The sequence below is a fragment of the Tachypleus tridentatus genome, chromosome 8 (genome assembly GCF_004210375.1).
Source record: "Tachypleus tridentatus isolate NWPU-2018 chromosome 8, ASM421037v1, whole genome shotgun sequence".
In the NCBI taxonomy this organism is placed as follows: Eukaryota; Metazoa; Arthropoda; class Merostomata; order Xiphosura; family Limulidae; genus Tachypleus; species Tachypleus tridentatus.
Genome location: NC_134832.1, coordinates 111,820,175 through 111,942,070, shown reverse-complemented (window position 1 = coordinate 111,942,070; position 121,896 = coordinate 111,820,175). Strand labels below are relative to the sequence as shown.

The 121,896-nt window shown below is 31.8% G+C and overlaps 2 protein-coding genes and 2 non-coding genes across 28 annotated transcripts in view; 3 read left to right on the top strand and 1 right to left on the bottom strand.

Annotated features, from left to right (window-relative positions):
* Positions 1-4,761: 4,761 nt before the first annotated feature.
* Positions 4,762-4,834, bottom strand: TRNAM-CAU (transfer RNA methionine (anticodon CAU)). The gene has a single exon. It is a non-coding gene; the product is annotated as a tRNA-Met (tRNA).
* A 2,716-nt stretch (positions 4,835-7,550) lies between these two features.
* Positions 7,551-7,623, top strand: TRNAM-CAU (transfer RNA methionine (anticodon CAU)). Its single transcript has one exon. It is a non-coding gene; the product is annotated as a tRNA-Met (tRNA).
* A 1,191-nt stretch (positions 7,624-8,814) lies between these two features.
* On the top strand, positions 8,815-93,913 carry LOC143223216 (cAMP-dependent protein kinase catalytic subunit alpha-like). Of its 16 annotated transcripts, none has more exons than XM_076450848.1 (14): positions 8,818-9,136; positions 21,325-21,447; positions 37,012-37,117; positions 41,373-41,768; positions 71,511-71,582; positions 77,665-77,726; positions 78,402-78,530; positions 79,133-79,231; positions 81,562-81,644; positions 82,328-82,454; positions 82,966-83,061; positions 86,389-86,511; positions 87,912-88,076; positions 89,310-90,816. In XM_076450848.1, exons 2-14 carry the CDS (start codon positions 21,412-21,414, stop codon positions 89,439-89,441), a joined length of 1,626 nt encoding a protein of 541 aa, XP_076306963.1. In that variant the 5' UTR covers positions 8,818-9,136; positions 21,325-21,411; the 3' UTR covers positions 89,442-90,816. The 16 variants fall into 16 exon arrangements, with proteins under 16 accessions (XP_076306975.1, XP_076306963.1, XP_076306965.1 ...); XM_076450849.1 differs by lacking the exon at positions 89,310-90,816 and adding an exon at positions 91,228-93,913 and having other exon boundaries at positions 8,820-9,136; XM_076450850.1 differs by lacking the exon at positions 71,511-71,582 and having other exon boundaries at positions 8,819-9,136.
* Positions 93,914-108,031: 14,118 nt separating this feature from the next.
* The window catches only part of LOC143223214 (phospholipid phosphatase-related protein type 1-like), an 18,593-nt gene continuing 4,728 nt past the window's right edge, over positions 108,032-121,896 (top strand). The window contains exons 1-7 of one of the 10 annotated variants that reach the window (XM_076450838.1): positions 109,584-109,866; positions 113,545-113,746; positions 116,135-116,263; positions 116,446-116,705; positions 118,360-118,516; positions 120,304-120,421; positions 120,782-120,962. In XM_076450838.1, coding sequence (XP_076306953.1) covers positions 116,452-116,705; positions 118,360-118,516; positions 120,304-120,421; positions 120,782-120,962 — 710 coding nt within the window. In that variant the 5' untranslated portion in view covers positions 109,584-109,866; positions 113,545-113,746; positions 116,135-116,263; positions 116,446-116,451. Of the gene's footprint in view, positions 108,378-109,541; positions 109,867-113,544; positions 113,747-116,134; positions 116,264-116,445; positions 116,706-118,359; positions 118,517-120,303; positions 120,422-120,781; positions 120,963-121,896 lie in introns of those variants that run through there. The other 9 variants (XM_076450843.1, XM_076450844.1, XM_076450841.1 and 6 more) reach the window with 9 other exon arrangements.

The following is a 121,896-nucleotide window of genomic DNA, read 5'->3' as shown; positions in this document are numbered from 1 at the left end:
TAGCATTTTCTATTTATCTCTCTTCCTTTTTCCCTTTTTCTATGTGGAATACTTTAAATATTTATAATTTGTAACTCTTCTCAGGAGAGAACCTCTATACTGTAATGGCATGTTATATAAGTAGCGATCCTAACACACACATGTAAGAAAAAGAAAAAAAAGACGAATCGTATCGAAGAAAAGAAATACAGTCTGAGAAAATACAGTCATACCTGATACACTTGTCAGAAGTGTCTACGTTCGAACTGTTAGAAAAACGTTAAGAGGTAGTTGAACACGAGAAGGACACGCTCTGAAACTTGACGACAGATATTTGTGTTGAAATGCTTCTAACTATCTCAAGACATTCTGATCTGTGGAACAAGAAATTATGGTAAGTCCGACGCCAGATTAGAGTTAAACGAAAAGATAAGTGTAAAGTTCCAAGGTCAGCCAAAACATCAACGACCCCAAAAAACATTTTTGGTTCTTCTTGAAATGTGGTTTTAAAACTGAGTAAACAGTTGTACAAATACATTCTTACCAACATGTACATATACGCAGACATATATATATATATATATATATATACACGTATATAATATTTAGATATTTGCAAAGTGAATCAACGATGAAAATTCAGATCTTATTGTAAATAATTTCGTATTTATTCTAATTTTTGATATCTATCTTTTTATCGTTTTATTTTTGCTTCCATAGTTTTCGACATTTCAGTTACAGTAACATTAGTTTAACTGAATTTGCAAGTTTAGTAATTGTTTATATGTTGCTCTTCGTTTCGTAAATTTAGACTTTCTATTAAAGGAAGAAAAAAAAAGTCAGGTGCTCTGCTATCATTCTGTTTGGAAAACTGCAATTTGTTGACTTTACTGCCATCTAGTGGGAGTATACATTAATGAATCCTGCATTACAGACTTAATTATCGTTTAGCTTATGCATTTCAATTTGAATAACGAATATCAGGAGTTTATTTTGAATCACAAGTATACATAGATGGAAAAATTATTTTATCGTGTTTTTAATCAGAATTCGCACTCAAGCTTTCTGTTTTGTTTTATGAGAATATGTTAATGTGCGATAACTCTGAAATATCCTTTCATAAACAAAAATTATAGTTATGATAAATTCCTTTCAAATTAAAGTTCAAATATTTGGTTAGCTGCATTGGTAATGAAAAACAATCACACCTCACTTTATAGCGTCTAATTATTTATAAATGATATAATCGTAAGACTATAATAAATATTTTCCTATTTATAAAATCCTTCACAAGATGGCACAATGTCAGTAAAAAGCTACGTTGTGGTTTGTCTTCCTGTACGAGTATCGAAACCCAATCTTTAGCGTTATTTGCTTTCAGAGTAATCGATGAACCACAGAGGAACTTAAGAGGAGAGAAAAACAAGAACATTTAATTTATTTACCAGCAAAAAAATATTTGAAAGAATTCATAATGGTATAAATAAATAATAATAAATGAAATATAAGCAGTACATTTAATTCAAAATTATCAGAAGAATTTCTAAGTACGTTAAGGAATCCTGAGTATTGAAAGTATAGATAATAATGCATCCACGATAAACAAGAAAATGGTTTAGTTATAACTCCTTCTTGTGTTTTATAACCAACTTATGGTGACTTACAACTGACTTCTGTTATATCTACAAGTGAATTAAGTTTGTTTTTTTATATTCGAGGAAGTTTTATGTAAAATTATTTCATGAACTGTTTGGTTATGCTTAATCTTAAGCTAAATTCAATGGTTGATTGGAATTAAGCACAAGGCTACACAATGGGCTTTCTGCGTTCTACCCACCACGGGTATCGAAATTCGGTTTTTAGTAGTTTGAGTCTGCAAACATACCGTTGTGTCATTGAGGGACAAATTCAAAGCGTTCTGGATTTCGGAGCTGGCGAAACGGATTTGAATCCGTGCGATACTACAAATTATTCCCTGCACTTTACGCTGTATATGCTAAAAGAATGATAGTATATCCAATAATGTGATTGGTTGATGGTAAAGTGTTGTTGACTGGCTGACTTACTTCTCTCTGGTCAGTAGTTGAAAATGAGGACAGACACAGATAGACTTTAGCATAAAAATAAAATACAAATTCAAAGTTCAATAGTTCTGAGTCTTTAAGTTGTATAAACTGTTTTGACCAATTTTATATCTGTTCATTCGACAGAGATCGTTGATGGAATATATCAATCAGTGTATTTATGTGTGAAAGTCAGACTGGTATAATTTTAGTGTAAGACTAGAGGAAAGGCAGCTAGTCATCAGTACCCATCGCCAACTCTTGGGCTACTCTTTTACCAACGAATAGTGGGATTGACCGTCACATTATAACGCCCCCACGGCTGAAAGGGCGAGCATGTTTGGTTCGACCGGGACTCGAACCTCCGACCCGCAGATTACGAGTCGAACGCCTTAACTCACCTGGCCATGCCGGGCCCCAGTGAAAATTGCGTTACAATGTTTGTTCGATACTACCATACAAACACTAACATATGGAGAAGATCAAAATCAAAATTCAGTCCAAATACAAGGCTTATTTAAGGTGGTAATACAGAACTGTACATTTGTAAATTGTATGACAGCATGAAAACAAATAAGATGTCATATATAGAGAAAGTGCTTATATACAAAATATTGATGTATTGTACAACTTATTCATTGTCATTCCGTATTATGTATGTGATATGATCTCGCATCATCAGTACATTCACGATCTAATTACCATCGTGCGTTTCTTGTGACACTTGTATGTGTAATGCTTGTGCTTTCCATAATTATTAACATTGATTTACGTATGTACTTCATAATTTTAAAGTTAATGAAACAATAACTTCATGTAACTATTCCTTTATTGAACCTTAATTTGTTAAATTATAATAAAATTCTTACAAATTTAGTGTATATGAATAGCAATAATATTCGGTATGTAATTACGTAATAAAAAATAACTTAAATGTAAATATACATATTTTTATATATACCCTTGTCAACTAAACCTGTTAAGTTTAAGATTTTTTAAGCTCGTTTGATCCACTTGGGTTTCATTTCAAATTTATTAAAATCTGTGATGCACCAGAGTGCAAATTTAAAACATCTTTTAAAAGTTTGAATTACCCAGGCATGCAATAGTTTTTTTTTGTCTTGAAATGTTTAAATTTTCTACAAAACTTCCTGCACACTGATTCCGAAAATAATATCCATTTATTCTCTATCACGTACAGACTTTTCACAAAATGTCATATATACTTTTAAATAAGTGAATCCTTTTCACTGAAATAGGGTCGTGGTTATGCTTAAAATGTTGATAACTACTACAGATTTATCTAGACCAATCGCAGCAATAGCTCGTTCTATAACTCAAACACTATTCATAACACCAAAAAAGAAAAATCTTAACTCTGGTAAACCAATTAATAATTTGATCTAAGTAAGTTTTTTTCTTTCCGAATATGTAAAAATACTTTCAAGTGATATAAAAAAATAATATTATATTCGAAATCTACATTGTATAGTAGTTCAATGAAAATATAAAGAAGTTTCTTTTTTTCATTAAACGTTCGTATCAACTTCTGATTTATTGTAGTAATTAATTTCTTAACCTTGCATTCTTTACTCATTTTGTTTAATGCTACTATGACCAATGTTGTGTAAAGTGCTTGTCAGTAAACGCATTTATTTCGGATCAAAATATATTACGTCTTGGTCTGTTATCTTCTGAGTTAAATAAATATATAGAAAACTGATATTGGCAGAAAAGATAATAAATCTAGTGAGTTTTTGTGCAACCTTCACTTCGTAAATAGTTATTGTGTGTTTGTTTTGATTGATCCTAACATTTATTTCCATTGTTTTGCAAAGACAGACAAATAAGCGTGAAACACATTGGAAAAGTTCTAGAAACGTTCAACTTAGTGCAGTTTTATGGTACATTAGCTTTGAATGAATGAGAAATTTAATAACTGGGGTGGTTACTTAAAAACTCAGTACGTCAACTTTTGGTATTCGGAACAGGCAAAGTACAGCGAGTCATAAGCGGATAGACTTATATTACAGGACATACCTGTGTATACCTGAGTTAGAGAATGTTTTGGTGTGATTATCGTAAACGTTTCACTTTCTTGACAGCCATATTATTATAATAGGCAGGAAAATAATCAATAAGCATAAGGAAGAATTTTGTTGATGATGGAACATACCGCATGTTTCGATAGAACATTGGTCTGTCTTCTTCATACCTATAGTATATACCACCAAAAATAAACGAATCACTTCTCACACCAAACATGCTCGCCCTTTCAGCCGTGGGGGCGTTATATTGTTATGGTCAATCCTACTATTTGTGGGTGAAAGAGTAGCCCAAGGGATGGCGGTGGGTGGTGATGATTAGCTGCCTTACCACTATTCTTACACTGTTAAATTAGAGTAGCCCTAATTTGTTTTCAAAACAAACCAAATCAAAAATAAAATTCTTCCTTATAATTCTTTGTTGCTTACCTATTATTATGTTAGCATAATGTGCTTTCTGTGTTGAGCAGTTTAAAAGTTGTAGATAGAGAATATATGGATTAAAATATCTTGATTAATCCTTTGAATATAGAAAATGCCAAGAAATATTTCACTACTTTGTTTTTTGAATTTCGCGCTAAGCTACTCGAGGTTATCCGCGTTAGCCGTCCCTAATTCAGCAGTGTAAGATTCGAACGCCTTAACCCACCTGGGCATGAGGGACCAAAAATCTTTGCCCCGGGTGAGGCTCGAACTCACGGCCTTCAGATTATGAGACTGACGCGCTGCCTACTGCGCTACCGAGGCTAGTTATTCCCTTCTCTAATAGAATTGCTGTTATTTAAAATTATGGGAAAAAGTATAACAATATGTAAATTATTGATTTTCTCATTTTACCTATACGTTTTTCATTTATTTAGTGTGAAATTTTAAGAGAAGAAACACGTAACTTTAAATAATTAATATAAATACAAAGCGTTGCAATATACGTTATTAACTTTAGTTTTTATGTCTGTCATCACTCTGTCCTCCACTGGATGGCGTTAAGTGTTTGTTTTCATACTGCTAAAATCATGGGTTCGATTTATCTATGTGGACACAGCAGACGATCTCATGTAATTTGCTATAAGAAAACACACACACAATCACCAATGACAGATATTAGAGATTTTTACGCAGACAAATGTAAGTCTATAAAATATTATTTTGTTTTTAAAGAACACCGTTCAATACAGTTAATGTGGTTTGGTGTCGTCGTTAAAATTACACAACAGGTCAAATTAAAGTATTTTGTTTATTTTTCACACTTATAAATATTGCATAATTTCCATTTGTCAACCGCAGGTATCAAACTCGGATTTTTCTTGTTGTAAGCCTTCAGATTAACCGCTGAGTTACCGGGGTCCAACACCTCTTGGAAAAGTCAGAATCAAGTCTGTAAATGATGGTGGTTATTAGTGTTTATCAAAAACTGCAAATATTAGACTTTTCCCCAAGCACAGTTAGAAGGAAATCCAATGTCAAAACATCAGACAAGGCAAAGGGCGGACTAAGAAGATCTCACTGAAAGAGATGTTAGATACCTGAAAACCCGCAGTGGAATAGAAAAAAAGTTGCTTATGACATTAAAACGTCACCCAGATATAGTAACAAGAAATAGTCTCAACAATAGCTCAGAAATGTGCATTTGAGATGAGTTGTAGCAGGGAAGCTCTTATTTCTAAGAGCAAAAAACAACAACAAAGAGACTAAGTTTTTAGAAATGACAAATGTCAGCTGGATGATGACTTGTGACACAATATATTCGAATGCTACTGACCATCTTCAGTAAATTTGGAGTAGCGTGAATAATCGTAAGTACCACAGCATATTAGTTCATCGTGCTGTTCCCTCTGAAAAGAAACTTACTGGACAAGATTTCCTATTTCAACGTAATGATCCCAAACAAACGTTCAAAGAATGTCAAGCTTATCTGTCGTGAAAAGGAGTGAAGGTTTTGTTTTGTTTCCTGTGTTTCGTAACAGTTCTCTGTGTGTTTTCTTACAGCAAAACCACATCGGGCTATCTGCTGTCCAAGGAGGGCAATTTAACCTCTAATTTTAGCAATGTAAATCCTAAGACAGCAGTTCTGCTTCTTTCTGAAATAGTGGTTTGAATTTCTTTACCAGTACGCTTGTTAAGTATGAGAGACTGAAGCTTTTGGGTTCTTGTACTTTTACGTGTGTATGAACAAGAATGTGTGAGTTCTTTAAACATTATTCACGTGAAGTGTATTTTAAAATATGATTCATATTTGTTATGTTTCAACTTAAGTATTATTTAGGGGTGTTGTTAATATGTAACTGTACATATATGTATACGTGTCACATGATTGTATAGTACTTTATGATCAAGTTACATGTAAAACTCCAAGAAACTTGTAACTTTTATCATAGCCAAAAAACTTGTAACTTTTATCATAAACGTTGAAATAAACAAAATTACTGCGTATCGTCCGTTTCGATCAATTTATATTCAAATACCTAAAAATATTCATTTCCTGGAGTGATTTTTTAAGTAATGCTGAATGGTGAATTTGACTGAGTTAACAAAAGCCCAGTATTTGACACAAGGCTATAAATGTAATTTTTTTCATTCTTTTCCTGTACTTTTAGAAATTACTCACGAAGGATAGGACTATGCGATTGTAAGTATTTACTTATTATACCCTTCTTATCCTGTTCTTAAAACAGCCTACATCTGGAGGTCAGTGTTTTCATTAACCATCAACATTTCTCAACCAAATAAAGACTTCCATTAAGCCCATAGATTTAACAACCAGCTACTTCTTCACGTCTTGTTATCACGTTTTAGTAATTATGGATCTATAAAGGTTTAGAAAATAATGAACATGTTTAGAAATGACTTATTTTCCTTCTCATAAGTAATTAGAATTGGAAAGAAAAGAGGCTTGTTTTTTTCTGAATTAATTAGTTATGTTGTAATAGACTCGTACCGATGAAGGGAACTTAATTTTCATTTTCATAATACATACTTGTGAAATTATATGCAATGCACTTTACAACAGAGGTATTATATATATACATATATACATATATATAGAGAGAGAAAGAGAGAATTAATATGATAGAATTAAGTAAATTAAATTAAAACATTGTAACTCCTAGCCTGAGACTATTTAAATTAAAACATTATAGCTTACACCCTGAGACTATTTAAATTAAAACATTATAGCTTGTACCCTGAGATTATTTAAATTAAAACATTATAACTTGTATCCTGCCATTATTTAAATTAAAACATTATAGCTGATACCCTGAGACTATTTAAATTAAAATATTATAGCTTGTACTCTGCCATTATTTAAATTAATACATTACAGCTCATACCCTGAGACTATTTAAATTAGTACACCGTTTTTATTTTAATTTTTCTTTAGGCTTATTTTCGGTTGTAAACACACACACACACACACACAGCTAAAATCTTTAGAGTTTTTCTTATTACTCCTATAATACAGCAAGCCTCGGTAGCGCAGTAGGCAGCGCGTCAGTCTCATAATCTGAAGGCCATGAGTTCGATCCTCGCCCGGGGCAAAAAAATTTTATGGCCCGGCATGGCCAACCGTGTTAAGGCATGTGACTGGTAATCTGAGGGTCGCGGGCTCGCATCCCCGTCGCGCCGAACATACTCGACCTTTCAGCCGTGGAAACTTTATAAAGTTACGGTCAATCCCACTATTCGTTGGTAAACGAGTAGTCTAGGAGTTGGCGGTGGGTGGTGTCAAGTAACTTTGTGCGAAATTCAAAAACAAACAAACAAACCTATGAGACAGTATCCGAAGTTTAATTATCTTATGGCTATAGTCATATGTCAGTGTGTTTTGTAAATGCTAATATACATCCAAATTATTCACTATTTGTGTAACTTATGAATATGATTTAGCTTAAATTTCTTATGAAGATCACCGCAACTCAGATAATATTGAAACAGCTAAATACAGAATAACGTACACAAGTAACGTAAGCTTTTTTAATTGTTCAAAACTGATACAATGAAAACGTAGATGATACGAGGGTCGAGGGTGTTACAGTATATAAACTAAAACTGCTTGTAACTAAGACATTACATTGACTAGATAAACTGTGTAGATAAAGACAATATGGCTAAGTGAAAATACAAGACGTGTCATATTTTACTTTTTGAATTTTTTTTTTTTATTTAGTTGACCAAACATGTGAAGGATACACACTGTAGTGTTTTACGATGATCAGTTTCGTGTTTTATACATGCATTAAGTCATATTTTAAAATAATTCCACTTGACATCCTGGGGTATTTGACACAATTTGTCAGAGAATTAAACTGAGTTTCTATGTAAATTATTTGGTATAAAATATTTTGTAACTTACTCTTTTACAGAGATGGATTAATCATAAATAATGAAAGTGGGAAGTTGTAAAGAAGCAAAGAAACTACAATAAGGCACGAATCTGAGATTGGATTTCGAATCTACTGTCTACGTAATAGACTTCGAGATCATAGCTCCAATCCATCAATATTGTTAAAATATAGTTTCTTTATAAGTGTTAGGAAACCGTTGGTTTTCATTGATAATACGTTCTTTTAATATCTTCTTCGCCATTCCCTTGATTGGAAGGAAAGACGTACAACATACAATCGTGATATGAGAGGTACTGAGTATTGTCAGACTTCAGGTAGCTAACAGACGCATGCGCATAATAGAACGTTGTACATCATTACATGTACTGAAGGGGAAAATAGAGCCAATGCACAACCACCTTCTTCTGGAACCGAGACCGACGAAGCTCTATAGCACTTGATGGCTTATTACTATAGAACAAAGTCTGGTTTCTAAAATTCATGTTTAAACTGACACTCTCTCCATCGAAAAGAAGATAAGTTTCTATTGTCTTAAGGATAGCTAAGCTATAAATGTTAATCTTATGTTTAGTCGAATGCTATAAACATTTTTCTTTTAGGCAATCTGCGCTAAAACTAAAATAATTAGCCAGTCCTCGCGATACGTACATGCAATGAAACAGAGGTGACATAAAAACCATTCAGAGTTCAGTTTTTACGCTATTTGGTGAGTAAAATTTAGTTGGTATCTGTTTATTAGTTTGTACGCATTGTTTATCATTCTGAAGTAAGAAATTCGTGTGGTGGTCTTCATTACGAAAAAAGTGTGTATTGGTTTTATTCGGTAAAAACAATTTGTGTATTGGTTTTCACTCTGAAGCAGCACTTTATCTATTGGTTTCTTTCTGAAGTCAAAAAGCATTTATGAAGTAATAGTATTTAAATAGGGAATGAAGAAAAAAGTCGGTACTACTAACTTTCTTCACAGTCACTATATAGAGTATTTTGTATATCAATATGCATAACCTACAGCTTACAAAGGCACAAAAAGTCTGTTTTAAGAATTTTATAAATTCGTGTTACCGTACATTCATTCATCTAAACATCTGAATGATGTCATCATTCAAATCTATCTGTACTTATGCATGTTTCCATAGGAAATCAGTTCATGATACGAAGTGTATTCGAATACATAATATTTGTTATATGCCCATAAATAAGGCAGTATAAGTATTTCTGCTAGAAAGTGTATCAAGCTCAGTATTTAGTACATAGAGCTCGGCATATTAAGAGTAGATGAACCGTTTAAGAAGGTAATTACAAGAACTAGACCAATCGATATTTATCGCAGGACACAGTGGTGAGATAAAGAACACAAAAGATAGTAATCTTGCATTAAGTTTGTGTGAATTTGCTTTTAATAAGATGTTTAAAATGTTCCTTGATACATTTGACATTTATACACGTGTATGTTGCAGTCCTACCTAATGATTTCACTATTTTGTAAGTAATGCAAAGTTTATGAAACTGTTACAATTCATAAGATTCTATGTAAGCCAGGTAAACGTATCTGTATTCCACTCAAACTAGCAGGGCTTTGTTGAAAGGGCGGTAGAATAAAGTGATACCTCAAAATCATCTGAACAATTTTTATGGGTGATGTTTATCTTTGATATTCAATCTTTGTACAGTTATTATAAGCAAACAAAGAGATGCCACGATCGGGTGTGTTTTTCCTTTTGATTATTACTGGCTCTGGAATAGAGTTTTTAAGTTCGCTGTTTGGTTCTTTATTTATCTTCATTAAGCCTCTTTCAACTAAAAAGTTGTGCTTATGAGACTCAACTTCTCACGCTACAATCCCAGTTAATAAATGCATCTAAGTTCAATGAGTAACTGTTTCACTGTAATATGTACATATTATGGTAATAAGCTATTCATATCTTAGAAAGTAAATACATCTATATTGAGAATTATTCTAGCAAATTTACCAAACTTGTTTACAAATGATTTGCACTCAATTAAAAGTTCACGTTAAACCGGATCTTTATCTATAGTCTATGTTAAGCATGACCATAAGAATTCCTTAAACCTGGTTGAAGAACAGTACTGAAGCGTTCATGTTTTCTACTTTGCTCTTCTGGCTTACTAGCCCTCGAAATTAGTCTTGAAGGTGGTTGGCATTAGACAATTAATGTGAGTAGACAGGAATGCTATGAATGTCACTTTATCTGTTTCATTCCAAACAACCAATAAAGGCAATGTCACGTTGTATGATGGAGAAACTAAAGCCAGGATGAAGAAACAAGACATAAGGTAAAGTAAGGAAATAGAAGAGAACCTTACTCATGAATCTCTAGCAACTGTTGAGCTTCTCTTCTCTGCAGGCCACGAGACCGTAACTCTTTTTTATCCTGTAATTAACAGCTGAAGAAGACAGAGCAATGTTCTATCAAAATAAAAACATATTCCTATGCTTATAAGTCGTTGTATTCTCACCTATCAATGCATCAACATAATGTGTTTTCTTCTTGAAGTGGCCCAGCATGGCTAGGTGGTAAGGCACTCGATTCAGAATCTGGTAATCGCGGGTTCGAATCCCAATCACACCAAATATGATTGCCCTTTCAGCCGTTAGGGCGTTATAATGTGACAGTCAATCTCACTATTCCGTGATAAAAGAGTAGCCCGAGAGTTGGCGGTGGGTGGTGATGACTGTCTGCCTTCCCTTTAGTCTTACACTGTTAAATTATGGACGCCTAGTGCAGATAGCCCTTGTGTAGCTTTGCGCGAAATTCAAAAAACAAACAAATAAACGAATTCTTGATGTATTGTTGTTGAAATTTAGGTTTCTATAAGTGTCAAGAAACCATTGATTTTCACTGATAATAAATTATTTTAACAAAGTTCTTCATTCGTCCCTTGATTGGTAAGAATGATGATCTAACTGATCTCTGAAGTTGCTAGTTTTGTCAACTAGTCTTATCTCTCCCTACCGTGAAGGAAAGACAGAGACCAGACCACATGCAGAAACTATTTTACCATGATGCATTGAGGTCCCATGGTGAGGCTCCTTTTTAATGCATTTCTAGTTATCAGTCTTTAGCCTCTCATTTCTCTATTACCGGGTTGAATTATCTGTAGTACTAGTAGAAGATACAGAGTTTGAAATGCACTCTACTGGCTGATATAATTCTAACTCTAGGTGAAGCAAAAAGATTACTTAATAAATCTTTAGAGACATGTTGATGGGCCCTTAAAATGTTGAATACCCTCTTAAAACGCCATACCGACAGCTGAAACGAAATTTGCACCTACTCAATTAGTTAATAATGCATAATCAACCTCAATTCATATGAAACGTTTTTAAATCATAGCACTAGCACCCTTGCTGGAAATAACTTAACCAGTGTTGCTTGGACAAGTAGTTAATGCAGGATGTCTGCTTTCACTGAATTTAACAGGAAGTATTATGTGGAAAATATTCATCACATGCCATCCAAGGAAAAATCAAGAGATGATTTAGCTTAATATATGGAGTGATTCAATCACGTAGATGTTTGGAAGAAAAGGATAATATAATAAACTATACAGCATATTCTGCTAGCTCTAGATGTTCTAGTGTTAAATGCAGTGAAATAACTAAATGATGAACAGCTGTATAACTGAACATCAATTGTAGAAAAACTTCAATGTCGATTTATTCAGATAGATCCACTGAGACAAAAATAAATCTAGACGCAGTGCACTCTTTGAAGAAGTAGCAGTTTCTTTTGATGAATTGAGTTTAAACAACAAGATATATTTAACTAGGGTTGAGACAGTGTACTAATTTCATTGATAAATTCCTTGAATCTACTAAGGGAGTCAATGTAACATTATTTGGGCATCAGAGACATTCTGTACCCAGAAACTATGTTATTGATGATGAGATCTGAACTGGCAACTTCGTGCAAATAATCAAAATCGAAAATTCAGTTGGCAATTACTACAATACTTTTGTCAATTGTATGACCCCTCTGGAAGATCAGACTGAGCCAATAACAACTTAGCTGTAGACTCCAACAGTAAACATACAGTACATCTATGAGACAAAACCATCAGTATGTTGTTGCTCTCGCTGGATCATTGAAAGATTCACTCTTTTGGAGCTACTCCTTATAGTAAATCATGAGAATCAAATTTGAGTCCCTTTAAATTGAGGCCCGGCATAGCCAGGTGATTAGGGAGTTAGATGCGTAATTTGAAGGTCGAGGGTTCGAATCCCGTGCACCAAACATACTCGCCCTTTCGGCCGTGAGAGCTTTATGATGTGACAGTAAATTCCACTCCTCGTTAGTAAAAGAGCAGTCCATAATTTGGCGGTGTGTGGTGATGACTAGCTGCTTTCACTCTAGTCTTACACTGCTAAATTAGGATTACGAGTCGATCGCCTTAACCGCCTGGTCATTCCTAGCTGTAGAAAGAGGTTGCACACAAAATAGTGGCGGTAGGGTTCTTTTCTTTTAACCCAACACTTAATGTATTTCTAAATTTTTTCCATAAGATTAACTAATTGACGTTCATTGGTCCCAAATGTGTCTTACGGGCCAAAGTCGAAACGTCACGAATCAAAGGAGAAAGTGGATATAATTCAAGAAAAAGTTGTTCATATCAGACTTATGGTAGCTGTAGGTGTAGAAACTTCACCTGAGTTTATGTTTTATTGAAATAGTGGCGGCAGTTTTTTCATTGTGTTGCTCTATAGAGAGTCCTAGTACTAGTGCACTCTCTGAGATCTATAAGACCTTTGTGTGCTACCCCCACACTTTGTGTATGTTGTGTTATAGAAAATGCAAAAACTTTTTGTATGAGTGTAGCTCCATCTGTGAATGTAATTAATGTTACCTACGTCAAAGGTAATCAGTGCTCCATAATAGTAACAATAGAAGGTGTAAGGTATTGCTAATTCCAATCTATCATCTCACAAAGTTTGGTTTAGTTTGGCCCAGCGACTCAAGATTAGTTAGATAACGGACAAACAGACAGATATGGAGGTTTTTATTTCATGGTTTGTATACAAAGAAAATTTATGAAAAAATGAATTTAAAATTTGATATGTTGTTTTATTAAAATCATATTTACTCTTTTACATTCAAGTAACTACAATTTAATGCCTTTAATAGGTCTGTTTCAAATCCGTATAATCAAATGACAGCATTGTGCTTTAGCAGAATTTAACATTCAATAATAGGGAAATTGTAAATCATACAAGGAAAAGTTTTAATAAATGGAACAAGGATGGTAGTATTCTCATCTTCTTAACTTTTGATTTGGAAAAGACTAGGCAACTAGGGGGTTGGGTTGTGGTTTTATATGGTTTACTTTTGTAAATACATTATCACTCGTTACAATTGTTAGGCTTATGCAAAGCTGTTAAACTGCTGGCTAAACTATGCACCATAGTTCATACTCTGATGTTCTCTCCAGGATTACAGTATAATGTGATCTTTTGTCAGCCTGTATTCCACGTATAGGAAGCGCAACTACAGAGACAATCAAACTTAAATTATATATCTAGTCATTTTCCGTTCAAATAAACCCTCTTCACCTAGTGCTTCGGTTTAGATGTGCTGGAATGCTCCAGTGAATAAAACGAAAAAATCTTTTGAATTAGCTCACAAACGAAAGTGAATCCACAGAATCGAATTGTCCATCATTAGTTGTTTTGCATTGTTTCATGCTTGTCACATAAGTATAGAGAGCGCATGCGCACGCCATGGTCTCTAGCGTTGCAACGGTAATATTTTACGCTACTCACAGCAAAACTTTTAGCTTCAAAATGCTCACATTTTGATTAGAATAAATTATATATGATTTAATAATTTGAGCAGGCGAAAACAAACAGAACCAAGCACCGATTTGCCTATATTTTAAGCATTTTCTATAGTTATTTGCACACTCAAAATATTTTAAAAGTTTTAAAGCCTAGAAATTTTTATCGTTAAATTGATGCACTTTCCAGAACCTGTACTAACACTATAACAAGCAGGTGCTTGCAAAGTTCATCCGTCCAGAAGAACATCTATCAAGCATTACTACAGTATACAAGGAAGTAGAACAACCATCTACTGGTTTGTTTTTTAGGTTGCTAATATTTGTAAGAAACGTTACAGTTCCTGTGAGCCTAATGTATAGTTACAGAAGATATTCGTGATTGTTTACAACAATATATTGAAATATTATGTACTACTATTTATAAAGAGTATGAATATGCTTGATAATAAATGGGAAAAACATAGTAATAAACAAAATAAACACAGCCACAAAACTATGTTTACCTGATAAACTTAATGACGAAATCAACAAAATAAAACAACACTTCATCAACATCAACAAATTGCCTCCAAAAACCGTTGAAACACACAAAGCTAGATCAACAACACGGTCAACAACAAATAAACAATAGTAAATCCCAAGAAACAACAAACTTTACACTGCTGTATACCATATATTCCCGAAAAATTACCAACACTTGGAAAAAATGTATAACAAAACACAAAATTCCAGTAAACACTAAATTTATTCAAAAACCAGGTACAAAACTAAAGTCCATATTATGTAGAAACTACACTTACAAACACAACACCAACATAATATATAAAATACAATGCAACAACTACCACGATTTCTGTATTGGAGAAACAAACAGAAAAATCGAAACCAGATTCAAAGAACACAAAAAACACTTTCACACGTTGTTGAACACTGTAAATCAAGTAAACATAACATAACCATAGAAAACATGCAGATACAAAGTAGAAAAACAAAAAACAAACACAAAATCAAAGAAGCCCGACTTATACAACAACTCAAACCAAAATTTAACCAATATAAAGAACACTTTTACACCTATACTAATTAATTAACATATTAATTAACTAATTAACATATACTGCAACGTTCCCTACAATTCCGTACCGGTTTATACTCACATCCATAAGACATGTATCTGGCAACGGGTCAGTTGCAAACTCTCTTTTTTAACCTGAATATGACCTAAAAAGGTCAAAAAGTCGTTATCTACTTTATTTTAATAAAAGTTTTAATACCCATACAAGCCGTTTTGAGATTCATTTTTACTTCAAGTGGATTTCTCGTCATCACGAAAGGATTATCAAGCCATTTTTATCTCCATCAAAGTCGCAGACATTTCAATCGACAAAGAAACGTACTTGTGTTATTGGTATGCAACTGAGAGGTATGTCTGTACACACCACAAGAACAAGATGCAAAAGGTGGGCATATTTTTTGAAAGAAACCTTAGTAGATTTCTGACCAAGTGACCCAAAAAAATGAATCAAAGCTACAAGCAGGAATTTACCTAATCAACCAGCAAGAAAGACCATGTTCACCTTCCAGTTAAACAAATACCAGATGCATCATGTTTATATGAACACTGGTTGTAAAAGGAAGCCATTCTAGTCCAAGATATTGATACCATCATGAGCTCCGCAAACTTAAATTCCTGGTGAACTAGGCCTTTCTCAAATGAATTGCTGGCACATTCGTTGCTAATAATCAGTGAGTGGTTGGTCATAAGCACATAACCTCTTTTCAAGTAGTAGAGCAGTGACTTGAACAGTCAATTTCTCAACAAATATAGACGGAGATTTATCACGTTAAAAATAAAATGATCAGAACCAGGAAGGATTTACAGAAGTCATAATCCAGATAAAGAAAGACCATTAGCAACACGAAAAAGAAGACAATTATTTCATGGTTTCAGTTTATTTTCACTACTAGCTGAGGAAACACAAAGGTAAATACACGAATTAAAATGTGTCAATATTGTTGTATTTTTTCTATATTCAAATGTGTATATACATCTATATACACACACAAACACACACATATATGTCCTTGAGTTGTGGGATATATGTAACAAAAGTGGGAAGTAAAACGAGGCCCATATGGAAATATGGTTTACAGCTTTGTTAATATTTGACATGTAATTGTGGTGTCTAATATATTATTTTCACTTGATTTTAACTTCCGTTGTTAGTTCATTTATTTCTTTGTTTTACTATTTTTGATAATTAAATGTTTAATTAACTCAGTTGTGTGTTGTATGGTATCTAATTCTTCTTGTTTCTATCTGTAAAATTCAGGGAGCTTTGAGTTCAATTTTTTTAAACTATTTTAGTCTTGAAATATTATTTAATTCAGTCAGTCCTTATTACCAACCTACTTTACCATTTTTTATGTATTGGTATAGTGATGATATTTTGTTACATTACCTATGGTTTTCAATTAGGTTATTTTATGAGATTTCATAATGTTCCCGGTGTGACATAAATGCTCCTCATTTGTTTCTATTTTATTTTTTTCATTGTGATTGTCAACTAGCACATATGTTGGGACAGTTTATGTTAGATGTTAATATTATTTGGTTCGATGTTCCAGTATTGTTTCTATACTTAGTATCACGTTAGGTGAAGTTATATTTTAATGTCAGAACATGTGGGTGTTATGAGTTAATTTGTTTGATAATTAGCGTATTTGGTCTGTTACATTAAGACTAACTTCAGATCAGAGTAAGTATCTTCTTATATCAAAATTATACCAGCTAATTAAGTGCATTTTCTTACTTTTCTGCTGATAAAGACTGCAATGCATTGTTTCACAATCTAGACATACTCACCGTTAGCGATATTTTCGGCCGTAATCCTAATAATATTTCATGATATGCGACCAGCTTCAGAGAGTTAGGTTGGTCCTAAATACATATACTAAGCTAACCATGCCAAACAATCTCTATAATGAAGTAAAATAATAAAAATTAGATTTAAATGTAATCACATTCGATATATTAAGTAGTATAAACCAGTGTTTCCCAAACGTTTGTTTTTCATGCCCCGTTTAATAAACATGGATTCTTGCGCGCGCCCACATTTTATTTTTTAATTAACTGAATGAAACAGCGAGTTAAGTGACGAGATGTAATACATGGATATGCGTTAAAAGGCTAATAGGTATTATTTACATTAATAAATCTGTATTGCAACACTTAATTTTGCATTGTTTCACTGTTGACTCTACCCTTATCCCTAGCGCCTTCTAATAGATAGCTTGCGCCTTATTTACAGTATACCTTATTTAAGTAACAGAGGAACACTAGCTGTTGGCTTAATAACTGTCGTAGAAGTAGAGGTCTTTGTAAAATGCAGCCCAGTACAACACGCTTGGATATTCTTCAGTTTTCTATTACACACCTTTCGACCAATGAAACTCATTAACTCAATTAATGTCAAAAATTATGATGATAGATGTTATTGTTTAAACTATTCGAGTTAGCACCATTAATTTTCCTGTAGTGAAACTTAAAAGCAGTATTTTTGAACATACAAAATGATAAAGAAAATAAAATCACATCTGAGTCGTCCATAAGAATATAACAACGTTAAATGTTGAAAAAGAAAACAACATATTAAACATACAGGTGATAAATATTTAATACTAGACTAGCATTATTATTTCAACTAACCCTGTACAATTAATAAACACAGAGAGCTGATAACAGGTAATAATAAATAAATGTAAATCTTCCGTGAAGGCCGAAAAAGAAATACGATAAGCCTTTAGAAATTTCACTAAAAGTAATAATAGAAAAGAAAGTAAGAACACTCATTAATACGAAAAAAAAAAAAGCAGTTATCAAAAAATAATTAAACTAATGGTATAATGTCATACTATATAACGCAATGTTATATATCGCGTATTAAGTATATATACAGTAAACTAAGTGGAGGTAAACTAAATGGCAATTAAAATATAAAGCGGTTCATTATTCAAAGGAATTAAAATACAAAAAAATACAGTTTTTAAAAGGTCGTAATATTCTGGGTAACTTCTAAATTAACAATCTAGATCAAAAAATACTTTTTAATTCCTAACAGAACTGGGCCTGGCATGGGCAGGTGGTTAAGGCACTCGACTCCTAATTCGAGGGTCGCGGATTCTAATCCTTGTCGTACGAAACATGCTTGCCCTTTCAGCCGTGGGGGCGTTATAACGTAATGGTCAATCTCACTAATCATGGGTAAAAGAGTAGCCTAAGGGTTGACGGTGGGTGGTAATGACTAGTTGTTTTCCCTCTAGTCTTACACTGCTAAATTAGGAACGGCAAGCACAGATAGCCCTCATGTAGCTTTGCGCGAAATTGAAAAAAACAAACCAATAGAACGGAATTAATTTTGTGTTTAAAATGTGCACTGAGAAACACGTTGTTTGTGAAAAATAATAGCGGTGGACAAATTCTGTCGTATCTAGTGAGCTGTGGGTAGTAAACATTGTGACGTGACTTATTTGGTTTACTCGTATTTGAGAAAGAACGTTCAAGACTTCAAAGTTGAAGGTGCTCGTTATAACGAACCTTTTAAAATCGAATACTTGATTAATGATACTGATAGCTAAATCCATATATTGTACTTTGTTCTTGGTGACAGAGATTTTTTTGAAGTGGATAAGTTTGTTTAAACGTATCTATGAAGCGTTGATAATTTGGAATAAGAATAACAGATATATATCTACTGATACGAAAAGATTTACTACATCCTTTCTCAGTAAAGTTTGTAATATATAAAAATTCTAGACCGAATATTTTCAAATATGCAGCTTATGGGCTGATTTACCTCAAAATGAAATTATCTGTATTTGTAAGAATTCATTTAATTGCTAACAGTTGTAATTTTTGTGGGTTACGTAGTCATAGAAAATTATGTTAATTGATGCAGAATAGTAATTTACTTGAATTATTAAAGAATCTTGAAATTATTTATGAAAGTCATAATTCTATTAACCTGTTGACTGCCTAAAAAAGAAACGTTATTCAGAGCTGAAGGATATTATTGTAAGGATACTACAATGAAGGTCCCCCAGTGGCTCAATGGTATGTCTGGGAACTTACAACACTAAAATCCAGGTTTCGATACCCGTGGTGGGCAGAGCACAGATAGCCCATTGTATAGCTTTGTGCTTAATTCTAAACAACAAATAAAATGCATTATTTTCACAAAGTTACCTATAAGATTTATCTGTATGGTATTCATATTTGATATTCATTTTGCATATGGTTGCAACAAGAAGACATAGATATTTCACGTATAAACTTCACCTTTTGATTGTGAGTCACCTAAGGATAAACAAACACTTTTGCTAGTTGACTCTGTATTTGTCTCCAAACGGAGTAATTCAGCTTTTATATTGAAATAACAGTTTGTTCGTTGTTGTTGTTTTTTACTCAAGTTGCCGTATTGTGTTCCAACGCCACTCAATCAGTTCGCCTGTGTACATAGCCATCGGAGCCGAGAAAAGGCGACCTCACATATTTCGAAATAGAGGGACGGAAGTGTCTTTCGGCCCTCACAAATAAAGGGTTAAATCACAGAAACAATACATACTATTGGGGCTTACTGGTAGCTAGACGGGTGTTTAATTAGGCAATGACTTCTAAGCTTGTTCTTCGTAGCTAGCCGAAGCTATAGTAATAACTTGATTTTGATTTCTGACCCTCAATCAGTCATGTCAAACGTTATCAATGTAACACTACTTAATGCTAATAAGATATAATTACATTCATGAAAAAAAACATGTCAAAAGTGTTTTATGGAACGACCTCAACAGTATTCCTAAGAGAGAGATTTCAGACTCCACTCCCAGCATTAAGTTCTCCAGCGCCTATGATACATATCGATAGTTATTGTCTTATCAAACAGTTCCGTCACTTTTATTTAAATTTTCATAGTCAAAGATCCTTGATTTATATTTTAATTTTTTCAGTATCAATACAGATATTATTGGTTTCTAATTGTAAACAGTTAAGTCTGTTATTTTCATGTCACCAAACTACATATCTTGGTGACACCAGTGGCATAGCTGTATGTTTGTGAACTTACAACGCTAGAAACAGGATTTTGACACCCGTGGTGGGCAGAGGACAGACAGCATAGTGTGTATCTACGCGCTTAACTACAAAAATATTTTAGACCCTCTACACTTATCCATAACTGATTTTTTTGTTTCGCTTGTGATCTGAGTTGTTCTGACTGTAAGTTGGTCTAATAATCTTATAAATCGACATAAATAGCGTATCGCCAAATACTGTAAACAGCAAAAACACATACAATGAATTCAAACATGTTTGTTGAACACAATTTCGAAAATATTGTACACTGAGCAATAAAAACAACTATTAACTCTATCCGATTTCAACCTTTTTTTTTTCTTTTACACTCAGAATGTAACAGAGAAACATAAAATATTGATCCCGTGTATATAGCATCAATACTACTTGTTAGAACATAACTTGAATAACGTACCGAACGTCTGAAGTAGTTCCCTGAGTACTAGTGAGTGAAAACATATGAAACCTGTGTACATTTTGTATCATGTAGCATTTGTCTGGCAGAAGAACTTTGTTGAAAGTTGAAAGCAAATATTCAGCAAATATCATAATTACGTATTCAGCATGGCCTTATATTCAGCGACAATGGTATTAAAATACAATAAATTGTACATCGTTTTGAAAACAAATCTACTCAGCTGAAGTCTTCCTTACCCGCAATTAATTCGAGTATCAGAAAAATAAAGGTTTTATCTTGCTTATCCTTTTTAATAGTAAGCAATATATTTTCAGAGACAGCAATAAAAGAATAACTTCCGTGTTGCTTGTTAAAAGCGAATGTTACACAATAGATCTGTATGATATAACTTTTCTTTCAAATAAATAGAATGTTCAGACTTACGGAATACTAAAATATTTTTACATTATTTGAGTTGTTTTTGTTTCGTTTTCTACGTTTTTCTGATTAACTCTTCACTGCCTTTTGCTATATTATTTGCTTTGTTTTATTTCATGTCCTCCTGAAACGCTAGTCGAATGACGTAACAAGTCTGCAGGAAGATCAATATTTTGTTCATTTCTCTTCTACTATCCGCTTCCAGGAGCACAAAGAGGCTTTGATGTGGTTTCCAGAAACAAAAAATCATATAGTGACGGTAAAGTAGAAATAATCACTTCTGTTTGTGTGTACTGGTATGTATACATTGTAGTGTTAAGGATGTTGACAAACTATTTAGTTCATATCTACGGACATGTATACAATTGTTGATAAAGACTTTGACGTACGTATGCGGACTGACAAGTGTTCACAAATCTCATAATCTATTCCGTTGTATCTGTACTGAACTGTACACAACACAATTCTGAAAGACACTGATAACTTTCTTTCTATGTGTGTGTTTATCAACTGGTACGAATAGTACAAAAATGCCGACAAATGTGATAATCTGCCCAATATATATTTATTGACTTAATTGCTTGTTTCACTTGGACATACAATTGTCTATATGCAAGATTTTGTTGCTTACGTGCTGTACGCTCAACTTCTCTGTCCATCGGATCTCGAATCTCTTATTTTTGTTCTCGATTTCTTAAAAATTTTGATGTTTATAAAACAAAACTCGGCTTGTAGAAAAGGGTATTCTTCGTTACCTTATAAATTGGCTTAGTGAAAAACAATTTGTAGTTCTCTGTTCCTCAAACTAGTCTGTAAACATACATATATATATATATTTTTATTTTTTTTGAATTAGCTCACGTTACAGGCTACTCAACAGTAAATATCTACAGAATTTGTTGATTCTACTTTCTCAAATTATACATCTATATATAGCAAACGTTGCGAACATTTTTACCCCTGTGGTTGCTTTTGACTTCTTTTTTTGGCATAAATATAATTTGGTTTAAATGTTTAGGTGAGCTGCTGTTTAATTTACCACTTTATGGAAAAGTCGCAACTGAAACTTAAATTCTTTGTTCGTATTTGAAAAGTTTGTTTGTTTGTTAAATTTCGCTAAAATCTACTCAAGGGCTGTCTGGCCATTCCTAATTTTGTAGTGATAAATTAAAAGTAAGGCAGCTAGTCAACAACGCCTACCGCCAACTCTCGAGCTACTTTTTTACCAATGACAAATGGAATTGATCGTCACTTATAACATCCCAACGACTGAGAGAATGAAGGTGTTGGATGAAGTAAGATTTGAAAGGAAATTATTTTTTTTATTATCTTTACACTTAAATTGAGAAAAAGTTATAATGTTTATTTTTCTTCTGTGTACTACGTTGTTACATTCACTTGACAATATGTATGATTTGATGCCACGTAGCTATTTCCTCTTCACCTAGTCTTCACCCACACACCCAGTATGACTTCTTACATCCTCCACAGAGTTAACGATCTGATACTCACAACAGCTAGATTATTACATGAAATATAGCTTAGTTATCAAATCAGGCAGGGCCGTACGGGGAGGAAGTTGAAGGATAAAAAATAATAACAAAGAGTTCTGGTGTTTATATACTGAGAAATCAGTCTAACATACGATGAATATAAACATAAACCTTTATTTTTCCGAAACTGATTTCAAATCCTGGAAACAAATTTACGTTTGTAAAGAAGTATATGTGACTAAGAGCTTATGTTGTGAATAAAAATATCGAATTTTGTTTCACAAGATAACAAACTAAAGTAAGAGCAAATAAAATAAGGAAATTTAACATTCATGACGGTGCAACATTATGATCCCTAGTGGGTAAGATGTAAGTTTACGTACTAAGAACGCTAAAATCCAGTGCTCGATCCCCTACAGCAAATGGAGTGCAGTTTGCACTAGAGAAACAACAACGTCCTCTACAGTTTTACTGGAAAATTGTTTGAGAAAAGCTCATATTATGGGGACTAGAGCTATAACGGTTATTTTGCAATTTATTCTAAGTCTCATGCAATGTTTGTTATTTTTAGCTGAGAATAAGTTAAGCCTTTTTTTTTTCAATTAGTTCATTTGATTAACTTTAAGATACACACATGAACATGTATATGTATACAACGTTAATTAAAGTTAGTAAATAGGAAAGAAAACTGATAGGTTTAAATATTACCAATGCTAAAATGTGGATTCGCATCACCCGCGGTGGACAGTGAACGGGTAGCTCATTGTGTGGCTTTGCGCTAAACAAACAAAAGAACAAAACTCAATGTGAAGTCTTCAGAATGGTATCTGTGCGTTAGTAGATTTATTTTGATAGAGCATTTCAAAATGTTATATAGACGTGAATTTGTTATCTCACAAATAACTGTTTCAAAACTTCATATTTTCGTAAGTTACGTGGATACCTCTTAAAAAGCAACTAAGAAAAAATGCGTCTCCGAAACGACAGTTTCCTATGAAAAAGTTTAGAAAATTGTCCTTTTCTTATCGTTTCATAATCATACTTCAAGGGAATGTGACAGAACTTTATTTTCACCAGTTAAAACTAGACTCGATTTTCAGTATCAAAAAACCTTTAAATTAAAAAAAAAAAATCATTTCAAAACCATAGGCCGTCAAATAATAATTGAATAGAGTTTATTTAGTATCTGAAATATACCAAAAATGATGATATTATTTAGTTCTTAAAATATTCTGTATATATAAATTCTCAGTTCAACTTTAAAAACAAAAACATATTAGACCCTATTCCTTAAATTTCTATTACAACTTAAGTAGAAGAATTAATAAGTTATATTTATATGCATAACGGGAATATTTATCTGTTACAAGAAAAACAGTTCCATTTATCATTATTCATTTTGAGCTTAAGTATTATTGTAAGTATCACCTCACACACTCTTATAGTTAAAAACGGCATGACTTTTGAGCTTAACAGTATTATTTCTGACACATAGTAGTTTTTTATTTTGACCTTAACCATCAGGTGCTATGCCTACGTTTTTATAACAAGAAATCAGCAATTCAAAGATTCATTATATTTTAAAATAATGGCGAACACAAGTCGTTGGTAATTTTTATACTCTTTGAGTAATTTGGAAACCGACCGATAACTGTCTATTTGGTTGTTCGTATGAAAAATGGCATCTTTGGGGTTCATACATTTAACCTTGCGTGGGTTCACAGCCACCAGAGGGGCTGCATTATAAACTTCTATTGTGAAACCTTCACAAGCTGTTCTAGTGCGAGTTTCTAAAAGGTAATATGGAATTGGATAAAGAAACATGAGTCTTTATTTTGGTAAGTTATTTTGAATGAGTTTTACATGAAACACTAGTTATTGAAGAAAAATATACGATTTTTAGATGTTACAGTTTAGGCCTGGCATGGCCAAGCGCGTAAGGCGTGCGACTCGTAATTCGCGGGTTCGCGCCCGCGTCGCACTAAACATGCTCGCCCTCCCAGCCGTGGGGCGTATAATGTGACGGTCAATCCCACTATTCGTTGGTAAAAGAGTAGCCCAAGAGTTGGCGGTGGGTGGTGATGACTAGCTGCCTTCCCTCTAGTCTTACACTGCTAAATTAGGGACGGCTAGCACAGATAGCCCTCGAGTTGCTTTGTGCGAAATTCAAAACAAACAAACAAACAAACAAGCGTTCGACTCGTAATCTGAGGGTCGCTGATTCGAATTCCCGTCGCACCAAACATGCTTGTCATCTGAGCCGTGAGGGCGTTATAAAGTGACTGTCAATCTCACTATTCGTTTGTGAAAGAGTAGCCCAAGATTTAGCGGTGGGTGGTGATGATTAGCTGCTTTCCCTCTAGTCTTACACTGCTAAATTAGGGACGGCTAGCGCAAATAGCCCTCGAGTAGCTTTGAGCGATATTCAAAAACAAACAAGTTCGTTTTAAAACAAAAATAAAGAAACACAAGTTGTTTCAATTAAGTTAATTATTGTAAATTGAAATAAATTTTAAACAAAAATGTTTTGGAGTTACAAATGTCTTTTACTGAATAGCTCTATAGAAGATTGGTATTCACGTACACTGTAGTTGATAGATAAGCTGATGTTTGAACAAAACAGAGCTAAGGGTTAAGACCTGATTTAATACAGACAGGAAACACAATAAATTCAATCATTACCCGCAATAGTTATTGCATATTTCACCAAACAGTCAGCGTTTTATTGTTTCACGTGTAATACAGCAATACAGACTTATAAGCATATTATAGTTTCTCATTAGCACACAAAATAATTTAGAATAACTATATTTAAGAAAACACTTGAAAATATAACCTTAGCGTCTGACCGTTGCTATATGAGTAATGCCGTTGAAGTTTAAATAACACTGTCCGAATTAGAATGTTGGTACTGGTGGTGCTGTTTTTTGTTTTATCTTAAGGACCCATAAGCTGGTATGGACAGTAAACCTAAGTATCTTTTCCGTGTTTTCTAATACATAACCAAATGTGACCCGTAGGTTAGTCTATCTAACTGTGTGTGTACGAGACCTGCGTTCGCATCCTAAAAGAAAAAACAACAACATATATATACACACAGTTAAGGAGCATGGTGCGTTATACGGGTAAAATTCTAGTACTCGGTCAAACAAAAGTAGGGAAAGAGGTGGGATTTGGGGCTGTTACCTATTTGTCCTCCCTCTGGTGTATGAGTTTGAAATGAAGGACGACTAGCACAAATTGCTCTTAAGTATCTTTGCGCGAATATTCGAAAATGAACAAACTTTCCTCACATAAAACATAACGTCTAAAAGGAATCATACACACAAAAATATACATACGAATCGGCGTAGTGAAGTATACTTATATAAGTTACACATGTATATATAAATGCGTTTCTAAGACAGTAAAACTATAGTAATACAATATAATTTTAACAGAAAAAATTATTTGAAAAAAGAAATTTGATCTTAAGTCGACAGGTAGTTTATGTTTAATAAAATAATAATTGATATTTGTTCTTATTGAATTAATGTGTGTGTGTGTGTATTTATTAAATAGTAAGTTATGTATATGTACTAACTGAATGATTACATTTATGTTTATTAAGTCAATAATAATTTTACATGAATATAAAATCAGTAGCTTAATTTAGGTACAATAATTTTGTGACAATTATATATCAGTTTAAAATGTGTATATGCCAGGTAGGTTTTCCAAATAAAATTTGTGCTTTAATAGCTACACTAGATTTTTTATCACACGTTTTTTATCACACGTTTTTTATCGAAATATCATCACCACCCACCGCCAACTCTTGGACTACTCTTTTACCAACGAATATTGTGGAATTGACTGTCACAGTTCAATATGCGTAGTTACAAAAAAAGTTTCCCCCACAGCTGAAAGGGCAAGCATGTTTGATGTGACAGGGATGAAGACTAGCTAACTTCTCTCTTGTCTTACACTACTAAAAGACTGGTTTTAATTGGCGATGGTTCAGCTTATTTATTCAACTTGTGACACATTGCCATTAAGTCTGTGTTTATCATTTTCTGAGCAAAAAGTGAGGAATGGTGCATTTAGTTTTTATTCTACATTAATCACTGGTTGCAAATTATTGTTTTTCTCTGACATTTTATTCCAAGTAGACAAAAATGTGCTATCGAAATCTAAATCTGAAAGCGATAGGCCTAAAACGCTATTCGTCCTCTTTTGTCAACCACGCCCTCTTGCTGAAAATTACCAACACTGAACGCATTTGCTTTAAACATTTCGTCTTGAACGTGAAGTATCAGAAACGAGAAGAATGAGTATGTCGTTTAATATGAATTAGAATTTGAAATGAAAAGGTTTTTTGCTGACGTATGAAACGCGTTATTACAGGTGGCATTGTGATACACCATTTCCAGTGCAGAGCGTTTGTTTTGTATAAACGAATTTCCAGTAAATCGTAGCACAGTCGAGTTATTCGTATTCTATGAGGATAGAATTACCAACAACGATGGGAAATATTATTTTTTCATATAACATATGATTTGTAAAGTTCCCATTGGATTCATAGTATAACCATCTTTCTAGTCTTACCATCTTCACTGATTTTATTGTTTCTATGTAAATTTCAAAATAATACTTTTAGAAGTCTGCGTCTTACAAAATATGTTTATTATAATTTTATAAGTATTATGGATAATTACTATGACATTTACCTTTCATTCGACACCCAAATAAACTTATTATATTTTTGTCAACATCTCCTGACTTTTATAGAATACACTTGATTTTGATTATGATATTTAATAGCCGTGCTCAAGGTTTGATACTATTATACATAAATGCCTGCTAACATTACGTGACAATTAAGATGCATTATATTCCACACAGTGAAACAAAGCAATTTTTTTTCAATTTTTTGCATTTGAAACCAGTTTTGGAATCTGAAATGAAAAGCAAAGGATATGGAACCTTTTAAAATTACGAGTGACATTTTGAGTATTTGTAATAAAAAAAAAATAGGCGCTTCATGATAGTTATAGGCATACTGCTGTATTAAACACTTTGTCATAAGTGTTTTCGTATAAAATTGTTTACTGAAAGCAAGAAGTTAGAGAAAATATAAAAACAAGTTAGCATGAAACGTACACACGTATTAGATATTTATTACTTTGTTGTCAAACATAAGTGTCCCCCCCCCAGTGGCACAGCGTACGTCTGCTGATTCACACCGCTAGAAACTGGAATACGATACCCGTAATGAAGTACAGATAGTCCATTATGTAGCTCTGTGCTTAATTACAAACGAACAAGTCAAACATAAGCAACAGTGTAAAAGTAAAGTGTTCTCTAAACTACTTCAGTTTTCATTTTCACGGGCTTTGTTTAAATGAATATTTAAAGCCAAGGAATTGTTCATTTTAAATTTATAGTGAATAGTCGATTTTCAGTAATATTTTTTACTTTTAAATATTCGGAGAAAATAACTAACGGCAGCTGACGTTTGTTCATAAATTGGAACAGTAATTATTTATTCATTAAAGCATGCCCACAACTTACTTAATTGTTTCCAGCTTAACTTTTGTTAGTAGAGTAACGAGTGTGTGTGTTTACTGTAGCAAATCCAAATCAGACTATCTGCTGAGTCCACCGAGGGGAATCGAACCCCTGATTTTAACGTTATAAGTAGAGTAAGAACAATCAAATTAATTAATACTTAAAAGTTAAGCCTAAAAAATAAAATAAACTGGGCATGGCTTGTCTGTGAATTCAAGAATTCCATGCTTCGAGGCACATTTTTACTTTCTGAAGCTATATGCGCATTATAAGAGTAACCATCAAATCCCACATTTTCGTCAGACAAGTGTAATTAAAAAATTTGCGTCATGTACTACTGACTAGTTTTATTCTTTCCAACCTATTTTATCAGTTTACAATATAGGAAACTATGGGAAGATAGTGTAGATCCTGATTTTACGGGATTTTGATGTGGGGGTAAACACTTAGTGTAGTATTAGTGTGGTAGCAGGATCTTAACTATAACGAGCGTATTGATATAGAGTCCAGAATTTGAGCTGTTTTAAACCTCAAGCTTAGTGCTGAGCCACGGGGGAGGGCACAGAAGAGATAGCCTATTGCATACAGTGCGTTTAAGCAAAAAAACTAAAACCAATGTGTACGTGCAGAGTTTTACGTCATAATAATGAGTAGCACCTACGATAACCTGGAACAGTGGTAACTTTACATTAAAATGAGGGGTTCGATTCCCCACGGTGGACATAGAAGATAGTTCAATGTAGCTTCGCTCTAAAACAAACAAACCATCAAACACTTAACATAACAGTTTAGCAGCAAGCATTAGGACTGTGTAATATTTTAATATAAGCAAATGATCTAAGGCTAAAAAAATCATATTGTACTTTTATAATTTGTTCTTTATTTTTGTAATAAATGACACAGATAACACGCATCTTTAGAGAATATAACTAAATGTATGTAATACACACATTCTTTTAACCATCCACGGTGTGCTACAACTATTGTTGTTTCACTTGCACTTGATTCTATACACGTAGTGAGTTGAAGTCGTTTACACGAAACAAAAATCGATGACAACATTTTGTTTTATTTGCAGCTCTCACCTTAGCCACTTTTTGTCCGACCTCGTTCTATATATAGCAACACCAGTAAGCAACGAATCAGTAAACACTACAGGTTGTGGACTAGCTTCACACATTCTAATGCACTCTTTATTTTCATTCTTTACAAACACATTTTGACAGAAAAGCTCTAGTCAAAGTAACAATAGTAAATATTTAGGCAAGAATATGTAGTTTATTAATTTGTGAGAATCGAAAACTTCTATGTTCTTATGCGCACTAATATTTGATATTAAAACGACTACACAATTCTATCTACTTTTTTTTTTCCGTACATCTACAGTGTTAAACAATTCACAACAGCTATTTGTAACATGAATAACGACAATAAGAAAGCTTGGCAAAAGTACTTCACTCTTCATTCTCTCTCAGTCAACAAGATATACAATGCTAGTGAGAAATTCTGATAGTGATATGCTACGAATGAAAACCTTACAACTCTATAGGTATCTATACACACATACATAGAAACAGATAAACAAACTGAAACACCTGATAGTTTCAATAATAACCTGAAACATTTCTGTAATTGCTGAAGTTTGCACATTGAGCATGCGTGCTAATCCAACGTATCTTTATTTCTCGATTTTTTAGACGTGTATATGTATAAAAGCTAGTTTTCCTTCCCTCTCTTTTGTTTTCAGAATTATGTAGCTTGTATTTTAGGTATATCTGAAATAAATACCTCAAAGACTGATTACTGGCAAGCAAATAGAAGTAATCTAACCTAATATCATTATGGTTTGCAGCAGACAATCCTCCAAATTAAGTGTCAAGAACAATGGTAGGAATATGGTGTGTGATCGAGTCTCGCGTATACTGAGTCGTATTGTGAAACAAAACAAACCATATCAAACATATTAATCTTCGAGCACAATGTTAGACGCTGTGCTCTAGAAATAATTCACCTGGACTTAAATAACGGTTTTACACATGCCAATTGTTACTCAATAAATCACAGGGTTGAGCGTAAAAACTGTCACAAAAAACAGGCTAACGAGTGAGGAGCAGTAATGAAATATTATCTGATCAGGCGCATTAACAGATGTTTTTTGCCAGCAACTGACCTTTCATTACCAACAAAAGTACACCAGGGAAACGCACGTGCTTGTTTTCAACCGTGATGCAGCTTAATTTAAATGAGCGACCGTATTCTGTGTACACTAATTTAGAATCAATTACTGTAAAAGAAAGAGAAATTAGTTGATATAAGAACGTTCTAGAAGACCAGATTTGCGTTGTGATAAATAGCTTTTATTGATAACTGATTTTGATATTACAGTTTAAAAGTTTTGTAGACTGTTAGTGGTGTGCCATGCATGAGAAATTCCTTATTGAGCTATCAAAACGATGTCAGGTCGCCACATCTTAGTCTAACAAACCATTATAATGTATTCTCGAACCGACTAACTTCTCTGTGTATTTGCTAACTTCTCTGTGCTAATTGGAGACAATTTTTAACTAAGGGACATTGTACTATTCCTAACGAAGCCTCGTAAAGCCTTGCTGTTGGGTTTGAAAGACATACTTGAAGACTTACCCAAGCCCATATTGTTTTTCAACAGATATTTGTATTACCCTGTCTTGATTTTATAATTTGTATGTATGTATGTTTGTTTTTAAAGTTACATCCTAATTCTATTTTATTTAGTGGTAGTATGAAATGTAAGCGGAGAATGTGTGTATGCTCGATGTGAATTGTGTAACTCATAACTTGTTACACAAGCATACCTAAGAAAGAAAACGAAACATGTTGTAGGAAGGCACAAAATCAGTTGTCAGGGTAAATAATACTTTTAAACTATTCACATTGAAAAAATGTTCATTAAAAAACGTGGTAGTATTTAACACTCCTACGAAAAAAATATTTACATCCACTAAAATGATTTTGGGGCCTATCAGGCCCCATATATTTTTCCAATAGAAACGCAGTGACTTAGCAACATTCATTACAAACAACTTTAGAATGGCTCTGACAAACATTTTTTTTACAATTTGAGCAAACAATTTTCGACTGTCTATCTTTTGATCTGCCGCACAAATGGCATCGTCCTCTTTTTGCCCTCTTTGCAGGCGGTTCACATGAGGTTGTTTTGTCATTATCTTTGCAGTAAATATCTTTGATTTCAAGCACCAATTGCCGTATAAATTCTCTTCTGGCTCTTGATTTATGTTGACGAAGAAATTCTGGATGTTTTGTCGAGTATAGAACGAAAGCATTGTACGCAGCAAGATCTAGAATGTTATAGAATATGCAGACTGACCAGCGCTTTGATTGCCTCTTTGTTGTATAATATCTCACCAGTTGATCGAGAGTGTCGACACCTGCCTTCGTTGCATTGTAAAGATTGACGATTTCGGGCTTTCCATTCTCTTCTACTTCACCAGACTGATGCTGAGAACTCAGTAGTAGCACATATTTTCCTGGTTTGTCTGAGTGTCTGGGAAGAGTGATGTCGTCATGGTAGAAAAACTTTTGTGATAACTCTCTAGATTTTGCATTTATTTCAGGAGGCAGGAAGGTTCTTCATTTCCGTATGGTTCCAACAAGTCCTGTTCTTTTTGTTCGTAGGTACTTGGCAAGTGTCATTGTTGTGAAGAAATTATCTGTCGTTATTGTCCTTCCTTTTCCAAGAAATGGCTGACTCAGTTCTCTGACTATTCTTTCTCCTTGATTTGTTTCTGTCGTATTTTCAACCTTTCCAGTATAAATTTGAGCGTTGAGGAGGTAACTTGTCTTTGCATCTATTAGGCACCAAATCTTTATTCCGTATTTGCCTGGCTTTGTCGGAATGTATGTTCTGATGCCAACTCTTCCTTTGAAGTTACATAGTTGTTCATTCACTGTCAGGTATTCGCTTGGATTGTAAGTGTTTTTGCAATTTTCAATAAAAAAATTCCAGACTCCAGAGATGGCGGCATCTTTGATTTCTCTATTTCTTTGAGAGTGGATGTCAAATCTGATTTTTGAGCACTTTTTTTTTATTTGTCTTGTGTAATCAGTTTTCGCAAAAATGGCAAACCGAATTCGGTTGAAAACATTTCGTCTATCGATGCATTTTTGGATTTGCTTATTCCAAGGAAAAGATTAGCTGCGATCCATTTCCAGAGGTCTTCTTCAAAAATTGGTTCTTTCATGACGGTGTTTGTTGAGTGAATGATCTGTTCCATCATATTATCAGAAATGAAAATTTTGAATGTTTCGAATGGTGTAGAGACTCTTGGAGCAGCTTGCCTTGTAATGCCTGGGTTCCCATTGAATATATTGAGAGCTGCGGTTCTCCTGTTGATCCTTGAAGGTGTTGAATAACTAAAATTCTTTTCTTTGGACAAAAGTTCGTTCACTGGCATCGTAGTAAGATCTTCTTGATTACTTTCTTCACTTTCAGAAGGGTACGGCGCGATTTGTTCATCATTTTCGGCTTCAGAAGGATCATCATCACAACTTTCAGAGTAGTCTTCGACATTATCATGTTCACTTTCATCGTCGGATGGTTTTGTCAGTAAATGTACAGCTTCATCAAGAGATATCATTTTTGACACGGTTTGAAGATTTCAGCTCCTATATATATAGGATTTGTGGATTCTTCTAGAATATTCTAGAAGCTTCAAGAATATTCTAGATTATTCTAAATACTTCTGTAAAGTTTCTAGAATGTTCTAGAACAGGCGTGGACAAACTAGGCAATAATCAGGACCGTCTAAAATTATTGTTGGAGTAGAGTTATTATCCTACATATCCATCTTTTGAAAAGTAGTTGTAAAATTAATATATTTTTACTATAATTTGCTTTTTCCGGTTGCCCAGGCCTGTTCTAGAATTATTCAGGAAATAAATAAAGTCATTTTTATGTTTTTTTGATCTGGGGCCTAATAGGCCCCAAAAAATATATAGTGGATGTTTAAAAAAAAATTTTAAATATTATTTCGCAAATGTCTGAAAAGTCAAAATATTATTGCTCCTTAAAATATAAAGGGATAGGGTCAGTTAATGGCAATTTCACTTAAATACAAAATTATTAGCCTAATATTAATAACCTTTCAAGTTGCTCTGGGGCCTATTAGGCCCCAATTTTCGTAGGAGTGTTAAAACATTGAAAGTTTCAAACGTATTACTTGGTTTTTAAGCTTTAAAGAAGAAGATATAAAACACGTAAATAAATATTTACTATTTATTGTTATAGTGCTACGTAATCGGCGATTTTACGATAAATAATCGGTTATGCGTATCCCTACGAGTGTTATTACACAATAATGAAATTTGAAACATACATTCAGTAGCCGGTTGATGATTGACAAGTTGTTACGGCATGCTATACCTTTTTCATTTAACCAAATAAATGAAGGAAAGTTACGTTTATGGAATAAATAACGGCAGTTTTTTAATGCTCTTCATATTTTTGATTCACTTACAGCATCGTGTATCCCTGTGGGGTTAATGTGGATATTACAACGAGTTATCCATTAACACGAGTTACTTAATTTAAGTGTTATTTATAATGTAATTAATTTAACCTTTTCATCGCGATGTTGTTATTAAACACTACGAGGCACAGAAAGGATGGCTGAGAATTTCAAGTAAGTGTAATGCTCTGAAGATTAAAATATACTACTATTGCCCTCTAGTGGCTGTTCGTTTAAATTATATATTTAACTTGTAATGGCGGTTTTTTTTCAATCCATTCCCATTTAAGAGAACTTAGTTCAGCTATTTCGGAGTACAAGTAGTAATATACACATATACACGGAGACATATACGAGATACACAAACATAACTGATTAAAAATAAGAATAAATATTCTAAGTATATAAGACAACTGACATTGGCGTTTCTCAATGTATTTTAATAAATCTCCATGCCCTTTTTATACTTGAATAGATATGTTTTGTAATGCGAAACATTATGAGCTCACATGAAAGAAAATGAAAAACGAAATAATATAAGTTGAGCATTGCCAATTTGGGCATTTTCAGTTTTATCAGTTCAGGTACGTTGAAGATAAAACTTACTTTCCAGTAAGAGTGTTAAGACATTCGACTCGTAATCCGAGGGTCGCGGGTTCGAATCCCGGTCACACCAAACATGCTCGCCCTGTCAGCCATGGGGGCGTTATAATGTGACGGTCAATTCAATTATTCGTTGATAAAAGAGTACCCCAAGAGTTGGTGGTGGATGGTGATGACTAGCTGCCTTCCCTCTAGTCTTACACTACTAAATTAGGGACGGCTAGCGCAGATAGCCCTCGTGTATCTTTGCGCGAAATTAAAAACAAACAAGCAATGAGCTTGATATATAGCTATAAACGCAAGAATTTCGTAAAGCGTTAAATATAATTATCTTTACTTACTGTATCCCGTTGTAACAGCAATAAGACTACGAGGTTTCATTCCCCGTAGTGGACACAGCAGACAGCCTACTGTGGCTTTGCTCCGAAAGTTCCCCAGGTAAATGGTGCGGTTAACATAATGGAGGTGGTGGCAAACTAAAATTTGAAATGTGAACAGTTGACGCCTGATCATGAAGAAAGTGAAAATCAAACACGTCACAAAACAAATTAACAGAAAAAGTAAATGGTCAGACTGTTATAATAAATACATCGAGAAAATACCAAATATACTTTCAGATATATAATAATAAAATACTGAAATGCATTAAAACTCGTATTAACGTCCTTTAATCGCGTAGTGAATGGTCTTATTATCCTGCTTAAGTAAAAAAACATTTTATTTGGACACATACACACACACACATATATATATAGCGTTTCAGAGTATCTGTTGTATCTCACTATCCAGCCCAGGAGACGAGTTCTGGGATTGTACGAAAGCCATCTTGAGCAATGACTTATGTGAGACAAAAGACAGATCTTAAATACTATTTTTATATGTCTCAAATTTTAAATCAGCAATGGTAATATTAAGAAGAATGTTGGAAAATAAAACTCATATGCCGTTAAAGTGATTTTTGTCAGAAATATTAGGCGTAATGGTTTCTAATGCTTCGCCAACTTTCGGCGTTTGAAACGTAACTATTAAAGTTGTTCATACCTTTCTATTTAGTATTAACACTGATATTTTTAATGTCATTTTACTCAATAATTATTATTAAAATAAAAGTTTAAGTACTGTTGTTGATGTTTTAAAATTTTGATATTATGATAAATTATATAAATAGACCTATCTAAAAATCCTAAGGTAAAATTAAGTTCTCGTAAGCTTAATTTTGGACATTTTTCTTTGTTAGTTTTAATAAACTTGCATAAATCTGAGCATTGATTGTTTTAATTTTGTTATTAACCAGGCTACCTCTTAAAACCTATCACCACCCACCGCCAACTCTTGGGCTACTCTTTTACCAACGAACAATAGGATTGACCGTCACATTATAGCACCCCTACAGCTGAAAGGGCGAGCATGTTTGGTGTGACGGGATTCAAACCCGCGACCCTCGGACTACGAGTTGAGTCCCTTGACCACCGGGCCATGCCGGATCCCTTTAAGACGGAAATACTTCGCTAATGATATTAATACTCGCACAGTTTTTGCTGTTATTCAATCGAGTAACAGAATACACGCGATAACTAATATTTACCTGTTCTCTACCGATTGAAAACAAATGAAAGCAAAACATTGACCCTACACTGATACACTAATAATAATCCAATTATACCTCGATATTTTCTAAATTTTTATGTATTCTTTACGTCAATATCTAGTTCTATAAAACTAGTTTAACATCATTCACTACCAGTTAATATTTGAATTAAAAATTAGAAAATATTGCCCATAACAGACTTTGCATTGACTAAGTCTATATTTATTGTACTTAAAAAAAAAAGCTTCCATAGATAAAACAAATTAAACGTAAGCTCTGCTTTAAGGCTAGCCTAACTAGTTTTCACATCACTATGGAGCTCTGAGCCGTTCAATATGTATGTTGAGAAATCCTACCCCTCTTATACCACGTTGTTGTAGTTACGTCTTGTTTAAATAACGTAATTTAATACTACAACAGTTCATGTCAACTCGAAGGAGATGCACGGCCTATGGACATGCATGATAAAATTTCCTTTGCGTAGAAAGTCGATCAGAGGCTCATCGGATTTCTGTACACATTTAGCTAACCCAAACAATTCAGTCGTTACATTCTGCATATTTCCAATTTTTACATTAACGACTAAACACATCGAGTGTAAAAATGCTTAAAGCCGGAACAAATAGCCTCAATGCATTACCGGCGAAACAGAAAAAGAATTTTTGTTTTCTAATATAAATTTGATAGACATTTTTTGCTTGTCTTTGAAAATAAATTCTTAATTTCTTTCTACAAACCGAATAGATTTATAAAGATCCATTTTGGAATTACCTGGTGAGCCAGGGTTAGGTTTACGTATTTAAATGCTAAAATCCAGAGTTTGATTTCCGGCAGTGAACAGATGGCTCATTTTGTAGCTTGGAACTAAGAAAAAAAGTAATCCGTAGGTAAACAATAATACCAGAAATCTACAAAGAATGCTGTGTTTGCACAATATCTAGTAATCTATGATTTTCATTGATCACCTGTAAAAAGAGAGAAATTGACGCACTTTTCATTAGGTCATTTAAGCTTTCGTAAATCGGTTGTAGTAAGATAAAGAACATTGAATTATATGAGTTAACGCTTATCTTGTCTGACAGGTAATTTCCTGGCTTCCACTTAATATTATCCCAGATTGCTTGAATCTTTGTTATTATTGTCACTGTGTATATACACAGAATTTAGCGGTCCCACGAAAACATAAAGGTTAGTTACATTTTTTATTATTATACTGAATAGAGTTTATAATATATACTGAAATATGAGTGTTTTACGATAGTTTTAATCGCAAATAAGATTTTCGATCTGCAAATAGATTTGAAATAAGCAAATGCATACCTTCACCGAAGTACTATGTACAACTATAACAAGTACTACCTTATTTATGTATGGCATAAATTGTGCTGAATTTTTAGTTTAGGCTTTGCTTTGGCAGAAAAGGAAAATTGAAAACACTTTAAAAAATAACAAGTTAAGGTTACTTTAACCAAGTTAAATAAAGCTAGTTTTAATATTTGATCACTGAATTTCATCCGTTGAAGAATGGAAGGAACACGAGTATGACACACAAATAGAACCCAAATTTGTTATTAAATAATCGTAGTGTAAATACGTCTCTTCTGTCTTGTAAACCTTAGATCAAGAGTTTCCAAACATTGCCAAACAGACGACAGGGGTTTGGCTCTTAATCTGAGGATCACGGGTTCGAATCCCCGTAACACCAAATATGCTCACCTTTTCAGGCGTGGGGGTGTTATAATATACGGTCAGTCCAACTATTCGTTAGTAAAAGAAGAGTCAAAGAAAAAATTTAAATAAGAAAATTGATACTGTTTTGCTTCAATAGTCTTAAGAATTTTTGAGTTAATGTCTGACAGTTTCAAACGATGATCCGCCTTCACTTTTATCTTAATTATATACTTTGAATTTATATTTGTCAATCAACTGGAAATCAACTTTCTTTTTTTTTTGCGATCGGCAGACAAAGGTGCCAGGCACACAACGAATTTACATGATTCCATTTATGTTAATTACAATTATTGACTTGGGCATTATATATATATTGCTATGTTAATTTTATAATGCCTTGGCATTTTATTTTATTCGTTACTCTTTCATTAAACGGTACTTCCTGAAATTTGATATATTACTGCGGACCTCTAGGGAACCTAGAACTACAGTTTGGGAACATCTGCCCTAGATTATAACGTCATACGTTTGAATAACGTTGACCTACACTGAATTAATATTGTTATACTAGTTTTGTAGGTTAGGCGCAAGTCAGACCAATTATACTAATTAACTTATCTTAATGTAACGTAGTGAATAGTAGCATAAGTACTCAAAATCATAAATAAAAAGTAAATTTTACAATTTAAAATATGTTCATTCTGTAAATAAACATAATATTTATGCGTGTAGCCAATATTTTTTTTTTTTTACCATTTTAGAATAATTTAAGCCTACTTTCAGGTACAGTTGGTAAGACTTATCAACCATGCTTCTCATAATAAATCCATAACATATCAAAAATAATGAAGTAAAACACTTAGACTCCACTTGTTTATTCTAAAATAAAATAATAATTACAACAGATATGTTTCATGTACAATACTATATAAGCATATAAAAGGCCTGTATATATCTAGGACTAATACATTACCAGTTTGATTTAGTTCCATTATAGTATACCGTATAAAACTGTTGAACCTAGCGGGTATCTCATTTATGTAGTTATGAATGTCGCCATTAAAGAGGAAACGCTTTAGTTTTCACGATATCACGAAAGCTTAGAAAACTAACCACGTGAATTCAAACCTGTCGTTTACTGCTTTATACGAACTGGATGGATATAGACCTAATGTACTATTGGATTAATTTTTCCATTATAAATATTGTTTCTATTATATGTATTTTTAAGTTTAAAAGTTTAAACAGACCTTCAAAATTACTAGGTGTCTTAAATGTCCAGTTACCTCATATAACATCAAAAAAAGATTATTCTTTAAGCAAACAATCTTTAAATCGTTCTAAAAAATTGGCATACTTTTTCTCTGAAATTTTAACGAAAATCAAGAGCAGAAAACTTTAAAAAACAAATAAAACAAAGGAGTAACAAACTTATAGTTAAGAGAGAAGGAGGGAAACACTTGAAATCAAAATTACTATATTTTGGAGGTTATGGTTGTTTTGGATTGGTTTTTGTTCAACGAAGGACTATTTTTTAAACGAGTAATCACCGATCCTGTAATTAATTTCTAACAGAAAAGAACGTACTGAATGGACGTGTTTGAAGCAGTAGTTCTCAACCGCTGGTTGTAGAACACGTTTGTTTATGTGTGTGGGGTGGGGGTGGGGAATAAGGAAGAAGAAAAGTATTGTACATGTGTCAACAATAGATGAAAAGTGTTGGCTCCCAGTTCATCGTAAAATAAGCAAACCTCATTTACTTCAAAGTTTTGAAGACGTTAATTTTGGAAACAACATTTTTGGTGACCTCTAGCCACTGTCATACCTATTTGGATCACGGTCCGTAAAGCTTCTACAAATACTTTGTCGCTTTGTTAGGTAAAAAATAGTTAGGCCTAAATAATGTACAGGCTCGTAATGTCTTTCTTGGTGTTTCAAACATTTTGAGTTGTTATTTTTGACGTATAAATACCAATTATGGCTCTATTTATTTGATTTTCTCAAAACTAGACTTCGACTATTTGCTGTAAACTCTAGTTATTAATAATTTTGACGTGACGTAAATGATAGAAAACAAAATGTCAACACAACCTACCGCAAAGTATACGAAATACGGGGTCATTATTGTCAGTGAGATTCAACCTTTATTTACATAATGCACTCTTGGACCCAGAACGCTGAGCGCGATATTTTGGTGATATCGCAGCGTGAACCATGGAACTGTCAGTTCCACAGTTTGGCATATTTATCACTCGGCTAGAGAGAAGGCAGCTAGAGAATCTACAATACCCATTCCGAACTCTTGTGCCGTTGTAAGCAAACAGTAAAATTTGACCGGCACTAATATAATGCACTCACAACCCCAAAATGCGTAGCGTTTTTATGAAGAAACAGGCCGCGCGCGAACCACCGTCTGCCACGTTAACCATCAGACCATTAATGGGTCCTAGGGCGGAGTTACAACTGTATATGATATTGTCATAGAAATGTAACAAAAAAAATGGTAATGAAACGAAAATTTCTTTCTATGTAACGAACTTTCTAAACGAGCTATCTTGTATGAGCTCCAAAACCGCAAAAATTTAGTAAATGTAAATTGAAGTTTACAACCGCTAAAAGTAAATATAAAAATGTAAAGATTATTCATAACATATGAGCGAACAAGTGGCATCCAATTATTTCGGATAATTAATCAGCATACAGAGATAATGTTAAAGGCATTCAGTAGGTTATCTTATCATTAATAAATGACAAAGGTTATAAGTGAAGTTAAACTTGTACCAAGTATTCCTCCAGACACTTGAGAGCCTGCCATGAGTGTATTTATTTCAAGGTCTTCATCGACCGAGATTTGTGACTAAAACAGTGGTAAAAACTGAAAAACAAATTGCAATTTGAATGTAATTATTGACCTGTGTTACATTGTTTATCACAATAATCGTGGAGATCTAAAAGAATTTCATCTGTTTCACCATAAAGAGAAATTCTGAGAAATTCCTAGAGAGTTACCATATGTTTCGAATTATGCGCCAATATATGTTTGGAAGCTGTTCGCCTCGTGGTGATTATATCGATTTTCTTATTATTTTTTTGAGTTTCTAAATTATGTCATTTGCTTCTATTTACCTGATAAAATTAATTCTATGTCATTGGAAGTGTTTCAATAATTATATAATATTATTTTTTTACTGGTTGATAGATACAAACTTAATTCGATCTAACATTTTAATTATTTATTTTAAAATAGTTTATCACAGTTTTCATTCGTTTTCACTGCAAGATTTAAAGAAAATTTGTACAATAATTTATTACATATTTATATGCGTGTGTGTTTTTGCGCATATATATGAATATCGTAAATTAGCATTTCATTTTTCTCTGAAGAATTCGATGTAATATCCGAATCCCATATTTTAAAGCAAGTTTTCACAATTGTATATTTATAGCTAAATATTAAGAGAAAAATTTTAAAGTAAATTTTCTACATAAGATTCTGTAAAGTTTGAATGGGTTATATTAATATTTTTCTTGATTTTGAAATACTTTTAGTATTTTACAATATACATAAACATAATTATTTCAAGCTACAGCGTTTTAACGTTTAAACTAATTATACATATTCTGAATATTCATGATTATCGTACTGAAGTAAAATGTTTATGTTTGACAAAACATTTTGATAGTTTTTTTCTGTTACTGTAACAGCATTAAAAACAACATCTTACATGATGTCAAGTCAGTTATATTAATTATTTATTTACCTATTTTACAGAGGAAGTCAAAACTCTGACATACGAATCTAGAGCAGAAATTGCTTTAACATCTCCCATTATAAGTGCAAATACTTGTTCAGTACAACAGACTGAAGATTCAAGCTCCTCAGATCTCGATTCTGCGAGTTGTACGAAACACATCCAGCCAGGTAATCGAATTTCTGACGGAGAATCTAATTATGTTACTGGTGTGGTGAGCAACAATTCTGATGAGCAAATAAATAAAGCAAAATATCTGGCAAACAAACAAAACCAACCAACTACTCTTCAATTATCCCTTTTAAAGTCAGCTAACAGAAAAGATCTGAATCTCTTCAAGGACCAAACAACAATTAAAATGCCGTTAAAAAAATCCAAGAACAAAGGTTCAGATGATAAAGGGCAAGCTTTAAACTGTAAGTATACCAACCTTAAGTACGTTAATAATTTTAAATGACAACATAGATTATTTTATTTAAACTTTAGTTCCGTGCAGGAGTAGTTCCCCAAAACTATTGCTCTGGTGAAAAGTGGGGATTCTTAAAAATGTCCACCTAAAACTTTAAGGATTATAACAAGTATTTTATTGCAAGTGTGTGAAAAGTTCTTTAACTTCACATCCTTGTATTTGTTTGTAAAACAAGTTGTTAATATAAATAGCTTTTCAACTACTACTATATCTGTCATATTCCAGCTGACCTGAAAAACTTAGTATTAGGAGAAAGGCTTCGTCACCAATGGTTATAGAAGCTATAGTGTGTCTTACATATTATTACATACTCTTTTTTTTTGGTCTGCAGTTCCTATTAATAATTGTAATTTTTCTCTTTATTTTGAATTCCTCAATGGCATTTTCATCAACACCTGTTTCAACTGATTTATAACACTAAAAATTGAGTTTCGATACTCATGATGGGCACAGCACAGATAGCCCATTATGTAGCGTTGTGCTGAATCACAAACAAAGAAAAATCATTCCAGTTTGGCTTTTTAAGATTTGGGCCCGGCATGGCCAGGTGATTAAGGCGCTCGTCTAGTAATCTGAGGGTCGTAGGTTCGACTTCCGTCACACCAAACATGCTCACTCTTTCATCCGTGGGGGCGTTACACTGTACGGTTAATCCCACTATTCGTTGGTAAAAGAGTAGCCCAAGTGGAAGATAATGACTATCTGCCTTCCCTCTAGTCTTATATTGCTAAATTAGGGATTGCTATATTTCAATAATACTTGTTACTAAAACATATTAAACTATTAAATGAAGTGCTTTTAGTGCCTTTATCGTACATCCAAAAATATATTTTGAAAATCAAGATTCATGTACATATATGTATATATATATTCCTTACTAAATCAGTGATTTAAGTCTAGGAATATGCGGTTACACTAACATACTTCACAGACGAAAACAAAGTTTAGAATCGCAGGCGCTGCTTTTTTTCATTTTTTTAATTTCACATAGTCATCAGATAAAAGGTCAAAGAAGCTTGTTGATATTGGATCATTTAATATTTTTCCTGGAGCCTTCAAAAAGGTTAAAACAAGAAAAAAGAAAATGTAGTCAATTATGTCTACTAAGATCACATAAATTCACACTATAAAGTCGCTTCCTAACTAATGTGCAGGACATGAAACAAATTCGTCAAAGAATATATTCGCAGTATTCGATTTTTTTTATATTCCCACAAATTTAGCGTATGATTCATTATTGTTTGACGCTTTTTTGTCAGAACAAACATACAAACTTCAGCCAAATTTAATTATACATCTTATCTTTGCTCTGTTCAACAGTTACATTAAACAAATAAAAGAAAATAGATAACAAATTATTTATAGCTACTTATTTTTATATCTTTCTGTATCTAAAGGTGTGAGTGTCTCCAATGACCTATACTGTTTAATATTTATACATATCCTTTTGTATTAAGCTTTGCTTCATTGCATTGCTTTTAGTTTTGCGAAACGTTTGCGGTGTTTAATATTTATACATATCCTTTTGTATTAAGCTTTGCTTCATTGCATTGCTTTTAGTTTTGTGAAACGTTTGCGGTGTTTCAATGCACGTATTGTAAAAAAAATAATAAACTCTGACGGATTATTAACAGATGTGTCTTAAGTACAAAATTACTTTTAGAAGCTCCTAGAATAAATTCAGTCGTGATGCTACTAAAGGTACATTAGTGAAATCTCCAGAGACTGATATCATCTTAATAAATTTGAATTCAGGTCATGGCAGTAAGAACTCGGAATTTCTTTGTATGTTTTATATATCGTTACACTCCCCGTCGCGCCAAACATGCTCGCCCCTTTCAGCCGTGGGGGCGTTATAATGCGACGGTCAATCCCACTATTCGTTGGTAAAAGAGTAGCCCAAGAGTTGGCGGTGGGTGGTGATGACTAGCTGCCTTCCCTCTAGTCTTACACTGCTAAATTAGGGACGGCTAGCACAGATAGCCCTCGAGTAGCTTTGTGCGAAATTCAAAAACAAACAAACAAATATCGTTAAATATACTATTAAATTAAACAGACATTTTGTCTTGCGCCAACGTTCGTTTTTTGCTACTGTTGTGATGTAAAATAAAAACCTTATCTTTTACTATATGAATATATTTTTTAATTTAAATATCCATTTACATATATAAGTTTTCACTGTCATTTTCTGCTCAGTTAGTTTATAGCTTTGGTTACCACGAACAGAACCCATAATGTGATAAAATGAAAAGAGAAATTAAGTGATACTAGCCGATTAAACGTGGCACCATTACTCACTTAGGGTGCTAGTAATTTGTAGGAATGACAGTGGCTATGAGTGACTAACGGCCTTGTATAGTGCATGGTGTCTATGAGTGACTAACGGCCTTGTATAGTGCATGGTGGCTATGAGTGACTAACGGCCTTGTATAGTGCATGGTGGCTATGAGTTACTAACAGCCTTGTATAGTGCCTGGTGGCAATGAGTGACTAACGGCCTTGTATAGTGCATGGTGGCTATGAGTGACTAACGGCCTTGTATAATAATCTCTATTGAATTATTTTACTCTCTTTTTTTTCTCAAAAGAAGAAAAGCATGTCAAAGACAAAAGACATTTACTTACCTATTGGTGAACAACGTGCTAATTAACGGTAATGACTCTATTCATTTGCTTCCTAACTATAATTGGTGAAAAATAATTAGACCTGTGTATGACGTATACATGATTTCATATCTGCACCTTACATCTTTGTAAACAAATAGTATTGCTTCTAGTACAGTTTTCCAAGTTTTCTCAATTTCTGACCACAAAAGACAGTTTTTTGCTTGAATACTCGGTAGATACTTGAGAAACTGATAATACAGAACTGTTTCTGACGCTATTCATCGTGTGTCACCTCTTCACCTTCGTTATGCTCCACTACGCGAAGCAAATTTATCTGCCCAATGTTTTTCTGTACACTCGAATGGAGAAAAATAAAGTTCTCCGTGACGAGAAAATCGTGACCACTATTACAAACCTACATGCACACAGGATAAAAATTTCACGAATTTGGGCGTTGCACATCGCCTAATAAAATAGTTTTTTCAGTATCATTCATGTAAGTAAGAGTTTCATTATTGTATATGTTGTAAAAATGTGGTTAAAAACAAGTTACTTTGTTAAACTATATACTCTGAAGACACGTTTGATTTGTTTGGAATTAAGCACAAAGCTACACAACGCGCTATCTGTGCTCTGCCTACCACTTGTATCGAAACCAGGTTTTTAATGGTGCGAGTCCGCAAACATACCGCTATGCCACTGGGAGGCCTGAAGACAGAAGAAATTAATTTGAATACAATTAAATAATAATTAGTTGTCATGTATATCATACAGTAAGGTTTAATGAATATTCTACAAAAATTCACGAACCATACTTCCTTATTCATAATACTGTTCATTAGTAGTATTATGTATTTTAAACTGAAATAAAAGTGAAAGTTGAATTAATTATGGTGACTCTGTGCTACACAAAACTACCTATTCATCATTACTAATCATTGTAAATTGTACTTTTGTTCTTGTTACACGCTCGTTACAATAATTATTATCGAAATTTTAAATGAAGAATGAGTAAAATACACTACACACTCTTTTAACTTCATGTTAAAAAGAGGTTTAATAAAACAAGGATTGTTTATTTTTTAGGTGGTTAAGGTACTCGACTCGCAATCTGAGGATCGCGGGTTCGAATCCTCGTTACACCAAACATGCTTGCCCTTTCAGTTGTGGGGGTGTTATGTTAGGTTGGTAAAAGAGTAGCCCAAGAATTGATGGGTGATGATGACTAGCTGCCTTCCCTCTAGTCTTACACTGCTAAATTAGGGACGGCTAGCGCAGATAGCCCTAATCTAGCTTTGCGCGAAATTAAAAAAAACCAAGCCATTTTTATGCTCGTTTGCATTAATATTAGTGTCTGTAGTATGTCGCAAACATGTTCTAGGGGTCAGTACATTCTCTGGATTGCTTTCTATTTAAAATAAACAGTGATAATTTTTGATCAATTCAGGCGCGAATTATTATCAACCCAAACCAAGTTCTTTATTGAATGGCAGATAACCGTCCATATATATTGTATTCTACAACATCTTGTGGCAAGAAATGTTCTCCGCGTGGTTTTCAGACCCTTCCCCGCTTGTTGGTACACTCAATACGGAATCTGGATCCATCAGTGAAAAGGACTAATGTTCAGTTATTAATATTCCGGATAAGTTACTGTCAGACGTCAGTGAATATTCCAAAATGTTAGAAATGTGCAAGTTAAAGCTCTTATGGGTTTCGTATAAACTGTCTGTGTAGAAATTCTAACAGCTGTTACGTTTGAAAGATAATTGCTCAATTGGGTAGCATGCTTCTAGAGGTCATTGACTCAGGTTGAATATGGCGATCTTTACGAGGTTTTACGACTTCTGTTGTTTCCTGACCATGCCACTGGCTTTGTGCTGACTCTACATGCGTGAGACTAGGCTTTAAGACACGTTCAATAACTGAGCGATATGACATCCAAAACTGAGCTCAGCTTCCACAACTGCGTTTACGACATCTGTTTTAGTATGACATACAGACGTTATCAAACTTTCAGTCTGTGTCTTATGGCAGTCATACTCGATCAACTTAAGTGACTCTTTAAGCTTTTTCATGAATTTAGGTTATCACAAAAATGTATGGAGGAGTGTGTATGGAGATTTACGTTGTTAGAAAAATCTCGTAATGACCTTATGAACTCTTGCTTTGTTACGCCTAATTTTTCGCAGGTTGAGCTATACATAGAAGCAATCGTACATTCAGTAAATGGAACAGTCTTAAACTTGTACTCGTTAGAAATCTCTATTCTTTTCAAACACTGAGTCGTATTTCTAAAATTTTCACACAGTGTAAGAAAAAAAGATATCTTTTGAGATTAAAACACACAAATATTGTAATACTGGTGTCCACCATGAAAGTTTTAATATTTCTTTGAGTTCTCAATTTTTGAAATGCGACTCAAGAAAAAAGTGATGAAATGTGGAGTGTTTAAAATATGAAATGTGTTTATGATGTCATTTAACACCTCCTTAATAAAATGATTTTTTTTTTTTTTACGGATTTCATGATACCTATTATATGGTGTAAATTGAGGATTTCTAGGTACATACATGTAATAGTTGAACTCATAATTTTTGTTTGGTGCTAAGTACAAAGCTACATGATGAACTATATATGTGTCCACCACGAGTGACGAAATTTAATTTTATCGTTATAAGCCTTCAGGCTTACCGATGACACATTGGTGTGTGTATCGAGAAGGCTGAGTTAAGAAGGAACTAAATAAAAACTGATATTTAGACGTTGCTACAGTTTCTCTTAAAACAACTTATTAGTAAATTATGTGTTTTTATCTACAAATGCTAATAAAACTGGTAAGATTTTTTTTTTCTCAGTTAGTGGTCATTCTTAATATTCGTGCACGTTCTGCGACGAAACTTTTCTATCAAACACAATATGTCTGTTTTTTCAGAAGTTTCATAACCATAGTTTTCATGTACTTACGACTTTTTCGTAAGGCTGTCAACAAAACTTATTTTATCTAAATTTACAAAATTACTGTTTATTTACAGTACGCTAGTGTGTAGCTGATACTAGGAGTTCTTTTTTTGTGTGAATATTTGCTTGTTGAATGCGGCCAGGTGGGTTAAAGTGTGAGACTCGTAATCTGAGGGTCGCGGGTTCGCATCCCCGTCGCATCAAACATGCTCGCATTTTCAGCCGTGAGGGCATTATAATGTTACGGTCAATCACACTATTCGTTGGTAAAAGAGTAACCAAAGAGTTGGCGGTGGGTGGTGATGACTAGGTGCTTTCCCTCTAGTCTTATACCGCAAAATTAGGGACGGCTAGCGCAGATAGCCCTCGAGTAGCTCTACGTGAAATTCATAAAAAACAAACTTGTTGAATGTCTCACAAAAGTGCACGAGGACTCTCTTCATTAAGTGCGGAGCAAGTTTTTTCTTAATATATTTTTTTTTACAGTAACTGGTATGACCAAGAATTTCGAATGGCTGAATTTAATAATTCTTAGAAGGCTGAAAGTAAGATTGGTTTGGTTTGAATTTCGCGCAAAACTACACTAGGGCTATCTGAGCTACTCGATGGCTACTCTTTTACCAACGAATAGTGGGATTGACCGTATTTTATAACGCCTCCACGGCTGAACGGGCGATCATGTTTGGTGTGACGGGTATTCAAACCTGCGTACCTCGGATTACGAGTCGAGTGCCTTAACCACCTGGCCATGCCGGGCCTGAAAGTATGAAAGTAGATAGAGATATGCGGCTTCCTTCATCTCAGAAAACGACCGATTACGTCGAAAACCTACATTACTAAAATTATAAAGAAATATTACTAAAAATTCATGTGTGCATTGCTTTGCAGAACGATTAATTTAATTATATTATTTATAAGCTGGAAACAGGGACACATTATTAAACAGTTTGGTGCAATATAATTTCTTTTAAATTGTAACGTAATGATCTTATCCGTACAAATAATTTCTGGGCTTTTCCAAAAATTAAAAACTCTTTAATAATTTTTTTCCAATGACTCAGCGATATTTCTGTTGGCTTACAATATGAAAAATCATGTTTTGATACACGTGTGGGCAGAGCACAGATAGCTCATTATGGCTCTGTGCTTGCTATGAATCAAAAGAAAATTAATAATTTACAGCTACCATGTAAACATCATAAACTTAACAGGTTAATTTTATTTTCTAATAAGTAATTATAATGAAAGTGGTGTATAAATACTATGTAATCGTGATATCATATCGAATTCTTTAAAGGAAATAGCAAATTCGTTTACTGATCTAAAAATATATTGATTTATAGTTTCTAAGTATAACTTGGGTTATAAATGTTTGTCAGTAAATGATAAACGGTTATATAAATATTCCAAATTCGGGATATGGTATTATATCGAATAAAACATAAAATGCAGCATTACAGTAAGTCACGAAGATAATGTACATTTCCAATATGTTTTAGGGTTCATAAAATTCGTAATAAGCTGTTAGGAGTGAACATATATTTAATGCATATTTTAATATTATGTTTACAACCCAATATGCGTGCATTGACATTGCAATATTTTAGGGCCATTTATTGGTGTTAGTATACAGTATTAGTATTAACTTTTTTATGCTTACGATAACAATACAAATAAAATTACTATTTTTAATCCCAGAACATTTACATTTAGAAGTGAAACAATGGTTAGTTCCATTGAACCACTTTACTATCATTATATCTTGTTTTTAATACGATGCAAAAAAGAAATCTCCATTGCTATTCAAAAGATAATAAGTACGTGAAGATATTTAACACAGTAACTTAAGGTAAAGATGTTTTCAAATATACGCACCTGATTTAAAGCATCATAACTCACTAATATTAGATATGTTATATTTTCATCCCAGTTTATTTATTCAGTTTCTTAAGCGTTTTTCAACAGTATTATGTAATAGTGTCTCAACGAATTATTTCTGCAATATGTTGTTATACATCCTTCCTATTCTTGAAAGCTTAAGGGACTGCTTAAAAATGGGAGTGTAATATTAAAAACATAATAATCTTGGTATTAATTTACAAGTATACTTACTATAATCATGCTTCGCTAACTTAGAAAAGGTGTTCACAGCATATTAGTTGTGGTTATTTGTAACATTATTTTGTAAGGTGTATTGTGATCCTTATTAGGTAAGTACACATGCTTATAATCTAGGGAAAATAAGTAATTTCATTATGAATTTGTGTTTTTGTATCTTAAAACTGTTTCTCAAATATTATCAATTTATGTTTATAGTAATTTGGTAAAACATTTAAATATGCTTGTTGTGAATTTGACAGACGTACTCGAGCTGTTTTTTTAGTGGGTTGGATGTTTTAAGCAAAGCCACATATGGCTGTCTGTTGTGTTCACTTCGGGGTATTAAATCTCATATTTTAGCGTCGTAAAATCACCAACTTACCGCAGTTCCGTCTGGGACGGATTGTTTTAAATGATATGGTGAAAATAATTCAACATCCAGTCCACTTAATAAGAAGTTACTTTATTTCTTTCTTTAATGTTCAGGGGTTCGTTTCCCCTCGGTTGGCTCAGAAGATAGCATGATGTGGCTTTGCTATAAGAAAAACATTCAAACACACCCTTTAATGTTCCTACAACAGCTTACAACACTGTCTCTTTAGAAATTGTAGAGTCCCTTGAACAATCCTAATACGTGAAGATAATAATAAAATACAACAATAAACTCCCAATTTTTTTTTGTTATTCAGAACTGATGGTTAACTTGAAGATAACCTAAGAAGGTGGAAATGTTATTCTCTCCTTATCAATAAAAATGTTAATACCAGCCGTTCTGAGATAAATTTTTATTTCAAATGGGTTTCTCGACACCAAGAATTTTTGTGTGTTTTTTTGTCTGTGTGTGTGTGATGATGATTTTCTCTTCCGAGATAAAATGGATGAAATGACATTTTGTCTCTTGTTACAAAAGGTCGTCCTGTCGCTAGAAGAGTTATTCCTAGGTAGATGGTCAGGTGGGCTCACTGGTGGCTCCAACCTGAATGATCCTTTGGAGGTAGTCTCAAGTTAAATATAAACTTCTCAACAGGTTTAGTTTTCACCTATACGTTCTTTCCTGTAGGGACCTAGCTGTCTGATCTATCTTTATTGACCAATTTTAAACTGACTTCCTAAATTCTGGGAATGTATTTGATAGTTTTATTATTGGAGTGGTTCAATCGGGAAGGTTCATTAGTAACATGTAGCACAGCAGTTGTTGTAATAGATGTAGACCAAATAAGTTCTCCTATTCCATTTTTTGTAATAAATTATTTTTACAGTTGGAACTCTTGAGAAAATACGGTTAGAAGAATGGCTGCCTTAATCTTTTCATTTAATAATTTGTTTTTTCAGCTTTTTTATTATGTCACTGATGTTCTTCTCTATCTAAGATATCTTTTCTCACTTCACTTTTTGCTTTGTTGATGTATTTTTGAACTTTGATGATGTCGTTGTACGTTTCTTTTCATTTAACACTTCCTTTTCACTCTTTGCTCTTGTGGTCGTCACTCTCGAGATTTGAAGTTTAGTCAAAATTCTATTTTAATTTTTACTAAAATGATATCTCAATCCTGACATTAATGCATTAGCAGAGTTTTTTGTTTGTTTTTTTGGCGGATTTTTTCATATTATATGGTGAAAATTATCCTACATCTAGTTCAGGGAATGATAATAAATTACTTCATTTTCTCCTTTAAAGTTTCTTCAACTTTGATCGATAACATACTATTGTAAATTGCTGTAGGCCAACTTTACAAATGGTGTTAACTGTCGTAAAACATGAATTTACTTGTACAAAGTAACTGCAATAATACACTGACTACTTTACCCTCTTAATCTTGAAATAATTCAACGCGCATCACAGCTGTATCATAATAGTGGAAAGTGTTTACTTTGATTGTCTAACATTTAACTTTGATAGAAATTCATGTTGCTAAGGGTACTTGATTGTTGCTTCTTCTCTAGATTATAATTGAATGCGGACTTAATGTCACAGTTGCCTAATTAATAAAAGGTTTGTTGAGTGTTTAAACCTAATGCTTGAGCATTTAGATTTTTATATTTTGTAGTTTCAATTCCGATTCTGGTGACAAATTGTGTTACAAAGCGATCGTATAAAGCAGTATTGCTCAAACTGAGGTCCATGAGTCATGTCCAAAATTTCATAGATATGTTTGTAATTAATTAATTAACCCTTTCGTAACTAGGTCGGTATAATATACAAGAGTTCATATACATATTTTTACGAGTTAAGTACTCATGTACCATGTGACTTTTGATACAGTATGTATTCCTTCACAAAAGTTGACGGGCTTTTAGTAAAGATTACAAGTTTTTGTACACAAAATATCATACTTATAAATTAAAATATGTCTACTATTCAGATTGTTTTGTTACTATTATGAGTGCGAAGTGATTTCATGTTATGATTAAAAACTGTTCTTCGTTATGAAAATTTAAAATATTATTTGTGCTATCTACAAAACCTCCGATCGCGCGACTCTCGGGATTACAAGTCGAGTGCCTTAACTACCTGGCCATGCCGGGCAATATTGTATGTTAGAGGGTCGAAGCTATTTATCGAATAACATTTAAATTTTGGTAGTTATAATGGTTTGTTATTCGATAAAGCCCACGAGAGTTAGCTACTATAACCGTCCATAAATTTCAAGTGACAGTCTAGACAGAAGGCAACTGGTTAACAGCATCCATCGCCAACACTAGAGCTACTCTTTTCAAACCGAATGATGGGATTTGCTGTCACACTTATAACGCTAGTAAAGCTATAAAGTGCGAAACGCGATTTTTTTTCTTTTCTTTTCAGGCAATAACGGGAGCGAACAATAGTCTTTCACGCTGAATCCACATTACTCTCATTCCCGGTCGAAGTTGTATTTAAGTTTAGAAATATTAGGGTAAATAATACAAAAAAATTTAAGGCAAATGTGACTTCTAACCAATGTGTCGAGATTTGATGAGTCTGAAATACTTCAGAATATTCTTCTAAATATTTTAGCTATTGTTGACTAATTTGAATCAGGTAAACAGTGATAACTTTGGTTAATTCGTGTTTCTTTACCATCCGTTTAACATTGTTGTTCACGCAGTAAGTTTTTCCAATTCTGTTTGCAAGCTGCAGCTCTGCTGGAAGAAAGTTAGTTCTTCTCCGCGCTTTCCCCCACTTTTGCCGGCATTCACAAGACGGTTCATCTCTTGTGAAGTACGGCACGATAAAAGTGGGTCGCCATATTGTTATTCGTGTTTTCGTAATCATATAATTCTGTATTATGTAAAATCGTGGATTGAAACCTAGCTACACACGATTTATGTTATTTTTCAAGTGTGGAAACTAGAAGCAAGTTTTCGTACGAGCTCTATTTCTTTTAGGATATTGTTCCTTTAAGGTTATACGCGGAAGGATATGTAAACGGTGGTCAAATAGTCTTGAAGTAGAGATTTTCGGTGATTTGCATTAAAGGTCGTTCATATAATCGGCGTTCGTGTAATGATTCCGCTTGATGTTTAGGTTGTAACATGTCAGATGCCGGGGTATTTTATATTTTATGATTCTGTTCTTTTTATAAAAATATTATTAGCAAAAAGATCTTTGCTTTCAAAATCGCTCTTTTATATTTCTACGGAAGGTTGAGCGAGAATCATGGGAAATGCTGCCACCGCTAAAAAGGGAGATTATGTTTATGAAAATGGTAAGATTAGAGTAATAGTATCGGAGATATTGGTGGTTGTGATGTCAATTTTCATAGTGATATTTTTATTCTTTATAATAGAACTAGTAGTAGTACTGTAATATTACAATAATAGTGACAAGACGATCAAATTTAAAAGTTCATCATAAGTAATAATAGTTAGCACTAGGGGTGAAACGATAGGCATCTTCAGTGTGACACTATTAATAAATGATAGGGAAAAGAAATACAATTTGTTCTCCTGATTATTTTTGTTGTTACCGATGATTTACGCTTGTTGTCACATAAGGTGACGCTTACTGCTCCGATTTCGTATTTTTCGTATGACGACAAAAGCGTGTCCGTTGCACAAGTCACACCATTATCATATACCATTCTACGATGATCCTTACTTTTAATTAAAATTTTGCCAAATGTTCCGAATATCGATCTTTGTTATACTGTTAGCTAGCTTAAAATATTACAGTAATTTGTGTTAGTGTCTTAAGACCATATGTATTACTAGGATATTAAAGCAGCTCTTCAATAATAACAAATCTACAAATATACCAAATTTGATTTGTCATAAAGTTTTCACACTATAATTCATAATGCAAAGAACCTGAGTAACACTGATAACGTAGAATTTCCTTCTTGTCTGTTAATTGATAACTATTGTATCTGTCAACCAAACAAACTGCCGGCATGGTTGTGGCTGACAAAGCGCTTGAACTTTGAAGTCTTGAGGTTGCGTCATTTTGTTGGATGTACCCTTTCATATTCATTTGATCTCTTAAGTGTCAAAGTTGTTAGGCTGACTTACGTGTATAAAGTGTCTGCTATAAACTAATGAATATTATAGTTAAAAGTTGATATATATCATCCTTGTGTGTGTTTTTATTACTGATGGTCAGTACGTTTTATTTTACCGACTCAATTAATTTGATCATTTCAGTTTATAAATCGATTCAAAATATTTCGTTTCATTTTCCTAAACAAAAATGAAACCAACACATCTAAACTTTAGCACTTTGTTATGAAGGTGTGATTGAAGTTGAACAGAAAGTAATTAGACGTACAATTGAAGTTGGTTGTCTTGATAGATGTGATTCTTGAATATACGAACTGAAATTTACTTGTTTAGGCTGACAAAACGTTTAATTTTGGTAGAAATCCTGAAGAAAACACCAGAATATGAATTTTAATACATGGTTCATCACACATGTTTACAACCTTGCATAAATCTGTCAGCTGTACCTAGTGGAAATTAATAAACATCTAAACACCACACCCCACTCCCTTGTAAATAAAGGTCATTTGAATTACTTTTGTCTTATGGAGTTAAAAGACTAGAACGTGTTAAATTTTTCAATGTATTTCATCAATTCGCAACATGTATAGATTATTTAGGCCCTTGTTTCTTTCGTGTCTATTTTTTTTTTTTTTTTTACACAGCACTGTCTAATGACAACTCTAGGGGGATGAGTTTTGTAAATAGATTTATCAACATCTGTGTTTGTTTACATGTTTTTAGTGTTTTTTCCTTTTTTCCCTTTTTGGTAAGTCCATCTCAATTTATAAGCTTAATTGATGAGAGTTCTATACTTGTTCCCTTCATTAAATGTTTTCCCTGTTGGATTTGTACTTCCTTACCAATTTTGTCAAAGCACAATGCTGCAGTTGATTTAAAACAAACCAATTAAAGATATTAAGTTTCAGTTAGTAGAATTAAAAATGGAAACTATGAACATTAGTAAAACACCATACAAGATTTTGAATTTATTTTTCATAAATATAACACAACATACACCTAATTCAGTATTACTTAAGTATTAAAATATTGAAATGTAAATCTATAAAATAATAATAATTGATGATAATTATTATTACCACTATTTGTTATTATTATGGATATGATGTGGATGTTATGTGTAGATTCAAGATAATTCTAAAATGATTATAATTTCAGATTCAAGAGTTTTTGAATCATTTCATGAGTTAACTGTTCAGTAACCTACTGAGCTGAATAATGGAATCAAAAATACAGAATCAGCAACTTTTACATCAGGTCAATTTTGATGTTACATGCAACTTTTCAGCTTTTAGGAAACTCGTTATTGGATAAAAGTTACATAAAAAAATATATGTTGTTTGTGAACAGTTGTTTTTTGAATGACTCATTACAGTCAAAGGCATGCATGTATTGGTTTTGTTTCTAATACCCAATCAATAAACGACAAGTTTGGTCAAAAAAATCTTGTTTAGTGTACACTTAATTAGTATTGTAGTCTATAGGGATTTGATAGGATAAAATTGGTTAGTTTACCTTCAAGATTAATAAATCCAGTATTAAAGTTTTAATAAATAGAATAAAAGATTAGTAATTTGTTTGTGTTTTTGAATTTTGAAAGTATAGGCTTAAAATTTCAAAAACCAAAGGAATTTTTCAAAAAGTTATTTTAAGATCAAGCGAAGTTGTTAAGTGTTAAGCATTAATTAAAAGGATCTTGGTGTTCAAACTGATCAGTCTCTTTAGCCATCCAAGCGATATGTTGTTGCTAGTTGCAGGGCAAATAGGATTTTTAGGCTGTATCAACAGAATTATTGAATCCAAGTCTGAAAAACATATAACTTCATTGTACTTACTGGTAAGGGAATATTTGGAGAATTCTGTTCTATCTTAAGCTCCTTACAATAAGAAGGACAATAAATTGATGGAAAGGGTTCATAGGTGGGTTAATATGATGGTACTTTGGATTGAAAGGATGTAATGCAAGGAAGGCTTGATAAATATTTGAATGAAAAGGGTTAGCTTTGAGTGTTTATGTTTTAAAGTTTAGTGGATGGAACAGTTTCAAAAGACCAACAGGTTCCTTATTATTCTTAAACTGTGTGTATGTATATATTTATAAATGTTTGTTAATCCACATGTTTGCAATGCCAATACATTTTTGTGAAAAGAAAAAAAGTGGATGTTTAATAAGGCAAAAATTGCACCTGGTGCCTCTTGCATTAGGCATTTTCATAGACACTCAGTGAGAGAAGTTGAAATAATGTAGGCATTCATTTCCTGGCAGAAAAATAACTTATATTTTGTATCCTGACAGTTTACTGAAGAAATTGCAAAACTTAACAGTAAATATGTGTGTATGAAAGATTTCAAACAAGTGTTAGGCTTTCATTAAAAAGATTTTGTATGAAATTGTAATTCAAAATACTAACACTTTGCTTTTTGTCAGCATGTTTTACATAAATCTAATGTCAAACCATGAGTGGATATTCTTACCCTTTATGACTTAATACAGTCTTTAGATTTACTGATCCAGTTTGAACATATATTAATATCTACTGTAAATGTGTAAGATACAATGTGAGTGATTTTTACATTACAATATGCTGTTGATAAATATACATTTTTAACATACTTGCACAAAAATTGAGAAAAAAATCATATAGATTTATATAGATTGGTATGATTCATTCACTTGGTCCATCTAAATATTTTCAGATCATTTCCCAAAATCAGTTAAACTATAGAAGAGTTACTACGTACATTTAATGCAATAATAGGATTATTACAGTGCATTATTATGTTTTTCATTTTAATTTGATCTTGGAATATGGAAGGAGGTCATGGCCTGCCAAAATTGGAACATTCAACCAGTGTAACAGATTCAGAGTTGGTAAAACTGTGTTCCTTAAAATTCATACATGTATATCTTTAAAAATTCCTACAAATATTATACTGACAGTATTCACAAAGTGATCAAACTGTATATCAAAAGCAAAAACTGATAAATTTATTTTTCAAAGAAAACCAAGAATAAGAAGGTGATATTCATGTTCTTTTTTTTAATAATTACACCACTTAAGCAAATATTCCCTTTGAACATTAAACAAGCTCTTGTCTAAACATTTTAAATGTCTCAACCAAGTCATCTCAAGTTGCCATTTCTAAGATAATAGTCCAGGTCTCTAAACCTCTTCTTTTTTTATGTATTACTAATCTCAGTTGTTTTAAACAAAGTGACCAAAGTTTGTAGTTTTTTCAAAATGAGATGCCTAATGCAGATTTGCACACAGCTATTATTTTTGTATTTTTAAATTCAAATTTTGATAAGAGGTCTTAGTATGCTTAGTTGTTTTCAGATAAACACTCAGTAGAAGGTTTAATGCTTCATCAGTAACAAGACTTAAATGTTTTTCTTTCAACCACATCAATGCTAGTATTATGAGTAGTAAGTCATTTTCAGTTTTTCCTAGAAGCTTAATGTCAAGAGTTAATATTGAAGCCTTAGAAATATGTGAATATTTATTGGAATTACCCTAATAATCATGAGGAAATGATTTTTTAAAAAAATTAAATGATTTCTGTTTCTGACATAAAGATGGTTTTATATCTGCTTCACATTGGATTAATTAATTAAGACTAACTTTTTAATTAAATTATTGTTTAACATTGATGGCTTTCTGACAGGTATATATTAAGTATAGATAATTTAATATATTACTAATATAAGTAGGCTTATTATATCACAGGAGACTAAATACTGGGAAAATGACTATTTTACTCCTTCTCTTATATATGTGTGTGATACATGTCATGTTGGTTTCTGAAAAAAACTACAAGTATTTGCAATGCAGAACATGGCAGATCCAGGAAATATTGTATGAGGAGAGAATAAAATGAACACAGACATCAAAGGAAACATTTACAGAAGTTTACTAGTGCATTAGTAATACAAATCACATAAATTGTGCTGGAGCTTCAGTGTTCCTTCCATAAAACTTCTGAAGTATGTGTGCAGGAAAATGTTAGTACCGTACACACATCAGATAAAATCTCTTGTTTCATGTTCCACAATCCCAGATTACTTACATCACTGGTACCATTATACATATGTAAGGGTAATAAATCCCTTTTTCATACTAAATTGTACAAGTCTTTAAGTTACTCCATGAAATGAATACAGTTTCTCTTTAGAAGGACATGATCTAGAAACAAGGTCAAAGAATTATAAACCTTCACAGAATAGTCAAAGTGGTGTGTAACTTATATGAGTTAGAGGTGTATTTCATATTTACAGTCTGTATACATAGTGTTTATGAGGATGCCAGCTAAATATACTTAGTTTTTCTTTAAAATTTGAAAAATATTGTACCCATTTATGTAAATAAACATTTTCATGTACGAAAGTTTTAAGATTAAAACTAACTTAACCCTAAATGGTTGTACTTCAAAATTACATTCAGATTAAAAGTAATGTTGCTCTTAGATAATTTTAAGAGACCTATACAGTTGAAAATAAAAATAAGTCTTGTGTGAAACTAATCTGTTTAATATAATCAATTAATAAGGCCAACTATTATTAAATTAGTAAATTCTACTGATTGCCCTGTTCTAGTCTCCAGTAATCTTGTATGGTTTTTAGATATTTGTAACTGAAATAACAAGTCTGACTAAACAGTCATGCTTACAATCTACTGAGATAAACTTAAGATTACTTACGATGTCAACATTTATGAAGTTTAACCAGTTTGGTAATTTGCTTGTAACATTGTAATGCTCTTTGATATATGGTTTCTTGATATTAACTCTTGAAGTGAGTTGAAGCCTTTTAAGTGGTTTAGACGTTTACATGTGCAGATTCCACACTGCTTTGTCACACAGTTAGCCGTGTAGATATTTGTATCTGTCCACTAACAAATGAAGAATGAATTTGTACATTGGTTACCATACACTTACAACCAGTACAGAGGAGAACTGTAAGAAATAAAAAATGTAAATGCAACTAATCTGTATATATCTTATAACAGCTGTGCAAACGTTACAATGTTACTTCTTACATTATACTATTTTCTTATTAAATTGTACAACATTAGCATTAATGAATATAATTCTCTGATAAATGACTCTATGAACTACTATTACATATACAGTATGTTCCAGTTTTAAGAAACAAGTCTGTAACCTGCAAGGATTTTGTTGGAAATAAGCATAAGAAAGACAAGGTAACAATCTCATTTGGTCCATTTAATCTACAAAATAAAGAAACCAACCACACCTAAGTATATAATTATTCACTTATAAAAAAGTCTATTAATAATGACATAAAGAATACCAAATTAAATGTTTCAAGACATACCATACCATGTGGAAAATCCTTCTACAGGTTGATAACTATTAACATGGAAAATATTTTTCCTAATAACCAGTCTGAACCTTGCCTTTAACTACCCTATTCTTATTTCTTCTGATACTTGGGATTCAGTCTTCATATTTATCTTTTGACCACTCCAACAACCCTTCATGGTCAGTTTATCTAACTTTTAAACAATTTTAAGTACCTGAAGTAGGTCCTCTTAATTCTATGCTCCAGAATAAACACTTCTACAGTTTTGACACCATTTTTGTGTAGCTTAAATGTGTAGTGATCTGGGTGTCATTTTGATAACTCATATCTCAACTTTTTCAAAACTCTACAGAGTACTTCAAATTAGACATTTTATCAAATATTTATAAAATCTGAAGGCACCCTTCCTACTTTTACCTCAGTAATTCTGGAAGTAGACCCCAGAATGCTGTTTGTTCTTTTCACTATTTCCAAACATTTAAATACAGGTTTTAGGCTTTATTAGCCATCATATCTAAAACTATCTCATTCCTCAAAGTTTTAATATTTCTTTCATATAAGAAGAATAGAACTTTTTCAATTCTAATATCATATGATATATGCATCACTATACATTTTTTAACAATGAAAACGCTTTCTTGTTTTACAAGCCTTTTGTGCCAGGAACATTTTACTAAGAACTAGACTTACCTAACAATTTTGTTTCATGAACAAGTTTAGAAACATTGTCTGTAAAAGTGAATTTTAGTGCATATCAATAGCACAGATGATCAACAATGTCTAAAATGAGACTTTTGAGGAACCACATTAATCAAGCTTTCTAGTCACACTAATACTCATTTTATTTGACACTCTATTTTCTTCCAAGCATAATTTTTTTGATCAACCTTTTGATATTTTCCTCAGTTTTTAACAACTTGATTTCCTAGTTGGATTATACTGAAGAACTGTGTAAGTCTTATGAAGACTTATGTTATATGTCAATTACTAGGCATGTCTTCACTAAAACAAGCAAAGGCCTTTTGAAAAAAACACCAGTAATCAGTTTCTGTGTTGCATTGTTTCAGTGTAATTGCTACACAGAGGTGCACGTAACATGCATTTGCTGTATATAATGAACAAAAAATATACACTAAATTCTTCAGTGATTTTTGTTATTCTTGTGATTATGTGGTCGGTATTTTGTAATTTAAAAAACAAATTGTCATATCCTTTTCTTATGTATATTACAATGCTCATTCATCACTTTGTAAAACATTGGTTTGAAAAGCATATAACAGATGGTTAAGACTGCTCAGTGCATTACTCATTAAGGTTCATGTTCCAAAAGGATTTTACTATATAAATTCCAGTAAGAGCTTTAATACTCTTCATTACTCAGTGCTATTTGTAATTTAAAGCACTGAAGTACATGACATAATTGAATAAAGTTGTTAACCTGAAGAGAATAAATCTTTAAATCATCTGAAAATAGTAACTTGACCATGCTGAAAAACATTTAGGCATAGCAAGTTTACCTTGGTAGGACTATGCAATTTAAAAAAAACGTACAAACTTGTTTAAGAAACAGAATGACAGATAAATATACTTTGCCCCCCACTGTTATACAAAAATAAGTATAAATTTTAGGATTTTGCTGTTATTAAATAAAGAAGATTAGTTAAAACTATTGTGTTTAGAAAAGTGCAAGCTTAAGAAAAATGTTTCACAATGAAAACAATTAGCAATTCATAATAATTTTGTTTCCTGAAACCAAATGACTATTTGAGTCCAAAAATAGTTGCCTAAACTGAGCATGTCTAATTCTTGTGGTGATCAGAACAAAAACAACAGTTTTTGTTTTGTTTTTCTTTCATTTTGTGTATACTGACATGGAGTGCCATTGTATATTTCTGTTTTTTTTGCAAGTTTGTTTTTTTACTGTAATTGTATTGTAAGGTGCATATCAGACTATTTGTTTAGATCATTTACTTCATAGAGATGAACTTGCCAGAATATTGTATATTCCATCTTGGTTTCATCAGCCTTTGTCTTTATTTTTTGTTCTTGCTTTGATTTTACCTGTACAGTTTTGCATGCTGGAATATTTATTTAAGTGCTGTATTATCAAAACTTTTTAATTTCCTTACATATCTATTTACTATTTAGACAGTACGTATTATTTATATATTGACTCTCAAGCTATTTAGGTGGGAGATTTATTTTAAAATTTCATGTTTTAATTCTTCATATTTACACTTTATTCAGAGGTATAAAACAAAAAAGATAGTAATAGCATTGCATTACTAAAATGCAGTTGCAACAAACCTGTTGATTCAAATTAACAGGCATTTTTATGTAAAGTGATTTGAAAATGTGTTGCACTGCTTCAAGCACTCCTCTTTTCAAGGAGGCAGATGAGTATATCATAAAGTCATTGGAGTTTTGCAACAAGGAGCAAGGAGTTACTTAGCCTTTTGTTAGACCATGCCTTTGCCCCACCCAATTGAGAATTTCAACCAATGTTGTTACAACATTAAAACTAAGATACGACTTTGGGTTGTTTTGTTACTTACTTATGGCTTGGTTTTTTTAAGCTTTTTTAACTAAAGCCATAATTATTGAAATGTATCATAGGGATATACTAGTGTTGTTTAACTTTGGTTATGTAGGAAAATTTAGGAATATAGATTTAAGACTGGTCAATCCATAATAGTGTATTATAGTTTTCTCTTCTTTCATGTAAAAACATTAAATTTTACACTTAAAATGTAAAACCTGATACCCAACATAGCATTATAAAAATAAAACACAAGAGTGGCCAGTATGGAGAAGCTGAACAGTACTATTAACACAGTAGTATTGTATTATCTGAATGAGTTTCTAATGTTATTCATTCCCTTATGCTTTTTAAACTTTGTAAGAAAGTTAAAATTATCAAATGTCTTTGTTTTGTGAAAGTAATTATTGTTATTCTTAAATTTATGATATTTGACTTTAAATACAGGCTACTTGAAGGTTATTCAAAATTATAGTTTTTACTTTTAATTAGTATGTATTTACCTAATAAATAAAATGACTTATGATTATTTATTGCCATTAGTTGGTTACAAAGTATTTAGCTAACTGTGTAGTTATAGATACAACACTCAAGGCTTCAACATTGCTATTACATATGCTTAAGAACGTGATAAAACAATACTAAAATTGTCTGAAAACTTCTGAAAAAATATACTTAGTATTGTTCCAACAGGTAACTTTCTCAAATTGTTCAGCAATGCAACAGCTTAACTTGTAGCTGAGATATCCAATATCATACATACCACTTCATACATGTATGGTTGTTGGGCATAACGCTCTGTTGGTGATGTGCAATTCAGGGTTCTCACTAGGGTCCCACATTCTCAAACCTTTTTTCAATAGTCCCAGTGAGATTTTCAAGGGTTCCAGTTTAAAAAAAAAAGGTTTTTTTAATTGCTAAAAAGAATCAACAAAACTTTGCTGGCCCTTGCCCCAAGAGATAGAGCTACAGTTTAACCTCTGAAACAATATGTAAAATATAAGGTTTAAAAGGTTCAGGTTTAGATGGCATACCTTTAAAAACTCAAAACAGCTAATGTTACCTCTCAAATTACATTTATATTCATAATTTACCATACAGAAGATGTGTTTTAACTCATTTTGCATATTTATGCTTGTACAGTATATATTTCAAGCAAATCACTGCTATTTTAGTTTTATAAGGGCAAACAGTAATTTCAAAATGATATTGAAACAATAACTGAGTGAAATAAAATGTACTAGTCTAATCAATAATCTATGTTAGTAGAAATTGTTGCCCAGGCATCAGGCACTGTGTGGTTGCCATCCCTGATAAAATTTCCAGAGCTGAGTGATTAAATGTCACATTAAAAAAAAACAAAATCAGGAAAATAACCATCTAATTGAAATTAGTTTTAACTCCACCCACTCTTTACAATCTTTACTTTCTAGCATGTCATTCAGACATATAGATGTTTATAAATTTGAGTCAGTAGTTAATTAAAATTTGATTGGTATTATTACAGGACAACATGTCCTAAAATTATCAGGTGTTTCCAAAATCACTAAATTTCCAATGTGCTATATGATATTGTATTTTAATCAGCCTCACACTTAAGATAAATAATTAAGTCTTTGATAAACTATCCCACAAAAGATTAATTTGAAACTAGGATTAAAAAAAAAGTAAGTAATGGTTATTTAGTAGTAGAAAGTAAAGTAGTTGATAAATTTTAAAAATGTGACTGGAATGAATTGATAGATGTCAGTATTGTTCTGTTTTTACTTATGTCTTTAACAATTGTTTAATACTTTGGATAATGACATGATGATAGAAAGAGTTTGTTCTTTTGAGAATTTTTCCTCATTAAAGTAGATCTATACAGTTTTAGTGTTAGCAGGCCAGAACATACTTGTAGTCATAGGAGTTTTGAATTTAAAAACCATAAGATTGTTTATTGTAGTCTTGTATGAAACTTTTGAGACCTTATTTGGAGTATAGTTTATTTTAAACTGTATGATAGGAAGAACATTACAAATTAGGAGGGACAGAGAGGTCTGTACTGTTATTTATGAATAAAGTTATGCATGTACTATGTTTACACAAGTAACTTAAGCTTTTAGGATAGATGTGTTTTCTGTTAAACCAGAAGGGTTGTAAATGATATGGTGTTCAGAATTGTGGGCGTTTGGACATTCTTTGTATATGTGGTACAACAAAATGAAAAAGGTTGAAAAAAAGTTTTAATTTCAGTGGATAATAATAACTTTTGGAAGTTTACAAGTATTCAAGATTATTATATTTATTAAAAACCATGTTTTGATTAAAAGTTACAGGGTTGAGAAACTTAAAATGCTTCTTTTGAAGGTTTTTTTTTGTGCTGTTATTTTGGGTTATTTTAAAGTGATACAGATACCTACATTTATAATGTAGGTAGATGTGAAAGACAACATTTAGGGATTTCATGTTTTATTTTTGTGGATGAGATGTGACCATAGTATGTTTAATTACACTGTATGATACATTATTATACTGAACTTGTTATTCTATTACTTGTGGATTATTATTTATTAAGATAATCATAGAAATATTAACTTTAAAAAAAAGAAAAACTTTTTAAAAGGGAGGGAAAATATGTAGCTTTACACACTGTTTATTACAGGTATTTAAGTTTATAACAGTGTAAATTAATGCTACTGAATAATATTTTGTACTGTTTATATTATCATTTAATGTTCAATTTTGTCACTTGTCAAAAGTCATAGAAAATGTTTCTAATAGATTGAAAACTAAAAGAGTATTACATTAATATATTTATCACATCTTACATTACTATCAGTATATTTGGCAGTACAATATACAGCTCATGAATGTTACCCACGTATCCTAAGAACTCTTACTTTCTGCAACTGTCAAAGTGTTTTGCACATACATGAAGGCTTTGAATGAAACTGTCATCCATACAGGTATTTACCATACTTATCTATGATGCAATTAGCTATAGACTATAGTCCTTCATCAATAGGAGAGTGACCAATGCTCCATTTGAAGTAGTTCTTTTGATCACATTTGTGTTTTACCAAAAGTTCAATTCTTTCTTAGCACAGCTTGACTTCAGATATATTCCTTTTGTTTGTTTATTTTTCAGAATGAAAGAAATTATTGCATTATACTCATTACTTTAACTTTTAATTGAAAACAATTTTAACTTCTAGTGTACATACCTCTTGGTTTGTACATCCTTACATTTACATTTAAAAAAGTGGTTTTGTGAATCTTTTTTAGTATGAATTCATAAATCAACATTTCTGACACCACTTAAGGCCTTGGCACTTCATAACAAGTCATCTGTTTTGGTTGTGACTGGAACTATTTTCAGGGTGAGTGACGTTACTGCCATTGTGCACCTTTTGGTTCATTCTATGATTCCTTATCTTCAGCTTCTGTCTTTTAGCTGAGTCTGTCTAATCTTTTGATGGCTTATGTCAAGTCTTTGGCTGCCTAGTAGGATGGTCAGATGTTTTCTTCAGTTACCCTCCCATCCTTTTCTTCTCTCTACAATTTCTGTGACCACATTCATTTTATTTGTTCTTTTTGGGTAGTTTGTTGTTAACTCATTTGCACTGCTTCCTTTTGAAAGAGTTGACATTATCTTTTCCTGCCATAGGAGTTTTCTTTCTTATAACTTATTTCCTTTCACTTTGGTTGAGAACCTGTTTGTGAGATGATACCTTAGTTCATTTTTTTACGTCTCCAGCCAAGTTCATCTTCTAACTTCTTTTGCTCTATCCATTCGTTTTCCTGGATGAGATCTTGCATGTGAGGATGTGGACAGTTCCCAACACATTTTTGTCCCATTATTTTCATTATGTTGCAATTTTATCTACCTTTTGATACTATCTCCCTCTAGTTACCATTTTAAATTCTTCTCAGAATCTCTAATAAGGTGAGTTGTTGATTATTGTTGTTATTTATTTACAGTTCCCTCACTGCCATTATTATATCAATGACTATACTGGAGATGGTAGCACCCATGAGGCCTGGAAATGACCAAGCCTTTAGGGTATTTGATTCCTAATCTGAGAGTCATGTGTTTGAAACCCTGTTTCACCAAACATGCTTGCCCTTTCACCTTAGGAGAACTATAATGTGACTGCCAATCCCCCTGTTTCATGGTTTAAAAAAAAAAAAAAGTAGCCCAAGAGTTAGTGGTGGGTGGTGATAACTAATTGCTTTCTTTCTAGTATTACACTGCTGAAGGATGAGTAGTATAGATAGCCCTTTGTAGCTTTAAGCAAAATTCAAACCAAATCAAGCATCCTTGATGTGGCCAGTTTTGTTTTGAATAGAATAATTTTTTCCCTGAAATTTACATCAATCTCATTGTTTGATTTACAGTGGACCAAAGTTGGTGGTAAGTGGTAAACTGCCTTCCCTATAGTCTGTCACGTCTAAATGAGGAAAAGCTAATATATATTACCCTTGAGAACATTGTGCAACATTCAACATCCAAACAAGTAACCTTACACACTGTACTTTAGAGAAGACAAAAAATGACAGCACAAGGTGTGATCCTGTCATCACATCTGTCTGTATCTAATGCTTGTTGCCTTTATTCACATCAACATATTGCACAGTCTTCCAGTATAGAACCTTATGCAAGTAGATAATTTCTGTTTGGTCCAAACACCTCTCTAGCATTCTAACCTATGCAATACTTCCCATTGATTTTTTTTTTACAATAAAGGAGTAAAGGAAGACTCCTAGCCATTCTAGTCCCAAACCATTGGGATGGCTAATATGGAGATTTTCCCTGTGGGGTGATGTAATTATTTTGATATGAGACTAAACAGATGTTATTCTTGATAGGGGCATGGGTGTTTACCTGAAATTGAAGTGTTTACAAACTTTTACACTAAGAACCAGACTGTTCTAGTGGTTAGTTTAGCCATTTTGGTGTTAAAGATTTGTATGTTGTATTTCTCACATATTGTACAGCTTGATGTACTACCCTAACCAGACAACTGATAGATGCTGTGCCTACTGCCTGAAACATACTAGTTGGTTAAACAGTCATTATATTTCATCTACTTGTGCAACACTTAAGTGTTATGCAAGAGTTTCCTTTGACAATAATTTTTACTCCACCACTGTTATTGGGTGAAGAATATTTCCTACATGAGACCAGTCCTGTCTGGGCTCTGTGTAACATTACACGAGTCTCACTGCTTTCTTCTGTGGCTTCCATTTCCATTTGTTCAATGATACCATTCTCCTTCCCATGATGCCTCTTCTGTTAACTTTACAGGTTTGATATTCCTGGCTTATTCTTACCTGTTTTTTGACAAGTGTTGTGTGTTTCAAGTCTTTTCCTATCCAATCTGTCACCTTACCATGCCCCTGGCTGCCCAGTTCTTTTGCCCATTAGAAGATAGATTTTGTGTCGGAATGTGGACCGTTCCTCGTGTGTTTCACATAGAGAGTCAACTCTACTAAGAATAATGTTGTGCTTCTATTATTAGAAGGTTATTGCATGCTTATTTGCATGCTGTCATGTAGCTGCCTAAAATGATAATGTAAGAGTAGGTGGGAATATCAAGGCTAATGAAGCAAAAATTTGTAAATATAGAGAAAAGTACAATTCTGGAAAAGCTATTTTGTGAGGAAAGGTAAGAATAGTGGAAATAGTTCTTAAATAAAGGAAAATGTTAACTTCTGATTTCATTAATTTTTTGTGAAGCTAAGATTTTCTTCCAGATAATAAGAAATAACAATTAACCCCATACTTAATAAGTCACTGGTAAATATTAATCATTTGAGAGCTAAATCTCATAGAAAGAGAACTTACTTTAGTAGTTAGATCCAAACCTGTTATTTTCTTCCCCATTTACATGTAATATGTTATGTAACTTGCATATTGCATGTCTGCTTCACACTTTCAAATACTGTGATGTTCTTATTATTAATGTTTTAAAAACTACTTATAATATTTATACTATACAACTTACACTAGTCACTACAAATAAATGAAATTGGTGAAGTCAACAAGAAAATATTTTACCACACTATGTATGATAAATAGGTTTGTGCAGTCAGATTGTACTTGGTGTACTATGTAGATTACAGAAACAAATTCACAAATTTTGAAGCAATCCTTTCAGATACAGACCCTTAGGATATTACAGATTTTTTTTTTTTCTGCACTGTTAGGCATAGTACAAGTATTACATTTAGTCAAAATGAAATATTTAAATGTCTAATTATGAAAAAATTCTTATACACCAACTTAAAAGTAACTATTTTATTGTTTATTTAAAACTTAAAATTGGTTTAGAAGACTTGTCATTATTCATTCTGTAAATACATTTGTATAAAAATATTTATTAAAGTGATAAGTGTATTAGAAATGAAGCCTACTTTGTTTTACTATATTTTGAAATACATTGTTCATTTTGATAGTTCTGAAAATTGTATCTTGCACTTGAAGCAGTTTTTCAAGAACGTCTCAGTCCTGGAAATGAGTGATTAAGTTAAAATGAAACAAAATGTTTGCTGAAGTTTATTTATATACACGTGTGTGTGTGTGTAATGTGAACAGTGAAGAAACAACCTTTTCTAAAACTGGAATCTGAATAATATTAAGTTATTTACTGCAATGTGAACATTTTTATTTTATATCATGATCAGTCTAGTCTGTGTTCATTCATTGTGGATTTAATGATTATATTGCGACTGGTGAAAAAATATTTAACATTTTCTTTAATCAGTTCAAACTTGATGTTGAATTTTTTCATACATTTGAGCTCACTAATGCTGTTAGAGAAAAGATTTGTCATTGACATTTACTTATAATGGAACAGAATTCAAGGCATAAGCATCTAGGACCAGAAGTGTTAAACAAACCTGAAGTGATTTTGTTTTACTTAACCCAAAATATTTAGTTAAAAAAATTTAAAATTAAACTTGAAGTTTAAATTCATGTAAATAGTCATGGTCTTGACCATATTTTTGGTTTGCCCATCATAATGTGGTTCATCAATTTTGCACTCTACCCTTTGAGCTTACTCTCATACCTAATGTTTTCTTTTGGATGGTCAGAGTTTTTCCTAACTATCTTCATCCTCTGGGGGTTGCAAATCCACCATTATATGGACAACTGGCTTCTTCCGGCTTAATCCAACCTGGAGTCAGCCAGCCATTCTAGTCAGCTTCTTTTAGTGGCTGCTCAAGTGTACTGATTAATTGAATTAGAGAAGTCCTTCCTCTGACCTAGCCAATATCTTATCCACTAATGTGCCCTTTTTGATACTTATTGCAATCAGGCCTAACTTTCTGCTTCATGACTACTCTACATGTTAATGTTCTTTGTATATGTATAATAAAGAAAATGAAACTGAACTTAGTAAACCAAAATAAGTACTATTAGAGTTTATAAAAATAAATACATGAATATCTTTCTAGCTGATATTGTAAAGAGTTCCATAAGTAGAACTTTTTTAAGAGCATTAAAACATTTAGCCCAAGTTTTCAAGCTTTTGTCAGTAATCATAGTAAAATTGGGTAATTACTTGAGAATTAATTACACCAATTAGTACCATGTCATGTTAATTAATTAAGCAAAATAACAATGTCGGTAATGTCACAAAACTACTCAACTGATCCAAGTTATTAATTAATGTCACAAAAATCAAGTCACTTCAATCTGTGTTTTTCATTATTCTGTCTTTTAATGTGATCAAAATATTGTCAGTATGATTTATTATTATTTTTAATTAATTTATATTTTCTCAGTTCAGTCAGTTTCTGATTATTACTATTTTCAGTCATTCAAACTATCTAACTCTTATGAGAATAATTGATTTGTTGAATGTAATTGATCAGTGAGTCTGACAATTAATTAATTAACAAGTTTCACTAAATCCTTACCTCTGAATTGCAGTGATATTTAAATATCTTGTTCTCTTTTTTCTTTGAACTCTTTACACTTTATGGAGTTAAAAAACTTTTTTCTGAATTTAACCATTTGGTAAGGTTGTCCATAATCTCTTACCTAAAAGGGATTAATTATTAAATTTACATGTATATTGCACCACACTGCTTACTACTTGAGTATATGTACATGTGTTAGGTTACTGTAGATACTTAGTTATATGGCAAAACTCTCAAAACAAAACAGATCCTTAGTGAATCCTGATGAAGACATTCATCCATTTAGAATAATGTCATTAAACTGTGTAACAACTTGCTGTTTTGTGTATTTAAGCCATTTGTCTATCCAGTTTTTTTTATCTATTGATATAATCTGTTTATAACTAACATTTTTTCTGCCCAACTTTGTAAAAACCTTTCAGAAGATCATGCTACACAACTTAAAAAGTGTGTCCTCAAAATCCTTAATGTGGTGTAGAGAACCGTTTTAAAGGCTTCGTTAAAGTTATTGTTGAAAATATCAACCAGGATGCTTTAATTCTAAAGAGCTAATTTTTTCAAAAGCAAGATATTTTAAACAAATAGCTACTCTCTTTTTGAGAATTTTTATCGAATATAAACATTCAAGATGTTCTAAAATCTAATTGATCTTTGGTAAAACATGAATTTTGTGGTGTCATGCATTTAGTAGATATAAAACCATAAATTCACATTTAATGTTGATTTTACTACATTACAAAGTGTTTTATGTTTTACCTGTAGTTTTGTTATTGTGAGCATACAAGTGTATCAGCAAAAGTTATGTGATACAATTTTCATACATTTCTAGAATTATTCTCATTGAATGCATTACACAGGTTCGTCCCTTTTTGTCATAAGTAATAAAATATGTCATTTCATGTACATATTGTTCTTTCATTGAAGTTACATTATTAAATGAAAAAGTAATACATAACATAAAGTTGAAATTAACAAATAATCAACCAGTAGCAGCTAGTTTTAAAATGTAATAGTACATAATTTTATTGAAATAAGTAGTACATTAATATATTAACACTTGAAGATGGCACAGGTGTATTATACTGTGTTGACTGTTTTATATTCATAACAGTATTGTGTATAGATGTAAATTTAATAGATGGATATGAAATGTTTAAAGTACACGTACAACACTAAAACTTGACCTCAAATATTTAAGGTCCAATTCTTGACACACAATTATCATAATAATTTTCTTGTATGGTTTTGAGTTGTTTTTTTATATTTAAACAGTAGCTAACCTCAACATTATATAAAAAATGTTATCCAAATTTGATATTTTTCATAATAATTTAATGTCATTTTTTGGGAATGATTTACAAGCTTGTTCTTAGCTCTTTATTTCACTTCCATATAGTTTTGTTTTGTGTTATCTGTAGATTCAATATAAAACAGTTCTTAGTACAAAGTGTGAATAAGGATAACCACAAGCAATATATGTATAAAAAAACAGTATATTAGTTACTATAAGTGCCTTAGTGAATTTCCTTACAATGTGTATTATTATATTGGAAATTCTGAATCTTTTTTAAACATGCACATGTAATACAGCATTTTGTCTGACATATGTAACATCAATGTTTTAAATAGTGAATATCCTTTGCTGCAATAAACTTTACATGAAAAGTGTGAGAACAGCCAACAAATTTTACTGTTTAAACATTGTTTTGTATTATGATCTTGGTGTTGGATTAATTCAGGAAGCATTAATTTTTGTATTTACATGTATATCAGTTGCCTTGTGGAAAAAAGGAGTTTTTAAGAAAGTGCCCAGGATGAGAATGATGCACACACATTTATATACACGTAAGTTGAACATACACAAACTACTGTTTTGATGGTATAATTCTCACTGCACATGTGACACAGAGGATTTTTTTTTCAAATCTGAGATTTTCGACTTGGATGTACATATATAATGTGTAGGTAAAGTTTGCTTAGAAAAGAAATACAGCACAATAAATAACTTTCCTATGATTGTTGTTATTAGCTAGACTTTATGAAATAATGTTTGTAGTTATGGGTATGCTATAATTTTAAGTATTTTTGTATAGTGAAGGAGGTTAGTTTATTTGCTGAAAGTGGTGTTTATGCAATGAGATTACTGGCAAAATTGTTGCAGATTACTAAATGATAGTATCGTAGATTGAAAATTTTGGGTAAATTATTTGAAGATGAAATTTTGTTATTGTGCTGCTTATGTAATCCATAAATAATACACACTAATATTTTCTTGAAAATTATTGCATATGATTTGCCATAGTGAAATATGACACAAGTGACATTATTCACAACATCAATGTATGAGTTGATGTGTTTCACATTGAAAGTATTGAAAAATAAGATTAGTATATTATTTGCAATAGAATAGTGGCTTTATCTATCACAAATTTGATTGATATTTGTTTATTGCCATAAATAGTTTCACAACACTTGTACATTGCTGTATCATTTTTCTTTTCTGTCTTTAGAGTTGTGAAAATCTACAAATTTAGGATTGTCATTAAATTATTAGCTTTGTGTATTTGATTAAAAAAAAATTCAGATAGTACAAAGAGCTCTGTCACTAATAATAAATAGTGATTTTAATTAAACTGTTTCTGACTTTAAAATATAAAAAACTGGCAAAACATTCAAAATTAGTAAGCCTAATATTTTGATAACATTAAATCAGTGAACTGTAGGATGTTTTTTGTTTTTTTATGTGCCTCTTAATTTGTCCATTTTGAATTTTCAGTAAAAATTATTAGATATTGGAATATTCTCATCCTAGGATTAAAATTGTTTTCATAAAATTTCTGACTTTACTTGAATTTAGAGTGTACCTGACATACTTGTAAAAGATAAAGTAGTAGTGAGAGACAGAATCAACTTTATAGCCTCTTTGCATAGTAACCAATGTTTGTAGAAATGTACATATTATTATTATTATTATTTTTTTTTTAATGAGCTATCTCCTAAAGTGTGATAATTAACATTTAAGAATTTTAGTACTGATGCCAAAGGTAACAATTAAACTTGAGGAAAGTATAGGAAGTTTAAAGATAACTGAATTTTGCTGAAGCTTATTTGTAAAGAATTGTACAGAATACAATATATATCTAGCAAATATTACTTACAATGTAAATCTAACTTGTACTTATGTCTGGCTTAGGACTTATACCAGAGGTTAAAATTATTTGGGTATGAGTCCAGCTTTACTCCTCACATTCTCAGTAAAATATATAGATGTAACGAATGATTGAAGATAGAGAAATATTCCAGAGCTCTTAAACTTTCTTCTAGACAAGGACTAATGGAGAGTATTCTATCAGAAAAAAAAAAATGGTACTTTGACTCCTTACTAAATTAGCAATTCCACTTAATCTAGTTATTCTTTTCCCTATTATGTGTGTTATTACTCTTAAACCTGCATTATTGAGCTTTTCCTAAATTTTAAACATCTAAAATAAATTGGCTTTGTTAACTATTTTTGACCTTTTTTATGATTTTTTAAATTCTTTATTATAAGTAATACAAATCACTTTTGTTTTTTGTGCTTGATTATGTATGTTAATACTTTTAGGGAAAAATTATGTAATTCATATAATTTTTGCATATGATATAAAATTTTGTGGGTATAAAACGTATTACACCAGAAAAATATGGCAGAAATGCAATACACATTTGGCTTTCCAAAGGAATAAGGTAAATCAAAATTATAATAATATTATTGGTTCAGAATGTGAAACAGTAACAAAGATGTTGGGAAATTGCATGAAGATGGTAAAATATGGTTAACAAGTAACCTCACAAAAAATATAAAACTAGTTACATGTGTGAATTTTTACTCTTGTCTTGTAAGCACTGTTGTAAAATGACTTGTAAATGAAAATCATATAATTATTAAATCTATATTTCATTTTTGTTTTTAGTTTTTTTATTATACAAATATCTCAAATTTCATTTTGGTTTTACATACCAAACAAAATGTTTATAGAATAACTACTGCTTTCTTAAAACCTTTTTATAGACATACATTACAGTGTCTGCTTTGAGCAGTATATGTATTATGAACTTTATCCATACCTATTATTTTAATAGTGTATTTGGATTAACTTGTAAACACTTGTATGTATTTTGTATGTGTATAATCTTTTATACATTTATGCCCTTGAGTAGTAGGCACAGTACAACATGTAAAATGAACCTGTTGTTTGTAACCCTGTTTGTACATACAGTGTACATTTACAGTACATGTAAAGTGATACAGGTACATTCAAGTATCCTATGTGTGATTGTTGCATGTATTGTATTTGTTTTGACTTCGGTTACACTCTTAGTAATTGCTGTAGATGTCAGTGTCTATGAATAGAAAATTTATGGAAATGTAATTTTTGTTTGTTGTTGTTTATGTGCTTTTTGTTTCTTTGTTCAAGTGAACATTTGGAAATAATGAGCACTTTGTGTAAGAAGGACTCTTGTTGAAATTATTTACTAAGTATTATATAACTTGATATGAATGAATACAGGTATTGTTAAAATTAAGAGTCCACACAGAGCTTTTTTGTTGTTAACTATAACACCAGTACAAAAACAAATATTGTTGAAATTTCTTTATAAATGTACATCCACAGCTATGAAACTTCAGTGGAAAGATGAAAGATGTTCATTTTCTCAGAGAAATTTTTTTAAAAGAACATCCTGTGTTATGTATAGTAGAGAACAAAATATGTTATTAAAGTATATGAAATGTTTTATTAACTATTGTTGTGATAACTTGGAACATATTTTTTTGGCTTCAGCACAATAAAATTTACATAAAACTATATACAACTTAATAGTTTTACTTTAAGCATTTTAGTGGATTAACTCTAATTTTTGTTTTTTTTGTTTAATAAAAATTCAACTTAAGATTCTATAAGCAACAGATTTTAAATCTGATCTGTTTAGTCAAAAGATATTTTTTTGTGAGATCACGTACTTGTGTGGTACACTTCAAACAAGTGTAAAGAAAACAGACTTTTAGTTTTATTAGTCAAATATATGCTGAATAACGAGAACAAATATGAGCAAGAATTCTGTTTATGATTGCACATTACACTGCATACAGTGATTTTAATAAAATTGTATTTGTTAGAGAAACAGCATTTTTGGTTAATGTTTGCTATGTTTACCCTCAATTGTAGTTTAAATTCTGAAGTTGTGAGCTCAGATTTTAAGACTTGTTCATTTTAAACACTTTTCTTTCTCAATATTAAAAATGTTTTATAAAACTATTTGGTGAGAACCATAATATATTAATTTTGTGAAAGTGTACATTTCACTGGGCTGGAAAGTAAGATTGAGGAAATGTTTCAAACCTATAAATATTGATATATTGAATATTGAAATAATATTAATTAATGGTGAAGCTCATACTTAGATTATTTATTTTGTACACTTTATTAATTTCATAATATTAAAGTACATTCTGCATTTCATATTTTACCTGATGAAACTACATTAACATGGATGAATTGTGATATTAATATTATACTTTTAATTTCAAAATAAATTACATGTATACATGTTACTAAAGTATTTGTTACTTTATCTCTCTATTACATAGAAGTTTACTAGTGTAACATCGTTAAGATTAACATTTATGTTCAACTGTATACAGTAATAACATAAAAATGTAAACATGTAAGATCCATAGAACAACTAATATTTTTATTTTTGGTAATTATATGTTTTGCACATTAATGATTAGATAATTACAAGGTGTTGATTTTATCCTTTTGAAAATTAGCATGCCCATTAGTGCCCTGAATTTGAATGTTTAGTTACCTACTGTGTTCATTTTTCCCAGTAATATAAGCAACCAATATAACTTCCATGATTGTATGTGTACTATATTTACTTCAATTTGAGAAAGAGTGTTTAACAATAAAATATAGAAATTTTAATATGAATATACAATTAATCATTTTTATTATATAATATGTTACATGTATGTTGCTAAATTCACTTAAATTTTATACAATTTAATATTTAAATGCTTTGTATTCTGATTGAACAGTTATTTCATTGCTGGCATTATAAGTTTCATTCATGTAATGACAACTTATGTTTGAAAAGGAACTGTTGGAAGTTAAAGCATTTAGTACAAATATGTATCAAACTTGTGAGATGGCATACAATTATGAATACTTTAGTTTCGTGAGTATGTGTAGCTGTTGAAAATAGCTATTTTATATAATATGCTATAAATTTTCTGTGGCTGATTTAGGACTCCTAAATTTCCATATTTCGCATGTTATATTACACACACTTGTTGATACTAAAATAGTCAGCTAATCAAAATTAAATTTTTGACAACTTGTTTTGGTTATTTGAACAAATAATTAATTGAAATTACTATTAAATTAGTTGTTACAAAAAACTTAATCAAATTATTCCAGTTATTCAAGTTATCAGAATATTGCTGTTATGCTTGTTTGTTGTTAAGTCTAAAGTTAATGGGCTAATTTTGAACATCCGAGGGAAGACGATTGTTTGGCAGCACCTGCAAATAGCATTCATCTTTTTGAAGTACTAAAGGTAGCTTTGTGACAGTATCTGATATCAACTTTTCATTTTGCTTGAATGTACTATAGTTAGAGTAAAAGTGCACTGTATTAATTGATTAATCAAATGTATTCAGTTGTAGGAACCATTTAATTAATTTATTAGCATATAACACTGATTGTCCAATCCTAGCTTTAACAACATAACTCATAACCTGGAGGTCACATGTTTCAATACTCTTCACCAAACATGCTTGCTGTCTCAGCTGTAGAAGCATTGTAATATGATGCTTAATTCCAGTATTTATTGGTAAAGGAATAGTCCTAAAGTTGGTGGTGGGTGGTGTTTACTACTTGCCTTCCCTCTAGTTTATCACTGCTAAATTAGGAATTGCTGTCATGTAGTCCTGAAGTAGTGTAGTGCAAAATTCGGATCAAACAAAGAGCTATTACAGTATATATGCCATATCTCTTAACAAGGCATTTTACAAATGGTCATTAGGTCAGAATGTGACAGACACAGTAGTAGTTGTTGTATTTTAAAGTGCAGTATTAGAGTAAGTTGGATAGTGCATAAATTAACATTTTATGGTTATAGAAACACTATTTTAATATTGGTATCTGTTTTTTTTTCTATACAAATGTATTTCTGTTCAGAGTTTTATAATATAGTTAAGTTCTCACTAAAGGTTATTATATTTTATAATTATTTTTTAATAAACCAAAACAGTTGTAAAGGTGTAACATAAAAACATGTATTAACTTAATGTTCTTAACTTTAGTATGTATTATTTCTGATTTAAAATAATAATAAAAAAATTTGCATTTTTAATTCACCAGAAACATTCAGGGGCACACATTTCATTATAAAGTTTGTCTGCTGGTGTAGCTACTAAGGTTATAAAATATTGCTGGTGTTTTCACTATAAAGCTTTAACTATTTAGATGAATTTAGCTCTGTTCTTTTTTGTTTGGATATTGTTTCATAAAGTCTCTTGTCTAAACATTAACAGAATGAGTTCTTTAAGCTTTTATGAATCGAGAGGCTTTGATACAGCTTTTGAAGAATCAGTGTTCTTGTGAAGTACAATATATGTCAAAATGTTTATCAATTTAATTCTTTGTGATTTCAGTGTAATGTATCCAGTGTAAAAAATACTGGTAGCAATCTTTATTTTTTTTCTGAGGAAAGTGTTGCTTGAATGCATATGGCTACTGGTATTACATTACTGTGTTAACATTTCTTCACTAATAGGAACTTGCTGACATTCAAGATTGTACCTGTGCATGATTTACTCTCTAGTCATTTTTTGTTACTCAAGTAGTGTTTTCTTACTTTAAACATTTATCTTTTTTAGTTGAAAAGTTCCTAGCAGATGCCAAAGAACAATTTGAAATGAAATGGAATAATCCAAGCAAGGTAAGAAATGTACTTGCACACACTTAGAAGTACAGCCAGTGGCTTATACACTTAGGAATTTGTTACATGTGATTTAAATTTGTCATTTTTAGCAAAAATCTCAGAATGCTATGGTTAGGGACATTTGAGGAAGTTCTTTAGGGCTCTTTTTTTTTTTTAGTTTGTACTGTATCATACTGCATTTTAAATAAAACATTTCTTCTAGTTTTAGTAGAGTGAGTGTTATATTCATTTATATAAGCTAAAAATATGTGTAAACAATTGTATGCTACAGCTTAAAGTTTTTTACTTATTTTGCCATGTGCAAATGATGACATTTTCATGTGGTATTTTATGTCCTGTGGGAACATTAACAAAATTTAAGCTGTTTTCAATTGAATAACACTGAACTAGTAAAAAAGAGATAATCCAGGATAGGTAAAGAGTCAAATAGAATCATGTAACATAACTGTTTTGAACAAACTCTTTGAAATCCACTGATTTATGGTTAACTTTAGCATAGACTCAAACAGACTGATTAGTCACAGTATGGAAAAGTTCTCCAGCTGTTGAAAGGTAATGAAAGATTATAGGTAAACATTTATTATTGACACAGTTAGTTGTCAGAAATATTAAGGAAATTAATTATGGATAACTAGAAAAACTTACAAAGAGTTTGTTTACTTTTTCTTTCAGAATACAGCATCTCTGGATGACTTTGATAGAGTAAAAACGTTAGGAACTGGTTCCTTTGGAAGAGTAATGCTTGTTCAGCACAAGAAAGAAAAAGAATACTATGCTATGAAGATTCTGGATAAGCAAAAGGTATTGTAAAAAAATGTTCTTAGATTGCTTTGTTGACAAAATAAATGTTTGTGTGGTGTCATAATTTCAGTGATGATGAGAAAACCCACTTGTAGAGAAAAATATATATGTAAAAATGGCTCGTTTGGGTTGAGAAAATTTTTATGTAGAGGAGCGAACAATGTTTCAACCTTCTTCAGTCATTATCAGGTTCACAAAGAAAGAGAGGTAACTGACCGATATATTCAAACATCTAAGCATGCCCTCTACATTCCTACACTCAGTTAAACAACCTGCTTCAAACATATGGTCAGCTATTGGTCAGTTATCTCTTTCTTTCTTTGTGAACCTGACAATGACTGCAGAAGGTTGAAACATCGTTCACTCCTCTACATAAAAATTTTCTCAACCCAAACGAGCCATTTTTACGTATATAGGTGTCATAATTTTTATTTGTATTAGGTAGATAGCATATGAAAAGGATGATAAGACTGATTTATACATGTGACATCATTTTTAAATATTAATCTTAAGGAGATGGATGTTTTCCATCCTCAATAAATCTTATTTAATTGTATGAGTTATCTTAGAATTTAACTTTTTTCTTTCTTTGTTATTAACAGGTTGTGAAACTAAAACAGGTTGAACACACCTTGAATGAGAAGAAGATTTTACAAGCAATTGATTTTCCATTCCTTGTAAAACTTGAATTTCATTTTAAGGTAAAATAATACTAGTGTGTTTGCCTGTGATTCTTAAAATTTGCATGTAATTACAAAATGATTCATAAGATAAGGATATACTGTAGTCATCTACCAGAGAAGAGCACAAGTATATAAATCTTTAGATGATTATTGTGGTATAATGGAAACAGTTTGGTTATGCTGATGTACATATTAAAGGTATAAATGTATATATTTTTTAAATGGCTCTTAATATTTTGTAAGTTGAGTATAAGGAACTAATTGTTTTATAAGAGAAAAATACTAAATTCAGTTTAGGATTGTAATCATTAAAATGTATAATAAGCTGTTACTAATTTTTGGTTATAGCTACATGTTTACTGGACTTTTTATCATTATTAAGGTGTTTATTTTGCAAACGTATTTGCAACTGTTGTTTGTACATTGGTGAAAGTTAAAAGAAAATAATAGGAAATTAATATTTAACAGTGATATTTATCTCCTTATCTGAAGTTAAGGATCTTCGGCTTACAGTTAGTAAAGCTAATTTGGAAGAATCTTGTTAATTTGACAGCTATTTTGTAATTACCTTGAATGTAATTCTTTAAATGTGGCATATTTGTGGAAAAGATCCTGCTTTAAGCAAAGTACAGTATACAAAATTGTTTAAAAAATATTAAATTACACAACACACTTTTGGCTTATTAACTTAATGTATTCACAGAAGGCTCGTAATCTTTATATGAAAAATGCTAAACTATTTTTACAATAAATAATTTTGTGTTGAAATTGATTATATTGTGCATTAAAAGTTAGTGGTAGTTTTTTATGAAAGGCATTACTTGTAAAGTTAATAAATAAATTGCTTCTTGTAATAAAAATGGAAGACTATTATATTATATTATAATTTATATTATAATTATATTTATAATTATAATTATATTATATTATATTAAAAGGTACAAATATTTAACGGGTAAGTATTTCTAACATTTCTCAGACAGCATTTTTATAAACTTTACTACATCAAAAGTTATTATCTGATAGTCAAACAAAGTTGAATCAGGCACCAACTGCTTAGTTCAGAGCAACACATAGAGAGAATCTTGGGGAAGTAACCTACAAAAATAGGTCAGATGGAATGGATGATATTAAAAAGAACTTTCATCTTGGCTTCAGGGCACAAAATTTTGAGGAATGTGTATTAGCTTTATGATTTTTTGTCAGTTTTATCATTGTGTTCTTAAGTAAGGCTGCATTGAGAGCTGTGTACTTAACTCTAATTGATACAATCAGTTACTTATGAACATCTGTTAATGTCATGAAAATAACTAATCAGAATTAGTGTTTTGGATTATCATTGTTTTTCATTGTGCCAACTATCTAAGTAAATACTGCAGTCATGAATTTTCATTATCATTTTAAACTAATTCATGGTTTTTCAGCTTAATTGATTATTGTTATGACTTATGAAAATGATCAATAAGCAAAATTATTGTTTTTGGTTATTACTGTTTTCAGTCTCAGAAACTTCCACTAGTCACTAAACTGTGGCCATGGCACTTTTTTAAAGCACACCACCACACACAGCCAGATATGTTGTATTATTAGCATTAGATATTACTGTTTTTATCAGATTGTATTTAAGAAAGTAGATAAATAGCTACTTTAAACAAACATTTTGACAAATTTGTTACTAAAATTAGGGTTAATGAGTAGAGCGTATTGTATTTCATAATTAGTCCTTTGGTAATTAAAAGACAAGCTAAAATTAATATTGTTAGTCCATTATTTGTCTTGAAATTGTGAATCTTTTGCATCAAGGTAAAATAATACTTTGTTATTATCATTTTGTATAAAAATATTACAAATGCAATATGCATGATTTAAAAGGTTTTAGTGTCAATAGGTTAATTTGCACAAGTTTATTTCAATTATAATTTTTATCTTTGCTATGTCAGAGCAACAAAAAATTATCATTCTTAAATGGATCTGGAGATTACACATACATTTTGTAGTGACTTTTTTGTATTAATGCCCTAAAACAGTAGAGCTTCTATGCCTGTTATTCTGTAGTTGAATGACTAGGGTAATTCATAATTTCAGGATAATTTCAACACGAACACTGTACTTTATTTAGTTCTAGGTGTTAAAACAAATACGTTTTTATACTGATTTATCAGCATATTTTTAAAGTTTTTTTGTTTTAATAATCTCAAGATAATTCTAATGTTTACAATGTACAGTTTTGTATTAGGAAGAGAAATTTTCTCACATCTGAGAAACTTGTGAAAGCTTATATAAGGAAAATAAATATTTTTATCCCTTCAGACTTCTAGCTGTAACTAATCTTATTCAACTTTTCTCAGGACAATTCCAATTTGTACATGGTTCTAGAGTATGTTCCTGGAGGGGAAATGTTTTCACACTTAAGGAAGAGTGGAAGATTTAGGTAAAGTGTGTGTTGTTGGGAGTATGTGCTTTCACCTCTTTTATTTTTCTCTACCAGTTGTATGGTTGTTACTTAATAGATTTTTGCATTTGTGGTAACTTGTATTTTATTTGGTTTGGCTGTATAAAGTATTTTGTAGATTAAAACTTGTTATGTGTAAAATTACTTTTCTCAAAGAATCTTGTGATGGAAAAACATATTACTTTTTTGTTATTATTCTTAGTATAGGTGAAGTGATTTTTTTAGATAATTTATCTCTGCGTTAGGTTTAATATTCATATATGTAAATTAGCTTTCATCTTGTGCTTCAAAATTTCATCATCTAAATACTTAAGTTTTTGCTTTCTTTCATCTCCTGCATTTGATACTATGATCAGTACTTGTATATATATAAAGATATTTTTAAAGTTTCTTGCTGTATTAACATGATCAATGTATATCTAGCATCATATAAAAGTATGAATAGTTTTATTAGCTAGTGATTCTGCATGAGTGATTAAATAGTATTTTATAGTGTTTGCACAGCTTGTGTGTTTTAATGATTGTTATACTTATTTTAAAGGGGTATTTTAATTATATGGTAGAAAAATATAAGTGTTTTATGTGTGTTTGAATGTTTTTGTATCATATTTGGATCTTTATATACAAATAAAAGAAATGACATTTTTTTCTTTGGTTTGCAGTGAACCACATTCAAGATTTTATGCTGCTCAGATAGTGTTAGCTTTTCAGTATCTTCACTCTTTAGATCTCGTATACCGTGATTTGAAACCAGAAAATATTTTAATAGATCAGGATGGATATATCAAGGTATGAACTTTAAATTAATGTGCACACAATTATTTAGAATAATTCTTCAGAACGGAATTTGATTTAATGTCTGTGCAAATGGTATATAACATTTGTGTATCTGTAAAAAATAGTTGTATATAATATACGAGTTGAAGATTTGTTGAGAGATAACTAACAATTTAAAAGGTAAACATACATTGTTGTTTTGAAATTAGATAACTTTACTCTGAAAACCAGAAATATATCTACAGTAAATCTTGCAGCTTTCCAACTTAGTTTTTCATGTTAAATAAACTAAAACACAATGATAATAACTACACCTAAGTCTATTAGTTAAGGAGAACTGATTAAATTTTTTGTTTTTTAAATTAATAAGTTCTCCTTAGCTAATAGACTTAGGTGTAGTTTATTATCATTGTGTTTTATTTTATTATATTATGTACAGACCTTTTGAACAACATTTTATTAATCCTGTAAGGCAAGTGTTTCTATAGTTTACCCACTGACTGTATTTTATTTTCTTCTTAAGGTTACAGATTTTGGTTTTGCAAAAAGAGTTAAAGGAAGAACTTGGACATTATGTGGGACTCCCGAATATTTGTCACCAGAAATCATACTTAGCAAAGTAAGAAATGACTTCTGTATATCTTGCTTTTCTCTGCATTTCCTAATGCAGTTCTTTAATTCTTTAAGAAATGTAAATTAATGATTGTAATAAATTTTTATATTTATGAAAGTCTAATTTGTGTTGAAAATTGTGCTAGCTTGCACATATAATTTTTTTGTTATCAGAAATATTAAGTCTCTAGGTTTCCAATGCTTCACCAGCTATTTTCATCTCAACCTTAACCCTATTACAACCCTGAGCATCTTTTAAATGCTGAGTGCATAACTATCTATCAGATTTTAAAATGTAAGTAAATATAATAATAACTCCAACTTCAACACTTCTTTAATACAAAGAAATATTGACAAACTGACAGTTATTTTATGACATTTCATTGGTGTAATTACACAGAAAAAGTTTTTTAAAACTTTCCAATTTACATTTTTGTATATGTTAAAGAAGGCCCACCTGAACAATGGACTTAATTTTTCTGCCTTTTCTAAAACATAGGTTTTTGTTTACTAAGAAAGAAAGAACCATTCCTGTATTCTCAAATACAGTTAACTAAATCTGGTTTCTTTTTATGCAGGTTTGTTATAACATGCCTCTGCTCAAAATACATGCTGTGAGGTCATAAAGAGTAGGAACAACTACTAATGGAAAACATCTTTAAAAACAGCTTTAAACAAATTTTAATTACTAACTGCACATGCCAATGTTCTGTGAGATAATTAATGGTTTCATCATAGAGTAATAAAATATAGTTACTGTAGAGAACAATAATAGAATATGATGTAGTGTTTAGAACAAACAACAAATTAGGGAATTTTTTATAGTTTCTCCAACCATTCTTTCCATTACTGTAAATGTTTTTGTGTTAAATTGTATTTGTTTCAAAGTTATGTCAGTTAATTTACATGAAAAGATATCAGGTAATCATTATTAAATTTATTGAGTGCATTAAAGTGATGACAAAATATTCCAGTCACTCAGATGTGACTAAAGTTATTATTTATTCAATATTATTGTTAACTTAATTGCAGTTGGACATCAGACATAAATGAAAGAATTAATAATTTGCTGAAAACAAAATATTTGATAAGTTGATACTGTATAACCTATTTTTAACTAGGAATATTAGTAGTCGAAACACTTATCAAGCTTGGCCTGAAATAGTTTTAAAGGTCATGTATAAGGTCACTTAGGTTATTTTTCAGTTTATACATTTTGTGTGATTTATATTATGAAGAGGTGACTGCTACAATCAGTAAAACAGTGTATTTCAAACTAGATATATTTTATGAAATTAGTCAAGTTTCAGTTGAGTACAGAATATATAAAATGGAACTTCCTTACTGAAAATAAAATAGAAGTATTTTAAATTGCTAGAGGAAATGAACTATTTTACAGGTATTTTTCAAAATAATTTTTGAATTTTCACAACATTAAAGCTGTTAGAAAATTAAATCAAAATACATGAATTTTTCCGAGTCAAAACTCGATTTTGTTTATTAAGGTGAAGGTAACTTGGTGAAGTGTTTTCATTCTGAGAAGGAAGAAATAAAAAGGTATAAGTAACACCCTCTTAGTCTGTAAAGGGTTAGTAAATACACTGTATTCTTAGTTATTGAAATAAAGTTGCAGAGTATATTGAGTATTTTGACCTTGTCTGTTAGAATTTAATCAGAGGTGAGTATTTTCTTGAATCACATATTCTTTTTATTTCCAATGTCCCTTTATTTTTAAGTGGATCCCACTTTGTGGTGAGTGTTGTCCAGGTAGATATGCTTTCTTATCTTAAATTTTTACTAGTAACCATTTTCAATATAATTACTATGGGATGCATCGGTCTCTTTTAAAATGGGGGTGTTTGTTCCATAAGACCATCTAGGCATCTACAGGATGGTATTACTTTCTTATGGACTGCCACTCATGGACATTTGTGAGTAAAACTAAAGAGGATCCTGTCCATCCTTGGTGATGTTCAGGTTGAATAAATCAGAACTGGTTTGCTTATAAAATTGTTCGGAACTTAATTCACTTATTATACAGTTTCCAGAGCACTGTTCCTTAGGACTGCCTAATGTGTTTTACACCTCCCTCTCCAACCCTACTAGTCGAGATAAACAGGTCTTACTGCCACTAATTTCCAGATGCTGAGAAGGCAGACAGAGGCTTTTCCTCCAAACTGTTTGAGCATGTTCCTCTACTCTTATAGAAGAGGGTGAAGTTTGGGGCCCTCTTACTAGTGTTCTTGGATGTTTTACCCAGATGTCAGTAGGAGTGACACTAACCTCTGCAAGAGCATACTTGTAATTTTGGTTCAGGTTTGGCACAAAGCTATCCACTTGGGAAGTGCATCGACCTTCCCTTTGATCAGTGTTGATTTTGTCTATTGTTCATGGAAGGTGGTCCACTATCTTTTCATAATTCTGAATGTGAAGTGGTCCTATACTTGGTCCTTGGTTGAGCACAGACTCCAAGTCCTTTCTACAATTCCAGGGGCAAGCAGAATACTCCTTGTTCATTTGGTTGAGGAGTGAGAATGAATATGGCATGTACGATCCCATCTTTCTTAGCCTAAGGTGTTGCTTACTATCCCATCATGATTCTGGAAGTATGAAATGTATTATTCTATGACTAAAGATTGGGGTCTAATCAAACGTGTGTGTGTGTATGTACGACAACCCTTTAATTCCAGACTTGAGTTGTGGAACCTTGGCTATCTGACTGGAGCAGATCTGTCCTGATGATTACTTTTATTCTGTTGTACCTCTGTATGTCTGTTCTGGATGTAATGTGGTTCCCCTTTCTCTTGTACCACGTTTTTTCTTGCTACACTCTTGTTCTATAAAGATGCTTTCTGTATGGATAATACCTACACTGACTTTTTCACCTTCTCAATGAGGGATTCTAGCTATAGCATCAGTAGGGATTGTAAAATGTTTTGGAAGTTAACATTTTCGTAAACTGAAAATATATTTCCAATAATACATACATCCGCTGACACTATCCTGCCTTGCCTACTGGCTAAAACCTGGTGAATAGCTCAAAAAAAGTTTATCAGAATGAGATACTTATATACAGTGCTTAGATAGAAAGTGCATTGAAAATGGTGGAGAAATCTGTAAATTAGAATTTTCCTAAGGCATTCAAGTGGTTTATAAAAGACTGAAGCAACAATTCTCAATTCTTAGATGCAATAAGAGTGTAAACCCTGGAAATCGAGAAATAGCTGTAGTATCAGTGGAGGTAAGTATTGTTGGAAATACATTTTAAGTTTTGGAAAATGTTAACTGTGTGTGTAAAGTAGTTTGACAAGTAATATGTTTTTGTTTCTCTTAGGGGTACAATAAAGCTGTTGATTGGTGGGCACTGGGAGTCTTGATGTATGAAATGGCAGCTGGATACCCTCCATTTTTTGCTGATCAACCTATTCAGATCTATGAGAAAATTGTATCTGGAAAGGTATAAGAGTTATTCATTTTGAATGTGCTTTCATGCAAAAATATAGTATTTTATACATTGTTTTTATTTTCTTTTAAAATCTTGATTATATAGAAAAACATTTGTTGGGTTAATTGACCTTGAATATGAATATTTCCTTTTATAAGCTGAAAACTGCAATATTTAATTGCTATTTGTCATGCACATTACATAATTCAGTATTTCATTTAATGTCATTTGAACCATTGGTTCTTGGGTGATTTTTCATTTTGTTACACAGGTTTAATAGTTATACATGACTATAAACAATAAACAGTAAAATTTAAATGAAAACAAATGTAAACTGTTGAGAGCCTGGACAAATGTGATTTTTCTGTTATCTGCATTCATTCTACAAAGAAAAATGTGTAACTTGTAACAACCACAAAAGCATACAAAGTAAATATGAGGTCAGTCATATGTATAACTTAGATATAAAGAAAATAACAGATGAAACTCAATTTTACTGAAAGATAAACACTCTTGATATTCATTTGGAGGGTTTTAGCCTCAGGCTAAAGGTTATGTAAACAAATTTTGAAAACTAACATTAAAAATATATTTTTAATATTAACATGAAAATCAACGTGTACTAAGATTAATCATTCTGAGTAAGACTTTTACTCCATAAAGTCTAAAACAAATCTTTTGTAAAAATACTTAACTAGAACACTGTTTTATCTATGCAAAATCCTTGTAATATTTGCTAAAATTTTGCCAAATTTTTTTAAGATACTGCATTAAAAGTTATGTATAACTTCATGAATATGTGATGGTTACAAGTAATTCTTGATGACAAGAAACCCACTTGAAATAAAAATTTATCTCAGAACGACTGGTGTGGCCATTAACACTCCTACGAAAAGACGTTTCTAGTCCTGATTTCTCCAAGCCCGTTCCCCTGGCTGTGGTTTCGCTAGATAGTAGATAGGGACAGTGGGAATCTTGTTAATCCATTCATTAATGGATTTAAATGGCAATTTCATTTAAATACAAAATTATTAGCCTAATATTAATAACCTTTCAAGTTGCTCTGGGGCCTATTAGGCCCCACTTTTCGTAGGAGTGTTAACACTTTTACTGATAAGGAGAGAACAGTGTTTAGACCTTCTTAGATTATCTTCAGGTTAAGAAACCTTATCTGAATCTTAACCTGAAGATGACCAAGGAAGGTCGATACGTTGTCCTATCCTTATCAGTAAAAGTGTTAATATCCATATCTGCCATTCTGAGATACATGATGGTTACAAGGTTGGTCAAAATGACCAAGCCAATACAGAGAGGATTAAATGTTATCTATGGGAGTCTTTGACTTGTATTTGTGTTTTCTTGTATGTGAAACTCATCATGTTATTAAAAATTATCTTTTAAACTATGAACAGGTTCGGTTTCCTTCCCATTTTACATCAGACCTAAAGGATTTGCTTCGAAATCTGCTGCAAGTTGATTTAACTAAACGATTTGGAAATCTTAAAAATGGAGTGAATGACATAAAGAATCACAAGTGGTTTACAACACTGGATTGGATTGCGATGTATCAGAAAAAGGTATAAACTTGGTTCTTTTTTAGTTTAAGTACTGTATGTATTGTTTATATAATTGTATGGAAATGTAGCTTGGTGAGGAACTTGTTCTCTTTAATGGTTTCCAAATATTTATTAATATATTTATTTTGCAGCCTTGTAGAAGTTCAGTTTTAGGTAAAGATAAATAAATCATAGATAACAAATATACCTTTTAAGTCTCTTAGTAATTTATCTTTGTGTATTTCATGATAGGTGTGCAAAAAGCCATTGAATGATAACATATAGATCTACAAGTTAATTGTAAGTTTGTTTTAGTTGTGTTCACTTTTGTTTAGCATTTAAAACATTAAAAAATTATTTTAAAATAAGTGTCATTAAAAATACAGCAATATTCAACACTGATTAGCTTTGTTAAGCAAGACCTATCCTGAAAAGAAAGAACCAGTTTTCTGAAAATGTTTTATTCATATACTGTGGGATTTTTATTTGGCAAGTGAATGTATTCTCCATGCCCTTCTTAAAAACAAACTACAAATTGATGCAAGTCATTAACTGATTAGTTTAGAATTTATGTTTCTCTTGTATATATTCATTGAACCACAGGCTCACCTCTCGGTTTCCATATTATTTTCATGGCAAATATTTATTCAGTATAATTTTCATATTAAGTACAACCATTTTGTTAATTTTTTTATCAAAACATGCCTTCCATGTTTTGGATTAATTTTCAAACGTTTTGGAAAATTTACTTTTTTCTCTATTATTATAAATTGTTTTAGAAATATCATAATGAAGTTTGGCATGACCTAATGTTTAGCCTGTCTGATTGTGAATGCAGGGGTTCCTGGTTCGTATTCCATTGCCCCAAAAATGTTTTCTGTAATTTGATGTGGTAAGTGCATAATAAAAATGATGATCAAATCCCCTTTTTTAATTAAGTAGCCCAAGGGCTGGTTATGAGTACTGTTGACCAATTACGTTTTTGCTATTCTTATTCTATGGGATAGCATTTTCACATTAAATTGAAATAATGTTTCATTTTATTTGATACATAAATTATCTATATAAACAGTTAAAAATTTTTTTCAAATCAATCTTGTAATGATCAAATTATATTTGTTCAATATTACTTTTAATGTTTTTTTATACTTTATTGATTAATATTTTGAAATAAGTTCTACCTTATTTTTGTTGTTTTTAAGTTATATTTATTTGTTGTTTGTGTCAATGATCTTTGAATTTTACATAACTCAGGAAAAGGCTCCGTTTGTACCCAAACTTACTTCAAAAGGAGATACTCGCCATTTTGAATCTAGCGATGAGGGTGGCACTGGCTTTCAAAACCCATTGAACAATGCATGTGTTGAAGGATTTGGAAATTTCTAACGTCACATTATTATTCCTTTTGCGATATAACAGGTTGCATTTCACTTAGTATTATTTGCTAACAAAAATAGCTTTTTTTTCCTGCTTAAATAAACATGGCCAAAAACATTGCATCTTCTGTTTCTGGCTCTTTTACCTCCCATCTATGTAGGTGTATGTGAATTCTTATGCTGTTGGTGTCAGTATGTATTGTACATTAATATCATAAGCTTTCTTAAAATGCAGCTTCTATTCCATATAATCTGGTGTTGGGTGTAAAATGTAAAAAGAAAAAAATTATCTAACTTGCATATTTGTAATTAAATATCTTGTTTTGAATTTTTGAGATGGACAATTGGTCATTTATACATTAATAACATAAAACAATGTATTAATTGAAATTGGATACTTATGGTAGATAATTTATTTAGTTACTTATGAACATCTTTAGTGTCAAGTAAACTAAATGATTCATTGAAATTATAATTACATTGATGAATGTCATTAAAATAATTAGATTATTACAATTTCTGATTATTCCAATTATCTATGTAATCAAAATATAACTATCATAAGTTTCTAATCTTATTTAAGTTAATTCAGAGCTGTTCAGCTTAATTGGTGAGTGTCATGACTCATGAAAATAATTACATAATCAGAATTAGCATTTCCATTTAGTACTATCTTCCATTATTCTAAGTACATGTCTTATGAGAAGAATTGTTAGTTGACTGTAATCTGTTGCTGTTTCCAATGGTCAGTCATTTAGCAAGTTCTAATAAATGCGTAACTCTATTCTGTGTACTTTGTTACTATATAAAATTGTATTTATATCTACACTTTTTTTTTATATAGTATGAACAACAAATATACTGTTATGAATGTAATAGTACAGTTATAAATCAATCAGCACTTAATAATAATGTATAATGTTAGTCAAATATTTAACTTGCAGTAAATGCAAAACAGCAAATCTTATGACATGTTAAAACACACAAAGGTGAAAAAGATTTTAATGAGTTAGTAACTTCTAGGAATATAAAGTATGAACTTTAACCTTAATGAAAATTGTGTCAACAGAAGTGTATTTTATATTTACACTTCTTATCACTGTTTGGTGAATTCATACACATTCACTGAATAAAAATCACACAATAAATTTAGAATTACTGTGAACTCCTGATAAATATATTGATGTTTTCTTTGAATTTGTTCCAAGACAAATCCTATTGCACAATAATTATTATTCTAAAAGCAAAGCATCATAAAACAAGGGATGAATATGCAATTGTGTCAAAACTTTACGTTAAGTTGATCTAACACACACACACACACACACACACACACACACACACACACACACACACACACACACACACACACACACACACACACACACACACACTTACGTTCACCATTGCATATATGAAAGAAGTCAAAAGGATAAAAACAGAAAACATCCAACACACCTTAGCAGTGAGAATAATAAGTTTTTGCCTTCTCTTGTATGGATGCTATATCATTACTGATAGAACTGACCTGCCACCTACTGACAAGGAATTTAGTATCAGTATTTTAAAGCTACACTGTCTTGATATCAGTTCGTTTTTTTGTGTGTCATCTTATTTTTGAATGAACAGTTTTACAATAAAATGTGTAATAGTTCATTATTATCAGAATTATTTAATTTTTAAACAAGATAAAGTGTAAAAAAATATGCTTACAGTTTTTAAGGTAAGAGATGTTACTGAGATAAATGAAGATGAGGACATACTTTGGTAAAGTGTGTGTGTTTTCTTATCTTCAGGTTGAAGCACCTTTTCTTCCTAAGTGCAAAGGACCTGGTGACACAAGCAATTTTGACGAGTATGAAGAAGAAACACTGCACATATCAGCAACTGAAAAATGTGTCAAAGAATTTGCTAACTTTTAAAATCAAGTAGAATTTCTCCAACATACATATTGATATACAGGTAGTCTAGAAAAGAATTTGATGACAAACTTTTAATATTAACCTGTTGCATACTCTTCAGAGGAGAGAATAGTTCCTTATAAGTCAGCTCAGCTGTTGTAATATTTCAGTGTCCATCACCTGCAACTACATCAAGCACCTCAGGAAGTAATGCCAGAGAAACTTGAATTTACAAAACAAGAAACTACAAGAATGCATGTGAATGAGATGTTACTTTTTATTTGCCAGACAGTGTTCTTAATCTAATTGTTTTGTCACAATTTTGACTAGGATATAGCTCGTCACTTTAGTTAGAGAATAGGAAAGTGACCATCAACTTAAAATTATTAATTTTTGAATGATGTGAACATGTAAAACATTTATCTCCTAGTTTTTCAAATGTTCATATGTTTTTGTATTGATGCTCATATTAGTAAGCTATCAACCACATCATTTACATTGACACATATGTGTTTCAAAGTTTATGTGGTGTACAATGACATATATTAAATCTTTCAGCTTTTCATTAGTCTTTAGAATGTAATTGGACCTACCTTAAGCAATACCTTGAATAAGAGAAACTGTAATAAGTATGTTCTTCAAAAAGTCCTTGGTGAAGGTTTTGGGTACTTAAAAAACTTTTTTAAGTGAAGTAATACCCTGTTACAGATCCATACAATTAAATGATGCCATGTTAGTTTACAACACATTACCAAGTATTGCTCAGATTGGGGCAAATGCTGAAATGTTAAAATATCAATAACTTTGATATTTAAAAGTAGTAATTTATATCACTATGTATTTCACATGTGGGTGATAATTTCTTGAAATTTAATCATACAGAGTTACAATGTAATTTTATTAACAATTATGTGTTTAATTTTGTCACTCTTTTTGATTTGCAGGCCCAAACTTGCATTTCATGTGTTAATTTTTTGAAGTTTATTATTATACATTTATGGCCAGCATCTTTGTTCTCCAGGATATCTGCTCAGCAACATTGTACATAGTTGTTTCCAAATTGTTATTCATTTCATAATTTCTTATTAAACAATTAAATAAATTAGTGATAATTTTCCTGCATATTATATTACTGTTGTTTGCCATTTAATGCCTGTAGTAATAACAAAATCCTCTTAAATTTTTTTTTTACCAATGTTGACTGCTGTAGCCATAGTTGTGATAATGCTTGGACCGAATTTTCATGTGTATTTTTGATATTTTCTTCTACAAGTGATGTATAAACTACTCCAGTAAATACTAAGTTAACTTTTTCTTTGGGCTATATTATTTGAAATAATTTTAGGTATATCTAAAAACAGGTATTCATATATTGAGATTTTTATCTCCTATGTTCACATTAAATGTTCCGTTTTTTGGTTTCTTCTTAGACTAAAATTAAAATAATGGCTAAATGCTGTTGATTGTTATCAAAACAAACATTTACAGACATTGATGGAATTAAATAATTCATTTATTTCAGTATTTAATAAATAATTGTGTGAAATAAGTTATATGAATGTGCCATGTTAAGTCTATTTTGAATATAAAATGTATTTATGGTCAACAAAATCTAATAAGAATGTTAAATCTGTTTTCCCACTGAGCTTGTAAGATAGTAGGAAATCTTTTGATGTACAGTGTGTGTTGTCATATGAACAAGAATTAGTTTACAAAAGTTGAGTTTTATTGTTATTTATTTTAGGTTTTTAATAACTAACAGTAGTTTTAAATTCTTTGTTTCTACAGCTTACCAGGTCATAATTTCAAGTACTGAATTAAATAAATATAGGTAAATACACAACATCACATAAAGTAATTTACAATAAAATTTAAATCTAGTTTAAGAGAACAATAACAAATGTGAAGAAAACTAGTTCTAACATTTTCCACATCCTCTTCAGTACAACATTTGTCTGTCTGTAAACAAATTTGGGACTGAAGATAATGTGAAACTAGCTGACATTTAAATTTGTTATTGTTCTGTTGTTGTGGGTTTAAACTTTACTAATTTTAATGCATTAGATAAATAACATGATGGACTGTTGTTCAGAAATGTAAATTTGTTGTTGGTATTCACATAGGTGTAAATGGGGTTGTCCATTTTACTGAAGATGATTTAGTCATTGGAACCTGTGTGTGATCATATTGCAAGTGTGCTGCTGGAATGTTACCATTTTAACTAACTAAGTGATGTGTTTAGTCTAGTCTTTCAAATGTGTAATGGTTATTTGTACATAAAGTAAGTTGATGACGTACCACCAACTTTCATTATGTTGAACTCTTTGTAATTGTATGTTTATTAGTTTGTGTTAAAGAGTATTTCTTCTATTAAAAGTTGTTATATATCATGATTTCCTTCACCTATAAACTGATTTTCTTCATTGTTTTCTAAATGTTCAATTTTCCTTATGAGAAATTTTAACCCGTAGCTAAAGAAAGTATTACCAGACTTATTATTATTTATTCAAAAAGGTTAATTAAATATTCTTTTTATTCAGTTTGTATGTGTACAGGTACCATTAAATGTGTATTTTATGGACTTTTCTTACTATCAGATGTGAAACAGGCTTATTAACGAGATGGCCTTCATGATTCACAATATACTCAACACGTAGGTTAATGTTATCGTTGTTTCAGATCAGTATGCAATTAATGTTTATTTCTACTAAACTAACTTGTGTAATATAATTTAAGTTTTAGTGTGTGTGTGTTAACAATCCTTTTTTTTTACTTTTAATGGAATTGAGAATAAATTTAGTTAAAAGACTGGATGTCAACTATTTAGATCGGTATATAAAATTATATAAATACAGATTTGTTTCTTACTAGATTATGGCCCGGCATGGCCAAGCGCGTAAGGCGCGCGACTCGTAATCTGAGGGTCGCGGGTTCGCGCCCGCGTCGCGCTAAACATGCTCGCCCTCCCAGCCGTGGGGGCGTTATAATGTGACGGTCAATCTCACTATTCGTTGGTAAAAGAGTAGCCCAAGAGTTGGCGGTGGGTGGTGATGACTAGCTGCCTTCCCTCTAGTCTTACACTGCTAAATTAGGGACGGCTAGCACAGATAGCCCTCGAGTAGCTTTGTGCGAAATTCCAAACAAACAAACAAAACTTACTAGATTATAAGCAACAAACACTACTCTTTACTACTCTAATGAGCACATGTTTAATTTTTTTTATGTCAGTTGGTGAAAGATTTCATCGAAATATGGATTGAATATAGAGTTTAAAAAAAAAAGTAATACCTAAAGGCTACCACATCCTAACTGGATATCTAAGTGTTTTTAGTTTGTGGAAGGTTTTTATTGTTGTCGAAATTTTAATGAAAAAGTATAACTTCCATAGAGATGTACAAAGTGAGAATGTACGTCTGTTAAGATGGGCCTCTCAGAAGCTTTTAAGGCTTAGGGATTTGTATTTCTATCATAAACTGATCCTTTGAGCATACGTGTTTTCTTAACATCATGAAGTAGTGGATATCGGTAAGCCTAATATTTAAAACCCTAGCAGGGAAGTAAGTGTTTGACGACTAATACATAGTGGTAAGTGCATTGTCACAAATAGTAATCAATTATTACTTGCTAGTTCACATGCAGTATTCTGTGAAATGTACACACACAGAAAAGGAAATGCTGTGATTGTAAAGTTATCAATTTTGTTTTCTCTAAGTTAAAGTACTGAAAGAAAAATCACTTTGAGAATACAAACAAGAACGCTAAAGTTCAAAGGCATTAATGTTTCAAATGCTAAAGTTTTACAAATATACTGCACCTTTATGTAAAGTTATCAAGTAGAGACGATATCTAAAAACGTTGAGATTTAAGTTTAAATTTACAGACAAAACGTGTAATACAACTATCTGGAATTTAACTATGAATAAACATTGGGAAAGTCAGCACTTTAAAAGACGTTCTGTAGTCATTTTTCTTGCTCTGTATGGCAAAGAAGAATATCTGAATATTCTTGGCTTTTTGCCAAAAATATCCACCAAGGAACAAATGAATGTTCTATCTCCCCGCTTGTATGTTCATCAAGGGAAAGAAAATTAATTAGCTCTACTATTAAGTCTGAAGTTCAGAAGAGAAAAGTTGCATCAAACTATATTTGTGCTTGAAAAATAATTCTTATACACTACCAAATATTGCATGCGAGACATAACCATTAACATTCTGTAGGGAATAGAATAAGAATCCCAGAAAATTTAGCACCTAAAAATTTCAAATAGAAAAAGTTTTAGCATATCCATGGTAAAACCTAAATATGTAGTGGTTGTCTATAGCAGCAAGAAAAGTATTCATGCACATCAACCAGCTTTCCCAATGCGTAGACGTTGGCAGTCCGATGACCACCTTGTTTCATTGTGTTGGAGATCTAATTATATAAATGATAATAAATGAGTTGAATAATAATATAGGAAGTAAACTTAAAACGGATATATACTCAAAATGTATAACTAAATATAATCAGTGATAGAAGAACTGAAAAAAAGTTCGGAACCTATAAATCTGTTTAATTTTCAGTGAAATAATCATCGGAACAGTGTGATTCCACTGAAAACACAGGCCTGCGGTGGTTTGTCTTAAATTTTTTTTTACGTTGTACACTAATTCCTATACTCTGATTCAGAAAATTGTATCCACTTTTGTCCATTACATCCACGTGAGGCCTGGCATGACCAAGCGTGCGACTCGTATGTAATCTGAGGGTCGGGGGTTCGCATCCCCGTCGAGGCAAAAAAATTTGCCCTCCCAGCCGTGGGGACGTTATAATGTTACGGTCAATTCCACTATTCGTTGGTAAAAGAGTAGCCCAAGAGTTGGCGGTGGGTGGTGATGACTAGCTGCCTTCCCTCTAGTTTTACACTACTAAATTAGGGACGGTTAGCACAGATAGCCCGCGAGTAGCATTGTGCGAAATTCAAAAAACAAACCCACGAAACGTCATATGTGCTTTTACATAAATGAATAAGCTTCATTGAAATCAGGTTACAAATTTGGAGATTAGCGTGTTAAAATTCCTTTATATTAGTCCACTGATGGATTAGCATTAAGATTACGATCTTGCGGCTCTAAAGTCCATGTTCAATTTATCGCAGTGTTCAAAGCTCAGGTTGCCCATCATGAGCTTTGCGCTAAATATGTAACAGACAAACATCCTTTAAATCAGGGGTGGGCAACTTATTTTTCATAGTGACCACAACGGTGGTTAATGAAAACAATATTGGTGACGCTATTTACATACACACACACACACAAAAGAAAGATGTTAGCTTAATCAAAATAATTGCATTTCAACCAACCTTCAATGTAAAAATTTATGGGGTTTTCATCAAAACGTTTCAGGAAATTTGGCATAATACTTGTGCTCAATGAGCATCTTAGCTCTGTCTCTAAATTTCTGTCAGTAAGCCGAAATCTGTATCTAGACTTGAGAAACTCTAACGTAGAAAATGTTGACACACACACCCTTGTGGATCCAGACATGGAAAATAATTTTGAAATTGCTATCTTTAAACTTGGAAGACTCATTTATCAGAATAGTGAGCCACATCTCTGATAAAGCATTTTAGTTTATCTTTAATGTGTTCTACACTTTGCAGAATAAGCATCTCGTCTTCAAATTCATACTTATCCAAAGACAAAAAAGATGTAATTTCCAAAGTCAAATTGAAATGGATCATGCAAAAATTCAAATATCAATTTCAAATTTTTAAATTCGGAGAAATATGATTCAAATTTCTGAGATAGATTTTTAATGCGTTTTACATAGACATCATCTTTAGCATCGGAGAAATCGTAGTCCTTATTATTTTCCACAAAACTATTCAACTTTACAAAATGTGTAATTGTTCTACAAGGAGGTTTAGCTTCAATTGAAATTCATGAATAGAGTGTGATTGCTCGGTTATTGTACCCCGCTGGTACAGCGATAATTCTACAGATTTAGAACACTAAAATCAGGGTTTTGGTTCCCCTCGGTGGACTCAGCAGATAGCTCCCTATGGCTTTGCTATCAGAAAAAAAACAAAACACAAACGCATGCTCGCTTATTATTTTACCTCTTCCTTGAAGCTTCGCATTCAAATTATTCAAGTGAGCCATCAGGTCGCACAGAAAGTGCAAATCGCACTGCCATGACAAAGTTTCAATTTCAAGGAAATTTGTAGTTTTATCTTTTTCAACAAGATAGTATTTTATATGAGGAATTAAGGAAGTAAATCGTTCCAAGACTTTTCCTCTACTTAACCATCTTACATTTACAAAATCATTAAGATCATCAAAGGTACAGTCACTGCTTTTCTTCAAAGATATGAAAACTGTCAATGGAAGAGAGAGCTCCCACTTCTAATATAATTTACAATTTTTATATGATTGAAATATAATTCTCCACAGAGGCTCAATGACCATAATCAATATTTTTTTTACTAGTTCAGCATCAGAAAATGATTTCTTTTTTTGAGTTAGAATCCAAGCTACTTTATAGCTAGCTAACGTAGCTAGTTCTATCGATGACAAAAATCTTTCTAGGCTTCTCTTTTGTTCATGAAGTTGTGCTTTCAGACGGAGAGTTTGATCCATACGATTTTTGCTATCAACTGGAATTTTACATCAAATTCGTTGTGAAAATTGTTAAAGTGTTGCTTAAGATTGTATACATTATTATTCCTAAAATCTTTGTTACACAAAAGACACATTGGTTTATTATTTACTTCAATAACTGCAAATTTCAACTCCCAACTTTCATTAAATTCTCATTTCCCATTTTTCCAGTCACGCACCATTTTCTTTTCGGCAGTAATGCCAGTATCAATTAAATTATCTTTATTTGCTCAGTGTTCACCATCATCTGGATTCTTTTGTTTTCGAATTATCCACTTATCCATAGTATGGGATTAAAAACAAAATATATTTAAATTCTTGAAAGTTGCACAATAAAAATATGTTTGCAAGCGCGTGCAGAACAACGCACACTCGATAACAAACATCTAAACTAGATTGACGTTACATAATGGGCTGAGTCTGCGGCAGTGATAAAGCGCACTGCATTACCAAATTTGCGATAAAAAACTAAATGATGGAAAAGTTGATTCCTAAACTCGAGCTGGCTACAATTGTACTATCCACTGGCCACATGTGACCAATGGCCATGGAGATGCCCACATCTCCTTTAAATGACTTAGTTTGGTTTGTTTTAAATTTCGCGCAAAGCTTCATGAGGGCTATCTACGCTAGCCGTCCCTAATTTAGCTGTGTAAGACTAGAAGGAAAGCAATTACTCGTCACCACCACCAACTCTTAGGCTACTCTTTTACTAACGAATAATGGCATTGACCGTCACATTATAACGCCCCTCAGCTGAAAGGGCAAGCATGTTTGATGTGATGGGGATTCGAATGTTTGTTTTTATTTATTTCGAGCAAAGCTACACGAGAGCTATCTGCACTGATGAGGATTCAAACCCGCGACCCTCAGAATACGAGTCGAGAAACAAAGTTATTACTGAAGCCAAACTCTTCGAGACAAAATGTTACAGCGCTACAATAAAGGTTTTCATCTTTATTTCTTTACACATTTGAAGAGTACTGGTCAAAGCACGGGGTCAAAGCATGTTTATCATTACTCAGTTCGAGAAGCGTGGAAAATTTTCAAATGATTAATATAAAATGAGCATTTTAGTAATGAAATACATGATTTTCTTGAGAAAGGACTTTTTCAAAAATAAAATGAATGCATACAAAAAACTAAGGCTAGCTTTTCTCTGGTTAGACAAACTTGTGTTTTCCCGGACATTTCTATTTCTGCTCCCGACATTAGTATTTTTCACAAAATATAAATGCAGATGTGGCTGTTGCATGGCCTGTTATTGGCAATGGTTTCACAAGCACATCGCTGTTCTGGTACCATATATATTAGGGGTCATCGTCGTGGATCTATTCGATGATTTTGTGTTCCTATTTAGGTAATGAGAAACATCAAGCAGCTAGAAATGCAGTGGTAGTAGAGATAATTGAAATTTGAAGAGATAGTGGTTTCTTTGTTGTATTTTATTTTGGCACATTGATGAGTCAGAACCACGTGAAAGTTTAAATATTATTAATTTTTGTGTCGTTCATGCTTTATTTCCCTGAAAACTGAAGTGGAAGATACAACCATAGTAACAGGTAGAGTATGACAAGATACTGTTTTTCTCACTTTTTGTTTTTGTTTTGGCTATTTGGCTTTGGTTTCCACTGCAGTTAATAAGCATTTAATGATGGATATATTTGTGGATGCTATTTTGCATACAGTGAATTGAAGCATAACAATCTCAGAGTTGTGTACAAAGTGCAGAATCGCGTAGTTACTGACAGCTGTTTATTGAGTTAAAGGCCCAGGAGGGAAAACTATTAAAGTAAGCCACAAGCAAATGCAATGTCCAACTAGCAATGCATTTAGTTATTTTGGGATACCTAAGGTCCAATATTATTCAAACACTATAATACATGTATGAGAGGCTATCAGGACATGTCTCACACTTTAGCCAAAGTAAGACAGTTTTACTAACCATATTCCCAAATAAGTGTAGACCAATGGTGTAAGAGCTTTGAAACTTTGTGTTGATCAAAACAAAAATTGCTTGTGCTAAAAAGAACTCAGTCAGTAGGTTGTAGTTCCTCCATCAGTTTCAGAAAATAGCACTGAATACTGCTAGATCCCTTCCCAATAACAGACCATAGTAATTGTTACATTTTGGTGACAGCTGAAAAGGTGTTTACTAAAGCATAATGAATGCTCTCTACGTTAACTCAATCAGTTGTCAACAAATTTTCAAAAAGGGAATATAATCAACCACATGTTTCCATATTTTTTTGGGGTATTATGTTTGGTGAAAACTCCATTTGTATTGTTTGTAAAGCGTATGATTTTTGAAGTTTATGAGCTCAGATTGATTGATTAAGATGACCACCTGTAATATGTAATGATGGTATACCCCACAACAGTGCTGAAATCTACCGGTCTGGTTGTAAACTTACGCTTTTTCTATACTAAAACACTTTGACATTGCTAAACACATTGCGGTTAATTCTCTAATGAACATATTTTCAATATGAATAACAGTATATTGCTGAATAAAACTCTACATTCTGATTTTTACAAAATTTTGTTGTGTGGCAAGTAGCACAAAAACTATATTTGGGTTTCATCAGATCTTGCCATATCCCTTTCAATGTATCTGGCATTAATTTGCCAATAAAGTATCCTTTATTTGCATGTTTTATTGTTGCAACTAAAGCTTTGAGTTTTCCAGGAGCCTTGTGTCTAAGACCCAGATACTACAAATGAATAAACTCACCTACCAGCAAGAAAAGCCATTTTTCATACTGCTGACCCAATTGGTATACTACAGTGAAGTTGTACATATTGAGTTTCCTTGAGGACTGAAAGCAGTATTGGCCTTCTTTTCATCATTTACCTCGAACTGCCAATTTTCATGAACAAGATGCTATGAACTAAATTAAAATATTCCCTCCAGTATTCAAGTGTGCTTTGTTGGTGACTTTACTCTCTACTAGCTTAAAATGCTGATGCAATTCTGTAATTATGGTTTTTTTAATCACACATTTGTTACATTCTAGGTATTCCATTGAATGTAGTGCCAGACTATTTTAGGTAAGCATCAGGTACTGTGCAATTTAATCTAAGGTGTGAGAATTTCAAGTGGGAACCTAGCGAAACTTTATACCCCTACATGGTACGTGTACAATTGAAATGTCGGGTTTATTTCTGCGTTTTCAAAATTCAGAGCAAGAAAAGTATAATTTTGGCTCTACATGTATTACAGCATATATTAAAACTATTTTAAATATGCAAATCAACAAGTAAAGTGACTACCACAGCTTAGATAAAGTTGCTGTGGAATCACATGTATCAGTGTAAAGCATTTACTAATGTATATAATTTTATTGTCGATGTTTGAGTCAATTTAATATATATTTTAGAAATATATGTAACGTATACTGTTAAATGTTTATTGAACAAGTCCCGTCTGTTTTCTAGCTTTGTAGAAGATTCTCGAAAGTAATAATCAGCAATATATGTTTTATGAAAGCACCAGGGTATCTTCGAGCATTGTTGCCAAACGAAATTTTGATAATTTAAGTTTTAGAATATTGTAAAGTCGCTACAGGCAGTATGCTGTAACCCTCTGAAGCTATACTGATAAATCAGTGATGTCGAGAAACCCACTTGTTGAGAAATTTATATGCAAGAACGGCTCGTTTGGGTTGAGAAAATATTTTACATAGAAGAGCGAACAACGTTTCGACCTTCTTCGGTCATCGTCAGGTTCACAAAGAAAGAGGTAACTGACCGGAAGCTGACCACATGTTTGAGAGGGGTTGTGTAACTGTGTGTCGAAATGTAGAGGGCGGTATTAGATGTTTGAATATATAATTTTATTTATTTTATTATATTAATATAGGTATAAAGGCGTTCCTTTATATTGGTTTATTTTGGGTTTAAGTTGTTGTATAAGTAAGGCTTCTTTAATTTTGCGTTTGTTTATGTTTGTTTCTTTATTTAGTATTTGAGTGTTTTCTATGGTTGTGTTGTGTTTATTTGACTTGCAGTGTTCGAAAACGTGTGAAGGTGACTTTTTATGTTCTTTGAATCTGGTTTCCATTTTTCTACTTGTTTCTCCAATATAGAAGTCGTGGCAGTTATCACATTGTATTTTATAAATAATGTTGGTGTGGTGTTTGTCAGTGTAGTTTTTACATAGTATAGACCTCAGTTTTGTGCCTGGTTTTTGAATAAATTTGGTATTAACTGGAATGTCATATTTTGTTACTAATTTTTGCCAAATGTTGGTTATTTGTTTGCTGATGTCAGGAATATATGGTATACAGCAGTATATGGTTTCGTGGTTTTTTGATTCGTGAGCTGTATTTGGTGGTTGATTTTGCGTTTTGTCTAAGTGTGTGCGTATAATGTTTTCTACGGTTTGTGGAGGAAACTTATTGATGTTGATGAAGTATTGTTTTATTTTGTCTAATTTATCGTTAATTTTATCTGGTGAGCATAGTTTTATGGCTGTGTTTATTTGGTTTCTTAGTATGTTGAGTTTTTGTTTTGTTTCATGTGCTGAGTCCCAAGGAATGTATAGTCCAGTATGGGTGATTTTTCGGTGGATTTCTGTTTTGAATTGTGTGTCGGTTCTTGTAATTTTGAGGTTAAGAAATGATATTTGATTGCTTTTTTCCTGTTCACATGTGAAGTTAATGTTGGGATGTATAGAGTTAATGTGATTGAAAAAATTAAGTATGTGTTCTGTAGATTTGAATCCCGCAACCGTGTCATCTACATATCTGTACCAGTATAGTGGTGGATGTAATGCTGTGTTAATTGCTTGTGTTTCAACTTGTGTCATAAAAATATTGGTTAGAACTGGTGATACTGGGTTGCCCATGCTTAGGCCATTTGTTTGTATATAGTTTTGGTTGTTGAACATGAAGTTTGTCTTTATCGTGGTGAATTCTATAAGGGTTGCTAACTGGTTACTGGGAATTTTTATAGTTGGGTTAGGGTCTCGGATATAGAGTTCTAAGGCTATCTTGCAGGCTTCAGTGGTTGGAACTTCTGTAAAGAGGGATATAACATCGAAACTGGCCATTAAGGCTTTATGATTAAGTTGATTTAGATTAGACTTGAAATTAAAAGAGTCTTTGATGAATGAGCTGGCTGATGTTACATATTTAGAGAATGCCCATGCTATGTATTTACCAAGATTGTAATTAAACGATTCATATGTGGACATTATTGGTCGTAATGGACAATCTGGTTTATGAGGTTTGGGGATGCCGTATATTTGCGGTGTGTGTGAGTCGGTTTTACGTAGGTAGGAATAAAGTGTTTGTGAAATTGTGTTGGCTTTTTCATTTGTAGTAGTAATTTGTTCAGTTGCGTCTCGTGTGTCTTTGTTGGATTTGTGTGTATTGGTTTAAATTTGTGCGTGTCTGATAGGATGTTATTCATTTTTTGGATATTTTTATGACACAAGTTGAAACACAAGCAATTAACACAGCATTACATCCACCACTATACTGGTACAGATATGTAGATGACACGGTTGCGGGATTCAAATCTACAGAACACATACTTAATTTTTTCAATCACATTAACTCTATACATCCCAACATTAACTTCACATGTGAACAGGAAAAAAGCAATCAAATATCATTTCTTAACCTCAAAATTACAAGAACCGACACACAATTCAAAACAGAAATCCACCGAAAAATCACCCATACTGGACTATACATTCCTTGGGACTCAGCACATGAAACAAAACAAAAACTCAACATACTAAGAAACCAAATAAACACAGCCATAAAACTATGCTCACCAGATAAAATTAACGATAAATTAGACAAAATAAAACAATACTTCATCAACATCAATAAGTTTCCTCCACAAACCGTAGAAAACATTATACGCACACACTTAGACAAAACGCAAAATCAACCACCAAATACAGCTCACGAATCAAAAAACCACGAAACCATATACTGCTGTATACCATATATTCCTGACATCAGCAAACAAATAACCAACATTTGGCAAAAATTAGTAACAAAATATGACATTCCAGTTAATACCAAATTTATTCAAAAACCAGGCACAAAACTGAGGTCTATACTATGTAAAAACTACACTGACAAACACCACACCAACATTATTTATAAAATACAATGTGATAACTGCCACGACTTCTATATTGGAGAAACAAGTAGAAAAATGGAAACCAGATTCAAAGAACATAAAAAGTCACCTTCACACGTTTTCGAACACTGCAAGTCAAATAAACACAACACAACCATAGAAAACACTCAAATACTAAATAAAGAAACAAACATAAACAAACGCAAAATTAAAGAAGCCTTACTTATACAACAACTTAAACCCAAAATAAACCAATATAAAGGAACGCCTTTATACCTATATTAATATAATAAAATAAATAAAATTATATATTCAAACATCTAATACCGCCCTCTACATTTCGACACACAGTTACACAACCCCTCTCAAACATGTGGTCAGCTTCCGGTCAGTTACCTCTTTCTTTGTGAACCTGACGATGACCGAAGAAGGTCGAAACGTTGTTCGCTCTTCTATGTAAAATATTTTCTCAACCCAAACGAGCCGTTTTTGCATATAAATATACTGATAAATGCTTATTAATTCGAAAGTTACATATATTTGAACAGAAATGTTTATAGATTTCGAACATCACGAACCGTTCAACTTCAGAGGATTAACATCGGACGTTAACATTTCTTAGAGGACCTTAGGTATTTATCTATCTTTGTGAAAAGTAAACTTGTAAATTGTATTAAGTCAAACAAGAATAGAGCTATCTAGCACTCCCGTCAAGTGAAATATATGTGTATCATCATAAAAGTAATTCGCTCGTCGTGAAGCTGGATCGTCGATAAAATATTCAGTTCCAAAGCAGATTGAATATTGCTTGTGAGATTGTAAAATTTGTGTATATAAATAATTATTTTTAATAACTGTTATTATAAATTGTATTATTGTTTGTATATTTAAATATATTTGTGTTAATAAAGAAAATTGTGTGTATTAATCTTGTTGGTAAATATAAATTTTACACATATTGACATTCAATTAACTTCTAAATTCTAATTCTAATTTCTGTTAATTTGAAATCTTAATACGTTAACATACATAACATAACAAATTGGAAGCTCGTCCGAGATAAATTATAATACATAATAATCAGATTGTTTAGGTTTTATAAAAATTGTGGAGCCATGAAAAACTGGCTGCTTTTTTAAAAGGATACGCAACAGCTTTTCTAATCCAAAAAGTTCAGGTCGTAAAGTTATGTTCAGTTTAGAAATTTACAATTTTTTAGACAGGGATACTTCTTATACTTAATGATATGGGACAACAAAAGATTATGGTTTAACTTGGAACATGAGGACCATTTTAAAAGAGACCTACAACAGTTCTTATCCTAGCCATGATAAGTAAAGTATGGTGTATTGAAACAGGGCAGAATCTATAAACATAATTGTCATTGACAAAAGCTGTTCTTGTGTTTCAAGCAACATACACAGCATAATCAAAAGAGACCTCAGCCTGGAAATGTGGCATAAATGGAAACAATCTAAATATATATTTAATATTATCTAACAATTAAAGTGATACTACAGTTGTAAGATAATCGGTTGTGAAGTGGGTATAATAAGCTAGAGAATGAAATGATATTCTAACTTGCAAGTTGGATAACTTATGGATTTCTGTGATATATAATCTGAGTGTTAAAGATGGTACTAGAAAACTATCATCCTCGCACACCAGATGGATTATGGAAAGCATTGAATGAGGAGAGATATGTTTCAGATATTGCAGTACTACAATGAAGGCTTTTGTAATAAAAACTACACTGCAGAACGATTGCCAAATTATAAAATATTCAGATAGAACATGACAACGTGGACTGTAAATTATTTTTAATACAACGTACACAACCCTTTGTATTTAAACTTTTTTTTACTTATACAACATCTATAAGGAGAATTTTTGAATAAAAACGAAAAGAATAAATTCTGCACAGTTCTAAGGAGTCTGGCATAACCACAACAGTTCTAAGGAGTCTGACATATTCACAACGCAGTTATAGATTTTTCCTTAGAATGCTTTGCTCACACAAACTTATAAGTTTATATATAGAAAGATTCTATCATTTCTTATAAATATCATAGTTCACGTTTTATTTTCAGCTCACATTCCTTCTCCTTACACCGAAAATAATAAATATTACATTTTCGATAAAACATAATATACACAGTATGGGAGAGAGCATACAAAAGTTTTATATATCTCATAGAGTGTTTTAGCATTCTCTAGAAGGAATGCAATGAAAAAAATGGCTGCTACTATTGCAATAATACATAAACTCAACTGAAGTTTCTTTTCCAACAGCCACCATAAGACTGATATGGAGAGACGTTTCTGAATTATACATATTTCTTACTTTGACTCGTAAAGTTTAAAATTTTGGCCCGTAAGATACTTCTACTCGCCATCAATTAATTAAACACATAAAGAACCGTAGAAAGACATTAATAGTTGGGTGTTAAAAGCGGGTAAAAGTACCCCTTTCCACCGCTAGCTCTTCCTACAAAGTCACCTTGATCATCGCCCAGTGTATACAATGCCTTAAGGATACACTTACTGAGTTCTTGAAGCTTATGTAAACTTTTGGTAAGATACGAATGAGTTCTGTAATAATATGTTATGCTGTAAATAAACTGTGTGAAATGATTTTTGTATTGTTTATCAGAGCGTCTACCCCATAGTTTTTTTTTGCTTTTGTTTTTTTAGTTCATAACTCGGACAAAGAAGGGTTACCTCAGTTTGTATACTATAAGAGAGAGAGATATAGTATGTATCGTGTGCTTTTACTAAGCTTGATAGATGAGTTAACGTTAAATAAAATAAATTAAAATACTAAAAAACAAACAAACAGCAAATATATATATATATCAACAACAGTCGATTATAAGTGGTTTGTTTCTCTTTCCTTTTAATTTTTCATCAAAGATATATTTGTGGATAATTATGTGGAATAATGCTTACTTACTTATTTCGTTATAAAACGGGTATGGACCAAAACAGGAGCATAATGAAAATAAAATGTTTGAAATTTAAGCAATAGATTTTGTTTTATAAATTTCTTGTCTCATTAATTGCAGAGTGATATGTGTTTGCAAACTTATACCGCTAGAAATCGGGCCACGATAACCGTGGTGGGCAGAGCATAGATAGATTAATGTGTGGCTTTCTGCTTAACTACAAACAAAAACTCATTAATTGATTTGTGATATAGAGCTGTTTTTTTTAGTTATTTTGTTGTGTGTATAATTTATAAAATGTGTAAACAAGAGTGGTCAACCACATCACTATTCACCTGTGCACGAACTTCATTGAGTGGATAGAGTTGTTGCTAAATCGTTTTTGAAATTTCTTTCTGTTAAATCGTAAGAACTGTAAACAAAGAGCAAGCGATATAGTTGTTAAACAACGATAAGGTAATTGTAATTACTTTAACTTAAGTGCTTTGTACCGATCACTGATAGTAGGTTTATCATATCTTGTTGTAGTATATTTTTCTTTAGAAACAAGTGGGTTTGACCAAATAATGTTCAACAAACATAATTATATTTTCTGCGAAATAAACACGAAAGTTTAAAATTTCTTTTAAGATTTTATTTGATTTATTGCTAAGCGCAAAGCTACAGAATGTTGTATCTGTGTTCTGCCTACCGTAGGTATCGAAGCCCGAGTTTTAAGTTATAACCCATTAAACTAACCATAGAAGCAACAAGGCTTTTTTCGTAAGATACTAGTCATGAAAATATGTTTTATTAATATATTTGTCTTTAATCTCTGACGCAGTACTTCTGGATAATGTTGTAAGGGTATCACAAAACAAGATAAGAAATACTGACACAGGTTTTTTTATCAGCTTCAGTTCATTAATATTAGATAAGGTCATGCTATGAACTGTACATATCAATGAATTATACTGTTTATGCACAAAATAGTATATTTTGTTTAACGTTTTTCTAGTCTTCTGATTATACATCGCAAAAAGTTGAAGTTTGCGTGGGAAATGTATAACTTTTAAAGAGCTAACTTCAAAATTAAACCGAAAATTTAGGGTTAAAGCAAAAAGAAATGCTTCTTTTTATAGATTTTATAACTTAATATAATTTTGTAAACAACATAGCAGTTCTGTTTCTAACACGTATAACACAATGAAACCATGTCAGTCGCAGTATGACATCACTAAAAAGAAAAGCTCAAATCTAATCACTTGATGTAATATAGAACCATATAAAGTTCATGAGTTTGCAATATTTTGCTTTGGAAACTATCATCACTGTAGAAAACGAGAAAGGAAAGACTGACAGAACGTAAAGTGTGAGGTAAGTCAGACATGTTTACATTTTATTTTTGGCAGTTAAACAGTTAACAACGTGGTCAGAACTATAATTATTTATTCTATTACAACACTGCGATAATAAAGTTTTTTTTAATAAAGTTTCTGTATTAGGTAAGCAGAGTATCTTCCATAACTTCACTGTCTCTTATATTGTTGAAATATCAGGGCCATAGCTGATTTTCCCGATATTTCGTGTTTGCGCTTTTCTATTATATTATTCAATGTTGTATTTTATAGCAACGCTGAAGTAAAAGACATCTCATTCTTGCAATTGTAAACCACAGAAAAGAACGATGTAAAACATTGAAACGTACAGTCAGTTGTAAATCGTAAAACATAGGTGTATAAAATGTAAAACATTATATCTTCGTCGTTAAAAGGAGTACATGAAGTAAAAACCATTCGACAGTCGTAGACATATAAGTAGGATGTAAAAGCTAAACTCACTTAACAATTTTATGTAACAAAGCATTTACATAAAATCTGAACCAATTATATATTTTTTTAAAAAAGCAATGAAAACTAAAACTGTACATTATTTGTAGATACCAGAAAATGGAATTTAAAGGCTGAAACATTTTAGTAATAGTAAGTCATAAAAAAACTACATCTTATAACTATAAGAACTATAAATAACAAAACGATGTAAAAAACGAAAATTTTTGTAAAATTTTTGAATCACGGAAGATGGATATGAAAAACAATATCTTACTCGTTCCTCTTAGAGAGAGAAATATGAAGTTTCAAGTGATGTGATTTTTGTACAATTCCAAACAGTAGAAATAATTAAAATAAATACTTTTGAGTTTAAAGAACACTACGCCATACATTACTATTTCTACGGACTTCATTTTAAATAATTACTGGAAAATGGTTTTCAAAGATAAAGTGTTATAAAAAATTACTTTTAAATCTACTTGCAAAGAATCCAGAGGGTACGAAAACGAAAATTATCTATTCTTTGACAGTTCAAGGGAGAGTTAGGCTATAATATCACCTCGTCAAGAAATGTAATAGTATTTACTGTTATTGTTTAAACATGGTGAGTAATAAGATTGGACTGCTTGCGTTTCAAATTATTAGCAATCTTTATACACATGTCACATCTTTCCAGTTCATTATATTTGTTTTGTCATAAGCCAGATAATCTATCGCGCTTTATTTTATCAGTAAATGTTTAATCTAAGCCTTATACGATCACTCCTTAGTAGAGAGAAAGACACACTGGTGCTCTGGTTATTCATTTCCCTTAAGAAACAACAGAATTCTCAGTTAGTTATAAAAGGATAAAGGTAAAACGAATTGTTACTGACGTGTTGTTTTTTTTTAATAATAATACGAGCTAGAATAGATACCAGTGAATAGTTTTAACGACACGATATATGATTACCTTGTGAATTACCTATTATCAACAGGAGTATTGGATTGGGTGTTGCTAGAAGTTTCTAAGACTACCCAAATATACGTGCTAGGTAAGTTAAGTACTTGAAACATGAATACGTTTCAGGTAGGCATTTTAAAAATGTAAATGTCAATCAGGATGCTGAAAATTAAACGTATAATGCTTCTTAGATGACAGAGTAGAGACAGAAATGAGTCCACTAGAAAGCTTAGAGAGTGGACTTCAACGTATGTGTTAACTAGGAATAAAAAAAAAAGACTTTAATAGACAAATAGAGAAATATTTAAACATAGTAGCACATGTCGACAAGAGGTTCAAAAGAGAAGGTATATGAATTTTTGTAAACAGGAATTTTAAAAGACTAAACATACAAGTAATGACCCTTCGGGTTTACAAACAGTAGTTAGTTATATTAATACAGGATGTATGAAAATAAATATACTGAAAATAACGTTGAATAACTTTACTGTTATTTGAGATAACAACAAAAATTGTCTATGAATACAAGTAGAAGGTTTGTAAGTTTAGTTTTAATAATTAATGGACTTTATTCTTCCATCACTCGCTATAAATGACAATTTTCTGCGTTCAAATTCTAATAAAACATTTCCCAACATATCAGTATGAATGGATAAGACAATATCACAAGTTGATGTTTCAGTTTTTCAAGGTATTTTGGTTTGTTATAGTAGACTTTTGTTTTTAAAAAGCTCCAGAGATTAAAATCTAAAGGGTTAAAACACTTTAACAGTTCGAGCAGAGTGGGGTGGTGCTTCATTCTGTTTAAAAATATCTCTTTGTAACAAACCAGAAGTTTCTTTGAGTTCTGAAAAAAAGAACTCTTGTAGCATGTGTAGAATTTCTAGTAACAGTTAGTTCGTTAAAGAAACAAGAACAAAACAAAAATTAATACAACAAAACTAAACTTACAAGCTTGCTACTTATATTCAGTTTTTGTTGGTACCTCAGATAACAATAAAGTTATTCAATTTTACTTTTGGTATTTTCATTTTCAGAAACTCTGTACGTATACCCTGAGAATACAATAGTAAGTATTAACTAAGAGATTTAAAAAGCATACAAAATAATGTATATCTCTCAGGAGTTTTGAGAAATTGAAGGGATATTGAATGTCAGCCATTTGTTGGAAAAATAGTACTTAGGAGTACGTGTCCGTCTGTAGATTTATAAAACAGACTTAAAAGTAAGTCTGTCAGAAAGTTTCAGATGTATTTATAGGAGTAACTAATGTCTTTTAGGAGTTTTAAAGTGTAGTCATAAGAGTAATGTATGCTTGGAGAGTTTTTAAAGTGTATTCACATGAATAAGTGCTAGTAAGTAGTTTTAAAGTGTATGTGTAGGTTACGTTTTTGCCAGGAGTTTTGAGGAATTGATAGAAGTACATGTGAACCAAAAGTTGATCAGAGAAATGTGCTTTATAAAGTGTCCTGAGAGATACACAAGGAAGTACATGTGACTTAGAGTCTGGAAAATGTCCACAAGAGTAAGTGTCATTCAGGATATTTAGAGGTTTCAGTTAATGAGCGAACGTCCGCTCTGTTTAAAAAAACGAACAAATGAGTTTTAAAGAATATAATTGAAATTGCATTTCCTACTTGTTTGAAGTATATTACTGAATTAAATGTGAGTAGAAGGTTTAAATTGTCCATACGAAGTTCCATTATGATTGCTGACACAGCTAAGTTAAAACGGCTTCATTTCTAAAACGTAGGGGGTTAAAGAATACGTTGTTGGTACAATATTACTATGTTTTATTCTATTCTTAATTATGAAACAGTTTCGTTATTTCTAGCATACGCTAATTAATATTTAAATTTTTAACAGCTTTAGAGGCTTTAATAAATATATTTTATTATACAATTGTTAAACATAAGAACTGTATTTGTTCTTCATTAGGATTTCTGTAAGTGCTATATATAAAAAGGGAATGAAAATACTATTTTCACTGGTTAAAAACGACACTTAAGCACTATGAAGTGTCCTGATAAAAGTATTCGAACACTCGTGAACGAAATTGCGTCGTGGTGTATTCACCACATGAAATGAAATTTTATATTTATGAAAGTATATCATACCGAACTATTAGTAGCATTGGAGTTTATTCATTATATAGGTGATGTCAAATAAAGTATCATTATGATAATTATTTATTAATAATAAATAATTATTGATTTATTAATAATCAATAATTATTGGTGATGATAACTAACTACATTCTATTTTCAATTGTTTGTTTGTTCTTGTTTATTATAAAGTTTCCTAAAGGGCTATCTGGCTATGCCAACCTCGGGTACTGAGACCTGGTTTTTAGAGATATAATTTACACAATTCTCAAAAACAAGTTCTTCCAAAGTTCGCAAGGAAAACTGTCTCTTACGATTTACTGTGTTATTGTTTAAGCCTTTAAACTACAGTTTAGGAAAATTCTTGACTTTGGTAATAGAACCTTATGTCACGTCTGCCTCTGCTAATATAAAACACTGTTATGAACTGATCGTGTGAAATTGTCGTATCCTTCAGCAAAAATAGTAATGTACTATGTAACTTCAGTATATACTATGTACCATTTTAAAAGCTACCTCAGCACTGTCTATAGTGCACAAAAATAACTATATTAGTAATTGTTTTTTAATTAGTTTTACTGATTTATGAAATGTGAATGTTCGTAACAAACAATGAATATTTCTGACACATTTATTGCTTATTGTTGATTTATTGTAACTTTCCCTAAGTAGTTTTGTTGATAACGGGTCTGTTATCTACAATCTTCGTTAAAAACAGTCTTATTTACAGTTAATTGAATCAAGAATTAAGGCTGATAGTTACAACGAATGATGTGTATTTCTTTGTAAATAGTATTACGAATAATAGAGTTTTTAACAATATGTGAATTATAATATTACGTCATGTTACTCTTTTGGTGTTATATTAGAAAATTAATTGGTGGTAGCCGTTGTTTTGGATTAAGCACAAAGCTACACAATGGGCTATCTGTGCTCTGCCCACCACGGGTATCAAAACCCGGTTTTTAGCGTTGTAAGTTCGCAGACATACCGCTGAGCCACTGGGGGGCTTGGAGGTAGCTAAACTTACAACTCAAAATTGGTTTAAAATACCAAAGTTTGCAGCACTATTCGTGGAAAAAGTGAAGAAGCGATATAAAAAAAAGCATTATAAGAAATGTTTGTATAAATTATGCCAGAATACAAGTGTCTGCAATTATTATAGTCTTAATCAACTAGTCTACAAGTGGAACAGCGGTAAGTCTTGAGACTTACAACGACAGAATAAAGGGTTCGATTTCTATCGGTGGACACAGCAGATAGCCTGATGTGGGTTTGTTATGAGAAAACGCACCCACTTAATCAAATAATGCGTTACTTTAGTATCTTGCTGTCCTACATGTTACTAGACAACCACTGATTATCTGTGATAATAACTACGTTAACCAGCTATTTATTGACGTCACGATCCTTTCAAAATCACTGTTATCATTCATTGTAATATTATTGTAGACAAAGTAAAAATGCATTAAGACGATATTATAAAAAAAATCTAAAAGGCCCATTATCTTCTGTTCTTGTTTTTTTAGATAAACACTTGATTTTGTTAAGATTTGAATACTTTTGTTTTACAAGTTTTATTTACACTAAAGTAAATCACCTAAGTTACTGGAATATTAAATGAACCACCTTTTTTTGATAAAAAACGATCACCCACTTTATAGGACTGCCTCCCAGTGGATCAGTGGTATATCTGCAAACTTACAACGTTAAAAACCAGGTTTCGATACCCGTGGTGGGCGGAGCACAGATAGCCCATGTGTAGCTTTGTGCTTAATCCAAAACAACAACATTTTAGGACTTGGTACGCCCCTGACGCTCAAACCAATCAACTAAAGAATATGTCTAAGCATATCTCAAGCAAAGGTATATTTTGAAACACGCTGTGTTGTATCTAATGAAATAATAACTTATACGATAATTTCAGGTATTATTTTATTTCTGTAGTATATATTGGTGTATAGAAGACATATTAACACTAGCAGTTTTAAAGGATCTAATAACACCAACCTTTTGTTTTTATGTAATTAGAATTCTACGTTCCACTTTACAGTTTCTTAAAGAACATTCACTCGGATACAAATCGAAATTTTAAATCATTTGAAGCTTTGTACTGTCAGGTTTGATTCGTCGTTTAGTGAAAGTTGCTGAAGAAATTATAAAGCGAAACGCTGAATGTCTATTTAACTAAAAAACAACGTTTAAGTGTTATAAGATCGTTTATTTTTATTTCGTTTATAACTTTTTAATCGCATTGTTACTCAGTTGTTTTATTTCTGATCTAATAATGGCAAGTATATTTCTTTTTATGTTGTGATCTATTAGATTTAGCAACATTAAACGTTAATTTCAATTATTTCGATTTTTCCGTTCCTTACAACATAGTAACTTTAGTAGTTTTTAATTTTCATGTTCATAAATTTTTATGTTCACCTTTGTGATATTTGTCATATTTCCTATTTTTAAAGGGTTTGGGAAAATATAAACATCAAAGAGTAATACAAAAAGTTTTAAGAAAATTTTAATATGTTGTGATATTTATAAACTTTTGTAAAGATATTTTGAATTTCAATAATTGTGCAAAAACATCCTTACTTCATTACACGTCGTTACGCGTGGAGTATATTGTAACATAAAAAAGCATGTTTTATTATTACTTCTCATTATAATGTTGGTGATTTAGAGCCTTAGTTTTCGAATTAGAAATAAAACTTACAGTTTAGAATCACAACAACGAAAGGTAAGATCATTACAATTCCGTTCGATATAATTTATTAAAGAATTTCCTCTAAAGTGGCTAAGCTGAAAGTCTGAGGTATAATAACAGAAAGCCCATTGTGTAGCATTTTGCTTAATGAAAACAAACAATCTTAACGAAGTTAGTTCAAGAGAACTTGGTTTTTGTATCCATGTTGGACATCTTTTCAAGCTTATTCTTGAAGTAGTTTCATATAGTATACTGTGATATATTTGTACATAACGCACAAATCGACCTACTTGTATATGTCGGAATCCTAAAGATCTAGGTATATCTCTAAAGTAATTATGTTGTTTCGTTATCACACGATAACAGTAACATGTTCAAATAGTCACGAATCCACTCTACAGTTCACACTATTGTATGCTATCTTTAAAAGAAGTCTCGTTCCTTCAGTGTGAATTGTTAGACGATTTAATTAAAGACTACTGCTTAAAGATCCACAGTGGTTCCTCCTTTCGACATTATAGAATAATTATGTTTTTGTTTTCCTTATAGAGTTTACAGTCTATTAATCATGAAACTTGGGAAAGATTTGCTTTCTGGATACTATGCTGTTAACCTTGTTTATTTATATTAATATTAAATGTAGATTTAACATGGATATCAGAAAATAGAAATTAACTGTAAAAGTTATTAATTGTAAGACATGCACAACTTTTTATACGAACTTCATTCACAAATATCATATTTTAGCAAAGTTAGTGGATGTACTAAAAGTTGCTTTGAAACACTTGCAGATAGCACTTCGTTTAACTAAATACTAGAAGGAACAGTGTTTCTTTTATTAAATTCACACACATTTTCAGTGGTTGTATACAGTAAAATATTTGTTCACAACTTTTCACCTGCTTTACTTAACATCATCAAGGTTCCTTTTTTAAAAGTTGATTTCTGTTAGCTTCAGTTCTTGTATATGTCTTGATGATGGTAAATGTGGTAAAACATTGTGATTAATAATGATAAAACAACGTTTTGCTATTTACAACCGATAAGATTTTGTGTCAATTTTGTTTAGCTGTTATGGTGATATATTTTAAAGAGAAATTAATCAAACTCTTGATTATTGTTTTTGTTTGTTTGTTTTTGAATTTCGCACAAAGCTACTCGAGGGCTATCTGTGCTAGCCGTCCCTAATTTAGCAGTGTCAGCCTAGAGGGAAGACAACTAGTCATTACCACCCACCGCCAACTCTTGGGCTACTTTTTTAACCAACGAAAAATTAGGATTGACCGTCACATTATAACGCCCCCACGGCTGAAAGGGCGAGCATGTTTAGTTTGACGGGGATGCGAACCCGCGACCCTCAGATTACGAGTCGCACGCTTTAACACGCTTGGCCATGCCAGGCCAACTCTTGATTAAGAACAATTATCATACAATGTTTTCGATTAAACAAGATAAATAAGTGTTCAGTAATGTTTTGGATAGACTTTGGATCGATGTTTCCGGTAAACATAATGTAGAGATAAATCATATGATCATTACTCTTCTAGACTATCTCGTTATACCGGATAATCTTGGTTAATACCAGTTTGAGAACGACGTTTAAATTAAATGTGACTCAGCACCAGTGACCAAATGGACAAAACTGACTAAATCAAAATCTTACAGGCAATGTTTTCGTAAGTTATTCCAATGTCTTATTCATACTTCTTATTCTGTTCATTGTATTGTAGCTGCTACTGTAATTTGTAAGCTGTTTCTGAGGGTTTAATAAACTATGCTTTCTGTATTTAGTGAGAGTTTAATTTTTCTATTTTGTGGTTATTTTCTTGTTTGGTTCTGTAATGTTCATATTATACAGAAATCTATGAATGACATGAAAAGTACACAAAGGTCACAAGTGACTAGTGTATGTCAAGGATCTAATGCTTCATCCATCGTTAATGAAAACTATCGATGTCCATCAAAAGAAAACATACTCCAACCTGTGTCGCTTCACAGTGACTCGGAATCTTCCGGTGATGAAGGGAAGAACCCTAAAGTCAACATAAGCCTTATTCCGGTGTTTATATTAGAAACCATCTCTTTAGTGAGTCTAGCAGTCTTGGCTTACTTTCTCAGGTAATACTTAACACATTGATTTTTCTATTTAAAATTCATAAAGTGATGGAAAACAAAACACGAATGTCGGATCTTTAATGGATCCGAACATGTTTATCGTTTGGTATTCTTAATAGCTAGATAATGGATTAAATCAAGTTAAATTTAATCCACTTACAAACGACTGGAATTTTTGGTTTCATTAGTTACTCTCAATATATTTGCAACACATGCAAACGTAATCATTCATTTATGAAAGGAATCAGAAATCTAAATTAAGCCTCGTACTGGGCTCCAGATAGGTTTACTTCTTTATCTGCTCACATTGCTAACAATCAGATTTTGGTACTCGTTTTGGACACAACAGAAATAGCTCATTGTGTATTTTTTGTGCTTATAAAAGTAAGATAGACTTTAAATAATTTTATTTAGTTAAGACCAGGTTGAAGAAATAATTTATAAAGAAAACTTGCATAAAACGAGAAGATCACTCAGTAAACTCATACGCAAGACTGGATAGACAACAATATCCTAAATAGATATTGCGTAAAAGCAATTAATTTGTTGATTCATTGTGCAACAATTATTGTCCAATAATTTGATATCAATGCCTAGTTATTCAATGTCAGTCAAATGCTGTTTAAAACTTCGCCTACCTGTATAAAGTGAAATTTGAAATGTTTGTTACTGACATGTAAATACAATTACCGTATTTTCCGGTTAATAAGCCGAATCGCCGAATAAGCCGAGGCCAATTTTCAGCTCTGAAAATGAGGGTTTTGCTTATTACTGCCCAATAAGCCGAAGCCATTTTTAAGAAGTGACAAGTTTCTTCAAAATGATTTCTTAGTCTCGTTTCAGCGTCAGCATGCATGTTGTGTGTGATCATTGGCGTTCTGTAGTAAAGCAGAACGTGTCGTATTGATACAGAGATGGAATCAATATGTCATTCGTTATTGGCTCCACTCACTGTAATTAGGTAACCAATGAAATTCCAGAAACAACGTTTCACTGTAGTCTTAACGTGCTTTGCTGATGGGACAAAATTACCGCCTATGGTAATTTTCAAAAGAAAAACATTTCCTAAGAAGAAGAAATTTCCGAAAGGAGTGATCAGCCAATAAGCCGACCCCCAAAAATCAGGTCCAAAATTTAGGGTCAGAAATTCGGGTTATTAGGCGGAAAATACGGTAACTGCTGGTTTGTATTAATTAACTTAAAACGAACTCAAAAGAACTATGGATAGTAACATATTAACGAAGAACGTATATCACATAAGCCGTATTCTAGATATTGCATATATACAGAATGGATTTTTAACATATAATGAATTAAAACCACCACTCTTCTGTGATGTGAATCCTTTTGATGCAAAATTTTCACATTCATTCTACATAAAAGCTTAAGACGTATTATGATGAGTTTATATTTGACACAATTAATTTGAAATTACGTCCACAATAAAAGTAAGTAGAAAATTAACCTGTTTGTATTACGCGTAAAACTATTGGTAGCAGCAGTAATCAGCCTAAATGTGTGCTATTTATTGTAACATTATTAGGTATGTTTATTGTATGATAAATTGTTGTTACAAACTTATATATATATGTCGTAACAGTATGAAGTAGTAATAACTTATACACATTTACGTATATATATATATATATATATATAGGTTTGAGAATATTTTCCCAGTACTCATTCGAGGGTTTATTACCAACGATCCCAAGCTCATGTATCCCAAGGATCTAGATTATGAAAATTCTACAATTCCAGTTAATTTCAGCGAAACGACGCTATATGCAACATCCCTCGTCATCCCATTAGGATTAGTAAGTTTCGAGTTATTCTTACTTGTGAACTACTCAAGGGGATGACTTCCTGAGTCGTATGAGAAAAGTCTTAGAGGAATCTTAAAGTGTATATGATAACCAAATAACTGACATTTTAAAAATTTAATTGATGATACATTAAACAATAACTTATTAATGATATAAAAATAGCTAATTACGAGTAGCTCAAATCAATTCGATAGGTGTAAAGTAAGTTATAATTGAAAGTATATCCTTCCTGACAATACCACAACTAACAGACTACAAAAATCTTTGCTGTGGTTGCAACAGTTTATTTGTTTGGAAACTGATGTATGCATCTTAATTTATAATCTAAAAGGTTGCTCTAATTCAAATTAAACGAGAAAAGAACTAAAATCGGAACACATAAACCTCACAAAACATAATCAAGAAAAAAATAGTAATACACTGCTTGCCAAAATCTTAAGGCAAATGAATATAAATAAATAGTATGCATTTTGCGTTGTTAGACTCAACCACTTATTTGAGTAGAGCTTCTAAAGATGAAAATAAGAAAAGGTAAAATAAAGATGAAAAACTTTTTTAGCATTTAATATGGAAAATGTGACACTATGAAATTAGCCTAAATACTAGCTGGCCAAAAGTTTAAGACCATACTGAAACGAAACGTTAATCGGTAAACACGTAACGAAATTTAGTCATTTGTGTTCAAGCATCAGTGTTGTCAACATCTCCCACCGACATCTCTTGTGTTACATTGGGTAAAAATATGGCAAAGGCTAAAAAGTTGACAAAGTTTGAACTGGCATAATTTTCGAGCTGCAAAAGCAAGGTCTCTCTCAACGTGCCATCGCTGGTAAGATTGGGCGTAGTAAAACTGCTTTTGTAAATGACTGGATCTTTCAGCAGGACAATGCTGCAATCCACAATGCCCGCAGGACAAAGGACTTTTTCATGGCGAATAATGTGATTCTTTTGGACCATCCAGCGTGTTTGCATCGAACTGAACCCCATTAAAAATGTTTTGGGGTGGATGACAAAGGAAGTCTATAGAGATGGACGTCAATTCCAAACAGTGCATGAGCTTCCTGAAGCTATCTTCACCACTTGAAATAACGTTCCAGCCAGCCTTCTGCAAACGCTTATATCGACCATGCCAAAGCGGATGTTTACAGTTATTCGTTATGACGGTCGTTCAACTCACTACTGAGGCCTCTTTTTGGGCATTTCCTACTCTGTTTAGGACTTCTTTTTGGTATGGTCTTACACTTTTGACCAGCTAGTATTTAGGCTAATTTCATAGTGTTCGCATTTTACCTATTAAATGCTAAAAAAGTTTTTTATCTCTATTTTACCTTTTCTTATGTTCATCTTTCGAAGTTCTACTCAAATAAGTGGTTGAGTCTAACAACGCAAAATGCATATTTTTTTCTTTATGTTTATTTTGGCCAGCAGTGTATATGATTTTTGAGGAACAAGATGAAACTAACTTTTAGGATTTTAAACTAATATATCAGTTTTTATTCAATGTCTTTTTATTCATTTTTTTTGTGTCATGAAGCGATTTTTTAGGCTTAGAAAAAGTTACCGCCTGAGACTTGTGTGACTTTATTTGATATTATTATAATCGTTCTCAAGAAGATTCACTTTGTTAACCAAATAGTACTTTTTGAATATTAAATGGACAAAAAACTTTGAAATTTAATATCTAATTAAATCAAAAATACAAAAATGGAATACATATCACAATTACCAGATATTTGTAAATTATCCATTTTAAATTGTTATTGTCATTTTCCATTTAGATTTTGGTTGGAGAAATTGGATACTTCATGTTTTCAAAAAAATCAAGAAAAGTAGTCCATTTGGGATGCAAGGGATTTAAATTACATACGGTCACACGCAGAATTTTTCGCTTTGTAGGTAAGAACCCTTTCGTTGAATTAAGTATTTCAAGAGAAAAATTGGATTGTAGAAACGAGAGAACCTAAATGTATAGAAATTAAAGTTAGTACTTTTAGTTGTTTTTTAATAAGTTTTATCTATCTAGCTATTTATAAAAATTAGTTAATTGATCAAGAATGTACTTAAAACCTGTAGAGCGAAAAATTACAGATATTTATGTGGAAAAAAATTCATGCACAATTTTTTCAAACTAAAAGTAATTAAATAAGCAGTTGCTTCAAATGTCTATACTTGCAAATTTATCTGTTTTTTTCTTAAATTAAGTACCAAAATATCTCTTCTAATATGTTTTTATTAAAACTGTCTTTTTAATATTAGGAGCATTTTTGTTTGGGTTGCTTAGTACCAGTATCTTGACCGATGGTCTAAAACTAGCTACTGGTCGACCAAAACCGTACTTCTTAGAAGCTTGTAATGTAACAGAACAGTATAGTAACACGTACGAATTTCATTACTCAAGCATCTGTGGGACTTCCGAAGAAGATCTCCGAGAGGCTCGGTAAGATATGAAGGAAAATTGCTTAATGTTAAAAGGGTGTCCACAGAATTCTGATCTGGTTTTAAACATTTATTTCAATAAAACCAAAAGAACTAGAATTATACAGTTTTAGCGCCTAGTTACTCAACTAATGAAGTTTTTTTACAGATTGTAATCGGAGTGTCCAGTTTCTGATGACTGAACTTTGAACGACCTCAGGAGAAAGCCCAATGCTATTTGGTTTCCCAAAATGGAGATCAATGGTAACTATTCAACAGAATTACCGCCGTCAATATGGCAAGGTTCCTCTCTCCAAACCCAGCATGGTTTCACAAGTTTTGGGACACAGAGTATGTGATTTGACCTTGCTTGAAGTAGTTGTCGAAGTGTTTCTGACAAAAACCGTTGCTAATGTCCAGAAGACGTTTGAGTGCACTCCTAGAAATTCTAATCGTTGTGCCTCAAGTGAACTCCAGCTATCTAGACCTACGATACATAAAGTCAAACAGAAGAGACCCCATCTTTACGCGTATAAAGTGTACACGTTGAAGTTTCTCCAGTGTAATTACCATCTTCGTTTAAACGTCAATCATTAGGATATGGAGAAACCAATTATAATTTAAGAATCAAGAAAAAAAACTTCATTAGTTAAGCAAAAAGGTGCTAAGACTACATAATTACAGCCTTTTTGGTTTTGTTGTAAGAAACTTTTAAAACCGGAACAGAATTTGGTGGACATTCTATAACTTAATGCTCTTCATCTAACACTCCGTTGAGAAATTCCTATTGCACAATATTATTTTTAATTATAAATTATTGAATCTACGGGTATTTATATGTTGTGTTCGTTTTTGTGACGAGCCAATAATGCTTAAAATATGATATATTGTAAATTACATTTAACTATAAATTACGTTGTTTGGGATTGTTTCGCTGCTACTGAGGCGTTTTGCAG

Coding starts and splice junctions, on each gene's coding strand:
- LOC143223216 (XM_076450848.1), top strand. CDS start 21,412: ATGTGGTTTCCAGAAACAAAAAATCATATAGTGACG. Junction 77,727..78,401: donor AATGGAATAATCCAAGCAAG/GTAAGAAATGTA, acceptor TTTTTCTTTCAG/AATACAGCATCTCTGGATGA. Junction 86,512..87,911: donor AGAAAATTGTATCTGGAAAG/GTATAAGAGTTA, acceptor AACTATGAACAG/GTTCGGTTTCCTTCCCATTT.